The sequence below is a fragment of the Tasmannia lanceolata genome, unplaced genomic scaffold (assembly GCF_043159265.1).
Source record: "Tasmannia lanceolata isolate RefF3 unplaced genomic scaffold, GAP_Taslan_0.1 ptg000008l, whole genome shotgun sequence".
Lineage (NCBI taxonomy): Eukaryota > Viridiplantae > Streptophyta > Magnoliopsida > Canellales > Winteraceae > Tasmannia > Tasmannia lanceolata.
Window position 1 is genome coordinate 21038053 of NW_027518685.1, and position 139304 is coordinate 21177356.

Sequence of the window (139304 nt, forward strand, 5' to 3'; positions counted from 1 at the left end):
TACTATACAATGTAAACGACTATTATCCTTTTGTTTATCTTCTTCAAGTTGAAACTATAACTCCCACGAGAGTTTCTAGTTTTATATATCCAACCCAGCTGCCTCTTGATTCCGGCCATATTTTCCTACGATTTAGCTTTTACCAAACCCTTCTAAAACCAGCCCTTTAGAACCTTATTCATATTCTGTTGAAGCTTCACCATCTTGCTGCCATAGCCTATAATCTCAGCCCAACCATCTTTATTCCCGTCCATACCCTTATAAACCATCTTGAACACCTACTTCCCTCTTCTTCTGCTTCCGCTTCCACGATCGCCCCCTGCGTCTCAGTGTGGTATGTGATCAAAATCAATTTTCTTTATAAACATTCGCCTATGAAAATATGAATTATTGATGTATGGTTTTATTGAGTTCACTATCATGATTATTATGGGTTTATTCAGTTTAATGACACATCAGGTATTGATGGAATGATCCTTTGTAGGAATACCATCCCTAGGATTATGGATCGAAGGCAAGTATTCCAGTTCTTTGTAGCCCTAAATCCGTTCGCGGTTGAGAATTGTGGTTGGGTACCGCATTCTAGTATAGTTGATACATGTATTGTTGCTCTAAGGAGCGAGGGTGGTGGGCACCTGATTTGGACGGACGAGGGATCCATGCGCAGCGAAAGAGGCTGCGGGGATATGGAAAATAAAAATTCCCTCGTTCTTTAACCCAAAAATCCTAGATTACTAGATTATCTTTGGTGATTGAATTGAAAAATGATCAAGGAATAGAAAACATTTCCAAGTTGACTTCTCGACTTGTAGTCTCTGCTCAATCCACTCCCCGCTTGGCTTCGAAGTTTCTCCAACTTGAACGCCGCGAAAGTTGGAGGGATTGTTCTGCAAGAACGCACAAACACCTAAGGATTCGAAGAACTTCTTCTTCAATCACGGCTCCAAGCTACCGAAAAGGAAAAAAATGTGTGGAGATTTTCTCAAGAAAACAAGAAAGAGAGAGAGTTCTGACAAGATGAGAGAGAGAGAGAGAGGGAAAGTGAACAAAACGTCCAGAGCATCATTTCCTATCCCATCTCTCCAATATATCTATCTATCTATCATCTATCTATAATATATACTAAGCATGTTTCTTTCCAGTGTCATTTGTCTTTTTTCTAATAAAAGTTCTAATAAAAGTTTTTTTTGGAAAAGCTTTTACCTTGCATAATCATTTGCCGCTATTAATTTGGGTTTGCCCTAGCTAACAACATTGTTTTGCCGTCAAAATAGAAATTTTTGCTATAATTTAAGATTGACTTGCCAGGGTCTATCGCAAAAGGGATTTCGCAGCTAGTCTGTCGCATGTCAGATCCGCCACTTCGTGAATGAAGACAACATCTTTTGTCTTCATTCATGAGGTGGTTGGTCTGACATGCGACAGACAGGCCGCGAAATGCCTTTTGCAATAGACGCTAGCAATTCTCATATACAAAGGCCTTCATCATATAAAAACTCTATGGACTATAAGGCCTTCATCAAATCAAAACTCTATGTTTCATATTGATCTTCACGAATGTAGTCTGAAGTCCTAATAATTAAATTAATTATTTGGGATTTGCTAGGGTCCATCGTAAAAAGCATTTTGTAGCTGGTCTGTCGCATGTCACACCCGTCACTTCGTAAATGAAGACAACAACTTTTGTCTTCATTGCCCTATACAAATACTAGCATACCACACCAATTGGGTGGAGGAAAAGAAAAAGGAAAAGCTTAACTGTGCTAACCAGGTTTTCTTAAACTGAAAATTTTAGAAAGGATCATTGTAGTGGATTAGAAATATGATTTCTTCGACTCGCCGAATTTGTTCTTCATTACATTCAGGATAATTCTATACAAGAAGGAGTTGGGTTTTGTCCTTCAAAAAGCGCTAGGAGTGCAAATGAAGTACAACCAAAAATTACTCAATGACAAATTGAAGGTTGTTAAGAGCATATTTATTAATCCATCTAACATAGAATACAAACATGTGTAGGTGGGCTACATAAGCATGGAAAAAATAGCACGATATGCAACTTATGGAAAAAATAGCACAATATGCAACTTGTGTGTGTGTCTATATATATATATATATATATATATATATATATATATATATATATATATATATATATATATATAGAGAGAGAGAGAGAGAGAGAGAATGAGAGCAAACTGTTCGTGCGCTTGAGCGCACCATTTTTTTGGTGCGCTCAAGCGCACGAACACTTTTCTGATATATATATATATATATATATATATATATATATATATATAGAGAGAGAGAGAGAGAGAGAGAGAGAGAGAGAGAGAGAGAGAGAGGAATAAGATTGTGAGGTCGACCGCACCAAGCTTAGGTGCGGTCGAGGGCCCCAAACTCATGTGGGCCCACTTTGTTAGGATGATCCAAAGCATTCATTTGAAAGGCCCTTACATAGATGGGGTATGTACAAAAAATCAGGCTCCATAGGATCATCCTAACCCATCCATTTGTGGAGGTCAAAATGGACAGACACCGTTTGCCACAAATCTGCCCATTTTTGCCCTTCACTTTTGGAGGGGTTAGGATGATCCAATGGACCTGATTTTTTGTACACACCCTATCTATGATGGGGCCTTGCAAATGAATGGTTTTGATCAACACAAAATGTGGGACCCATGTGTTTGGGCCCTCGACCGCACCTATGCTTAGGTGCGCTCGACCGCACACTCCTTTTCCTATATATATATATATATATATATATATATATATATATATATATATATATGGGAAAGGTGAGCGTACTCGGTCGAGTAGATAAGCTTATCTACTCGGGCGGGTTAAAAATAGTGGGGGCCCACATTTTTGGGGTGATCCAAACCATTCATTTGAAAGGCCCTTATCTAGATAGGGTGTCCATAAAAAATCAGCCCCATAGGATAATCCTAACCCATCCACCCATCCAACAGTGGAGGGAAAAAAGGGCAGATTTGTGGACAAGCTGTGTTTGTCCGTTTTTCCCCATTTTTCCACTGTTGGATGGGTTAGGATAATCCTATGGGGCTAATTTTTTGTGGACACCCTATCTAGGTAAGGGCCTTTCAAATGAATGGCTTGGATCACCCAAAAAATGTGGGCCCCCACTATTTTTAACCCAACCGAGTAGATAAGCTTATCTACTCGACCGAGTACGCTCACCTTTCCCTATAAATATATATATGTGTGTATAGATAGAGATAGAGAGAGAGAATATATATATATATAGAGAGAGAGAGAATATATACATATACATATATATATAGAGAGAGAGAGAGAGGAAAGGGTTCCTGCTAACGTTAGCAGGTAAGCTTACCTACTACCTGCTAACGTTAGCAGATAAGCGTAAAACAAGGTGGGCCACATTGTTGGGGGTATCCAAAGCATTCATTTGGAACGCCCTTTCATGGATAGGGTGTCAACAAAAAATTAGCTCCATTGGATCATTTGAGGATGTCCATTTGTGGGGTGAAAAAATGGGCAGATTAGTGAACAAACAGTATCTGTCCATTTTCACCCCACAAATGGACATCCTATGATGATCCAATGAAGCTAATTTTTAGTACACACCCCATCCATGATGGGGCCTTTCAAATAAATGCTTAGGATCAGGCCAACAATGTGGCCCACCCTAGCTGCTAACGTTAGTAGGAACCCTTTCCTCATATATATAGGATATGGTTCTTGCAAACGTGTGCAGGTAAGTTACTTGCATGTTGGATTTTTAAAGTCTTTTAAATAAGACAAAGTTTTGCTAAAAGACAAGTCTTATTAAAGACAAAGTCAAATGTAAACAATTGCTTTTGCTAGACTTTAAAATTGGAGGGAAGATTCAAATTAAAGTTTCCCTCTTTGTTTTTGAAAATAAGAATCTTTTGTTTAAAAGGGGACTTGTACCCAAGACCTTGAAGTGTGTGTGATTGTTGTGCTCTCTAAACCAAGGCAAAATAAATAGTCCCACATAGGAACTTGTGAGAAATCTTCTCATCCATATAAGATGGAGAGTTGGAGAAAGGCTTGAGCCTTCAAGGGGCTTTAGACCCAAGTGTAAAAAATACACGCGCGCGCCTTGCCGGGCCGGCCTGTGGTCCTGGTCCGGGTTTGGGTTTGACTGAAAATGATCTTTTTATTGCAAAAACCGTTTTGATTTTTACCCTTTGGTTTTGATATGGACACCTCCCCTTAATTGCAAAGAACCGTTTAAAATCTCAACGGTCACAAAAATGATTGTTGGGAGAAAAAAATGTTTCTGGCCTTTAAGAGTGTGTTTTAATGGTGGCTCTCCCCAACAGACACTTTCAGGTCTATAAAAGGGGACGAGATAGATTGGTTTTAACACAAAAAATCCAAGACGTTTTTGCACTCTCTGATTTCTATAAACAAGGGCTTCTTGTTCTGTTCTTCTTCCTCTTCCATTCCACTCCTATTTGAGCACAGTTCTACGGTGATTCTGGGTGGACCAGTCAGCGAGTGAACGTGGACTTGAGCCATATTTGGCTGTTTAATCTTGGAGCGTCGGTTTGCTGATCCCGGTTGCACCGATAGAGGGCGGATACGATTCTTAAGGAGAGTGACCAGTGGCACGACTCAGCCTTCTTCTTCTTCAATCATATTTCAGAAAGGCTTTCTACAAAAGAGATAAGTTTTCGTTTATTCCGGTTCCTGTTTTTTCTACACAACAGATTTTCCGCTTCAACTAATTGGTTTTCGCTTTGAGTTGCATTGTTTCGGTTCGAATAAACCATAGATCAGACCCTTGAAGTCCAACACCGCACATGTTTGCAAAAACAGTGTGGAGGTCACTTTTTTTTGGGGATCAAAATCATTCATTTGGAAGGCCCTTCCATGGATCAGTTGTGGCCCAAAAATCAGCCCCATTGGATTGTCCTAACCTATTCAAATGTGAGGGGGATGGACATACACTGTGTGTCCATGTTTCTGCCCATTTTTCCCCTCCACAAATGGCAGGATTAGGATGATCCAATGGGGCTGATTTTTAGGCCACACCCTATCCATGGAAGGGCCTTCCAAATGAATGTTTTGGACCCCCAAAAAATGTGGGCCCCCACCCTGTTTTTGCAAACGTGTGCAGGTCAGCTTACCTGCACACTTTTGCAGGAACCATTTTCTCATATATATATATATATATATATATATATATATATATTCTAAAAATGATTATAGTCATAGGAAATGTTATATTCGAACCTTTTTCTTCCTTCGGATAGCCCCTTGTAGTGTAAAAGGGAAGTCATAAATGTTATGTCAAGCAAGGTTGCTTGAAGCATTACACCCTAGGTATCTAGTTTGGAATGCCTAGTTTGTTGTAGGGCTGCAACTCGGGACGGGCGGGTCGGATTTTGGAGAACCCAACCCTACCCGAGAAATATCTCGGGTCGGGTCAGGTTTTTTTTCGGAAAACCCACGATTCCCAAACCCGGCCCCTACCCATGATAAATCTCGGGTCGGGTCGGGTTTTTTCACGTTGACGGAATTTTTTAAGGAAAATTCTTGTTTGGCAAGGCAACTCAACTCATAGAAGTAGAAATTACACTCACATTACACTTGAATCAAACAATGATGTAATTACACTCACATTACACTTGAATCAAACAATGCCGTAATCAAACAATGTTGTAATTACAATCAAACAATGTTGAATCAAACACTTGAATCAACTCAACTCATAGAAGTAGAAATTACACTCACATACAATAACAGTGGGTGCGTGGGTTTTCACTTTTAACTTTTAACTAACAATAGAAAAAAATGTACATACTATAACTTATGTAACTCGGGTCAGGTCGGGCCCCTTCAAACCCGGCTCGACCCGAAACCCATGAAACCTGAACCCAACCCAGGCTATTTTCGGGTCGGGTCGATGCGGGTCGGGTAAAACCCGGCTCGAGTTGCAGCCCTAGTTTGTTGCCTCCAACCCCTATATATAGGGATACACTAGGGTTATTGACTAGTTAATGGACTCTAGCCCATGTAGGCCCACTACACCGGTCCATTATCTTACTGGGCTTATATTAGAATATAATAGGGTTATACTATATGCCCAACAATAAATACACTGGTTTCTTTTGACCATTTATGGATGCGGGGTAAATGAGAAGGATAAAGATGAAGATTGAAATCTATTGTTCTTACATCTTAACGGATGAAATACAATGGCTGCCATGGGCACCTAAACCAAGTTTCAGGAGCGATGGCTTGGATCAGTAGTATTATTCATGCCTCTCTTGTTGCGAATGAAATAGAAAAAAGAGACAGAGAAATGAGTTGAGAATTTGAATGTCAGGATTTAATGACGCTTGGAACCGTTTTGAGAGTCCTCATTTTTGGTATAATGGAGTCTTTTTTTATGGAAAAATCTTTGGGATGCGGAACTGAAGGTTCCCAGAAAGAAAACCATAAATATACTTAATTGAGAATTTATATGATGGTCGGGCACCTAGCCCGTCTGATTTTGACGGTCGGGCACCATATAAAAACTCTCCTTAATTATTGAAGAATATCCATTAATAGCAGTAGATTCAATTTTAAAATTTAAACCTCAACCCTAGCAAATCCCTACGATTTAATATATACTACATATTGGTTGTATGTAGGGTTGCAACTTGGGTCGGGTTTTACCCGACCCGACCAGCATCGACCCAACCCGAAAATAGCTTGGGTTGGGTTCTTGATTCTCAGGTTTCGGGTGGAGCCGGGTCTACGATCCAAAAGCCCGCATGAATCTCGGGTCGAGCCGGGTTTAAAGGGGCCCAACCCGACCCGACCCGAGTTACTTAAGTTATAGTATGTATTTTTTTTTTCTAGAACTTTGTTACTTTAAAAGTGAAAACTTTAAAGTAAAACTCAGCACACACGCAATCACATGGACTCTTTCCATCTCTTGTTCGTTTCCCACCTTTAGCTCTAGGGTTTCAAGTTTCAACTAAATAGTTATTGCACTAAATAGTTTGTTGTTTATCTCATATGAGTATAATCATTTTCATTTGGTAATGCATCAATTTATTCTCTTTGGACTACTTATTAGTTAATGCACTAAAGAGTTTGCCATGCATGAGTTTTTCTACTTATATGAGTTGAGTTGCCTTGCCAAATAAGAATTTTCCTTAAAAAATTGCGTCAAAGTAAAAAAAACCCGACCCGACTTGACCCGAGATTTATCATGGGTAGGGCCGGGTTTGGGAATCGTGGGTTTTTCGGGAAAAAAACCTGACCCGACCCGTGTTGCCGCCCTAGTTGTATGCATGTCCAAATGTCGAAACTGGCATCGTAGTGCTGCCATGTGGCACCCCCGCTATAACAGCCATAAATTTTTCGATATTACCGCATTCAGCCTTTTTTTTTAACGCAAAAAACCCAAACCGTTGTGGCTATTCGATAACGTCACATCTTTTTTTCATTTTTCAAAAAGGGTGTGGCTTTTCAGAAACGTTTTATAACTTCCCTGTGGTGCTGTTATCCCACGGGGCAGCCATCCTGTAACCTGCTGTTATTTCAAACGCCGTTCAAAGGATATTAACTATGCATTTTCCAAACGCCAGCCATACTAAAATAGACATTTTGCAAACGTCTCTCTTATCTTTCCAAATACGCGTTCATTTAATTGATACTTATTACTGATTCTCTGCCTCTGAATTCATAAGGTTAGTGTGTTTGGCGTACCGTTTGAAATAGCGTTTAAAACGCCGTTTTGCAAAATGGCATTTTGGTTCAAAACAGCATTTTGCCAAACGGCGTTTTCATGTTTGGTTGGCCAGATCAAAACGGCATTTTAAACCGCAAACGGAGGTATTGTGTATTTGGTTGCAAATGCCCCAAAACGGAGTTTTAGTGGTAAAATGACCAAAAAGGGCATTGTTTGGTTGGCCTCAATGTAACTCAACTACTCTTTCATTAGGCCCAATATTAAAAGGTCATTAGGATCTCATTTAAACACTATTAAAATTAAACATCATTGCCAAAAAAATAAATGGCTATACCTTTGGGGTTCTTCTCTTTCTTCTTCTCAACAGCCGGATTTGCCGGATTTGACGGACGAGTGGAGGCGCTGAGGCAGTGAGGCGTGAGAGGGTTTGCAATTTTGCAAAGTAGATGAAGAAAGTAAGAAACTAGGGTTTCTTTTAATTCTTTTGTCTTTAGAAAATCAAAATTAAAAGATCATATAATGATATCAGCAGCCCCTTGTTTTGAATTAAATATTAACAATTTAATAAATTTGTGTCCTCAAGAATGATATTAACACCCCCACTTTTTTGGTATTTGATGTGACGCATAAAATTGCGCACATATACGTAAAAAAGGGTTTTGGTGAGGGCAAACTTGTAAAAACCCACACCAAAAAACTCCGTTCAAAACGGCGTTTTGCAAACGGACCTCCCCCCCTCCGTTTGCAAAACACCGTTTTGAGGGTTCAAAACGGTGTTTCAAACGGCGTTTCAAACGGTGGCTGCGCACCCAAACACTCCCAAACAGCCGTTTGGCCCCAAAACGATGTTTCAAACGCCAAACGATGTTTTAAACGGTACGCCAAACACGCAGTAAACGATCTTTCATTTACACAATTTATTTTTACATTTTTGGCTAATATAATTTCTCCACTCTCCCGATACGCAAAAGACGTTTCGAACCCAAAACCCAAATATGGAAGCTCTCTCTCTCTCTCTCTCTCTCTCTCTCTCTCTCTCTCTCTCTCAAGAATGTCAAACTTATCCATCCCTCTTACCATAGCCTGCACAAAACCCACAAATTTAGATCGCCACAGTCATATTTTCCACGATTTTTGCTGTCCTTCTATCTTTCTCCCTCCATCTTCAATCACTCATGCCATGCCCTTCCGCATTCCAGCATTTTTTTGATCAATTTTGCCATTGCCTTCTCTCCATTGCATGTCCAGGTTCGTTTTATTCCTTTTTTTGTTCCTCTGCGGATTTTGATTATATTTTCTAGGGCTTTTCTTTTCTTTTATCTGTCTTTAATTAATTCTGATTATATTTGAGATGGAAATTTGATTAATTTAATGGTTTATTTCTTGTAATGCTTTTCCTGTAACTGCTCTAATTTTTTCCTCAAGATAATGGTATTTGGGTTTATTCAGGATGTTAATGAATTGCTAATGTGGAAGTTGTTTCTTTGACCCTGACGATAGTACTCCCAAGACCCTGCAATATTGAGAAAAAGAGTAGTGGATGTGTGCAGTGTGCTACAAAGCACTTGCATGTGAAGAAACTTTGCAATGCCTTTCGTCATGGAAACACTGTTTTGGGCTTTTAGAGGTATTGTTTTGGGCTTTTAAATTCCATCTGTGTGTGTATTTCAATTTCCAAGTATATTTTTAAATACGCACACACATGTCAATACATCAGTGTAACTTTCACTAATGAAAACACTGAATTATTTTGAGATCTAGCGGTTTCGGATTTTGAGAATGCTTGGCTACCGTTCCATGTTGGATCTTGCTTTTATTTGAAGCTTAGTTATTAATGTTGTTGTGTACTGTTTGCAGGAGTGTCTGATAAAGTGTTCAGAGAAACATGGCTTGCAGCTGCATATGATTTATTGAGAAGAAAGTGCAGATTGGTTGTATGCATGTCCAAATGTCGAAACTGACATCCATATATTGTATTAATTACCAAAGACCCACATGTCCTATTTCAAGCAATTGCAGCTTTAACTTTTACACCAGTGTCTAAATTAAGTGAAGTTAAAATTTAGTAGTTTTCATGATGGGAGATTCACGTGAGATGAGAAGAAGATTTGTTTTATAATGAGTGGAGGTATTTTAAGAGGAAGGCATGAATGGGTTATAGACATTCTAAGGATGTAAATGGATATATTGTAGTAGGGCTGGACCATTCAATCGGCATATTCAATTCATCTAATGGTCGGGATCATCCTTTTCATGAGATACGTACCCTGAATCCGGACCACTCCTCTTTTCCAAGGTTTGTAATGGATTCCTACCTAGAAGTCCCTTCCCTCCCATGGATTGGTGGGTTTCTACTCTTACTGTGAGGCTTCGCCGACTAAGAACATAGGCTCTCACCAATAGAGAGCCCTGTTGAGTAGAAAGACAAGGGACACAAGACCTACCGGCACAGTTTAAGAATGATGTAAGCCAGGCCGAGGTGCCGGTCTGTTGGCGTTGAATTGGCAGATACGACCGAGGCACCCTAACAGTCTGTCAACTGTAATCAAAGGCGAATCACTTAAAGCCCAGCTAGTCTCAAAATTCCAAATGTGTGAAACACTCATCCACATGAATTTTGCTAACGTAAGCCACAAGAATCACACACAGCTCCGGAGAATATTAGCAAAGGAATTTCAAGTTGGTAAAATTTTCCCATTATAAGCAGCAACTATTTGACTGTATGCTAAAATTATATAAAATTCAGAACTTTCTATTATTTTTCTCCCAAAAAAAAAAAAAAAAAAATCCCTCAAGCGGATTGTTCACAATCACCACAAAGAGTTCTCATCTAAACATTTCTCAGATGCCAAATTGGGTGTGTGGGAGAGAAATATTGGCTCCAGTATAAGTTAAACAAACAACAAGTGCATCCGGCGCACGTTAGCATTTACTGGCTCATGTTAGCACCTGCCAGAAAAAAAATCATTCAGAATCAGAAAGGATTTAACGATACAGAGCACCTGAGATTTCAATTTCCAAAGGCGAAACCCCCAAAAATACATTAACGTACAAAAATATCGCATTATCCGTACCTATCTCTCCCCTGTTTCTCTCTCCACTACTCCGGAATCGTTACCAGCATGGGTCGCCAAGCCCTCTTAATCAACCGGTGCCGGAATCCCGCCGTTGCCGGCCGGAAATTAAGAAATCCGGCACGATTAATCACCGACGGTGTAAACCTCACGCCGTTTCCCTCGCCGGTTTTGGCTTCGAAAGGCGGCGAGGAGACGAACAGATCCTTCAATTTGTTGCTAAGAAGTCTCTTCTTCTCGCCTGGATTGGGATCAATCCTTTGCCGATCTGGATCCACGACTGGCGATTCTCCTCGGCGAGGAAATCGGCGACTTCCTGAACGGCTGAGAAGCCTCCGTAAGGTGGTTTTCCGGCGGCGGAGCTGGAATCCCGGGCTGGTATTAGGGCTTCTAGAAGGACTTGCAGCAACGGCACATTGAGTCGCGAGGAGTTTGAATTTCTGAAATGTCGCCATTTTTTCTCAATTTTTTTTTTTGTTTGTTTTTGATCGGAGAATAGGGTTTTGTTCTTCTCTACATGGTTTTAACTTCTTTTTTTCAGTCTTTCTTTCTTTCTTTTGCGCGTCGAGGGAAGGGAATGAAATGGCTTTTTCTTCTCTGTCTTCTTTTTCGTTTATTTATATTTCGTTTTTTATTTTTTGGGGCTACGAGAACGAGGAGTATTTGTCTTTTTATGCCACGTGTCAGATCAAACTCGCCCGAGCCATTCCTTTGGAATAAAAAAAAGGCTTAGCCGGCTTTCTTTTTTCCAGGGAGACGGTTATCTTGTCTCTTGTTGAATTACGATTTTACCCCTCTTAGCATAAAAAAAACTTGTTAATGATTAGATTACTACTAGTCGCGGATCCACTATGGTGGCTTTGTTTGGATTCCAAGAAAAATATTTTTACTTAGAAAATTTTTTTCTTCCGAAAATTTTAAAGGGATTTGTTAGGGACTTTCGTAGAAAGGCATTTCACAGCTGGTTGTTGCTTGAGAGAGCAGCCACCTAGGCTCACTTTAAGCAGATTTTGTCTTATTCATGTAAGGTGGCTGATCTCTCATGCAACAGCCAGCCGTGAAATGCCTTTCTGTGAAAGTCCCTAGCAAATCCCTTAATTTAGAGTGTCATTATCATAAATTGAAGCTCCCTCTAAGTAAAAATAGATTAGGGTTGTTTCAAGCTAGTTTTTTTTTAATGTGTAAAAAATCAGTTAGAGACTGTAGAAAATTTTTTCCTTCCCAAACTTTTCAAAAAATTCCATCATTCCAAAAATGCCTAAGTTACATCAGTGCATGGTTGTTATCCAAGCCGTTGATCTGATCGGGTGATTCAAGTGGCAGAGGATCAGAGCAACATTGTGTAAGGGGCCCACAAAAATTTGGATCGATTAATGGTGCAGGAGAATACATTTTCACAATCTTAAGCATGCAGAGTCATAAGATAGATGATTTACAACTAAAAATTCCCATTAAATGAAGGCTACTGATATTGGCACTGCCATATTTTGATGATTGCAGTAACTCATCTTTTCTTTTACTATTTAAACAGATGTCAAAGTTGAATACAGTTCCAAAAAAGCTCTAAAAGGCAGTTAAAGAAAGAGAAGCCGAGTTTTTGCAATTATCAAAGGATGATAGTGCCACCATCAGTAGCCTTAATCAATCGTTTATCCACAAGTAATTTGATCAATCAGCCAGGATCAATTGCTTTAAAATTGATCAATATATCTTTGAATATCCACCAACCTTGTAATAGTAAAAGAATGTGTTTTACAGGCTTTCCGTTTACTACTCCGTTAAAACTTCTACAATGTTTTAAACACCTTTAAAATGCATTTTAAACATATTAAACGTGTGTGTTTTTTTTTTGCCCCACTATATATTGTAAGTGAAAAGATTTTAAACCCACTGTATTGTGTTTTTGTTTTTTCTTTTACTACATTTTTTGAATCAATACAGTAATAAACTCGAACTTTTACTAACTTGTTTCTTGCCAGAATTGCCTTTGCTAGATAGATGTGATTGGTGTAGTGAGTGGGCCCGTCTCTAATATATGCTACATTGTGTCTACAGCTGGGACCGGTACATGAATTTAGGCATTTTTCATCAAATCAATTTGCCTTATTTGTTTTAGGCAACTGATTTCCGCACGACCATGTCTTGATAATGGGACTCCACACTCTATCTTACACTTCCCTTTGTAGGAATCGTAACAGCCTTTTGACTGCCAGTTAAAGGGATTTCTTATTAACAAAGCAACAAAGCATCATGTTGCCGATGTCAGTCTCCTTATATTATTGTAAATGACAGAGTGATATAGGTATGCATTATACCAATTTTTTAGGGAACTGATATCTGCACTAACCATATTTTGATAATAGCACTAGTGATGTAGTTTTACTATACTTTTAAATTAACTTTCCACAGCCATGATAGTACCCAAGATGCCGCACAAATCCAATAAGAAAAGTGTAAAACAAAGTGAGTAGTGTCGGTATGAAAATATGGTAGTGCAGTTATCAATGCATTGCTTCGGGTTGGATTTTTTTTTTTCAACAAAATGTAAAATTACTTAGAGAAAAGTCATAATTCGTGTAGTGCCATATGGATCCAAATATGTTTGGGACCACCTTGGCCATCCTAGCTTCAGTCCACTCATCCAATTTAGTCCATTTAGTTAATTTATCCTCTCTTAATGCTATCTACTTGAAATTTCAATGAGATACTATATACAATCTTCAAAATGAAAATTACTCTCATGAGTCTTCAATCTCGGGCAATTCTTAAAATGTTGCCTCAGCTCAATTTAATCTTCAAATGAGATTCTGACTTTGGCTTCGATGTTTCGTCCAAGTGAGGAGTTCCTGTAAGAGGCAACAGATCTTGGCGATTCAACATTGAGAAAATTACAGAACAATAGGGATTGAATTGAAATGAAAAATAAAACATACCGGAAGCCATGAATTGGGTTTTTCTTTCTCTCTGAGTTTCTCTTCGCTACACAACCGTCGGTGATGGAACCGGTTTCTTTCTCTTCAAGCGTGGATTCTCAAAGATTAAAAACGAATTTGTTGTGTGCAAATAGGACCCAAGAGTTCCCTTTTATAAGCGTTTGTGGGAAGAGATGTGACTCCTCATCACGCCCATCCCTCTCCCCAAACGTCTCTTTACTTTCATACCTTTTCACATAAAGTCTTTTCATTAATGACTTTTCACAAAACCAATTAACTAACCAAATGATCTTGACCATCGATCTTGCAAAAGCCACATCCACCGTTAGGATTATTTCCTAACATTCTCCCACTTGGCTAGCAAGATCTTTGAGCCAAACATAAGGATCATAACTTTGAATTAGTTAGATAATAAACCAACATTCCGTTTAGCAAAAACTACCAACAATAAACCATGTAACCATTGGGTCACCAACTCTACCCAATAGCCTACCCCATGATTATATTATTAGTAATTCTTACTAATAGGAATGTAAAAGCATACATGCATAAGATGTAAACATGGTCCAAAACAGTCATACAGACACATTCTACCTCTTATTAACAATCCATTTACAAAATGTGCACGAAATGGAGCGGTAGAAAATAATCATATATATCAGAATCATAAATTATAATGTGATCACAATAGTGTATCTCAATACCAAATGCGGACTCCCACTATCATAGGCTATCAAAAGTGTCAACCAATCCCATGCGCGCTACATGCTCTCTGAAGAGCTTTGGTGACAAGCCTTTAGTGAAGGGATCCGCCAACATAAGTGCGGTGCTTATGTATTCCACAGATACATGCTGATTCTGAACTCTTTCCCTCAGAACAAGATACTTTAAATCTATATGCTTCGAGCCGTCTCCAGACTTGTTGTTCTTGGAAAAGAAAACCGCAGCGGAATTATCACAGAGAAGTTTCAGCGGCCTCTCAATAGAATCAATCAAATTAAGCCCTGAAAGAAAATTTCGCAGCCATAAGGCATGAGCCGAAGCCTCCGAACATGAAATAAACTCTGCCTCCATAGTGGATGAAGCCATCATTCTCTGCTTGACGCTTCTCCAAGAAATAGGTCCTCCTGAAAGCATAAAAATATAACCAGAAGTGGACCGATGGGTGTCCCGACAACCAGCGAAGTCGGAATCAGAATAGCCAATCACCTCAAGGCTATCCGATCTCCTAAATGTGAGCATGTAATCTGAAGTCCCTCGCAGGTAACGCATAACCTTTTTGGCTGCCTTCCAGTGATCCAGACCTGGGTCACTTTGGTATCTACCAAGCATGCCAACTGCAAATGAAATATCTGGACGGGTACAGACCTGAGCATACATGAGACTACCAACAGCGGAAGCATAAGGAATATGTCTCATCTCATCCCGTTCCAGTGCGTTCCTGGGACATTGTAACTGACTGAATACATCACCCTTAACTATAGGGGCAAGACTAGGGGAGCACTTCTCCATGCTGAATCTCTTAAGGACTTTTTCTATATAGGTCTTCTGAGACAATCCCAGCAATCCTCGAGTCCTATCTCGATGAATCTCTATTCCTATAACATAGGAAGCTTCACCAAGATCTTTCATATCAAAATTCCTTGAGAGGAATTGTTTTGTTTCTTTCAGCATGCCTAGGTTACTACTGGCAAGTAGTATATCATCAACATATAACACTAGGATGATGAATCGACTCCCACTAACCTTAAGATATATGCATTGATCTACAGCATTTTCCTTGAACCCAAAACTAGACACTACCTCATGAAATTTCAGATACCACTGCCTAGAAGCCTACTTAAGTCCGTAAATAGACTTTTTAAGCCTACAGCTTAGGTGCTCTTCGCTCTCAGCCTTAAAACCTTCAGGCTGAATCATATAGACATCTTCATGAAGATCACCATTTAAAAAAGCAGTCTTCACATCCATCTGGTGTAACTCTAAGTTATAATGAGTTACCAAAGCCATGACTATCCTCAAAGAGTCTTTCCTTGATACTGGAGAGAAAGTCTCTTTGAAGTCTATTCCCTCTTTCTGAGTGAACCCCTTAGCGACTAGTCTGGCCTTATATCTTTCAATACCGCCCTTAGAGTCTCTTTTGGTCTTGAAGACCCATTTACAGCCTACAGGCTTGACCCCTTTAGGTAACTCGGTGAGTTCCCAGACACGGTTCTTTTTCATCGAGAGCAACTCATCATTCATGGCTTCAAGCCACTGAGCTGATCGGTCGTTATTTATGGCCTGACCAAATGAAAGTGGATCATCATCCATTTCACCGTCGTAGTCACACTCGTTTAGATAGACAACATAGTCATCAGAGATGGCTGACCTCCTCTCTCTCTGTGACCTACGCACAGATTGCTCAGCGACAATCGTTGCTGGAGCATCAGGAATGTGGGGCGAAACCTCCAATGTGCCATCTGGTGCATCAATATCCTCAGGTGGAGGAATCGACACTATTCTTTCTTGGATTACCGGTATTGGAACAAATATCCGGTTCTCCTCAAAAGTAAGTGACCTAGGCACATAACTCCCACTGAGATCACCATCCTCTAAGAATACAGCGTATCTAGTCTCTACAATCCGGGTGCTATGAGTAGAACTATAGAACCTATAACCCTTAGACCGTTCAGGGTAACCTATGAAGTAACAAGAGATGGTCCTAGCGTCTAACTTTCTCAACTGTGGGTTATATATTTTGGCTTCAGCCATACAGCCCCAAACATGCAAATATCCTAGCTTAGGTTTTTTTACTGGCCCATAACTCATAAGGGGTCTTAGCCACAGCTTTACTCGGTACACGGTTTAGGATATGAATGGCTGTTTTCAATGCTTCTCCCCACAAGGACTCAGGCAATGGTGAATTGCAAATCATGCTCCTCACCATATCCATAAGAGTACGGTCTCGTCTCTCAGCAACACCATTTTGCTCAGGTGTACCTGGCATCGTGTACTGAGCGACAATACCGTTCTCCTGTAGGTAAAGTGCGAACGCACCTGGACTGCGGCCCGTATCGGAATATCTGCCATAGTACTCCCCACCTCTATCGGACCTCACAACCTTAATCTTCCGGTCAAGTTGTAACTCAATCTCAGCCTTATAGATCTTAAAGGTATCCAGTGCTTCCGACTTTTCTTTGATGAGATAGACGTAGCTAAAACGAGAAAAGTCATCGATAAAGGTAATGAAATATCTCTCGCCACTTAGGGCAGGAGTAGGAAATGGCCCACAGATATCACTGTGAATAACTTTTAACAGGCCGGTACTCCTAGTGGCGCCCTTCTTACTAGTTTTGGTTTGTTTACCCTTAAGACACTGCCTACAAATCCCGAAATCAGAAAAGTTTAGAGGAGGAAGAACTCTATCCTTCACCAGTCTTTCCATACGACTAATGGAAATGTGGCCTAAACGCTTATGCCACAAACTGGAAGAGTTTTCATCAACTCGACCCCGTTTATTGCCACGGTAACTGATTTCCTCATTCACATGCATGGACAACAGAGAATGTGCAAACGAGCTATCTAAATTAATCATATATAGATTGCCCACAAGAGGACCAGAACCAACAACATTGGAATCATGGAGTAATGTAAAACCTTTATTCCCAAACTTGAATTCAAATCCAGAGGAATCAAGTCTGGATACAGATATAAGGTTTCTGCTCATGGCAGGTACATAAAATGTGTCTTCCAAATACATAATGAAGCCACTATCTAATACAAGACGAAAAGTGCCAATAGCCTTGACGTCTGCTTCTACTCCATTTCACATCTTAATGGTTCGCTCCCCTTTCCTGAGTCTCCGTCTCTCTTGAAATCCCTGCAAGGAATTCGAGATGTGAATAGTAGAACCTGTATCTATCCACCAGGTATTTCTAGGTGCATCTACAAGGAAAGATTCATGACAAACAAAAACTGAATTATTACCTTTCTTATGCAGCCACTCTTCATACTTGGAGCACTCTTTCTTTATGTGACCAAGTTTCTTACAGAAATGGCACCTAATGTGACTTTTCACCTCACCGGTCAAGCCCTGCTGAGCTGAACCACCTGCTACCTTCTTCTTGCCTTTCCCAAAGCCCTTTCCTTTGGTTTTCTTCTTGAAGTGACCCTTCGATGTTCCCTCTGTGGTGTAATGAGCACTTTCAGGTTGTTCGGTCTTCAACCTCTCTTCTTCTTGAACACACATGGCTATGAGTTCACTCATTTCCCACTTCTCTTTCTGCGTATTGTAATTAATTTTAAATGGAGTAAACTGCGCAGGAAGAGATGTCATCATGAAATGAACAAGGAAACCCTCAGAGATCTCCATGTTCATTTTCTTTAGCTGGGAGGCCATGTCATTCATTCGCATAATGTGCTCTCTCACACCACTACTACCATTGTACTTCATAGTGATCATCTTCATCATCAGTGTACTGGCAAGAGCCTTAGACGATCCCTTAAACTGATCCTCTACTGCCTGTAGGTACTCACTAGCAGTAAATTCCTCATTTTCCTCTGAGTCGGGAATGCCTCCTCGGATAGAGGTAGAGATCGTGCTTTTCATAATCATAAGGCTCATGCGATTTGACCGTTCCCATTTTTCATAGTTAGCCAAATCCGCAACAGTACTTTCAATAGAAGGCACTTCAGGTTTGTCATTCCTAAGTGCATAATCTAGGTCCAAACACCCTAAGACTATGTGAATATGATCCTTCCATTTTCCGAAATTAGTCCCACTCAAAACCTCGATCCCGGACAAATAACTAGAGATAGAACTAGGGTTCAATGCTGTAGACGAAAAAGACAGACAGTTACAATTTTGCTCACTATCTAAGACACCATTTAAATCCACCAAAGGAGTTTATTCAGTAAAATCCATGATTTAATGTAATCCAACTTTAAAATAAATGACTAAAGTAAACAGAAACACAAAATACATAAGTGTGTTCTTGATGGAACACCCGGTGTGTCACCGTGGGATGTCCGTTGGGCCATGCCACGATACACATTTGGTTCTCATCCATGAGACTAACTAGGGCCAAATAACTCTATACTTAAGGTACACATCACCGTTGGGCAGAAGCGTAACCCCAAATCAAGTTATCCAGACCTAGCCCTCTCACACCGCCTATTTGTGCAAAACAACAGTCATCCGTTGGGCTGAGTATTGCTCTTGGACAAATAGACGCAACTTAAAGTGGTTTTGTAGTTCATAATGTGTCACTATATGCGACACTGTTCTTTATTTAAACCACTAATCCTAAGCGATTCCGTTTCCCAGTGGGAATCACAATTCTTTGTTCATTCACAACTAAAATAATGAACAAAGTGTACAAACATGTGTACATAAAACCCGTTTTCAAGTTCCATGAAAAACAGACATCAAATTTGGGTTCAGAGGGGTGGAAATCCCCTAAATCCGGATTTACCCGGCCCAAAACTCAAAATTTTTTTTGACTAAAATCAAACAAATAAAACCAAATTTTGTTGAATTTACACTGTAACCATATAATACAGTGCTCAAATGAAAAAACTGACTCCAAAAATGGGTTCAGGAGGGTTCCAAACTCCTAGAACCAATATTAGCCAGACCCAAAAACCCAAAAAATGGCAGAAATGGCCAAAAAATTGTTCCTGGGCCGGTTTGGGTTGGGTCTGCTGGGCCCAGACAGGTTTTATGGGCCTTATCTGTTAACTGGGCCTTTCAGAAATTCGCGGATCCTTGATAGATCCTTAACGGGCCTGCGCGGCCCATCGGCCCATCACTATTCATCATCTTCTCCAACAGCAGTTATAATTTCCAGAAAATCCCAAAAAAAAAAAAACAACAAATTTCAATTTCAATTTCTGGGTTCGTTTGACATCGGATTCAGGCACCGTTTGTTGCATTGGACTCGTCTCTCGACGAACTTCACATCCATGCCGGAAAATCACCGATCGGAGCAACCGTTTTCCGGTGGCATGCCGTTTTCCGGTGATGTCAAAAAATTCCCAAAAAAATAAAATTTTCTCGTTGTTTTCTCGCTAAAACCGTGGCTCTGATACCACATGTAAGAGGCAACAGATCTTGGCGATTCAACATTGAGAAAATTACAGAACAATAGGGATTGAATTGAAATGAAAAATAAAACATACCGGAAGCCATGAATTGGGTTTTTCTTTCTCTCTGAGTTTCTCTTCGCTACACAACCGTCGGTGATGGGAACCGGTTTCTTTCTCTTCAAGCGTGGATTCTCAAAGATTAAAAACGAATTTGTTGTGTGCAAATAGGACCCAAGAGTTCCCTTTTATAAGCGTTTGTGGGAAGAGATGCGACTCCTCATCACGCCCATCCCTCTCCCCAAACGTCTCTTTACGTTCATACCTTTTCACATAAAGTCTTTTCATTAATGACTTTTCACAAAACCAATTAACTAACCAAATGATCTTGACCATCGATCTTGCAAAAGCCACATCCACCGTTAGGATTATTTCCTAACAGTTCCATCTTTGTTTTGGGTTTGGCTCTGGAGTAGGAAGAATTCACTTACACGAACAGTTCATTAGTCCATATTAGCCTAATATTATAATCAATTTGAGTTTGTTAATCATTAAAACATGAGTTTCCATAGTCGTTGTTAACATAGCACACATCAATGATTTTTCCATCTAATTATAAGTCTCTCCTTGGTATTTGAGTTTGGTAGGATTCTACGTCAAATTATCCTTTAAGAAAGATTAGTTGTTGAGTCTCCTTAGCTTTTGATGAAGGGACTTTAGGAATTATGTTGTTGAGTTTTAGTGGGACATGGGTAATAGGTGTAGGTGGTGTTTATTAGTGGTGGGAGCTAGTTTTGAGAAAACTTCTTTCTTAGGTAGAGTATCTAGTTCTTTGTGGATTCAAAGAACGATTTTTCATGGATTCGACGAGCACCCTTTGTGGATTCAAAAGTTATTATGATCAGAGGTCAATCAACCCCCACTTATTTTTCGAGCTTTTGGCTACGCAAGTTGTTGAACCCATGGGCTAACATATTTAACAGTGGGAACACCTTATTTTGTTACAAGGCATATGAGAAGAAGACATGTCGTGTCAAAGTCATTCAAGACCGCCCGTGTAATACTTAGAATTGAGTCTTGAATATTCTAAATGCATCTGTGCATATGAAGTAACTATTTAATAGGGTTTAGTAGAAGACACATGCTGCGTCACATCATAATGGATCTTTACAAGGAAGCGTATACTAAAAAGATAATATCTAAACAAAGACTAGGTTAATCAAGTAAGAGGACAACACGTAGCTAATAGGACAAACAACGATGAAAGTGAAGGATAGAAGGAAATTAGCAAGATAGGAATTTCGGTAGAATGCTTATCAGACACGAGGCTGTTCATAATGCTTTTCCTAGACATTGAGGCTGTTTCATATCTGTTGTGACTAAGTTTAGCCAACTCCGTTTTCCGTTAATGGCTTAGACTAGTGTAGATAACAAATAGGTTTCTTAATCTCAGCCATTCACGAAAAAGTAAATGCACTAATTTTGGGCAATCTGATCTTTTACGAGTCAACCATAACTTCTTTTTTTTTTGATGGGTAAGCTGGGGTTTAACGGGGACCCCTACCGATTTATTAGATAAAGAAAAAGATAGAATAGCACAAACCAGCCCTAACTCGGAACAAGCGAGAAGGAGAACCAAGGCTATACAAATAAGAGCGACAAGCACTAAGCTAAAGAGAACAAAATGATCAATACTTCTGAATTACATAATCATCTAATTTTGAGGGGTTGAGATGGGCACTTTGTGAACGCTTTGGCCAGGTTCTCCTGGGAACTTTCTGCCAGTTTGATTGTCCAAGTTTCAGTGTCTCTTCTTCACCGTTATCCTCATGTTCGACTTGAATTAGATGGACTTCATTGAGTTCTTCCGCCCATGATACATTCTTTTTCGGAGAGACTCCAGGGCTTTTTATGCTTGTTTGAAGTGAGGGAGTCTATTCAGGTTCCTCTGATCTAGAGTCGTCTTCACACTCTTTTTCTTCCGTCTCTTCATCTTCACTCTCTTCGTTTGAACTAGGGTATTCGTTAAAGCTTTTGGGTTGGCCCTCTTCTTCTTCATGCTCTTCTAGCAAGTTGAAACTATTGTGGGTCTGAATGCTATTCTCTGTAATCCCTTCTGCTTTGACTGCTCCTTTTATTGATGAAGAAGATTCTCCCACAAGGACAATCTCCAGACAAGGGGCCAAGATTGGCTCTTCATTCAAGTCTTTTTCATCAGAATTCTTCATGGGCTCAATGGGCTTTTTTTTCCATTCCTATTTTGGTTCTTTTTTGTTTGCTGAGTGTTACTTTTCGGACAGTTTGCATTTGTATGGCTGAAATCTCTGCAACACAAACAAGCTGAAGGGCGCCAATCATACTCAATATGCTGAGCAATGGTTTCTGAGGGAGTCTGGAGGTCAATAGAATCTGGCAAAGGAAGAGCATCGACATCTATTTCAACACAGAAGTGGGCATAGAGAAGACGAGAGCCTTCGGCTGTAGAAGTATCCATGTATAGGGGGTTTCCCAATACCACTAGCAATTTTATTGATTCCTCTTTGGGTCCAAAATTGAAGGTGGAGATCTGGGAGCCTCACCCAAATGGGAATACTAGCCAGGTTTGGTTTGACAAGGGGCATACCAGGGTACCAACACTGGAGGATTAGGGGCCTCCCTCCGAAACTGTGAGTTCCCATCTCAAGGATTTTAGAGCAATCCTCACTATTGTTGAACTTGAACAAGAAAAAATCATGATTGAGAGTAGAAATTTTAAACTCTCCTTTAATCCGTGTTTAATTTTTTGCAAATGTGTTTAATTTTTTTGGCGGGCTCCACATTTCTATAAGTTGATCCAATCTTTTGATGGACTGGCCTGATTCTTTGAAAAGTTGACTCGATTTTTCGATGGATCGACCCGATGTTTTGCTAGTCAACCAATTTATTTTATTGAGTTGACCCAATTTTTTGGCAAGTTAATCCAATCTTTTGCTAGTCAACATGAACTTCTGCAGATATGTTTATTTATTTATTAATTTTTTTGGTATTGACTCTTCTATTTGTCTCTTCTTCCTCATCTTCTTTTCTATTTATTCTAACACCGATTTTTCTTTTTCCTTCTTCTTCCGCTTTTCTTCTCCCTCTTCTTTTTCTTCCTCTTCCTCTTTTGAGTTGCAGGCATGGTTTAAAATTTCAACCGATATCCGAAATTTCGGATACCGGTGGGGACCGAAACCGAAAATTTCCGAAATTCAATTTTTCGCCATTTACCAAATTTCGGTCCGAAATTTCGAAATTTAAGTCCGGAATTTGGAACCAAATTACCAAATTTCGGTTTTTTTTGGGTCCGAAACGGTTACCGAAACCGAAATTTTAAACCTTGGTTGCAGGGGCGGTTGGCAGCGCAATACATAAGGCGAAGATGAAAAAGAAAAATAGGGGGCACCGGAGGGGCAACGAATAATAGAGTTGAAACTACCAATCATATGTAAATTCAGACTAAAAGTGTAATTACTTCTTCTTTCTCCCTTTAAAATAACTAAAAAATAAAAAAATGTGGAATTATAAACTAAGGGGACCTTGTGGGCCTGTTTCATTAGTGTAGTAACGTAGACAGAATTAATTCTAGAATAACACTTTATTCTTCATTTGTCAAGCATCCATTATGGATAAAAGTTATCCCAAAATTGGCCTCTAACATAGAAAATTAGGATAAATGCAACTCCTAATCAGCTTGGGGATTTTATATACCTTGACTAAGATTTTCCAGCAATAAATATCGTATCCTTATCAAAATCAGATATCACATAACGCAATATTTATGAGAAAAAAGTTAAATAAAATGGAGATGATAAATGTGCCCCCGTTGTTTAGGAGACACACCCCTTTAGTCGTTTTACTATCCAAAGACGAAAAAATGACCAGTAATTACAGAAATACTGTAGAGGAGCCAAAATTAAAACAGAAGTGGCCTAGCCTCTGTTCCGCAGAGCTCTGCTGCACTGAAATCAGCCCTTCAACAAAAATGAAAGGCTAAAATTAAATACAATAAGTAACATGGCTAACATCAGCCATTCAAATTCCATTGCTTTTTTGTGGTACGAGATAATGTTAGATCATCTCATTGAAACATCTATCTGATTAGAATCCGGGAAAGAGGTGGAGCTATTAGTTAACCGATCAACATCATCTATCGGAACAACCCCTTCGGTTGATATCTCGACCCCATACTCCTCACTCCAAATCTTTCTCAACATCCGAAAAACCTCCCCCATGGAAGGTCTCACCTCCTTTTCCTCTTGAAGACACCGAAAAGCCAACTCTGCCACCGAAGTGACCACCCTCCTAACACTTTCGTTTGATTCGAATCCAAGACCTGGGTCCACCAACTCGTTCAACACATGATTTTGGATCTTGTTAATTGCCATGCTAGACAAATTAATCTCGCTCCGATTCCTAGCCATGTCCACCGCCGGCTTCGACGATATAAGCTCAATTAAGACCACTCCAAAGCTATAAACATCACTCTTATCAGTAAGTTGGTAGCACTTGTAATAGTCTGGATCTACATAGCCTGGTGTCCCTTGTGGAGCAGTTGACACATGTGTGACATCCATAGGGAATAGGCGTGATAGACCGAAATCTGCAACTTTAACTCGAAAATTTTGATCAAGGAGAATGTTGTTGGTTTTGACATCGCGATGTATGATTTGGGGTTCTATGGCGTGTAAGTATGCGAGGGCATCTGCGGTTTCTATAGCAATGTTCAATCGAATTGGCCATGAAAGGCCACCGAATCTCGTGCAGTCATTGTAGAGATGATCTGCCACGGTTCCATTGGGGATGAATTCGTAGACAAGGAGGAGTTCACGGCTATGGCGGGAGGTGCAACCATATAAGGAGACGAGGTTTTGGTGACGCAAATGGGAGAGGATTTTCACTTCATTCATGAATTGTTCTACACGCTTGCAGTTGTTCTCGTATAGGCGCTTGACTGCGACGGAACGCCCATCTCGGAGCTTGCCTGCGTGATAGGAATTTAAAATTAAGTGGAAGCATAAATTGTATACATCATAGCATCAAATTAAGATCGCGAAACTAATTCGAGTCGGCTCAAATCGCTAGTAGATGGAAAGATGGAGAAAGATGTATAGATCTTGGAGAGGTTTTAGATTGCTAGCAAATGATAGTTTTACCATTTCTTAAAAGACTACTAAATTATAAACTATGCTTGTGACAAAGACCAAGGTATGTATATCAATCAGTTAAACTAAATAAAATACAATTAGACTATGAAGAATAGATGCTTAGGCAGGCAAATTAGCTAGTGTTAAATGTAACTTTCTGTGTATAAATCAAATGATCATACTGTAATGAAAAGCGGGTCATACCACGGTAAACGGTGCCAAAACCACCATCTCCAAGTTCTTTAGAGGGGTGGAAGTTGTTGGTGGCATTTTTGAGCTCCCTGTAAGAAAAGACATGGGTTGGGAGGGCGCTGCCGGATTTATCAAGGGCTAGTTTGGAAGAGGTAATCGGAGATAAGTGAGTCGGAAAAAAGGGCACTGAGCGGTACCGACTAAGAAGGAAGTAGAAGAGAATGCACGTTAAAAGGATGCTCCCGACTCCAATGCTTACACCTGAAAGAGAAGAATAAGGATTTAATAATCATTTAGGACAGAGATATGTTATCTGCACTCATATTTTGATAATGGCACTCACTTATGGGAAAAGTACCATTATTTAAAAAGGGTCCATGAAAGTGCCCCTCCACTGGAGTCTGGAGAGACGAATTAACTTTTCGCTTTATTAAACTAACTATGATGATGGCTCGGTAAGCACATAAAATACCTATTAATCCTATTATGCACCTATCTAATCATTGGCACTTGCTTTAAGCCTTTAATGGATACAATCACTTCCCTACGGATTGTTCTTCGGATCCTACTTTCCACGTCATTATCACGATCCATTTTAATTCGGACCGTCCATCGGAGTGTCCTATTATGTCCCACTAAGCTAAGTAAACAATTAATTTTTTTATAAAAGAAATAGTGTTTCTCTATGCATTTTTTTTATAAAAGAAATAGTTAGATAGATGTGGTTTGATTGATGGGATATCCAAAGCTGCGGCAAAGAGTATAAAATGGGATATTTAGATCAGTATCACGTGGGACCCACCATGCCATACTGGAATTACATTGAGGTCGAGCCCTAACTCCTAAGAAAGAATCCCTCCATGTCATCCAACAAGTAATTCCATGAAGACAAGTAATTGATAGATGTGGTTTGAACTTAGGCCTCACAATCAAGGCGATACATTGCTTGGCTGGTCTCATGTGGGACGGATTATACTAATTACTAGATCATGGCTTATTAATGGTAATACTTAGATTTTCTAAGGGGAAAACCCTGAGAATATCCCAAAAATCTGTTATACCAACGGGTTTATACCCTTAGATAAATATGGTCAAAATTTAAACAAGAATCTGAGAAGTAGAATACCTATAATAATCTTCTTTATAATGCGCTTGTGTTGTTGACCTGCAACTGCAACTGCAACATCATCAAATGAAGAAATTTAGTATACTGTCGTCATTCCCTAATCACAGAAGCTGAGTTTCTAAACTTTTTATCTTCACTAAGATCCTTTTTGGATTGCAAGAAAAAACTTTTTTTCATTGGAATATTTTTTCTTTCTACAATTTAGAGGGAAATGATATTATTATGGTTAATTTAGTGGGATATTATCATAAATTGAAGCTCCCACATAGTAGTCATGGAATAGGGTCAGTTCAAGTCATCTTTTTTGTGTGTGTTAAAATGTAAGAAATTTTAGAAATATTGTTCCTTTCCGAACCTTTCAAGAAAATTCTTGGAAATCAAAGTCTTATAATCGAAGTTACTGAAGCAGCCAGTTCAATCCCCATCTAGCTGCTCCATGTATAAGAATTTAGTGTAGAGAAATAATGGACTTTAGATTGGAGGTTTAAATACAAATTGCTCCCAAATGCAACTACATTAAAGCACAATGTTATGGTCCAACAACAATTATTTTCCAAATCAAAGACTGGAAATACCAATTTACTATTTCATACCTTGGCATCTGAAACTCTTCGCCCCCTCATCGACCGTGCAATTACCTCCCTTCTTGTAACAATCTTCGCATTTCGGATCAATATCCCATTGAAGAGCGAAACCCGCAGCAAATATAGACAAAAAATCATTGTCATTCCAAAATTCCCACAATTGAAACACTGGTAACACAACCATCGAACAATTTTTCGGAAGAAGATTTTGTCTTGTCACAGTGTCATTTTGTCTATAATAGAGATCTTTGCCTTCACAATCTGTGAAACTACGAACCTCTTTCGAGATATTACCAGGAACTGTATATTGATTGTGCTTGCAATAATAAACGGTCAGGTTGCGGCTCCTACGAATTTGGAGACGTGGAAATTCAGGCAGTGAAAAATTGGTAGGGAAATCACAGATTTTTGATTTGGTGAGATTCCACAGTTCGCTGTCTTGAATCAGGACTCGTTTTTCTTCATATGAGATGTTTTTGACGATGAACGTTTTTTCCTCGAATTTGATCTTTGGTATGTTGTCCTCACAGTTGATGCCATAGAAGCCGCAGTTCGAAGTGTTGATGTTGAAGAAGGGAAATCTGATACCAGTAAGGTATCCACAGACAAACTGAGGGCATTTTTCACTGCTGTTATTAACTTGTTGGGCTGAGAGATGAGCAAGGTGAAAGAGAAGGAAGAGAAAAACAATTATGGAGGGGATTGTTAAAGCCATCCCAATTGAACAATCTCAAAGACAAAATAAACACAGCTCTTTCTCCTTTATTTAACAAAAGAAGAAAAAGCAAAGCCATCTATATACTTTTGTGTTTTAGTCAACATGTTTTTTCTCAGTTGATACGTCGGCCCATGACTTGGACCACAGACTCTAGACTTTGTGAATGATAGGAGAAGGTGGAATATTTTCATACCTTCTTTTCATTTCACCACCGCCAAAAAGGAGTTTCCTCTCTATGACTTGGGCTTTCTCTATGGACTATGGACAGAGCCGTGTGCATCACTGCATCAGTTAGGCCCCTTTCACAATTAGGCCCCCTTAGGAGAAAAGTCAAAGGGGATGGTGACGTGTGGCCAATAACGGCGCCATTGCAAAAGGCATTTCGCGACTGGTCTGACATGCGACAGACGGGATCGATCCTAGCAAATCCCATATATGTCATCTTCCAAAATTGGAAAAAAAAAGAAAAAAAAGGCAATAGGAGAAATAAAAAAGCAACTAGTAGGGAGTGGTAGATAATAAAGCGACTTCAAGGTTGGTAGATAAAACGTGCAACGAGGGTAAGAACACTTTTCTCTCACTGGAATTTCGTCAAACAGGTTGTGGGCTACACTTAGAACTTAGAACTTAGAACTTAGAACAAGAGGAAGAAGATGGCTGTGAGGCGGATGAAACTCGGATCAGGGCCTCGAGGAAGAAGAGATATATTTATATCTCTTCCTCATCTTCTTGTTTTGACTCCAAAATGCTTTTCAAAATTTATGCAATTCCAAGAAAGGATTTTGACTCCAATAATCGGTTTGGACTAACAATCATTTGTCAAAACCGTTTTAGTCCCTGTTTAATTTTCATTGTGAGAACCGATAGTGAGTCCAAAATTGATTATTGGACTCAAAATTCCTTAGGCTCTGTTCGTTTGAGATTGTTGCAACCGATTGTCACTCCCCGATCCCCGATCCCCGATCCGATTAACTCAAAATTACATTTAATTTTGAGTCCAATAATCGGATTGGGGGGTGACAATCAGTTGTCTTAATCCCAAATGAACAGGGTATTATGCCCCATTCATTTTAGATTGTGACCTCTGATTGTGGGCCCAGTCTGATTATTGAACTCGATTAAATGTGATTTTGAGTCCAACATTGGGTTTGGCACCATGATCAGTTGTCATAATCTAAAACGAACATGGCTTTAGATTTTGACAACCGATTGTTAGTCCAAAACCGATTCTTGGACTGAAAAATAAACATAATTTTCAGTTCAATAACCGGTCTTGGACTCTTAATCAGTTGTCAAAATCTAAAAGGAACCGAACCTAAAGGCCAAAAGTATTGAAGGATGAAGAAAAGACCAATTATTTTGTCCAGTTGTAATGGTTTCAGGTCAAGGTGAATAGGGACTGGTGGCAATAATGCGTATAGCTTTAAAATATATATATATTTCACCATTGGTAGAGAAACGGACTGAGATTATTGAAAAGAGAAGTACTTTACTGTACTTTAAATAGTGGGATTTGCTAGCTTCCATTGCAAAAGGCATTTCGGGGATGGTATGTTGCATGTGAGAGCAGCCACACAGGCTCACTTTTCAGTAGATTTTGTCTTCATTCATGAGGTGGCTGCTCTCACATGCAATAGACCATCCATGAGATGCCTTTTTTGATGGACGCTAGCAAGTCCCTAAAACAGTACCTAAACTTACGTCTAATGTGTTGAAGCAAGAGATATTAACGGTGCCCACCGTCAACATGGTTTTAAATTTCGACCAAAATCTGAAAATTTTGTTTCGGTTGAGACCGAAACCGAAATCAGTAATACCCGAAACAATCGTTTATTTCGGCCGAAATTTCAAAATTTTGGTTGAAATTTCATTTATTCCGAAATTTAAGGGATTTCACCCAGAAATCTCGATTGTTGATAATTAATTAATATTATCCTGAAATTTCAGCCGAAATTACCGAAATTGAAATTACGGAAATTTCGGTCGAAATTCCATACGCGAAACGAATCGCCGCTAATTTAATTTTGTCAGATTTCAGCGAAATTTGCAGAAATCTCGGTTTCGCTGAGGACCAAAACGCATTCAGAAATCGAAATTTGAAACTATGACAGTGAAGTCAAGTGTAGGTGGTATGACAAAAGTACCACCCTTGATATTTGATCCAACAGCAGACTCTTAAAAAGTGGTCTACTGTTGGATCAAATATCAAGGGTACAAATACGGTCAACCAAGGTAAAGTGTTGCTATAGAAATTACTACTCTGGGCCCCACAAAGCAACACGTATCAGAAACGTTAAGCAAGGCCGCACCACAGCTGACTCTACAAAAATTCCAATGAGTCTTCTTGTTGGAAAAATTTCATTTAATTTAGATAAGAAACAAACCAAGAATGATGGTCAGATTTTAACAGCTTTCTAGGGCAGTGCAAACAGGGCACGAGTAGGAATTAGGATGTAGGATTTCTGGGTTAAGAATATATCAGATCTCGTGAGATATAGCCGTTGGATCATGCGGTGCTAGATTAAGCAATTAGAAAAGATTCTGATACTAGTAGAGATAAGAATACAAGCTCATTCGGTGAGCCGTGGGCATCCTCATATCATTTTTGTACTTGGAACAACTAGTCCAAAGGGTCACATGCCCACACATTAACATTTTGGAGAAAGGTATTATAAGCTTTTTTCAAGGCCTGTTTGCAAAAGTACTGAAAATCCATCGAGCCAAAACTGATTAGATGAAACTTCTCCAAGTTGACTTAAAACGAGATGACTCACAGATTACTCGGTTTCAGTGGAAAAGTAAAGGAACTTCACTACCAAAACAAATGACACCCCAACTACTTCCTCTTAAAAATTAATAGAACACACCAAAATATAGAAGCAAATGATATAAAGCACTATGATATGTTGTTAGAATGTGTCCACTTAGGTGGCCTTGGATAGGCTGCGAACTCTCTTTATTAGCAAGTTATTTAGGTCCAATAATGACCTTTGGCAACTTGGTTGTTTTACTTGTTTCAAACTTTGGCTAAGGTTGATGGGTGAGGAGATATGAATAGCATCGGCCATTCTCGGGAAGGAACGAGCTTGATGTGTGCTACAGTGCCGGAGATTACCAGTACAACCATATTTGCCACTAATCGATGGATTACCTTATAAAGTTTAAGGGTGATTCGAGGTTGGATCAAAATATATGATCATTTTGTTTGGCCGTGGATTATCCAATGGATTTTGGTGCGGGTGTGCTAAGGAAAGGTATTTCCCAAAGTAGGATAATCGAGTCTTTTCGTCCCTTGAGGATTAGATATCAGATGATTAAGAAGCGACTAGTCTTTTGATACAAAAGACAAAAATCTAGTGTTTAGTAAGTTTTTGTAACCACTGAAAATGGGTTATCGTCATCAATCAGAGCTTAGTGCCAGTGACTGAGCAGAGTCTTTGTAATCATAGATGATTTGTGGATATCCCACAAGGACAATAAGATTGTCATGCCTCGAACTGGGGTCCATGACAGCACCGCACGCCCATGGGTCACCCTTCCAGACGCGCAAGGCAAGTAGATCAAATCATCACACGTTCCACAAAACAAGTATGCAGGACAATCTCGAACTGGGGTCTGCAACAGCACCGCGAGGCCATGTCTCACCCGCATGGACGTGCAAGGCAAGCATATCAAATCATCACATGTTCCACAAAACAAGTATGCAGAGCAACTGGAATTTCTATCAGATTAAATACAAAATAAGTCTTACAATGATCCATCATAGATTAAATTCCAAGTAAAAAAAATCCCAACTAAAAATTAATCAATCACTAAATAGTTTAAGCCAATGTTTCTAAATGAAATGAATCTGAAGATGTCCCACTAAGCTACGTCACGCTTCCCCCAATTTCCGCGTCATACGTCATACCTACTCCTCGGGATCTGCAAGACATAATATTGGAGTGAACTAATGCTCAGTAGTTACCAAATCTGTATAACAGGCGGATCAAGCATGCGAGAAAAATATGATATAAAGCAAGGTACCAGGGGAATTTCCCAAAATTGCGCATTCGATGGATCCATGTGATCATGTGCTACTGCCACAACCGCAACTTTCCAATGCCACAGCTCTACTGGCAGAAAGGAAAACCCAAATACGTTGCTGGTCTATTAATAGACATGATCAAATAACGACCCAAAGGCCAAAACCGATTCCATAACAGTAAAACAAAACCAGTAAATCTTTCCATCACAAAAGATGTAAACATGCTTATCAAATTTTCAGAAATTTTCAGAATTTTTCAGAATTTTTCAAAAGTCTTTTTGTAATTCAATCTTACAAAGGGGTGCTTTTAGTCTTTTACATTGGTTTGCTTTTTGCTTTAGGGCTTCTCACTCAAAGTTAGAGCTTCCCTCCAAAAGGACTAAAGCCATGAGAAAACTTTAGTCCTAGATGGGAAGTGTGAGAGGGTGAGAGTGGCCATATATATACTTTCACTCTCTTAGTCTTGTGAATGAGAAAGAGGTCATGAGAATCCTACGCGCACGGATCACCCACTTGGGTCCGGTGGGCTTTTGGTATTACCAGACACGCGCGCCGCCCGGCCCGGCGCGGCTCGGCCGGCCGCGCGCGTGGGCCCAAAGCCTTTTTATTTTCTTTTATTTCTTTTCTTTTTCTTTAATCATTATTTAATACTTTTTACCGTTTGAGATTCCTTAAATCTTGGTTTTGTGACCGTTTGGGAAACGTCTCTCACGCACTAAAAGAGTGCGACGTTTCATCCCAACGTGTCTCTTATTTTTCTATAAAAACGGTTTTACAGAGATAGAAAGACACAGAACGATTTCTTCTTCTGCTCTCTTCTCTCTGGTTTTCCTTCTGGTTTTCCCCAATCTTTCTGATCAAGGCTTTTGGCACATATAAGCAAGTTGTTAGGCATCCGGGCTGCGTGAGTGCACACCCCTGGAGCGAGAGTTGTTGTATCCTGGAGGCATACGCCATCACGCCCATCTGCACCGTTGATTCGTCATAGTGGGGGCGAGATTTGCCTTAAGGACAGCGAAGATTCTTCGTGCCTCAACTCGATAAGTGATCTAACGATTTGTTCTTCCTTTACAGTTTATTATTGCAGAAAATTGTTACTGTTGAAATCTGCTTTTGGAGTTACCAGATTAATTTCGTATAAGGTATTATCTCATCATAAATTACAGATTTGCACATCAATTTTTATAACAATCTTAAGGCAAATCTTTACGATCTGTGATCTGTAATTTGGGATTCCGATTATTGGAAATTAATCATCATGACTTCCCAAACCGAAAGACCAGAAAAATTTGATGGATCGGATTTCGGTAGATGGCAAGAAAAGATGTGATTCTTTCTGACCTTTCTGAACCTAGATTATATCTTGAATGCTCCTGAACCATCACCTGATGAGGAAGAACCTGCAAGAACCCATCTCTCTGAGAAAAGGAAAAGAGACAATTATCTCTGTAAAGGCCATATACTGAGTTGTCTCAGTAATCAGTTGTTCGATGTATTTTTCAGAATTGAGTCTGCCAAAGAGTTGTGGGAAACTCTAGAGCAGAAATACCTGGTTGAAGCCGCGGGTTCTAAGAAACATCTTATTGGAAAATATTTCCGATATCAGATGATAGATGGAAAATCTATTATGGATCAAGTAAATGAGATCCAGTTGATTGTTTCTGATATTCTTTCTAGAGGTATTAAAATAGAAGAACAGCTCCAAATTGGTGCAATCATTGAAAAATTACCACCTTCATGGGAGAAATTCCAAGACACCCTTCTGCATGACAGAAACGATTTTTCTCTTCAAGATCTATTTGTATATCTTCGAACTGAAGAGGAAAACCGTTTCAGAAAACAGAAATCAAAGGCCTATGAGTTTAACTCTAAGGCAAATCTCACTGAATCTTCATCTGGAAAGAAAATCTATTCTAAACCTGGGTCTGGATCTGGAAAAGGAAATTTCAAGAAAAATAATAAGGACTTCAAGAAAAAGAAAGGTAACTGCTTTGTGTGTGGGAAAGCAGGTTACTATGCTAAAAACTGTCGCAAAAACGACAAGAAGAAAAACCCTCAAGGAAATAATGCGCCTCAGGCAAATATGGCTGAAGATCAATATCTGTCGGCTGTAGTATCTGAAGTGAACCTGGTTAGCAACGTGAAGGACTGGTGGGTGGACACTGGTGCCACCAGACACATCTGTAGTGACAGAAGTGTATTTTCTTCCTACGAGCTTGTAGGGGATGGAGAGCAGCTTTTCATGGGAAACTCGTCATCATCTGCTGTGGCGGGTAAAGGAACAGTCCTATTGAAGCTTACATCTGGAAAAGTTCTGAAGCTCTGTGATGTCCTTCACGTACCAGATATAAGAAAGAATCTGGTGTCTGGGTCACTTCTGATCAAGAAAGGTTTTAAACTAGTTTTCGAGGCTGATAAATTTGTCATTACTAAGAATGGTGAATTTGTGGGGAAGGGTTATTCCAGTGAGGGTTTATTCAAACTGAATGTATCTGAGAACATTATGAATAAAGCATCTTCTTCTTCTGCTTATATTATTGATTCTTCTTGTTTATGGCATGGTAGGCTAGGTCATGTTAACTATGCATCTTTAAAGAAAATGATGACCATAGGTCTAATTCCTAAAAGTAATCTAATAGTAGATAAATGCGAAATTTGTGTGCAATCAAAGTACTCTAAGAAGCCTTTTCATAGAGTAGAAGAAAGAAAATCAGAACTTCTTAGTTTAATTCATAGTGATGTATGTGACTTAAACAATGTTTTAACTAGAGGAGGAAAAAGGTATTTTATTACATTTATAGATGATTTCTCTAGATTTTGTACTGTTTATCTTATTAGATATAAAGATGAATCATTTGATAAATTCATTTCATTCAAATCTGAAGTAGAGAATCAGTTAGAAAAGAAGATCAAAATCCTAAGATCTGATAGAGGAGGTGAGTACACCTCTAATGATTTTAGTGCTTTTTGTGAATCTCATGGCATAATTCATCACGTAATTGCACCTTACTCTCCACAACAAAATGGAGTTGCTGAACGTAAAAACAGAACTTTAATGAACATGGTAAACTCTATGTTAGGGAGTTCAGGTTTACCTCAGAACCTATGGGGAGAGGCTCTTCTCTCTGCTTGTTATATTCTAAACAAAATTCCATTTAAAGATTCTGACAAAACTCCTTACGAGTTATGGAAGAATAGAAAACCGCATTTTAAATACCTTAAAGTGTGGGGGTGCTTAGCTAAAGTTAGGATTCCAGATCCTAAAAGTTCTAAGTTAGGTCCTAAGACTGTTGATTGTGCATTCATTGGATATGCACAAAACAGTAGTGCATATAGGTTCTTAATCTATAGATCAGATCATGTTGATATGCATCCTAACACCATAATTGAATCCAGAGATGCTGAATTCTTTGAAACCATATTCCCTTATAAAACTAGTCTAAGTGAGAACACACTAAAAAGACCCAATGAATCTATAGAAAAAGAGCATCAAGTGTCTGAGGAATCTGTAGAGCCTAGAAGAAGTAAAAGGGCAAGAGTAGAGAAAAACTTTGGTCCAGAGTTCATTGCCTATCTTCTAGAAGGAGATCCAAAGACATATAAAGAGGCAATGTCACTTCCAGATTCTTCATTCTGGAAAGAAGCTGTCAAGAGTGAAATAGACTCTATTTTGAGTAATGGGACATGGATCTTGACAGATCTGCCTCCTGGTTGTAAACCTATTGGTTGCAAGTGGATCTTTAGAAAGAAATTAAAAACTGATGGAACTATAGATAAGTTCAAAGCTAGACTAGTAGCTAAAGGGTTTAAGCAAAAGGAAGGAATGGACTTTTTTGACACTTACTCACCTGTAACCAGGATAACCACTATTAGAATCCTTATTGCCATAGCTGCAATCTATAACCTTGAAATCCATCAAATGGATGTCAAAACAGCCTTTCTGAATGGTGAATTAGATGAAGAGATTTATATGGATCAACCTGAAGGCTTTGTAATCCAAGGCCAAGAGCAAAAGGTATGCAAACTTATAAAATCTCTATATGGTTTAAAACAAGCACCAAAGCAATGGCATGAGAAGTTTGATAGTGTGATGCTATCAAATGGATTCATAATAAATGAATCAGATAAATGTGTTTATAGCAAATTTAGTGGGGATAGTGGTGTTATTGTTTGTCTGTATGTAGATGATATGTTGATCATCGGAACAGACATAAGTGTAATTAAAGACACTAAGAAGTTTTTATCAAATAATTTTGATATGAAAGATCTGGGAAAGGCAGATGTAATCCTGGGTATCAAAATAAATAGAAACCCAGAAGAAATAATTTTAACTCAGTCTCATTATGTAGAAAAAATATTAAGGAGGTTTAATCAATTTGATTGTAAACCTGTGGCTACCCCATATGATTCTAGTATAAGATTATGTAAGAATAAAGGGAGTGGAGTAGATCCACTTGAATACTCTAGAGTTATAGGGAGTCTAATGTATTTGATGAACTGCACTAGGCCAGACATAGCCTATGCAGTGGGTAGACTCAGTAGCTATACCAGTAATCCTGATAGTGATCACTGGGAAGCACTAATTAGAGTATTGAAATATCTTAAAGGAACCATAAACTATGGTTTGCATTTTTCTAAATATCCTGTTGTACTAGAGGGGTATAGCGATGCCAATTGGGTATCTGGATTTGAGACCAAATCTAGGAGTGGATATGTCTTCACTCTAGGAAGTGCAGCGGTTTCTTGGAAGTCTGCCAAGCAAACTTGTATAGCCAGATCCACTATGGAGTCTGAGTTTATTGCTTTAGAGAAAGCAAGTGAGGAAGCCGAATGGCTTAGAAACCTTCTGTCTGATATTCCACTTTGGAATAAGCCAGTACCAGGTATTACAATCCACTGTGATTGTCAAGCTGCTATTGGAAGAGCAGGTAATAATGTATATAATGGAAAATCACGACACATTCGTCGGAGGCATAACTCCATAAGACAGTTGTTGAAGAATGGAGTGATAACCATAGATTTTGTAAGATCAATTGATAATATATCAGATTGTCTTACAAAAGGACTAAATAAAAATTTAGTCATAAGCACATCGAGGGGGATGGGGCTGAAGCCCACTGTTTAGATCACCTATAACAGGAACCCAACCTATCTGACTGGAGATCCCAAGAAGTAGGTTCAATGGGAAAAACAAGTTATTTGAGTGATCTGTATTGCACCAAGTTGTATGTGAATTAAGTTCACTAAGCCTATCCCTATGGTGTGGGTGCAACCTGTAACGGTAAGAGGATGAGTTGTAGGACTCTTAATGTTATCTATAGCTGACTAGCTGTCATGCTGATTGTCAGTGGGGTGCGTAGTTACAGGGCACTCCTGATAGATACACCTATATGAGTGTGGAAGTGTGGCCGCTTCCTATGAGAATTGGGCTAAATTCTCTAGAGCTCTCATGAAATCAGGATATAGCACATGGCCGAAAAGTGCAACACCGTATGAACTTGCTTATGCCTTCTGTGTTGTGTGTGTGGTATGTTGTTTCAGTTTATTACTAAAAGTGCTTGGTTCAAGACGTATATTCACCAAGTACTTGATAAACTCGATATACCTGCACTAAGTAAAGGTTCAAGTCCAAAAGACACCTCTACTGATGCATAACACATCTTGCCTTGATCAAATCTATTTACATTTATGATTTATTTCTTGTAATTTTGAATTAGTGGGGGATTGTTGACTTTTTATTCAAAAGTCTTTTTGTAATTCAATCTTACAAAGGGGTGCTTTTAGTCTTTTACATTGGTTTGCTTTTTGCTTTAGGGCTTCTCACTCAAAGTTAGAGCTTCCCTCCAAAAGGACTAAAGCCATGAGAAAACTTTAGTCCTAGATGGGAAGTGTGAGAGGGTGAGAGTGGCCATATATATACTTTCACTCTCTTAGTCTTGTGAATGAGAAAGAGGTCATGAGAATCCTACGCGCACGGATCACCCACTTGGGTCCGGTGGGCTTTTGGTATTACCAGACACGCGCGCCGCCCGGCCCGGCGCGGCTCGGCCGGCCGCGCGCGTGGGCCCAAAGCCTTTTTATTTTCTTTTATTTCTTTTCTTTTTCTTTAATCATTATTTAATACTTTTTACCGTTTGAGATTCCTTAAATCTTGGTTTTGTGACCGTTTGGGAAACGTCTCTCACGCACTAAAAGAGTGCGACGTTTCATCCCAACGTGTCTCTTATTTTTCTATAAAAACGGTTTTACAGAGATAGAAAGACACAGAACGATTTCTTTTTCTGCTCTCTTCTCTCTGGTTTTCCTTCTGGTTTTCCCCAATCTTTCTGATCAAGGCTTTTGGCACATATAAGCAAGTTGTTAGGCATCCGGGCTGCGTGAGTGCACACCCCTGGAGCGAGAGTTGTTGTATCCTGGAGGCATACGCCATCACGCCCATCTGCACCGTTGATTCGTCATAGTGGGGGCGAGATTTGCCTTAAGGACAGCGAAGATTCTTCGTGCCTCAACTCGATAAGTGATCTAACGATTTGTTCTTCCTTTACAGTTTATTATTGCAGAAAATTGTTACTGTTGAAATCTGCTTTTGGAGTTACCAGATTAATTTCGTATAAGGTATTATCTCATCATAAATTACAGATTTGCACATCAATTTTTATAACAATCAAATCATCACATGTTCCACAAAACAAGTATGCAGAGCAACTGGAATTTCTATCAGATTAAATACAAAATAAGTCTTACAATGATCCATCATAGATTAAATTCCAAGTAAAAAAAATCCCAACTAAAAATTAATCAATCACTAAATAGTTTAAGCCAATGTTTCTAAATGAAATGAATCTGAAGATGTCCCACTAAGCTACGTCACGCTTCCCCCAATTTCCGCGTCATACGTCATACCTACTCCTCGGGATCTGCAAGACATAATATTGGAGTGAACTAATGCTCAGTAGTTACCAAATCTGTATAACAGGCGGATCAAGCATGCGAGAAAAATATGATATAAAGCAAGGTACCAGGGGAATTTCCCAAAATTGCGCATTCGATGGATCCATGTGATCATGTGCTACTGCCACAACCGCAACTTTCCAATGCCACAGCTCTACTGGCAGAAAGGAAAACCCAAATACGTTGCTGGTCTATTAATAGACATGATCAAATAACGACCCAAAGGCCAAAACCGATTCCATAACAGTAAAACAAAACCAGTAAATCTTTCCATCACAAAAGATGTAAACATGCTTATCAAATTTTCAGAAATTTTCAGAATTTTTCAGAATTTTTTTTCCAGAAATATAGCATTCTAAAGACGTGATCACTTTTCCAAAATATGATTTCATGAATATATAAACATGAATATAATCCATGATTAGAAACATAAATATAATCACGAAAATACAGATAAACATTTCCAAATCAACATGGGATCGAAAACGTTGGTGTAGAGATAAGGCACTTGCACAGAAACATAAATGTAATTACGAAAATATAGATAAACTTTTCCAAACTAACATGGGATCGAAAACATATTGGTTTAGCGATAAGGCACTTACACTTTTGTTGATCAAAGTCTTCCTCAGAATTTATTCGTAGCCAAGACATGCTGTGTCATCACCCTATAATCATGATTGACTATAAATTAGTGTTTGTACACATAAACAAGTTATCCGGCCGAAATCGCACCCAAAAAACAACCTTGAAACTTCAAATTCGAAAGCCACCAAAATTCCAGTTCTGGTCGACCGGCCTGTCCCAGTCGATCACCCAACCCCGTACGACCGCCAGGACGCCTTGAGAACAACCTAGGATAAGGCGCCGGTAGACGAACCTCTTGTAGTTGACCGCACCAGTAAATCTGGGTTTTCTCTTAGACCGCAGTTTCTCTCCCTTTTATGTTATTTTTTCTGTTAGAGTGTACGCTCTATGAGCTAGTCCTATTGAAACTGCGATGTGCTTCTAGACACGCTTGTCCTTAGGCGGCATCGTAGGATTGATCATGCACATAAAGATTATGTAGCAAAGAGATATGACCTTACGGTTCTTTGTAGACCTAGAATGTTTCTGGTTGGGGTTGAAATTAGACATCTCATACGTGTATACGACCATCATCGATCCTGCCTCCATACACGCATTGGGGTGGCCTATCTTGGTCACTGGGGTAGTTGACGCTAAGCAGGTGGAATGGGTGCGATGATTGGATCACGCACTGAACGGATCACTTTACAGAATAGCCTATGAATAAGGATTTGGATAAGGTTATTCTGTAAGACAAAACCCTTGGATATGTCCTTAGACCTGATGGGTCATTTTGGTTTGTGGGCGCGCCTTATAACTTTGGTCTATCTAACGTTAGTCCCTAGTACGGGATTGTTAGCATTGTCAAATGGTTTTATTTGGTATAAATAACTTGTAATCAGCCATTTTTTAAAATAAATGAAGAATTTCAAACCCTAAATTTGGACTCTGTGTACAGAGGAAGGAAGGGTGACCATTCTCTCAAAGTGGGTTGAGAGGCTGATCTTTCCTCTAAAGAGGTCAACCACATTGCGAATTGAAAAAATGAAAGCTCTTTTTTAGGAAAGCAATTGGTGGGACAGAGCGTCCGGTGAACCGCGACACCCTCGAAAAGCCTATCTTTCTGAACGCAAGGGAGAGTTGGGCTTGGGTGGGGAAGACGATGTTTGGACGTTGAGCCATAGAGATGGAGATGGACTAGTTTTTTTCAGTTCAAGATCTAAAAATCTTTGGATGGAAGAGAGATTTTTAAATCCTGGAAGTTTTACTTAAAATTCAAATTACTGGATTATAGAATCTATTATTTTAGCTATCCAAACACTACGTTTTAATATAAACATGGATTTTATAATCTAGGATTGTAAAATCCATGTATCCAAGCGGCACTTATAAGCATGGTTTTAAATTTCCACCGAATTTCGGGTTTCGGTCGGGACTGACACCGAAACACCTTATACCCGAAACCGTAATTTATTTCGCCGAAATTTCCTGCAATTTTGGTTCGAAAGTTTAGGAAAAAATCGATACTTTTGGAGAGAAATCGTATCTTCTCCATTATCTTGAAAGAATATATCAGTTATATGAGAGGATCACAATTAAAGGGATGAATATAGAATCCCTAATTATAAGGGATAGATAATATTACACCGTATACAAAAGGAAGAGAAAGCTAATAGAGGAAAGAAATATGATCTGTTGGGAAATCCAAGGCAATCTTCATCACCATAATCCTAGCCAATCTGTATCACCCACTATAGCAACAACCAACTCCCAAGCAATCCGTCATACTCCTTCATTCTTTAATATTTCCCTGAAATTTCGGCCCAAATTTAAATTCAGGCGGGATAAAAAATGGCTTTTTTATTTTGTCTGATTTCGAACGAAAAAAATTCGATTTCGGTGGGGTCCCAGACCGAAATTTAAAACCATGCTTACAACTTACAAGTACCTTTTATGGCTCTTACAAATCCAAAAAAAGCTAATAACACGATCAGAAAAGAGCTTCATATATAGGGTGAGAAATATCGTTACCAAAAAACACAAGTGTATTACTTCGTGGGATTTGCTAGTAACCACCGCAGATGGCAATTTGCAGGCCGGCTGTTGCATTAGAGAGCAGCCACATAGGCTCAGATTTTGTCCTATTCATTTAATTCATCTGAGGTCGCTGCTCTCTCATGCATGGTTTTAAATTTCATCCGAAATTGACCGAAACCCGAAACGTTGCGAAACCGAAATTGGCGAAACATAACAAATTTCGGAAATTTCAGGAAAATTTGCAAATAATAATATTAAATTTGTATTCCTTTTCCAAATTTCAGCCGAAATTACCTAAATTTTGGCCTAAAAAATCGACATTTCGTGTCTCTTTACAGAATTTCGGCTAGGTCCGAAATTTATACCAAAACCAAAATTTCAAACCATGCTCTCAAGCAACAGCCGGTTTGAGAAATGCCTTCTTCGATGGTCCTAGCAAATCCCTTATTTGGTTTCAATCTCGGGTGATAATAAATTCACATCCCCTGTGAGATACTTCGCACCCCTTGAAAGGAGGATATGTGGCAGACTTTATCACTTTTCGACGGAGGGTTAGGATCAACCTATGGAAATGATTTTTGGGGCACAACCTATTTAGGATGTGGACCATCTAATGGACGGTTTGGATCATCCTATGGTGCGGGCCATACCATACTTTTTAATAAACAACACAAATCTCTAGATTGGAAAGGGTAAGATCGTCTTTTCATTTCATTTCAAAATAAGCAGCATCACTGTTGCTGGGGCAAATAAAGACGGTAGGTTAAAAAGGACAAAGGTCTCTCTCTCACTCTCAGTGAAAACGCCTCCGTTCTCTCTTTCGTGCTTGGATATTTCAAGTCATCTCCCCAAAAAATATCCTCCATGGGCAGCACCTTTTTTTTCATCTCCTTTATCATCTATTTATTTATGTCTCTTCCCTTTCTTCCAAACCAAACGTGATGCAGAAAATCCATACCTAGAAGACTAGACTTTTAAGACGCATCTCTTTCTTGAAGTACTCAATTTCTTTCCATTAAATTACTAAAAACCTTACCATCAACGCCTGCAGATCGGTCGAAAAATCCAGTTTGGGAGTCTCTCGACATGCATCAGTTGCTCTAACAATCTTTACTTCTCTTCCTATGCTTTGTTCAAATTTCTTTTCACAGGCGTAGGACATAACAACGCTGTGTACCGTCAAAGAGAGCTCTACCAGTACACAAGGCTAACAAAGTAATATCAGATCCAAGCATAGTATAAACTGAACTAAAGGAACTTAACAAAGTCTTTAACAAGGCTCGTATAATACTCACTATATAACTGATCAAGTGGAACCGCAGGATCTCCAAAGTTAGGCTTCAGCTTCCTCGTTCGCTCATGAGGATCAAAATCTGAAAATGTTTTAAACCGTCAGCTGAAAAGGTCACTACAAAATAACATACTACTCTAAGTGTTAGTCTAAGAATGCCAAGGCTCAATAAGGGTCAAACATATATGACCAGAACTTACTACAAAATATCTCATATATGAAATAGGTGTGTCAATAAGCAAAGATGCATATCAATATGAAATACTGAACACAAGGTGCTATGGTAACGGAACAATATCAAAACAATGGTCAATGCCAAAGAGTACCGAGAACGCAAAGTCCAAAATCCACTTCCAGCTCATCGGCCTGGTCTAGAAGGCATGTTGTTGTCTACACCGGTGTTGGAACTAGTTCCTCCAAAGTTCAGATACTTGCCGACAGGGCCAAGTGCTTTACCACCATATGGCAAGGTCCAGAGTCATCGCATACGACCCCCATGGCTGGGTCCAAAATTTTTAATTGTTTCATCTCCGTATGGCAGGGTCCAGAAATAACCCAAGCCTCCACAGAATTGTCCAGAACTGATTCTGCCAAAATCCACAACAAATGGTATCCACAAGTCTAGATATTGAAATAAATGTCCAAAACAGATAGTATCCAAAGGTCCATAAGGTACGGATCATAGCTGATTAAAGATTTCCACAAAAGGAGTTCAAAGGTTCATATTACAAATAAAGTAAGCAAAGCAATAATAGTACAATAAACAGAGCGGTGGCAAGTACACAAGTTATAGGATCCATAGGATTGCAAAATAGGCATGCTAACCCAATCGGTTGCTGAGATAATGTAGCTAAGATAATGTAAGGACAAAACAAAGGTACACAAATCTACTAGTCAATGGTGCAAATGATCGAATCAAATAGCGCTAACAATTGACCCAAAGTAGTACGTTATTATGTACCTCAAATGTTCTCTCTGAACTCTTCTGGACTCAAGATCGATCACCTAGTACCACAATCATTCCATTATTATCAATAGGGAACCACAAAATATGAACGCAAAAACAAATACCCAATTTCCAGAATCAAATGGCGTCAAACGGGAGAAGAATGGTAATCCAAACTAAGGTCCCTCAAAGTATTTTGAAATTTACTTCATTATACAGTTCTAAAACATTTTTGAGATCATTTTTAACAAAAAGTATGTATTCCGGTCAAATAGAGTTGAGAACACCTTGATCCATGAGAAACCCTATTTAGGGTTCTACCAAGAAAAGTTAAACAGAGTCCTTATCTTATGCGTGGGATAGGGATAGATATCCCACAGTGTAGCTAATCAATTATTTTTTTCATGATCAACCGTCTCAATCTTACATCTAGGACCTACAGATTTTGCATGTTACCATTGATCCATTATTATATAACGTAAATAATAACTAACTTCTTCCTATGGAGGACATGCCGACATGTGAGTGCAGGGTTAATCTAAACGGGGATCATGTGTCGGGTCATCTATAGAGAAGACTTTCGGGCACGGCCTAGCTATGTCCGGCCCAACAAATAGATGGTTTAGATCACCCAAATATTTTAGCCCACTATTTGTTTTTTTCTGCTACACCCGCATGCCGTATCAATACTCCTTTTGTCTTTTGTATTTTAATTCATCCCTTATTTCCTTTTATTTTGAGTTTGAAAATTGGGAAATAAAATATGCACTCACCTGCTTCCCCTCTCTTCATTTTTCACGTTTTTCCACCAGTCCAAACAACCTAGGAATATCCAATTAGACAAGTTTAACATAAAAGAGGTATGCCAATAATAAAACAGGGGTGAATGTTTAACAACTTAAAAATATAGTGTTCAAATTCTTATAGAAACTATTCGGTCTGAAATTGTTTGGTGATGTTGGTTAGTACACCCTGTGTGGGTGACTAGATGTGTGTGTGTGGTGGATGCACAGGCGTGGAAGGCTACTGGGAGGCAATCAAAATTCAATACGAAGGGGTCGATGACTTAACGTTTCTATCCTTTGGGATTAGATCTAGATGGCTGTTGTCTCATCTTTTGAAAAGTGCCAGTTTGGCAAGCTACCACTTTGACCCGGTCTAAATAGGTCAATCTCTTGTGATTCGGTCCTGCATGACCGATTTCAAATTTAAAATGGGTGTAAACATTGTCAGCCACAGTCCTTCCGTTGACTAATGGAAATCGATGGAATGTACCTTAGACCGAATGTCGGTCATGTTCGTGTACTATCGTCATTCTAACCAAAACAATATTGGCCTTTTCCGTGATATTGAAATTTGAATTCACAATTTCAACCTGACTCTGTCATTTCGATTCCCCGGTTCTCGGTGGTTACACAAGGACACATGTTGCATCGAGATTTCGAACATCCTTTCCAACTCTATGAGATATGCTTGGGAAGTGGGAGGGACGGCGGTAATTATGATTTTTTCGAACAGCTCGTTCCAATCTTCCTATTTAATTTTCCCTTTTCTTCTTCTTTGCCTTCACTTGTTGTACCTTGGTCAAGTTAATAGATATCGATAGATCGGCATCCCCATTTTGGATCACAGTAGGGCATAACCCTTCCTTCTTCTCTGATTTGCTCCTCAGAGGCATGTTTCGTTCATATGACTACTGGGAGTTGTAGACACCCCATTTTGACCTGACCCCAATATTCTCAAAAAAAATTTGAATAAAAATCCCGAACCGAATTCCCGAATCGAATCCCCAAATTTCCGAAACCAAATCCAAATGCGAGAAGAACCCACGGTTTCACTAGCTTACTTTGCCCTTCAAGAAATGTAAGGCTCTCGAATGGTTGTTGCTTTTCTCAGAGGGGTTCTTGCAAATTTTCAAGGAAAATTGTGAAAAATAGAAGAAAAGGCAAGCTAAATTTGTGCCATTATCAATTCCCAGATAAAAGAGAAGGTGGGATGAATTTGGAAAGACAAGGGTGTGTTCATATCAATGGCCTTCTCATTTTAAAAAGGACAAGCCAAGAGGTGTAATTGTCAAAGTCATTTGAAGATAAAAAAAGAAAAAAAAGAAAAGGAAAAGACAAATGAATTGGTGCAATTAACAAAGTGTCGTTGTTGTAAAATCATTACAAAAGAAGAGCAATGATGTATCACTCTTTTCTCTTTCTTACTTGGACCACCCCTTTTCTAAGAAAAAAAAAATCACAAAATTCATTTGAAGTGGGCTGTCCAAGGGGCGAAAGAGGGTCTAAAAAATATCATTTCCAAGGGAGGATGGCTTATCAAACTAAGAGGGTGCCTTTACCAAATTCCTATATACATCTAACTAAAAGTGGGGGTGAAGTTATCGAGGTGAGGGTGTGTCAATATCAGCCCCGAGTACTAATTTACCCAAGAAAGAAAGGACTCAATGGGGGGGTGTGCAATTACTAATTCCGGGTGTGTTAACATTAGCACACTCCTTGTGTAAAAAAGAGGGATCGAATTAGGGCATGAGAGGAGGGGTTTCTTCATTTTTTTTTAGAGGCTCCCAACAGGGAGCTCATTTTTTGCTTGGAGAGAAAGGGAGCGGCAAAGAGGGTGCTCGAGCTTCACCCATGGCCACCATCTCCACCATCTTCATGTCCACCCCCTCTACACCACCTCCTTTCACAACCCACCACCTCCACCTACCCCCTCTCTTCACCTCCACCTCCACCAACAACAGCCGCACAAGGGAAGGGAGCTGCGAACACCGCCTTCTTCGCTACCACCTCTAACCCCATTTCCGACCATACCCCGCCGGAATCCGGCAAACCCACCATCATCTTCCATCCACCACCACCACCATCTCCATTGATTCCGGCAAGCTTGCCGGAATCCGACCACCCTCATCCCTCTGCAATTTTTCCCCAATCGCCATCCATCTCCATCAAACCCTATCCAGACCCTCCTCCATTTCCTACCCAAAACCCATTTCATTTCTTTGCCAAAATCCATCCTCTTCTCAGCCACACTCCTAAACCCATCTCATTTCTTTGCCCAAAAACCCATTTGATTCTCTTATTTTGAAGTTGCAGAGAGAGAGAGAGAGAGAGAGAGAGAGAGAGAGAGAGAGAGAGAGAGAGAGAGAGGGAGCCACCATCTTCGCCTCCTCCTCCGGCCGGAATCCGGCCAGCCCAATCCATCCTCGCCGGCGAGTCCACCACCCACCTACTCCATCTTCTTCTCCTTCCTACCATCATCTCCACCCGAACACTTTCAGCCCTTTCTTTTTCCCGATTAAATCCGGCGATTCCGCCCAACTCCGGTCACCTCAATCCCCAACCCATAAGCCCATTTCTACCATTTTCTAGATCCCAAAACCATTCCTCTTGTTCATGTCTGCTAACTTTAAAGCCCATTTTAATTCCCTTCTGTGTTCCTCCTTCATAGCAACCAATATCACCCTCAGCCGTTTCGGGTCCGTCGATCATCTTCAAGCATTTTCCGTCAGCAATTTTGGCAACGAATTTTGACAGGTATTCAACCAATTATCATTTTCATTGATTGGTTTAAGAGTTCCATAGATTGATCACCTGAGTTGTGTTTGCTTGTCTAGAGTAAATGAAATCAAGTAAGAAATGAGTTCAGTATAATAGCTTCTTTACTTGCATGTCATATTTGAAAGTAACCTTGGGTATTACATAAAAGAAAATGAGCACTTGATCTGAGAATCCAATGGTTTATAATCCTTGCCATGATGAAAACAAGGCTTTGGTGTTTTTTGTGTCAAGTGTTTGAGGTTTCATTTCCGATCTCTAAAGCTCCCTCCCGTCTTAGGGATATTCATTAGAGTTCGGGTTTGTTACCAATGTTTAATATCTTCTTTGGGTTTTCGGAATTCGTCGGGTTTGGCGATGACGGAATTTTTCTTGAGCCAACCCCTTTGCCCTTCCCATCATTTTCCCTATCTTTGGGTCTTCGCAGGGTTTGAGGGGTTTTCCTTTATCTTTCGGGACTACTCTCTTCGCGTTCCTTGGGATTCTCCTTGCATTTTGGGATCCCCATCGATTTTGGGAACACTCGTCGGGTTTAGGCGATGACGGACGGCAACCTCTTGAGCCAAAATCCCTTTTCAATCAAAAGGGATAAAAAATACATAAAAATCAAATAACAAAAATCCAAACAACATCAAAAAACACTCAAAGCGTTTTTCGAAAAGCTGTTTCGAACTACGTTGGCTTGATCCCTTTTCACAGGGTACGTAGGCAGCCTGGGACCGTCATCCCAAGTTCAGTCAAACTTTTTAATAAAATCATTTAAACCCTTAAAAAAAATCATTTCAACATCCAAAAATATCTTTCAAGCTTTTCTCAAAAATACAAAAACCAAAATGGGCAAGGATGGTGATTGCCAGGTCACTCGGAGCCTTCTTCATTTCATTTCCGATTTTGATCGTGCCGGTTTTATCGGTTTTCCGACGTTTTATCGGGTTTTGGGACGGGCGACGACGTAGCGTGGCCCCTTCACAGGGATTGTCCTCGCTGAGCCCAACGATAGGCTATGACGATCGTGAGACTTATCCGATCTTCAGCGGATCAGGATCGCTGAGCTTGATTCATTAGAATCGCTCCCCTGAGCCTATCGTACGCTCCCTTTTCTTTTCCCTGGCATTCTTGGTCCTCATGCACGTTGATTTTTCGATTCATTTCTTTCCCTGTATCTTTTAGCTCATTGTGTGTTTATCTTTGACTTCTTATGTGCTACTGTTAGCTTGCTTACTTTCTTAGCATGAGATTGATTATTATTTTCTTAGCATTATCTCTTACATAGGCTCTCATGCTAGTGTGTTTATTCTATTGCTTTGGTAGTTCACTGCTGTGCTTATCTGTCCTCTCACCTGCTTAGTTGTAGCATTTATTCATCTTATCTTGATTATCTGCTTAGTTGTAGCTGTGCGTGCGGATGTTACTGCTTTCCTAGATGTGATGGGTTAGGATTAGATGCGGTGAGTTAGGATTTGGACGTTTATTTTCTTTTGCCCATCCCCGGGTCATGCATGCTTAGATAGACGTTTTCTCGGGGATACTCGTTCCCATTTCACATGATTTTAGCCCAAAACTCTTCAAAATTAATTAAAAATGGCATAAGAGACCAGGTGCTCGCACTTGGGCGAATTGGGGGCGCTTAACACCTTCCCCATTCGTCATCAGGCACGGACTTTTATATCTCTGGTTATCCGTTGCAACAGAGTATTTCATGGGATCCAGGGCCTACTTCCTTGGATGGCGACTCTTCTTTGTTATAGGTACATCTTGGTTCCGGGCTAGTCCTTGAATCGAGAGGTATCTCATTTATATCGCCACCCATGCTGTGAGTGGCACCATTTCGAGAGTTCCTTGGTAGAGCTCTCCTTCACATTGTGGAGGTCTTAGACGATCGACGTGGGATCTCGTGTCCCTCGCTCACCGTCCTCAGGAGTGAGCTTGTGAAGATTGAGTTGATCGAGGGAAGTCACGTCCGCCCCGGGAATCGTGCTTGATCAACAAGCCCTTTAGAGGCACGAGGTCAGGTCTGTCTTCGACAATCCTCGATCCCGTAGAATCGTGCTTGATCAACAAACCTTTCAGAGCAATGCAACAACAGTTCCTCATTCTTCCCTTCCCTGGTTGGATCGCATGACTGCCTCCTTCCTTCTTGACATCGAGATAAGCATCGATTTGTCTTAGGACATTGGTTGTGACCGCTATTTTCTTTTCACACCAAGGGGAATCAAGGGAACTAGCTTAATCTGGTGGCTGGAAGCAAAGATAAGTGAAGGGACGATAGAAGCGGTGAGGGTGGAGTTGATGGCGAACAGTCACTTGTTCATGCTGATTTTGCAGCACCGGTGATGCCAAATCTTGGTGAGAGCAAACATTCGGCCGCCACAACATACATAGCCAAAGGCTCTCTGGCCAATGCAATGAGTCATGCCGCAGGTGACATGGGGGATACGGAAAATGCTGTGACAGGTTCCTTACGATTCAACGGAGGTCTGGTAGCCGGCGGGTTTTTAGACGGCATAAGGCTAGTGACGGTTCCTAAGGTTGTTGGCGTGGACGAAGTTGATGATACATGGATGGATCGATGCTTTCATGACGTCGGGGAGAGGCACGAGGTCAGGTCTGTCCGTTGCCATGCCTCCTTCTAGGGATATAAAGCACTATGATATGAAGTTAGAATGTGTCCACTTAGGTGGCCTTGCATATGCTGTGGAATCTCTTTATTAGCAAGTTATCTAGGTCTAATAATGACCTTTGAAAACTTTCTTGTTTTGCTTGGTTCAAACTTTTGCTAAGATTGATGGGTGAGGATATATGAAGAGCATCGGCCATTCTCGGGAAGGAACAGCTTGATGTGTGCTAAGGTGCCAGAGATCAGCCAGTACAACCATATTTTCCACTTATCGATGGATCTCCGTACATAGTTTAAGGATGATTTGAGGTTGGATCAAAATATATGGTCATTCTGTTTGGCCGCGATTATCCAATGGATGTTGGTGTGGGCGTGCCAGGATAAAGTATTTCCCAAAGACTGTTGTGGGCGGGCCTTTCGGTCCCCTGAAGATTGGATATCGGACGATTGAGAAGAAGAGGGGAACACTACTTCTTCCTTAGGCTCTTCCAACTCTATTGATACGCTATTAAAATGGGCGATAGAAAGTAACAAAAGAAATAGAAATAATCACCAATGTATAAATAAAAGCTCACCTTAGAAGATGATTCCTTTCAACGAAACTGATTACAAGAACTCCGGTGATGTGGATAACGATTACAAATCCCAGTACTGCCGGAATTAGGAACCACAAATTAGCATGGCTACAAACTAAGATAAAACAGTAAAGGTAAAGATAAATTAAGACATAGTACTTTGATGTTGTGAGTGATGCCTTCTTTTGATGCAAACTTCCCCATCTTATAGCAAACTTACCAATAACTTCCCTTTTGAAATAGAAGAGCACATGTCTCCACTACTTGTAACTTCTCAAAACATGTATCGCCGCCACTTGTAACGTCCATTTTGAACATGTCACCACAACTTGTAACTTCCACATTTCACCACTACTTGCCCATGTCGCCACCATTCCATGTCCTTTGAGAGGGAACTTGAAATAACCACCCACTTTAGCTTTGAAATTTCACATGTTCCTTTGTAGGAGAATAACTGTCGCCTCCATCTTCTAGAAAAGTGGCACCTGGCATATAAGTCCCTTGACCTTGCCTTGCTAAGTCATTAACTAGTAACTCGGTCTCTAATGACCGATTCAAAATTCAAAGATTGATGTAAACATTGCCCCAACATTCCTTCAATTGACAGAAGGACATTGATGGAATGTAACAACAAGAATACATGAGAGACCTAACACCCACACTTAGCACCGTCTACCTGCAATGAAACCTCCACATGCATACAAGACTAGCAAAGCAATATCAAATCCATCCAGAGCATAAGCTAAACTAGAAAGTCTTACGAATCTCAAAGGAAAATTCTCACTATTGCATTCTAACTTAACATCACAAGATTAAATATTTTCAACACAATACTCACTATGCTAGATAAAACACACTCCAAAAGCTGATGATGCAAATTGAACTTCCTCGAGATCTCCATGACTCACCATTCTATGAATCTAATAAAACACTAAATCAGAAAATTGCCAATAAGATAAATGATACACATATATTCTATTTGTGTCTATATAGTACTACAAGGTATCCCCCTTGGAGCCAATATCCATCTCTTAAATTGCCAATAACAAAAGGGTGAATATTTTTTTTCCGCTTGGGGTCAGATTTTTCTTCCCGTATGTTGTCCTTTCCATAGGTCCTCTCTTTCTAGAAACACCATATGAGCACACGAACCTCTCGAGGTAGCCCGCAACAACAGACACCCATTCAGATGTTGAATATTTTGTCAAAAAATAGGGGCATATTTTTCAATAAAAAAATAATCAATTAGCTATGGGTAAGTGGTATGATGGGAGGGCTGTTAAAAAGCTTCTTACTATACCCCTCTCTACCCACCATGCTTTTGGTTCATTTCAGTTTGCTCTTTGGAGATTATTTTTGCACGCCAAAGGTTATCTCCGCACCACTTTTCTACACTTCTACCCTTTTGTTTTCCTGTTTCTGTAATGCTCAGTTCTCTCGTCGGGAAAGGAAAGGAAAGGGAAGTGAAGGGAAAGATACTGATGTGACAGAAAGGAAAGTGAAGGAAAAGAAACCTGACAGAAAACATGTCAGATGAGCGTTTCGTTGCACAAAAACCTTATAGAAACTACAAAAATATGTGTTTCGTTGCAGGGAAACTCAATAGAAATCTGTTAAATAGAAACTGTGACAAACTGACATGCAGAATGATGCCAACATAGAATCTAGTCTAAAATAAGTGGGTCCAACCCTCTGAAGTCAATCAAAATAAGAAAAACCATGACAAACAGAAGTTGAACAATAACAATGCCAATCAAATTGTCACAAATATAGAGTTGCCAAGATATAAATCAGGCAACCAACATAGACTTGAAATAAAATTGTCACAAATATAGAGTTGCCAAGGTATAAATTAGGCAACCAACATAGACTTGACACGACATGGAATGGGGTTAGTACTCAAGAAGAAGAAGAACTAGCCTCCGATTAGACAACCAACATCCTCGATTCTAAGTCTCTGATCGTCCATCTAACAACAAATGGTTAGTACTCAAGAAGAAGAAGAACAAGCCCCAAATTCGCACCAATTGCTGAACATAACAAGCAATAACACGAAACAAATAACAGAAACCCCAAACACGACATGGAATGGGGCTTACAACACATAACAACCAACAACACATAACAAATAAAAGAAGCCCAAAACATGACATGGAATGGGGCTTACAACACATTAAACGCAATATCACGCAAAGTAAGAACAAACCTCAAGAAGGTTAGGAAGGAAATCGACAATAGGATGGTTACCTGCAAAAGAATAAATCAAACAAATCATGACTTAATAAATTCTGAGTAACTAATACATTAAACCCAAATTCTGTGTTACAAAAATCAGAAATGTGAATCTCACTACCATAAACCACTAAACTCCTAAAAACACCGAGTTGCACGAAAAAAGTTAAAAAAAAATCCATATCAAATTCCGGTCAGGTTGAGCTTTTGCTGAAAAACCATATCAAATAAGCAAAAAATAACAAAAAATATGTAAAAAGAAAAAACCAACACATGGAGAAAAAGATAGAGGGAGAGAGAGAAAGTTTGAATAAAAAAATCCATAAAAACAACCAAAACCCCCAATAAAAAAAATCCCTAAATCTAAAAAAAAACCAACAAACCTAGAGCTTGGATTATCAGTTCTTAGACTCGGAAAAGAGGGAGAAATGAAACTTTATTTCAATTTTATGAAACCCGAAATAGAGTCTCTGTAAATATTCTCAAATAGGGTTTCTCAAAAACACGAAATAGGATTTCTCAAATCAATTTTACAGAGCTATTTATAGAAACCCTATTTCAGATTTACTAAATCAGGTTTATAGAAACCCTATTTCAGATTGGAGAAGATGAGCACAAGGGTTTCAAAAAAAAAAAAAAGAATGTGGAAGAGAGACAATAAACAGAGAAGAGAGAGTGAGAGGACGTACCATGAGCGAGGTCGGAGATGAGGCGAGGTCGGAGACGAGGCGAGGATGGAGACGACGAAGTTGTTTGTGTCTTTTTTTTCTCTCTACACACAGCTACGAGCGGGGAAACTTGAGAGAAAGTAGGGTTTTCCGATAGTCTGTATCGGAAATGGGACAGTAGATATGTCGCGGAAAAGTCTTTTCCACGTCATTTATTTCATTTTCCACGTTTGATAAAATAGTTTCCGAGGAAACTAAAAGAACATCAAAAATATCAGTTTCCACGGAAAAAACAGGGGTTTCCCTAGAAACCCAACGGGAAAGAAAAAAACAGAACACAACATAAATGACTATATCTTGCACCCGATACGTTTTCCTGTTTCTATAAATGACTATATTTTGGACCCCTTTTGTTTTCTTGTTTCTATAAATGACTATATTTCGGACCCCTTTTGTTTGTCTTTTCCTATAAGAAGCAATTCTAAAAAAAGAGAAATGAAATGGGTAGAAATGGTAGGAAAGGTTTGCACTGGCTTGTCATGATACTGGGAGCCCTAGATTTAATTTCTAACTTTTGTGATTGTCTTTTGATATCTTTTTAAGAAGTGTCAAGAATACAATGTTGATGTTAGACCTCTTTCGGTACCACCGAAATCTGTTCATATTTGCCAACATGATTAGTTAAAGTTAATCTTATTTGCAAATGGGAAATAATCGTCACTTTAAGAACCCTTTAGCTACAATACTTCTAACACTTATATAGCCGCTAATTTCATTCAAAAGTACATGCAACCATCATTGTTTCAAAAGTACTCTGCATAATTGTGGAGAGACTCTCGAGTCCACACCTTTTACCTTGGCAGCATTCTTGTCGGAGTCTACATTTTACTTAGAAAGTCAATCAATACTCCTCTGACTCTCCCAAGTTATGATTCGTCAACCAAGTACTCGATGGCGTGATGCCAAGTCATCTAGGATTTGCTTTGTCCGCATTTTGACCTATGTTGGGGATAAAATCGGGAATTCCCTCAGCATCTTGGCACGTGCCAGTAGCACACCCTCTGACCTCCGTGTCCCTATCCGCCCCTCTTCTGACATATTGTCAGGGACGGTGAAAGGACTCTCCGATATGGCGCTGCGCCTTCATCACCTCTCCACTGATGAGATTACACCATGTGGTGCTCACACTAAGCTACGGTGAAAGGACTCTCCGATATGGCGCAGCGCCATCATCACCTCTCCACCGATGAGACTACGCCAAGTGCTGCTCACACTAAGCTACGGTGTAGAGGCTCCCTCTCTATATAAGTCCCCACGCTTAAAGTTACCATGATGGAACCATTACTTTGCCTTCAACTTAAGCCCAGAAGATAAGCTCCCTCCCACTTACTATTTCTGTCACTTGGCTTTACATGTGATATCGATTTCTGACTTGAGCGTCGGAGTGGCTTCCTGGGTTAAAAGTATTTTTATGCGTCTAATAAAGCATTTATATTATATTTTATTCTACCCTTTTTTTCAACTAGTTAGTGCTGGACTTACTAGGAGATGAACTCGTGGATTGAATAGTTGATCTACTTTACATTTTTATCTTAAAAAAATGTGATATTTGAGGGAGCTGCACATTTGTTTTATAGATCTTCATTATCTAATTACCTTTCTCATGATTTTGCAGACCACCGAAGTAGCACAATGACAAAGAAAGCCATTCTAGCACAAGACGCAATTTCTTCATTGTCTTGTTCTCTTCACTTAAACTACAACCAACTCATATGAAGTCTCTTTATCGTTGTTAGAGCTAACATAAGTATTTTAGAGGGCGCCCTACTCTTGTTGGAAATTGTGAATCAAAATCAATAATTGTTGGTTTCGTGGAAAGTCTTTGTGGATTTCTAGGGCAGTTATATTGTGTGGAAAATTGAAATGTCATTGTATGTTTTCTAGAGTCCTTAATGTCTTGGTTAGATTATTAAAGAGTCAATGGGGAATTCCTATGATGTTGCTTAGGATAACTAAAGGATTAATGTGAACTACAACAAAAGTGTTTAATGATTACTATTTTAGATTTGGCTCGTGTCTATACGTACATATGGAGTCATTGTTGTAGAGATTGTAGGCTAAAAGAGCTTCAAGGGAAAGCTTAGATAGAAGTTTCAAGGGAGAAGAAGGGTAGAGATTTTAATGGAAAAGGGAAAAGAATTCCAAGTCTAATGTAAGTTGTTTTGAGATATATACAAGTTATTTATATTTTGGCGTTACATTTGTGTTTTGGTGGAGCTCTACACAGGCCCGTTGGCCATGTATCTCCCAAGCTTCCTAGCCTTGCTTTTTTTATCACAACTAATACTAATGAAAATCATAAAGATTGTTCAGTAGTTGACGTTGAGCAAGTTTTTATATTTTAACTATTATTTTCGTCATTTTATTTGTAGGCTACTTTTTAGGCATCAAATATCACTCGTTTGGTGTGTTTTTGGTATTATTAGAAAGGTTTTTCAATTACCTATCTAATGGGCCCAAAATCACATGATTTGGATGTGATTTGAACAAGTTATGAGTGTTTTTAGGAAGGGGTATAGGTCAATTACGGGATTACTATTTTTAGTAACTTTATATCTTTATTTAGCTTTGCTTTAGATTAGATGAATAGTTGAGATCAATTCTTAACTTTAGGTTATCTTCTAAGGTTTCTTTTCTTATATATACATCTTATGAAAACAATGTAAGGGACTTTTGAATATTGAATAGAATTGAGATTTTCTTTTGTGAGAGCTATTGTGGCTTTGACTTCTTCTTCTCTTCTCCTCTAGGTGGTTTGAAACCATATTCTCTCATCTCCTCTCCTCTATTATTTTTTATTTCTTCAGTCAAATCAGCACAAAGAATGTTAGTAAATCAAATTTTCTTTTTTTCTTTGTTCTTGAACCCTAAAATACAAAAACCCAAAATCCATAGATCTCTCTCGTTCTTCAAGATCTCGTTTTGAGACTTTGAATGATTGTTTTTATAATTAAACCCCAGCCTAAACACCCAAGAACCATAGCTTTAAATCCCTTTTGCTGCCAATTGAAAATTTGCACAATTTTCAAGCCCGGAAACCCTTTTTGAACATCCCTAGCCTAAACCTACCATCAAATCAGAGCATAAACCCTAGATTAACCTTTCTTTTACTTTCTAAACCTTAACCTAAAATTTGGGCAACAGTATTAAACCAAAATCGATCTGCCAAATTACCAAAATACCCCTACAACCCAAAACTGGACCGTTTTGAGCCGTTTACTGCTGCTGGATATTTTTTCTGTTTTTTTCTTTTCATTGGATATTATTATTTTCATGCTTGTGTGACATCTATTTCATTGGTACTTGCATTAGCTTTTAGTTCTTTTAATTGGTAGCTTGCGTAGGCCTAGTTTCAGACTAATCTCTCTATTACCAATTCATCTAATGAATCTTTATCGCTTTGATTGATTTGTATAAGGTTTAGTTCATGCTTAGTTACAATCTTTACAATTATTTATGCTATTTAAGTCTCATTATTGTTGCTGCCTATTAGGAGTTAATTCGGCCCTAGGTATGTTGTTAAGTGTTCTTTTAATTTTCTGCGGAAGCCCTAAATTGTCCTTAAGCCTTTAATCCAGGACTGGCGATTCTCCTCGGCGAGGAAATCGACGACTTCCTGAACGGCCGAGAAGCCTCCGTAAGGTGGTTTTCCGGCGCCGGAGCTGGAATCCCAGGCTGGTAGGCTTCTAGAAGGGCTTGCAGCAACGGCACATTGAGTCTCGAGGAGTTTGAATTTATGAAATGTCACCATTTTTTCTCGATTATTTTCTTCTTCTTTTTGTTTTTTATCGGAGAATAGGGTTTTGTTCTCTACATGGTTTTAAGTTCTTTTCTCAGTCTTTCTTTCTTTTGCGCGTAGAGGGAAGGGAATGAAATGGCTTTTTCTTCTTTGTCTTCTTTTTCGTTTCTTTATATTTCGTTTTTTATTTTTTGGGGCTACGAGAACGAGGAGTATTTGTCTTTTTATGCCATTGTCAGATCAAACTCGCCCGAGCCATTCCTTTGGAATAAAAAAAAGGCTTAGCTGGCTTTCTTTTTTCCAGGGAGACGGTTATCTTGTCTCTTCTTGAATTACGATTTTACCCCTTTCAGCATAACAAAACTCGTCAAAGATTACTACTAGTCGTGGGTCCACTATGGTGGCTTTGTTTGGATTCCAAGAAAAATATTTTTACTTAGAAAACTTTTTTCTGGAGAAATTTTTTTCTTCCGAAATTTTTAAAGTGATTTGTTAGGGACTTTCGTAGAAAGGCATTTCGCAGCTGGTTGTTGCTTGAGAGAGCAGCCGCCTAGGCTCACTTTAAGCAGATTTTGTCTTATTCATGTAATTCATGTAAGGTGGCCGATCTCTCATGCAACAGCCAGCCATGAAATGCCTTTATGTGAAAGTCCCTAGCAAATCCCTTAATTTAGAGGGTCATTATCATAAATTGAAGCTCCCTCTAAGTAAAAATAGATTAGGGTTGTTTCAAGCTTCTTTTTTTTTAATGTGTAAAAATCATTTAGAGACTGTAGAAAAAACTTTCCTTCCCAAACTTTTCAAAAAATTCCACCATTCCAAAAAATGCCTAAGTTACATCAGTGCATGGTTGTTATCCAAGCCGTTGATCTGATCGTGTCGTTCAAGTGGCAGAGGATCAGAACAACATTGTGTAAGGGGCCCACAAAAATTTGGATCGATTAATGGTGCAGGAGAATACATTTTCATAATCTTAAGCATGCAGAAGTCCCTTCCCTCCCATGGATTGGTGGGTTTCTACTCTTATTTGTGAGGTTTCGCTGACTAAGAACATAGGCTCTCACTGATAGAGAGCCCTGTTGAGCAGAAAGACAAGGGACACAAGGCCTACCCGCACAGTTTGAGAATGATGTAAGCCGGCCTGAGGTGCCAGTCTGTTGGCGTTGAATTGGCAGATACGACTGAGGCACCCTAACAGTCAGTCAACTGTAATAGTAGGCGAATCACCTCTTTGCACAATTTTTTTCTAATCCAGTCCAATCCCGCAGCAGCTAGTTGCTCGGTCTGTCTGATCTCACAATTCAATCAACCCCTTCGTACTTCGATCCAATCGATCAAGAGGCTAATCTCGATTAAATTTGCAACATTTGTTGGGATCATATACTAGAGGCTTGACCCTATCAATGTTTCATTGAGAAGTCCTCTCGTCAATGTGATATTAGACAATGAAGGAATTGCCTAATGTGATATTTGACAATGAAGAATTGCCTGGGGTATTCACAACTATCAAATTTCATTCATCCCAAAAATCAAAATGGATGCAATGATTGATCATGGTGGGCCGTTAATAAGTTGCCCCATAACTATATGTAAATGACTTAAATGCATTTGAATTATGATTTGTTTGTCACCCAATAATGTTTCTATCGTTCCTAGGTATCCTTCAAAAACTTAAAGCCCGGCTAGTCTCAAAATTCCAAATGCATCCACATGAATTTTGCAAACGTAAGCCACAAGAATCACACACAGCTCCGGAGAATATTAGCAAAGGAATTTCAAGTTGGTAAAATTCTCCCATTATAAGCAGCAACTATTTGACTGTATGCTAAAATCACCACAAAGAGTTCTCATTCAAACATTTCTCAGATGCCAAATTGGGGGTGTGGGAGAGAAATATTTAACAGTGGGAACACCTTATTTTGTTACATGCGCACAATGACAGTACAAAAATATCACATTATCTGTACCTATCTCTCTCCTTTTTCTCTCTCCACTACTCGGGAATCGTTACCAGCATGGGTCACCAAGCCCTCTTAATCAACCGGTGCCGGAATCCTGCCGTTGCCGGCTGGAAATTAAGAAATCCGGCACGATTAATCACCGCCGGTGTAAACCTCACACCGTTTCCCTCGCCGCTTTTGGCTTCGAAAGGCTGTGAGGAGACGAATAGATCCTTCAATTTGTTGCTAAGAAGTCTCTTCAATCTTCAATTTGTCTACTTGAAATTTCAATGAGATACTATATACAATCTTCAAAATGAAAATTACTCTCATGAGTCTTCAATCTCTGGCAATTCTTAAAATGTTGCCTCAGCTCAATTTAATCTTCAAATGAGATTCTGACTTTGGCTTCGATGTTTGGTCCAAGTGAGGAGTTCTATCTTTGTTCTGGGTTTGGCTCTGAACTTGGAAGAATTCACTTACACGAACAGTTCATTAGTCCATATTAGCCTAATATGATAATCAATTTGAGTTTGTTAATCATTAAAACATGACTATCCTAACATATCACACATCAATGATTTTTCCATCTAATTATAAGTCTCTCTTTGGTATTTGAGTTTGGTAGGATTATGGGTCAAATTAATCTTTAAGAAAGATTAGTTGTTGAGTCTCCTTAGCTTGTGATGAAAGGACTTTAGGAATTATGTAGTTGAGTTTTAGTGGGACATGGGTAATAGGTGTCGTAGGTGTCGTAGGTGGTGATTATTAGTGGTGGGAGCTAGTTTTGAGAAAACTTCTTTCTTAGTTAGAGTATCTAGTTCTCTGTGGATTCAAAGAACGGTTTTTCATGGATTCGACAAGGCACCCTTTGTGGATTCAAAAGTTATTATGATCAGAGGTCAACGGCAATCAACCCCCACTTATTTTTCGAGCTTTTGGCTACGCAAGTTGTTGAACCCATGCGCTAACATATTTAACAGTGGGAACACCTTATTTTGTTACAAGGGATATGATAAGAAGACATGTCGTGTCGAAGTCATTCAAGACCGCTTTTGTAATAGTCAGAATTGAGTCCTGAATATTCTCAATGCATCTGAGCATATGAGGTAACTATTTAATAGGGTTTAGTAGAAGACACATGCTGCGTCACATCATAATGGATCTTTACAAGGAAGCGTATACTAAAAAGATAATATCTAAACAAAGACTAGGTTAATCAAGTAAGAGGACAAACAACGATGAAAGTGAAGGATAGAAGGAAATTAGCAGGATAGGAATTTCGGTAGAATGCTTATCAGGCACGAGGCTGTTCATCATGCTTATCCTAGACACTGAGGCTGTTTCATCTCTGTTGTGACTAAGTTTAGCCTATTCCGTTTTCCGGTAATGGCTTAGACTAGTGTAGCTAACAAATAGGTTTCTTAATCTCAGTCATTCACGAAAAAGTGAATGCACTAATTTTGGGCAACCTGATATTTTACTAGTCAACCCAATCTTTTTTTCTTTGGATGGGTAAGCTAGGGTTTAACGGGGATCCCTACCGACTTATTAGACAAAGAAAAAGATAGAATAATAAGATCACAAACCAGCCCTAACTCGGAACAAGCGAGAAGAGGGAACCAAGGCTCTACAAATTAGAGCGACAAGCATTAAGCAAAAAAGAACAAAATGATCAATACTTCTGAATTACATAATCATCTAATTTTGAGGGGGTGAGATGGGCACTTTGTGAGCGCTTTGGCCAGGTTCTCCTGGGAACTTCCTGCCAGTTTGATTGTCCAGGTTCCGGTGTCTCTTCTTCACCGTTATCGTCATGTTCGGCTTGAATCAGATGGACTTCATTGAGTTCTTCCGCCCAGGATACATTCTTTTTTGGAGAGACTCCAGGGCTTTTTATGCTTGTTTGAAGTGAGGTAGTCTATTCAGGTTCCTCTAATCCAGAGTCGTCTTCACACTCTTCGTCTTCTGTCTCCTCGTCTGAACTAGGGTATTTGTTAAAGCTTTTGGGTTGGCCCTCTTCTTCTTCATGCTCTTCTAGCAAGTTGAAACTATTGTGGATCTGAATGCTATTCTCTGTAATACCTTTTGCTTTGACTGCTCCTTCTATTGATGAAGAAGATTCTCCCACAAGGACAATCTCCAGACAAGGGGCCACGATTGGCTCTTCATTCAAGTCTTTTTCATCAGAATTCTTCATGGGCTCAATGGGCTTTTTTTTTCATTCCTGTTTTGTTGTTTTTTGTTTGCCGAGTGTTACTTTTCGGACAATTTGCATTTGTATGGCTGAAATCTCTACAACACAAACAAGCTGAAGGGCGTCAATCATACTCAATCTGCTGAGTAACGGTTTCTGAGGGAGTCTGGAGGTCAATAGAATCTAGCAAAGGAAGAGCATCGACATCTATTTCAACATAGAAGCGGGCATAGAGAAGACGAGAGCCTTCGGCTGTAGAAGTATCCATGTATAGGGGTTTCCCAATACCACTAGCAATTTTACTGATTCCTCTTTGGGTCCAAAATTGACGGTGGAGATCTGGGAGCCTCACCCAAATGGGAATGCTAGTCAGGTCTGGTTTGACAAGGGGCATACCAGGGTACCAACGCTGGAGGATTAGGGGCCTCCCTCCGAAACTGTGAGTTCCCATCTCAAGGATTTTAGAGCAATCCTCACTATTGTTGAACTTGAACAAGAAAAAACCATGATTGAGAGCATAAATTTTAAACTCTCCTTTAATCCGTGTTTAATTTTTTTGGCGGGCTCCACGTTTCTATAAGTTGATCCAATCTTTTGATGGAGTGGCCTGATATTTTGCGTGTCAAACTAATTTTTGGACGGGTGGGTTGATTCTTTGAAAAGTCGACTCGATTTTTCGATGGATTGACCTAGTTTTTTGGTAGTCAACCAATTTTTTTTACTAAGTTGACCAAATTTTTTGACAAGTTAATCCAATCTTTTGCTAGTCAACAAGATCTTTTGCAAATATGTTTATTTATTTATTTATTTTTTCGGTATTGACTCTTCTATTTGTCTTTTCTTCCTCGTCTTCTTTTCTATTTATTCTAGCACCGATTTTTCTTTTTCCTTGTTCTTCCACTTTTCTTCTCCCTCTTCTTTTTCTTCTTCTTCCTCTTTTGAGTTGCAGGCATGGTTTAAAATTTCGACCGAAATCCTAAATTTTGGATACCGGTGGGGACTGAAACCGAAAATTTCCGAAATTCAATTTTTCGCCATTTACCAAATTTCAGACCGAAATTTCGGTTTAATGACATTATTTATTTTAAAAAAAAGTTCTTCGAAATTTAAGTCCGGAATTTGGAACCAAATTTCGGACCGAAATTTCGGCGAAATTTGAAATTTCAGTTTTTTGTGGGGTCCGAAACGGTTACCGAAACCGAAATTTTAAACCTTGGTTGCAGGGGCGGTTGGCAGTGCAATGGATAAGGCGAAGATGAAAAAAAAAAATAGGGGGCACCAGAGGGGCAACGAATAATAGAGTTGAAACTACCAATCATATGTAAATTCAGGCTAAAAGTGTAATTACTTCTTCTTTCTCCCTTTAAAATAACTAAAAAATAAAAAAAATGTGGAATTATAAACTAAGGGGACCTTGTGGGCCTGTTTCATTAGTGTAGTAACGTAGACAGAATTAATTCTAGAATAACACTTTATTCTTCATTTGTCAAGCATCCATTATGGATAAAAGTTATCCCAAAATTGGCCTCTAACATAGAAAATTAGGATAAATGCAACTCCTAATCAGCTTGGGGATTTTATATACCTTGACTAAGATTTTCCAACAATAAATATCGTATCCTTATCAAAATCAGATATCACATAACGCAATATTTATGAGAAAAAGTTAAATAAAATGGAGATGATAAATGTGCCCCCGTTGTTTAGGAGACACACCCCTTTAGTCGTTTTACTATCCAAAGACGAAAAAATGACCAGTAATTACAGAAATACTGTAGAGGAGCCAAAATTAAAACAGAAGTGGCCTAGCCTCTGTTCCGCAGAGCTCTGCTGCACTGAAATCAGCCCTTCAACAAAAATGAAAGGCTAAAATTAAATACAATAAGTAATATGGCTAACATCAGCCATTCAAATTCCCTTGCCTTTTTTGTGGCACGAGATAATGTTAGATCATCTCATTGAAACATCTATCTGATTAGAATCCGGGAAAGAGGTGGAGCTATTAGTTAACCGATCAACATCATCTACCGGAATAACCCCATCAGTTGATATCTCGACCCCATACTCCTCACTCCAAATCTTTCTCAACATCCCAAAAACCTCCCCCATGGAAGGTCTCACCTCCTTTTCCTCTTGAAGACACCGAAAAGCCAACTCTGCCACCGAAGTGACCACCCTCCTAACACTTTCGTTTGATTCGAATCCAAGACCTGGGTCCACCAACTCGTTCAACACATGATTTTGGATCTTGTTAATTGCCATGCTAGCCAGATTAATCTCGCTCCGATTCCTAGCCATGTCCACCGCTGGCTTCGACGATATAAGCTCAATTAAGACCACTCCAAAGCTATAAACATCACTCTTATCAGTAAGTTGGTAGCACTTGTAATAGTCTGGATCTACATAGCCTGGTGTCCCTTGTGGAGCAGTTGACACATGTGTGACATCCATAGGGAATAGGCGTGATAGACCGAAATCTGCAACTTTAACTCGAAAATTTTGATCAAGGAGAATGTTGTTGGTTTTGACATCGCGATGTATGATTTGGGGTTCTATGGCGTGTAAGTATGCGAGGGCATCTGCGGTTTCTATAGCAATGTTCAATCGAATTGGCCATGAAAGGCCACCGAATCTCGTGCAGTCATTGTCGAGATGATCTGCCACGGTTCCATTGGGGATGAATTCGTAGACAAGGAGGAGTTCACGGCTATGGCGGGAGGTGCAACCATATAAGGAGACGAGGTTTTGGTGACGCAAATGGGAGAGGATTTTCACTTCATTCATGAATTGTTCTACACGCTTGCAGTTGTTCTCGTATAGGCGCTTGACTGCGACGGAACGCCCATCTCGGAGCTTGCCTGCGTGATAGGAATTTAAAATTAAGTGGAAGCATAAATTGTATACATCATAGCATCAAATTAAGATTGCGAAACTAATTCCAGTCGGCTCAAATCGCTAGTAGATGGAAAGATGGAGAAAGATGTATAGATCTTGGAGAGGTTTTAGATTGCTAGCAAATGATAGTTTTACCATTTCTTAAAAGACTACTAAATTATAAACTATGCTTGTGACAAAGACCAAGGTATGTATATCAATCAGTTAAACTAAATAAAATACAATTAGACTATGAAGAATAGATGCTTAGGCAGGCAAATTAGCTAGTGTTAAATGTAACTTTCTGTGTATAAATCAAATGATCATACTGTAGTGAAAAGCGGGTCATACCACGGTAAACGGTGCCAAAACCACCATCTCCAAGTTCTTTAGAGGGGTGGAAGTTGTTGGTGGCATTTTTGAGCTCCCTGTAAGAAAAGACATGGGTTGGGAGGGCGCTGCCGGATTTATCAAGGGCTAGTTTGGAAGAGGTGATCGGAGATAAGCGAGTCGAAAAAAAGGGCACTGAGCGTTTCCCGCGGTACCAACTAAGAAGGAAGTAGAAGAGAATGCATGTTAAAAGGATGCCCCCGACTCCAATGCTTACACCTGAAAGAGAAGAATAAGGATTTAATAATCATTTAGGACAGAGATATGTTATCTGCACTCATATTTTGATAATGGCACTCACTTATGGGAAAAGTACCATTATTTAAAAAGGGTCCATGAAAGTGCCCCACCACGGGAGAGACGAATTAACTTTTCGCTTTATTAAACTAACTATGATGATGGCTCCATAAGCACATAAAATACCTATTAATCCTATTATGCACCTATCTAATCATTGGCACTTGCTTTAAGCCTTTAATGGATACAATCACTTCCCTACGGATTAGTGGGTCGTAACTAGACCTGGCAAAACCGAACCGACCCGTGCCCGCGGGTCGACCCAACCCACCTGCAAATTTGCCGGGTACGGGTTGGAGTTTTAGTGACCCATGAAAATAGACCCGCGGGTCACCCAACCTGCCAAAACATCGGTAGGGTTGGGTCAACCCGAGGGTACCGCGGGTTTTGTGGAATTTTTTAATAGTTCTATATTTTTTTTAAAAAAAAAACCAAGGGTTAAGATTACATGAATACATCCCCTATTTTTCAAAATGGACGATTGGACAGTACAGCCCACACCATAGGATGATTCTAACCGTCGGACTCACAATATGGAAACTTCTATAGATCGAACGGTTGAGATCATCCGATGGCAATGATTTTTGGGGCACAATCTATTTACATTGTGGCCCATTAAATGGACGGTTTGGATCATCTTATGGTGAGGGCTGTACCGTCCATTTTGAAAATTAGGGGGGTGAATTCATACATGGAAGGGAGTGAATTTATCACCGCCCAATAAAAACATTGTTTTGGAAAAATTGCGGGTAGCCCGCGGGTCGACCCGAACCACCCACACGGGTAAGTCACCGGTTGCTGACTTGTAGGAATGCGGGTCATTTTGACCCACAACCGTGTGACCCACGGGTCGACCCGACCCGACCCGCCCGTTTGCCAGGTCTAGTCCTAAGTTCGTAACTATGGACAGAAAAATCAATCCAACCATCCCAGTTTGTTCTTTTGCTGTTGGATACACAGGGGGTAAAAAATGTCTTAAAACCAATGGCTCACATTCAACAAAGAATATCATATAGGTAAGAATTGAATAATAAGGTGTAATCATAGCATCATGAATGCAAATGATTCTATTAAGACTCTCATGTTTTTTTTTTTTTTTTTTTTTTGGTGATTGGTAAGGCTAAGCGTGCTTCAGTGAGAATAGTACTACTAGGATGGTGACATCTCCATAAATGTACTAGTCTATTAGAACTCTAGTTGAATGTGCTTGAGTAGAACAGTACTAATCTCCAGTAGATTGAATGATTGATGGGATATCCAAAGCTGCGGCAAAGAGTATAAAATGGGCTATTTAGATCAGTCTCACGTGGGACCCACCATGCCATACTGAAATTGCATTGAGGTCGAGCCCTAACTCCTAAGAAAGAATCCCTCCATGTCATCCAACAAGTAATTCTAAGAAGACAAGTAATTGATAGATGTGGTTTGAACTTAGGCCTCACAATCAAGGCCATACATTGCTTTGCTGGTCTCATGTGGGACGGATTATACTAATTACTAGATCATGGCCTATTAATGTTAATACTTAGATTTTCCAAGGGGAAAACCCTGAAAATTTCCCAAAAATCTGTTATACCAACGGGTTTATAGCCTTAGATAAATATGGTCAAAATTTAAACAAGAATCTGAGAAGTAGAATACCTATAATAATCTTCTTTATAATGCGCTTGTGTTGTTGACCTGCAACTGCAACTGCAACTGCAACATCATCAAATGAAGAAATTTAGTATACTGTCGTCATTCCCTAATCACAGAAGCTGAGTTTCTAAACTTTTTATCTTCACTAAGATCCTTTTTGGATTGCAAGAAAAAACATTTTTTCATTGGAATATTTTTTCTTTCTACATTTTAGAGGGAAATGATATTATTATGGTTAATTTAGTGGGATATTATCATAAATTGAAGCTCCCACATAAGTAGTCATGGAATAGGGTCAGTTCAAGTCATCTTTTTTGTGTGTGTTAAAATGTAAGAAATTTTAGAAATATTGTTCCTTTCCGAACCTTTCAAGAAAATTCTTGGAAATCAAAGTCTTATAATCGAAGTTACTGAAGCAGCCAGTTCAATTCCCATCTAGCTGCTCCATGTATAAGAATTTAATGTAGAGAAATAATGGACTTTAGATTGGAGGTTTAAATACAAATTGCTCCCAAATGCAACTACATGTTATGGTCCAACAACAATTATTTTCCAAATCAAAGACTGGAAATACCAATTTACTATTTCATACCTTGGCATCTGAAAATCTTCGTCCTCTCATCGACCGTGCAATTACCTCCCCTCTTGTAACAATCTTCGCATTTCGGATCAATATCCCATTCAAGAGCGAAACCCGCAGCAAATATAGACAAAAAATCATTGCGCTTCCAAACTTTCCAAAATTGAAACACTGGTAACACAACCGTCGAACAATTTTTCGGAAGAAGATTTTGTCTTGTCACAGTGTTATTTTTTGTATAATAGAGATCTTTGCCTTCACAATCTGTGTAATTACGAACCTCTTCCGAGATATTACCAGGAACTGTATATTGATTGTGCTTGCAATAATAAACGGTCAGGTTGCGGCTCCTACGAATTTGGAGACGTGGAAATTCAGGCAGTGAAAAATTGGTAGGGAAATCACAGATTTTTGATTTGGTGAGATTCCACAGTTCGCTGTCTTGAATCAGGACTCGTTTTTCTTCATATGAGATGTTTTTGACGATGAACGTTTTTTCCTCGAATTTGATCTTTGGTATGTTGTCCTCACAGTTGATGCCATAGAAGCCGCAGTTCGAAGTGTTGATGTTGAAGAAGGGAAATCTGATACCAGTAAGGTTTCCACAGACAAACTGAGGGCATTTTTCACTGTTGTTATTAACTTGTTGGGCTGAGAGATGAGCAAGGTGAAAGAGAAGGAAGAGAAAAACAATTATGCAGGGGATTGTTAAAGCCATCCCCAATTGAACAATCTCAAAGACAAAATAAACACAAAGCTCTTTCTCCTTTATTTAACAAAAGAAGAACAATCAAAGCCATCTATTTACTTTTGTGTTTTAGTCAATATGTCGGCCCATGACTTGGACCACAGACTCGAGACTTTGTGGATGATACAAGAAGGTGGCATGTTTTCATACCTTCTTTTCATTTCACCACCGCCAAAAAGGAGTTTCCTCTCTATGACTTGGGCTCTCTCTTTGGACTATGGACAGAGCCGTGTGGAGCCCTGCATCAGTTAAGCCCCCTTATATCTCTTCCTCATCTTCTTGTTTTGACTCCAAAATGCTTTTCAAAATTAATGCAATGGCCAAGGATTTTGACTCCAATAATCGGTTTTGGACTAACAATCGTTTGTCAAAACCGTTTTAGGCCATGTTCAATTTTCATTGTGAGAGCCGATAGTGAGTCCAAACTGATTATTGGACTCAAAATTCCTTAGGCCCTGTTTTTTGAGATTGTTGCAACCGATTGTCACCCCCAATCCGATTATTGACTCAAAATTACATTTAATTTTGAGTCCAATAATCGGGTTGGGGGTGATGATCGGTTGTCTTAATCCCAAACGAACCCCAAACGAACAGGGCATTATGTCCTGTTCATTTTAGATTGTGACCTCTGATTGTGGGCCCAGGCTGATTATTGGACTCGATTAAATGTGATTTTGAGTCCAACATTGGGTTTGACACCATGATCAGTTTGTCATAATCTAAAACGAACGTGACTTTAGATTTTGACAACCGATTGTTAGTACAAAACCGATTCATGGACTAAAAAATAAACATAATTTTGAGTGCAATAACCGGTCTTGGACTTTAATCAGTTGTCAAAATCTAAAACGAACAGGACCTAAACGCCAAAAGTATTGAAGGATGAAAAAAAGACTAGTTATTTTGTCAAGTTGATTATGGTTTCAGGTCAAGGTGAATAGGGACTGGTGGCAATAATGCATATAGCTTTAAAATATAAATATATTTCACCATCGGTAGAGAACAAACTAAGATTATTGAAAAGAGATGCACTTTACTGTACTTAAAATAGTGGGATTTGCTTGCGTCCATTGCAAAAGGCATTTCGCAGATGGTGTGTTGCATGTGAGAGCAGCCACATCCGCGAAATGCCTTTTGTGATGAACGCTAGCAATCCCTAAAACGGTAATAAACTCACGTCTAATCTGTCGAAGCAAGAGAAATTACACTGTGCCCACCGTGAACGTGGTTTTTAAATTTCGACCGAAATCCATACTACCCAAAAAATCGTTTATTTCGGCCGAAACTTAACCAAATTTCCGTCTATTCCGAAATTTAAGGGAATTCACTCAAAAACCTGGATTTTTTATAATTATTTAAGGGAAGTGATATATACGCCCCTTTAGATTACTTGGGACACCCAGCAGCAATGTACGTGGCAATCAACCCCATTCAATCTTTCTGATGTGAAGTACATCAACCCCTCTGCAGTCATTGATAGTTTGATATACTGTTGGGGGTGTCCCAAGTGATGAAAATGGGCGCATTTATCACTTCTCACTTCCCTTATTTAATATTATCCCAAAAATTCGGCTGAAATTACAGAAATTGAAATTTCGATCCAAATTTTGTATGAGAAAAAAATCGGTTTCGTTGAAGACCGAAACGCATTCCAAAACCAAAATTTGAAACCATTAACATTTTGGAGAAGGGTATTATAAGCTTTTTTCAAGGCCCGTTTGCAAAAGTACTGAAAACCCATCGAGCCTAAACTGATTACTGAAACTTCTCCAGGTTGACTTACAACGAGCTGACTCACAGATAACTCGGTTTCAGTTGAAAAGTTAAGGAACTTCACTACCAAAACAAATGACACCCCAACTAATTCCTCTTAAAAATTAATAGAACACACCAAAAGACTCGGACCTACAAACCAATATATGGTGCGAGCCATGAACACTACAAATCTCCTAGATTGGAAAGGGTAAGATCGTCTTTTCATTTCCTTCCAAAATAAGCAGCATCGCTGCAGCTGGAGCAAATAAAGACGGTAGGTTAGAAAGGACAAAAGGTTTCTCTCTCCGAACTCTCAAACGTCTCCATTCTCTCTTTCGTGCTTGGATATTTCAAGTCATCTACCCAATTTCTTTCCATTAAATATCTTTTAAGACGCATCTCTTTCTTGAAGTCCTCAATTTCTTTCCATTAAATTACTAAAAACCTTACCATCAACCCTGCAGATCGGTCGAAAAATCCAGTTTGGGAGTCTCTCGACATGCATCAGTTGCTCTAACAATCATTACTTCTCTTCCAATGCTTTGTTCAAATTTCTTTTCACGGGCGTAGGTCATAACAACGTTGTGTACCATCAAAGAGAGCTCTACAAGTACACAAGGCTAACAAAATAATATCAGATCCAAGCATAGTATAAACTGAACTAAAGGAACTTAACAAAGTCTTTTACAAGGCTCGTATAATACTCACTATCTAACTGATCAAGTGGAACTGATCAAGTGGAATTGTAGGATCTCTAAAGTTAGGCTTCAGCTTCCTCTTTCGTCTCATGAGGATCAAAATCTGAAAATGTTTTAAACCACAGTCAGATGAAAAGATCAGTACAAAATAACAGACTACTCTAAGTGTTAGTCTAAGAATGCCAAGGCTTAATAAGGGTCAAACATATATGACCAGAACTAACTACAAAATAGCTCATATATGAAATAGGTGTGTCAATAAGCAAAGATGCATATCAATATGAAATACTGAACACAAGGTGCTATGGTAACGGAACAATATCGAAACAATGGTCAATGTCAAAGAGTATCGAGAACGCAAAGTCCAAAATCCACTTCCAGCTCATCGGCCTGGTCTAGAAGGCATGTTGTTGTTTACACTGGTGTTGGAACTAGTTCCTCCAAAGTTCAAATACCTGCCGACATGGCCAAGTGCTTTACCCCCGTATGGCAAGGTCTAGAGTCATCGCATACTACCCCCATGGCTGGGTCCAAAATTTCCAATTGTTTCATCTCCATATGGCAGTGTCCAGAAATAACCCAAGCCTCCACAGAATTGTCCAGAACTGATATTCCCAAAATCCACAACAAATAGTATCCACAAGTCTAGATATTGAAATAAATGTCCAAAACAGATAGTATCCAAAGGTCCATACTGTACGGATCATTGCTGATTAAAGATTTCTACAAAAGGGGTTCAAAGGTTCATATTGCAAATAAAGTAAGCAAAGCAATAATAGTACAATAAACAGAGCGGTGGCAAGTACACAAGTTATAGGGATCCATAGGATTGCAAAATAGGCATGCTAGATAATGTAACTAAGATAATGTAAGGACAAAACAAAGGTACACAAATCTACTAGTCAATGGTGCAAATTATCGAATCAAATAGCGCTAACAATTCACCCAAAGTAGTACGTTATTACGTACCTCAAATGTTCTCTCCGAACTCTTCTGGACTCAAGATCGATCACCTAGTACCACAATCATTCCATTATTATCAATAGGGAACCACAAAATATGAACGCAAACACAAATACCCAATATCCGGAACCAAACAGCGTCAAACGGGAGAAGAATGGTAATCCAAACTAAGGTCCCTCAAAGTATTTTGAAATTTACTTCATTATATAGTTCTAAAACATTTTTGAGATAATTTTTAACAGAAAGTATGCATTCCAATATGTCCATAGAGTACAAGAGCGTCGAAAACAGACAAGAAACGAAGAAGTTATGATTTTTTGAATTTGGGTTGTCGGTGGGAAACATTGCTGGAAAATCATCCGACCCAGTTGATCTGTACGTCCGAACCCTGATGTTTGGGCGTCCGAAGTCGCGAGATTAAGTTTTCTCCCGAGGCCGTGAATTTGCAAATTTTGGCATATTTTTCCCAAACTTTGAGAGATCATAACTTTTTGGTTTGAACTCCAAATCGCGCGAGGTCGGATCCGATGGACTCCTTTCGATGAGGGGAATCCACCAAACCCAATTTCACGCTCCAAAACTAAATAGACAATTATTGTAAAACAATCTAAACTTTTAGATCAAATTCCCTAAAATCTAAATTTTCAATACTACAGCATCTTGATCTTGGTTTCATTGGGGATTCAAAGACAAGATAAACCCTAAGGAATCCAAGATCAAGCGTAAGGTTTATCTTGAACAAAATTAATCATTATTTCATTCATTATTTCATCTGTTTTAAATATACTAGTCTTCCTTTTTAGGGTTTTTTAATGGTTAAAATCAACTTCGGGTATCATCTTACCTTGATCCGTGATCTCCGATTACAACACTTGATCTTCTCTTCCTTTCCCATGAAACTCTTCTCTTGGGACTGAACAAAACATCTTCAGGGTTGTTTTAGTTCTTACAAACACACAAAAGAATGAAAAGATGTATTTACAGGCCTTCTTAAGGAAGCCCAAATCAAATTGACTTACTCTAAGACAAAAACGTCCCTCTTTTAAAGAGGGGGAAGAATTTGCAAGTAGGTGTGATTTCGGATATTTACATTTGTTTTTCCCAATATGCATTTGTAGATTGCTTATATGACAACTGTCTTCCTTTCCGGTTCACCTGTAGAAGCATCGCCCTCACTTGGAAGCTTCATCTCGTAGGAAACCCATACCTCGAGAAGACTAGACTTACTACTAGTCTCGTCCTTAAATCTTCCATTTGTTTCCTTTAAATTACTAAATACCTTAACATCTCTACTGCAAATCGGTTGAAATAGCCTAGTGGTAAAGAACCCTGAAAAATCCCAGTTGGGGAGTCTCTCAAAATGCATCAGTTGCTCTTGCAATCATCTCTTCTCTTCCTCTTCTTTGCTCCAATTTCTTTTTCCCAAGACGAGTGTGGCCCTTCCCAGTCCCCCTGTGAAGGCATCACCCTCAAGATTAGTTACCCTTTCCACTTTAATAGCCCTGAAAGTTGCAGCTATCCTGAGTTTAAAATTACCTGCGAAGACAATTATCCCCAGATAGATATTGGGTCGAGGGCATACATGGTGAAGAATATCGATTACGAGAACTTCATCCTAACTATTGTCGATAGGGATTTTGAGTGGAACCCGCGCCCTCTGCCTTCAAATGGCATCACCCTCAATTCCTCGTTATTTGGTTATACTTCTGTTCACCAGAGTATCATCTTCTATAATTGCTCCAGAGAGATTCAAATCCCTGGGGACTTCCACCCAGTTCCTTGCCTCCCAACAACAGCCAATTATGCTTACTTTATCACCAATGAAAGCTATAAGGAGTTTGGTAATTGTATAGCTAGTGTCGTTTCGGTTCCTATAGACAGTGTGAATCAGCTGCTGCAATACCCAGCGACTGTTGGAGATGTTCTGAAGGAGGGTTTCGATTTGACGTGGGAATCTGGGCTGTGTGGCCCTTGCCTCGGCACTGAAGAGCCCTGCGCTCCGAACCGGTATGATACTTTTCTTGTTCCCCACTTAATTCCTAACTCAGCTACTGTTTCTTGCTCATGGTAAATGGACAAAACCCTAAGAAGCAGGGCTTTTTTTAGCCTTCTTCCTAACAGACACTTCTTGGGTTCCATTTGTGCCTCGTGTACATGATCGGATCAGGAACAGTGATCGAGAGTCTGGTCAAATAGAGTTGAGAACACCTTGATTAGATGATCCTAGATCCTTGATCCATGAGAAACCCTATTTAGGGTTCTACCCAGAAAAGCTAAACAGAGTCCTTATCTTATGCGTGGGATAGGGATAGATATCCCACAGTGTAGCTAACAATTATTTTTTTTTCATGATCAACCGTCTCAATCTCACATCTAGGACCTACAGATTTTGCATGTTACCATTGCCATTGATCCATTATTATATAACGTAAATAATAACTAACTTCTTTCTATGGAGGACATGCCGACATGTGAGTGCAGGGGTAATCTAAACGGATCATGTGTCGGGTCATCTGTAGAGAAGGTTTTCGGGCACGGCCTAGCTATGTCCGGCCCAACAAATAGATGGTTTAGATCACCCAAATATTTTTGCCCACTATTTTTTTTTTGCTACACCTGCATGCCATATAAATACTCCTTTTATCTTTTCTATTCTAATTCATCCCTTATTTCCTTTCATTTTGAGTTTTAAAATTGGGAAATAAAATATGCACTCACCCGCTTCCCCTCTCTTCATTTTTGACGTTTTTCCACCGGTCCAAACAACCTAGGAACATCCAATTAGACAAGTTTAACATAAAAGAGGTATGCCAATAATAAAACAGGGGTGCATGTTTAATAACTTAAAAATATAGTGTTCAAATTCTTAGAGAAACTGTTCGGTCTAATATTGTTTGGTGATGTCGGTCAGTACACCCTGTGTGGGTGACTAGATGTGTGTGTGTGTGGTGGATGCGCCGGTGTGCCAAGCTACTGGGAGGCAATCAAAATTCAATTCGAGGGGGTCGATGACGTAACGTTTCTATCCTTTGGTATTAGATTTCAGGTCACTAAGAAGAAGAGGGGAAAGTCACTTCTTCCTCGGGCTCCTCTGCCTTTACAAAGATGGGAAGGACTTTTTACAGTATGGGAACGATGTCAAATCTGGGGATGTCGACACATGCAGAATGTGAGGGATTTGTGCAAGGGAATGCTGATGCGCACAAAACGCAAATGGCGTCGGTGATGCATGCAAAATGCAAACGACTTGCAGCGTCGATAGAACGATCAGCTAATTAACTAACAAAAACGGCGAAAGCAAGTGCCCGTGCAAGGGATAGTGAGTTAAAGAGAAAGACTCACCTCGGAAGATGAATTCATTGCTTACTTAATCCGATATTACAGCTAGGAAAAGTAAAAGACAGTTTAGAAAAGTAAAGGATAAAAAGATAAATGCTAAGATATGTTTTGCGTTGGTTCTTGGACGTCTTTCTTGGAGACACAAGTCTCTTTTTATAGTTTTCTTCTAGTAACCATCCCCCATTACCCCACGTTCCCAAGGAGGGAACTCTTGATAACTGTCCAGTTTAGGGTCCACTATTTGCACGTTCCCCATACTTCTAGATGGCTGCTGTCTCATCTTTTGAAAAGTGCCAGTTTGGCACGCTACCACTTTGACCCGGTCTAAATAGGTCATTCTCTTGTGATTCGGTCCTGCATGACCGATTTCAAATTTAAAATGTGTGTAAACATTGTCAGCCACAGTCCTTCGGTTGACGAATGGAAATCTCTGGAATGTACCTTAGACCGAATGTCGGTCATGCTCGTGTACTATCGTCATTCTAACCAAAACAATATTGGCCTTTTCCATGAATATTGAAATTGGAATTCACAATTTCAACCTGACTCTGTCATTTCGATTCCCCGGTTATGGGTGGCTACACAAGGACACGTGTTGCATCGAGATTTCGAACATCCTTTCCGACTCTATGAGATATGCTTGGGAAGTGGGAGGGACGGCGGCAATTATGATTTTTTCGAACAGCTCGTTCCAATCTCCCTATTTAATTTTCCCTTTTCTTCTTCTTCGCCTTCACTTGTTGTACCTTGGTCAAGTTAATAGATATTGATAGATCGGCATCCCCATTTTGGATCACAGTAGGGCATAACCCTTCCTTCTTCTCTGATTTGCTCCTCAGAGGCAGGTTTCGTTCATATGGCTACTGGGAGTGAGCTTGTGAAGATTGAGTTGATGGAGGGAAGTCACGTCCGCCCCGGGAATCTTATGAAGGGCTTCGACAATCCTCGATCCCTTAGAATCGTACATGATCAGCAAGCCCTTCAGAGCAATGCAACAACAGTTCCTCATTCTTCCCTTCCCTGGTTGGATTGCGTGACTGCCTCCTTCCTTCTTGACATCAAGATAAGCATCGATATGTCTTAGGACATTGGTTGTGGCCGCTATTTTCTTTTCACACCAAGGGGAATCAAGGGAACTAGCTCAATCCGGTGGCTGGAAGCAAAGATAAGTGAAGGGACGATAAAAGCGATTAGGGTGGAGTCGATGGCGAACAGTCACTTGTTCATGCCAGATTTTGCAGCACCGGTGATGCCAAATCTTGGTGAGAGCAAACATTCGGCCGCCACAGCATACATAGCCAAAGGCTCTCTGGCCAATGCAGTGAGTCATGCCGCAGGTGACTTGGGGGATACGGAAAATGCTGTGACAGGTTCCTTACGATTCAACGGAGGTCTGGTAGCCGGCGGGTTTTTAGATGGCATAAGGCTAGTGACGGTTCCTAAGGTTGTTGGCGTGGACGAAGTTGATGATATATGGATGGATCGATGCTTTCATGATGTTGGGGAGAGTCACGAGATCAGATTGATGATATATGGATGGATCGATGCTTTCATGATGTTGGGGAGAGTCACGAGGTCAGGTCTGTCCGTTGCCATGCCTCCTTCTAGGGATATAAAGCACTATGATATGAAGTTAGAATGTGTCCACTTAGGTGGCCTTGCATATGCTGTGAAATCTCTTTATTAGCAAGTTATCTAGGTCTAATAATGACCTTTGAAAACTTTCTTGTTTTGCTTGGTTCAAACTTTTGCTAAGATTGATGGGTGGGGATATATGAAGAGCATCGGCCATTCTCGGGAAGGAACAGCTTGACGTGTGCTACGGTGCCGGAGATCGGCCAGTACAACCATATTTTCCACTTATCGATGGATCTCCGTACATAGTTTAAGGATGATTTGAGGTTGGATCAAAATATATGGTCATTCTGTTTGGCCGCGATTATCCAATGGATGTTGGTGCAGGCGTGCCAGGATAAAGTATTTCCCAAAGATTGGTGCGGGCGGGCCTTTTCGTCTCCTGAAGATTGGATATCAGACGATTGAGAAGAAGAGGGGAACGCTACTTCTTCCTTACGCTCTTCCAACTCTATTGATACACTATTAAAATGGGTGATAGAAAGTAACAAAAGAAATAGAAATAATCACCAATGTATAAATAAAAGCTCACCTTAGAAGATGATTCCTTTCAACGAAACTGATTACAAGAACTCTGGTGATGCGGAGAACGATTACAAATCCCAGTACTGCCGGAATTAGGGACCACAAATTAGCATGGCTACAAACTAAGATAAACAGTAAAGGTAAAGATAAATTAAGACATAGTTCTTTGATGTTGTGAGTGATGCCTTCTCTTGATGCAAACTTCCCCATCTTATAGCAAACTTACCAATAACTTCCCTTTTGAAATAGAAGAGCACATGTCTCCACTACTTGTAACTTCTCAAAACATGTATCGCCACTTGTAACCTCCATTTTGAGCATGTCACCACAACTTGTAACTTCCACATTTCACCACTACTTGCCCATGTTGCCACCACTCCATGTCCTTTGAGAGGGAACTTGAAATAACCACCCACTTTAGCTTTGAAATTTCACATGTTCCTTTGTAGGAGAATAACTGTCGCCTCCATCTTCTAGAAAAGTGGCACCTGGCATATAAGTCCCTTGACCTTGCCTTGCTAAGTCATTAACTAGTAACTCGGTCTCTCATGACCGATTCAAAATTCAAAGATTGATGTAAACATTGCCCCCACATCCTTCAATTGACGGAAGGAAATTGATGGAATGTAACAACAAGAATACATGAGAGACCTAACATCCACACTTAGCACCGTCTACCTGCAACAAAACCTCCACATGCATACAAGGCTAGCAAAGCAATATCAAATCCATCCAGAACATAAGCTAAACTAGAAAGTCTTACGAATCTCAAAGGAAATTTCTCACTATTGCATTCTAACTTAACATCACAAGATTAAATATTTTGAGCACAATACTCACTATGCTAGATAAAAAACACTCCAAAAGCTGATGATGCAAATCGAACTTCCTTGAGATCTCCATGACTCACCATTCTATGAATCTAATAAAACACTAAATCAGAAAATTGCCAATAAGATAAATGATACACATATATTCTATTTGTATCTATATAGTACTACAAGGTATCCCCCTTGGAGCCAATATCCATCTCTTAAATTGCCAATAACAAAAGGGCGAATATTTTTTTCCGCTTGGGGTCAGATTTTTCTTCCCGTATGTTGTCCTTTCCATAGGTCGTCTTTTTCTAGAAACACCATATGAGCACACGAACCTCTTGAGGTAGCCCGCAACAACAGACACCCATTCAGATGTTGAATATTTTGTCAAAAAATAGGGGCATATTTTTCAATAAAAAAAAATCAATTAGCTATGGGTAAGTGGCATGATGGGAGGGCTGTTAAAAAGCTTCTTACTATACCCCTCTCTACCCACCATGTTTTTGGTTCATTTCAGTTTGCTCTTTGGAGATTATTTTTGCACGCCAAATGATATCTCTGCACCACTTTTCTACACTTCTACCCTTTTGTTTTCCTGTTTCTGTAAATGACTATATCTTGCACCCGATATGTTTTCCTGTTTCTATAAATGACTATATTTTGGACCCCTTTTGTTTTCTTGTTTCTATTAATGACTATATTTCGGACCCCTTTTGTTTGTCTTTTCCTATAAGAAGCAATTCTCAAAAAAGAGAAACGAAAAGGGTAGAAATGGTAGGAAAGGTTTGAACTGGCTTGTCATGATACTGGGAGCCCTAGATTTAATTTCTAACTTTCGTGATTGTCTTTTGATATCTTTTTAAGAAGTGTCAAGAATACAATGTTGATGTTAGACCTCTTTCGGTACCACCGAAATCGGTTCATATTTGCCAACATGATTAGTTAAAGTTAATCTTATTTGCAAATGGGAAATTATCATCACTTTAAGAACCCTTTAGCTACAATACTTCTAACACTTATATTGCCGCTAATTTCATTCAAAAGTACATGCAACCATCATTGTTTCAAAAGTACTCTGCATTATCGTCGAGAGACTCTCGAGTCCACACCTTTTACCTTGGCTACATTCTTGTCCGAGTCTGCATTTTACTTCAAAAGTCAATCAATACTCCTCTGACTCTCCCAAGTTATGATTCGTCAACCAAGTACTCGATGGCGTGATGCCAAGTCATCTAGGATTTGCTTTGTCCGCATTTTGACCTATGTTGGGGATAAAACCGGGAATTCCCTCAGCATCCTGGCACGTGCCAGTAGCACACCCTCTGACCTCTGTGTCCCTATCCACCCTTCTTCTGACATACTGTCAGGGACGGTGAAAGGACTCTCCGATATGGCGTGGCGCCATCATCACCTCTCCACCGATGAGACTACGCCATGTGGTGCTCACACTAAGCTACGGTGTAGAGGCTCTCTCTCTATATAAGTTCCCACGCTTAAAGTTACCATGATGGAATCCTTTCTAGCCATTACTTTGCCTTCAACTTAAGCCCAGGAGATAAGCTCCCTCTCACTTACTATTTCTGTCACTTGGCTTTACATGTGATACCGATTTCTGACTTGAGCGTCGGAGTGGCTTCCTGGGTTAAAAATATTTTTATGCATCTAATAAAGCATTTATATTATATTTTATTCTACCCTTTTTTTCAACTAGTTAGTGCTGGACTTACTAGGAGATGAACTCGTGGATTGAATAGTTGATCTACTTTACATTTTTATCTTAAAAAAATGTGATATTTGAGGGAGCTGCACATTTGTTTTATAGATCTTCATTATCTAATTACCTTTCTCATGATTTTGCAGGCCACCGAAGTAGCACAATGACAAAGAAAGCCATACTAGGTACATCACTGCAAGACCCAATTTCTTCATTGTCTTGTTTTCTTCACTTAAACTACAACCAACTCATATGAAGTCTCTTTATCTTTGTTAGAGCTAACATCAGTATTTTAGAGGGCGCCCTACTCTTGTTGGAAATTGTGATTCAAAATCAATATTTGTTGGTTTCGTGGAAGGTCTTTGTGGATTTCTAGGGTAGTTATTATGTGTGGAAAATTGAAATGTCATTGTATGTTTTCTAGAGTCCTTAATGTCTTGGTTAGATTATTAAAGAGTCAATGGAGAATTCCTATGATGTTGCTTAGGATAACTAAAGAACTGATGTGAACTACAACAAAAGTGTTTAATGATTACTATTTTAGATTTGTCTCATGTCTATACGTACATATGGAGTCTTTGTAGTATAGATTGTAGGCTAAAAGAGCTTCAAGGGAAAGCTTAGATAGAAGTTTCAAGGGAGAAGAAGGGTAGAGATTTTAATGGAAAAGGGAAAAGAATTCCAAGTCTAATGTAAGTTGTTTTGAGATATATACAAGTTATTTATATTTTGGCGTTACATTTGTGTTTTGGTGGAGCTCTACACGGGCCCGTTGGCCATGTATCTCCCAAGCTTCCTTGCCTTGCTCTTTTGATCACAACTAATGCGGATGAAAATCATAAAGATTGTTCCAGTCGTTGACGTTGAGCAAGTTTTTATATTTTAACTATTATTTTCGTCATTTTATTTGTATGCTACTTTTTAGGCATCAAATCTCACCCGTTTGGTGTGTTTTTGGTATTATTAGAAAGGTTTTTCAATTACCTATCGAATGGGCCTAAGATCACATGATTTGGATGTGATTTAAGCAAGTTATCAGTGTTTTTAGTAAGGGGTATAGGTCAATTACGGGATTACTATTTTTGGTAAGTTTATATCTTTATTTAGCTTTGCTTTAGATGAGATGAATGGTTGTGATCAGTTCTTAACTTTAGGTTATCTTCTAGGGTTTCTTTTCTTTTATATACATCTTTTGAAAACAATGTAAGGGACTTTTGAATATTGAATAGAATTGAGATTTTCTTTTGTGAGAGCTATTGTGGCTTGGACTTCTTTTTCTCTTCTCCTCTAGGTGGTTTGGAACCATCTTCTCTCATCTCATCTCCTCTATTATCTTCTATTTTTTCAATCAAATCAGCACAAAGAAGGTTAGTAAATCAAATTTTCTTGTTTTCTTTGTTCTTGAACCCTAAAATACAAAAACCCAAAATCCATAGATCTCTCTCGTTCTTCAAGATCTCGTTTTGAGACTTTGAATGATTGTTTTTATGATTAAACATCAGCCTAAACACCCAAGAACCATAGCTTTAAATCCCTTTTGCAGCCAATTGAAAATTCACACCCTTTTCAAGCCCGGAAACCCTTTTTGAACATCCCTAGCCTAAACCTACCATCAAATTAGAGCCTAAACCCTAGATTAACCTTTTTTTTACCTTCTAAACCTTAACCTAAAATTTGGACAGCAGTATTAAACCGAAATCTCATATCTGCCAAATTACCAAAATACCTCCACAACCCAAAACTGGACCATTTTGAGCCGTTTACTGCTGCTGGACATTTTTTCAGTTTTTCTTCATTGGATATTATTATTTTCATGCTTGTGTGACATCTATTTCATTGGTACTTGCATTAGCTTTTAGTTCTTTTAATTGGTTGCTTGTGTAGGCCTTGTTTCGAACTAATCTTTCTATTATCAATTTATCTAACGAATCTTTATCGCTTTGATTGATTTGTATACGGTTTAGTTCATGCTTAGTTACAATCTTTACAATTATTTATGCTATTTAAGTCTCATTATTGCTGCTGCGCATAGATTAATTAGAAGTTAATTCGGCCCTAGCTAAGTTGTTAAGTGTTCTTTTAATTTTCCTCGTAAGCCCTAAATTGTCCTAAAGCCTTAATCCCATTAGGAATGTAGGATTTTCCCTAAATTAGGTATTGTCTTGCATCAACAACACTACCTAATTGATCCATCTAATTGGGGCCAACAAGTAGTATCAGAGCTTCGATTGTGTTGTGTTGAAAATCCAATCCAAGAATTGTGCACGTTTTATTCGTTTTTTTTTTAAATTTTATTTCAATGAAAATATGGCTTATCATATACTGATGGAAAGATTTTTCAGTTTAGTTTCCAACAAAAAAAGGATAGTCAATCGGAGTTTCCTACAAAAAGTTATTAACAAAAGAGTGAAGGTCGGTCAAAGTGGACTGTTTTTCCAAAATCTGATTCTTTAAGTCAAATTTTTCTTTCACGTGTTTGGGTTGGAAGGATGATCTATTTTAAAAGTTTTTATGATGATTATGGTTCAAATTTTAAATGTTTATGGAAGAGGTTTTGCTTAGAAGTTTTATGTTAGAATTGAGAATTATATTGTTCTCTATATCTACTTGAGGTATTCCATTTATTGAGTGGTGCAAAATTTTTGGTGTTAGAATTGAGAACTATTCTCTTCTCTTATTCTCAAGATTGAAAGGACAAGGGTCTTCTTTTGCGTGCGGGGAAGGAGAACGGATTTCTGATATTATCCCGATGAGTGTTCGGAAAAAGAACAATTTTTTTTTCAACGATGTTGCAAGAAGGAAACTATTATGTTTTTTGTTTATGTAAAAGCACCATGGAAACCAGTTTTGTCAAAATTTGTTGAAAGCATTTCTAAAGGATACTACAGAAAAATTAAATGTCAAGCCTCCCGTTTACGGTGTTTGGATAGAAGGATCGAACTGCAGACCAATTTTCAAAGCCTCGGTTGAAGTTGAAAAGCATGACTGGATACATCAATTTTCGGGATTCTGGCAAATACGAAGAAAGAAGCTGAAGAAAGTGTAGCACAAGTCGGTATTCATTTCTTGCCAAAATGCTACCCTATCGTCTTCGTCAAAGCCAATCATCACAATCTAATGGAAGAAAGAGAACGTGTAACATATTTGAAGAATCACATTGAGTTGCATGAAGAAGAAATTGCAAAGCTGAAGATGAAGATTTCATCAAGGGCATATGATGATCAAAGTGATGAAGATTAGAAATTCTTTAATTTTTTGGGATTTTGATTTAAGGAAGGGTGTTGGAAATTGTAAATCAAAATCAATATTTGTTGGTTTTGTGGAAAGCCTTTATAGACTTCTGGGGTAGTCATTATGTGTGGAAAATTGAAAAGTCATTGTATGTTTTCCAGAGTCCTTATCTAGGTTAGATTATCAAAGTGTCAATGAGGAATTTCTATGATGCTGCTATACCTAAAGGACTCATAAGAACTACAACAAAGTGTTTAATGATTACTATTTTAGGTGTGTCTTGAGTCTATAAGTATGGAGTCATTGTTGTAGAGATTGTAAGCTAAAAGAGCTTCAAGGGAAAGCTCAAAGAGAAGCTTCAAGGGAGAAATAGAGATTTTAAAGGAAAAGGGAAAAGAATACCAAGTCTATTGTAAGTTGTTTTGAGATATATAAGAGTTCTTTATATTTTGGTGTTGCAATTGTGTTTTGGTGGAGCTCTACACGGACCCGTTGGCCGTGTATCTCCCAACCCCTCTTGCCTTGCTCTTTTGATCACAACACTACATAATTGATCCATCTAATTGGGGCCAACAACTCCTTCATTGAACCACTCTAGAAATACTAAAAGATATGGTTGTTGGAAAAACATAGATCTAGGGTTAGATGGTAACACAAACAAATAGAGAAATCAAACAAGTAAAATATTATAGAACACGAGATCTACGTGGTTCGTCATGTATTGTGACAGAGTCCATGGGCGAAGGAAATTATAATGCTTCCACTGTCTACAAAGATTACAAAGCATACATATGATCTACATCCGAGAGCTAATGTAATGTTCCAATCCTAATCCCTAGAAATTAATTTTACTAAAAGAGAGACACTAATTTAAATATTACTTATTAGTGAATTTTACATGGATATGTTGATTACATGCTAATTTATACATGATAGTAATTGTGATTATATTTGTGTAACTTATGAGATGTTATTGCTTAATATTGCAGCTTGTGATGCTGCATATCATTGAACTATAGTAATAAGGTATTTTAATATTTAATTAACTAATATTTTAAATAAAATAGTCTACTATATGCCCGCATAAGAAGAACAATCCTGTTATGCGGGATGTGGCAGATCACATTTATGTGATAACCCATCAAGATTCCACAAGAGATTAGGATGAATATATGTATAATCTACCAGGATGAGTTTGAGATAATCAGATATATAACAAAAGCCAATAAGGACTTATCCTAAATAGTGTAAATAGGTTACACCTAGTTTGAGATTGATTTAAAAATTCTAGAATTATATAACAACTTATGTATCTTATCATATATATTATAGACTATTACGGCAGTGTTTAAAACGCGGATTTGACGCGTAACGCGGCCAAGAAAAATCCTTGTTGACTCGGCGCGGACGCGGCCAAGAACGCGGTTAACACGGTTGACAAGGTCATAACTCGGGAGAGTCAAAGGAGTTTATTGACTCTGTAAGGCAAAACGCGGAACGCGGATGTGGTGAAACGCGGAATGCGGCCGAGGTAAAAAGGAGTCGACTCGGGCGAGTTCCATGCCGAGTCAAGGAGTTTTTAAACACTGCTATTACCTACATGTACAAGAGTAACCCCTATTCTTGTTACCATATGAGAAGCTTACCTTGTAGGTGACCCTTGTACCCTCTATAACCCTATACACAATTAGAATGTTGATGTTTAGTTATCACTAATTTGGCATGCTTACCTATGGTTGTGATTAATTGAATCACGTAGAACATTACAGAAAAGGAAGCTAGACTGCCCTTGCTCAACTCTAGCCTAGTCAATTCATTGGCCCACATCAGGACCCTCCAACTTTTTTTTAAAGAGGCTTTGAGTCGGCGGTAGTAGTTGACCACCAGACAAAGCATGTGGGTGACGACTAACCCTTGTACGTGGCCGCCAATTAGTTGTAGCCCTTCCCTTTATAAACTTGTTTTTAGATGTATTTTTATGAAAATTTTGGATATGACCTATATGCATGTTGTGGCCTTGTGGGTACCTTGAGGCTCTGTTCACTTGTTTTCCCGGGAAAGGAAAAGAAAATGTTTCTCGGGAATCTGACGTGGCATTAGGAAAAGAAATCCAGGGAATCTGTGCAGCAAAAGGTTTCCCTGGACTGTTTCTGGACTGTTCACTTGTGCAGGAAAAGGTTTCCCTGGACTGTTTCTGGACTGTTCACTTGCGCAGGAAAAGGTTTATAGGGAAACTGCTTGCCTATCTTTTTGCACTAGTTTTCCCGAGAAACGAAATCCGAGTGTTTTTGGTCGGAAATGAAATCCCTAAAGGGGGGTAAATGGGCTTTTCCATGTCGTTTTTTGACTTATTGTAGAAATTCCACCTGTGTAATTCTATTTTCCTTGGAAACCAAGTGAACACCAGAATTCTGTCTTGTCAAGGAAAAAAGAGGCTGTTTTCCAGGGATTTGCTTTCCCGGGAACGCAAGTGAACAGAGCCTGAGGGACTTAGCAGCTGAGAAAAGTGTTGGAGGTAACATTATAATAATATAAAATTTTAATAAAATTAATTATATTTAATAAGTTAATAACTTTTTATTTCAAGGGGTTTTTTTAGATTCGATTTTTGCTCTGTGATGGCTGGAATTCGGTGGGGTAGCCGGATCTCTCTCCTATCCCTCAGTATCTCTATGTCGTTTGATGACCCTATGTCGGTGCTAAGGGCTTTTGGGTCACTAGAAATGGTGGCTGTGGTGGTGGAGCAAGAAGATGGGATGGTGGTTTGGGTTTCAGAGGCCACAGTGGCCGGATTTCATGGTGGGTGATGATCGGTGTGTGTGAGGGTTTGGAGATGAAGGTAATGGGGAAAATGCACGTGGGTTCTGTAATGGCTGGAAGGGTTACGGTGGAAAAAACAGGGTGTTGTTTGGATCTGGGATGTGGCCGGAGTGGATGTGGCATAGCCGGCTGGATCCGGTGAGAAAACGACAATGGAGATGGCCGGATCTCTCTCCTTCCCCTCTTTCTATCCCTCTGTGTGTTTCGTTTACAGACCCTAGGTCCGGTGATTATGATTATGTGGAGGAGGATATTTCGAGCTGCAGAGTCGAGTATGTGATGGAGGGGAGTGAGGGTTGAACATGGTTTCTGTAGTTCTTGACGGCAGCTATCATGCACGTTTAGGGGCTCACAATAGCTCTAGGCCTTCCAGTGGGGATTTTGAAAATTGAAATCGCACCTCGTCAGCTGGAATGAGGTGGAGAAGTTTGTGTGGCATAGCGGACAAGTAGCGTGACTTGGTGGGGCCTACAAATATTCAAATTTAATAGAAGCGATTTCTACTGGGAGACATGGACGGGTGTCTATCGAAAGTAGTAGCTGTATAGTTCCAAATAAGGAAAGGCAAGGGCTATGAAACTTTTTGTTGGATATGATAGAAGTTAAGCTATTGGGTAATGTAATGGGGAATGGGGATGGGTTGCACATAACTGATATGTAAACTAATTCTACAGTATGTAGTGGGCGGTATCGTTGTACCCTGTTAGGGGACAACTTGTCCCTTATTTGGAACTCTTTGGAATAATAAATGTCAATTTAAAAAATAAAAAATAAAAAAAATTGGATCATAGTAGCTGTATAGTTTAGAGGAGTTTTGTAACCCTTGAAAAGGACATTGAGTGGTAAGGTGCAACTTTCCGTCCAAAGCGAAGGAAGCAGTAATTTATTTATGGCGGGTTGGATACCTTTGATGATAGCATGATCTTGATGTTTTTCAATACGGTGTTGAATTTATGTTCTTGGCTACTAATATGAAGAATTTGAAGTTTTTGGAACATAATTCATGATGAGAGTTTAGTAATCCACCATTATTTAGTTTTGTAAATGATTGTCTAGATATCTTGATGGCGTGTACTTGGCTGCAACTCTAGCACTTCAAAGTTGAGATAAAACAAGAGAATATAAAACACAATTGGGGGTTAAAATAAAATAACACTAGTAATCCCCTATGGAATATTACAGTAGTAACCATCATATACCATGCCCCTCTGATTGCTTTCCGGTGCTACTTGTGTGTTGAACTTGCAATCTGAAAATTTCCAAAGGGCTGTTTGGGTGTGGAACCTAATTGTATTTTGGGTCCAATTTGTGTATTTTGTTTGCATGTTTAGATTGCATGTCTCCACAAAATTTGAACCCGAAAGAAATTAGGTTGGACACCAAAAAGTACTGCAGCCATAGCATTCGTGGGAAATGTAGGAGAGCAGTTAGCACCATGCACATTGCAGTATATTCAGGTTTAACACTATCTAACTCCCTTTCTTCCTCTTTCAGGTGTAACCATAGGAGTTGGGAGCTCCCTTCTTGTTTGCCTCCTTTTCTGCCTATCATCAAGATGGAAATTCTCATTGTGCAAACTTTTCTTTAGAAAGATGAGAACAAAAACCGCTTGTAATGTGGAGGCATTTATACAGGAATATGGATCGCTCGTTCCACAAAGATTTTCTTATTCAGATATCAGGAAGACGACAAGTTCCTTCAAAGATACACTAGGCCAAGGTGGATATGGTAGTGTTTTCAAAGGCAATTTCAAAGATGGCCATCTAGTGGCTGTGAAGGTCTTGAGAGGGTCTAGAGGTAACGGAGAAGAATTCATGAACGAGGTCGCAAGCATCGGGAGGACATACCTTGTTAACATTGTTAGTCTGCTAGGCTTCTGTGCCGAGGGTTCAAAGAGAGCTCTTATCTATGAGTTCATGTTGAATGGATCTCTCGAAAAGTTCATCTACACTGAGAAACCAAGAAAAACAGACCTATTGGGATGGGAAACATAATACCAAATTGCGGTTGGAATTGCTCGAGGGCTAGAGTATTTACACCGTGGTTATATCACTCGCATTTTGCATTTCGACATAAAACCTCATAACATTCTTCTAGATCAAGACTTCTGTCCTAAAATCTCAGATTTTGGACTTGCTAAGCTATGCCCAACAAAAGATAGTATTATATCGATGCAGGATCAGCGAGGGACTGCTGGATACACTGCCCCAGAGGTATTCTGTAGAAACATTGGAGGAGTGTCTCACAAATCTGATGTTTATAGCTATGGAATGATGGTTCTAGAAATGGTAGGAGGGAGAAAGAACATCGATGTCAGAGTGGAAAATATCAGCGAAATATAATTTCCGCATTGGATATACAAGCGCCTGGATTTGAACGGTGATCTACAGCTACATGGAGTTACAACAGACGAAGAAGAGAAAACTCCCAAGGAAAATGATTTTAGTGGGTTTGTGGTGCATACAAACAGATCCGTCAAATCGACCTTCAATGAATAGGGTTGTGGAAATGCTAGAAGGTACCCTTGAGAGCGTACAAATGCCACCAAAGCCATATCTATCTTCTCCAACAAGATCATCTCACGATACTTCTACCATGTCAATGATCTTAAGAGAAGGTTCTCCTTAGATTCGGCATGGAAGGTCTGAGGGTGCTGTGTCCTGATTTTGGATCCCCTAGTATATTACATTTATTTTCCATGCATCATTGGCAATGTCTAAAGACACCTTACAAAGATTAGATTTTAAAGTTTCTAAGGATCATTTTGGAAAATTATGTCGCCACTCATTTGACTGTTCATAGCATTTGGTACTGTTAATGCCCCTTAAGAGTAATACACTAATAATGAGAGATGCTAGCTCCAGATGTAACCCGTTCAGACACAGTGAAAAGCCTAAAATCCTGCTATGTAATCTCAATAAAAATCACCACATAGCCAACTTCAAACCCAAATAGACCTGGTTTGGGCATATCTCCAGCGCAAACCTCATCCTGAAGAGGAAGAAGAAGAAGAAGACCTCATGTTCCTGATGTAGTAAATAATCCAGTTTTGTAGGTTTCAAGAGAGTTTCTAGTTTTTGTTTCAAATATATATGTTCTAAACGTCATTGTTTTATTCCTTTCCCTATCCTAAAGCAAATAACATCACGAGGAGACTATCTAAGATACATCTAGGCCAGAAATTTTGATGTGGATTCAAGGTCTGGAATCCCTGAATTGCAAATTGCAGTTTATTGCTGCATGTAAAGTCTTTTCTGTTCCATTAATTTGTGAGCGGCATCTTTTAGAAAACAACTTTGTGAACATCATCTTAGATGAAACCATTTCTTGTCTTAGGGATGAAGAAATTGCTAGATTGTGTTGCAACTAATCTTGGAGCATCCAAACTAATGGAAATTATATCTGCACTCCCTTTTTATTCTCTAGTGAGTGTAATGGATAAACCAAACAACAAAAATAAAATAAAAAAGCAATGGAATATGATATCTGTTCATCCTGTTCTTGTAATGGGACTTCTCACTCCAATATAATTCACTAGTCATACAGTAAAGGATCCAATTGTCTCCTTCTAGAAATGGCTGCATTTGTCATACTGGTGTTTTTATTTGTTTGAGACTGTAAAGCTTCCTTCTAATTTACAAATGTATTTATCAAATTCTTTGCTCTGCTTCATTTTTAAATTTTGAACCACTGTGGACGAATTTTGTAGACATATTTTCCAAATTCAAGGATGAGAATGAAAAGACGTCCTTCCATTATGAACAATACTGTGAGCATCCCAGATTCCTTCCACTGCTTACAAACTTTATAGCTTAGTTTTGGAGGCTTCTTTGCTTTTCAGGGAAGAGGGAAAAGACAGCTAGCTGAAATTAAGAAGACATGTCCAAGCACAGCAGAAACATGGGTTTCTCTTCTTGGCAGTCCTTTTCTTCCATTTTGCTGCAACATAAAACAACAAAAAATAGGTAAAAGAGTGGGAGATTTCCTTGAATTTTGTGGGTTTGGTAAGATTTCGCCTGTTTTCTTTGAGATTAAGTGGCAGGGGTACATCTGCAGCAAGCATTCCTCGCGTAGAATATAAAAGTAATTTCATTATTGAAAGAAAGGAGGCCCATACTTCATATCCTTTTCAAACCTTCCATCTCTGGATGCAAAATTGGCGCTCGTTTGCAAATAAAGCTTCTTTTACACCTATGCCTTGTTTCCTTGTCTTCCAATTGCCGCCGGTTGTCCATATCTTATGGCTGAACTTAATCGTGTACGTCGGAAATCCAATGATTCTAGAGACTAGAGAAAAATTGATTACTTTTACCCCTACTTGCCCAGGCCTTGCATGTTGATGGCATGATTGGTTATGGTAAGTTGCACTGTCTTAAGGATTTCGAGACAACGATTCATTGGGCGACATGGCGGTGCGTGGCTTATGGTAGCCATGCGGGCTGAGATGCTGTGTTGGCCGATGTGCTGTTTTGGCGAAGGTGTTGTCTTCTGGCTGATGCGGATACCTGCCGGGGAGGCGGGGACCCTGTCTTGCCATGCCGCGTGGCGGCATTCGACCAGTCTTCGTGGGACCTGAGCCACACGTCAATACACGGTAGATGCCCAATTTTGTCCCCAACTAGTAGTTCCATTCCGATCCTTTTAAATTTATACAGCAACAGACCAACAGTTTACCATGGTTAATGGTATTTGCCCCTTTTTACTTCAATGTATTCGACGCTTTAAGTACAGTAAGGTACTTATCTTCCCAATAATATTAGTCTCCCCTCAACCAATGATGAAATATTTAGAAGTCTTTCTTGGTTTTGCATATATCTTCAAAAGCAACTTGCAGTCAAAAACAAAAAGATGAGGAAGAGATCTATTTACATGGTTTTCTGGGGGTGCCTAATTGATGCGTGCTCCACATGGTTATGTGTGTCTAGTCCAAGGAGAAAGCGAAAGTCATACGGAGGAAACTTCTAGGGGTTCTGATATGAAAAACAGATGGATGAAAACAAGCCACCTTCTCCCATCACTCGCCAAGTCTAGAGCCCTTGGTCCAAGTCATGGGTCGACATCTCAACTAAGAAACAAAATTGACTAAAACACAACTGTAAATAGCTTTGATTGTTCTTCTTTTGTTAAATAAAGGAGAAAGAGCTTTGTGTTTATTTTGTCTTTGAGATTGTTCAATTGGGGATGGCTTTAACAATCCCCTGCATAATTGTTTTTCTCTTCCTTCTCTTTCACCTTGCTCATCTCTCAGCCCAACAAGTTAATAACAACAGTGAAAAATGCCCTCAGTTTGTCTGTGGAAACCTTACTGGTATCAGATTTCCCTTCTTCAACATCAACACTTCGAACTGCGGCTTCTATGGCATCAACTGTGAGGACAACATACCAAAGATCAAATTCGAGGAAAAAACGTTCATCGTCAAAAACATCTCATATGAAGAAAAACGAGTCGTGATTCAAGACAGCGAACTGTGGAATCTCACCAAATCAAAAATCTGTGATTTCCCTACCAATTTTTCACTGCCTGAATTTCCACGTCTCCAAATTCGTAGGAGCCGCAACCTGACCGTTTATTATTGCAAGCACAATCAATATACAGTTCCTGGTAATATCTCGGAAGAGGTTCGTAATTACACAGATTGTGAAGGCAAAGATCTCTATTATACAAAAAATAACACTGTGACAAGACAAAATCTTCTTCCGAAAAATTGTTCGACGGTTGTGTTACCAGTGTTTCAATTTTGGAAAGTTTGGAAGCGCAATGATTTTTTGTCTATATTTGCTGCGGGTTTCGCTCTTGAATGGGATATTGATCCGAAATGCGAAGATTGTTACAAGAGGGGAGGTAATTGCACGGTCGATGAGAGGACGAAGATTTTCAGATGCCAAGGTATGAAATAGTAAATTGGTATTTCCAGTCTTTGATTTGGAAAATAATTGTTGTTGGACCATAACATGTAGTTGCATTTGGGAGCAATTTGTATTTAAACCTCCAATCTAAAGTCCATTATTTCTCTACATTAAATTCTTATACATGGAGCAGCTAGATGGGAATTGAACTGGCTGCTTCAGTAACTTCGATTATAAGACTTTGATTTCCAAGAATTTTCTTGAAAGGTTCGGAAAGGAACAATATTTCTAAAATTTCTTACATTTTAACACACACAAAAAAGATGACTTGAACTGACCCTATTCCATGACTACTTATGTGGGAGCTTCAATTTATGATAATATCCCACTAAATTAACCATAATAATATCATTTCCCTCTAAAATGTAGAAAGAAAAAATATTCCAATGAAAAAATGTTTTTTCTTGCAATCCAAAAAGGATCTTAGTGAAGATAAAAAGTTTAGAAACTCAGCTTCTGTGATTAGGGAATGACGACAGTATACTAAATTTCTTCATTTGATGATGTTGCAGTTGCAGTTGCAGTTGCAGGTCAACAACACAAGCGCAATATAAAGAAGATTATTATAGGTATTCTACTTCTCAGATTCTTGTTTAAATTTTGACCATATTTATCTAGAGAAAACGGTTCCTACACACGTGTAGATAAGTTATCTACACACTAGCTTAAAATCAGTGGGGGCCATATTATTTGGGTGATCCAAACCATTCATTTTTAAAGCCCTCTCATAGATAGGGTGTCCACAAAAAATCAGATCCATAGGATCATCATAACCATTCGAACTTTGGAGGCAAAAAATGAACTAATTTGTGAAGGTTTAAAGACATTCATTTTACCTCCACAAATCAATTACTTGTACATTTATGGAGATGTCACCATCCTAGTAGTACTCTCACTGCTTAGCTTGAGAGTCTTATCAATCAAAAAAAGAAAAAGAAAAAAGAAGCATGAGAGTCTTAATAGAATCAATTACATTTATGATGCTATGATTACACCTTATTATTCAATTCTTACCTCCGATAATATATGCTATTCTTTGTTGAATGTGAACCATTGGTTTTAAGACATTTTTTACCCTCTGTATCCAACAACAAAAGATACAGATTGGGATGGTTGGATTGATTTTTCTGGCCATAGATAGGAACTTACGACTAGACTTGGCAAACGGGTGGGTCGGGTCGGGTCGACCCGTGGGTCACACGGGTGTGGGTCAAAATGACCCGCAGTCCTACAGGTCAGCAACCGGTGACCTACCCAGTGCGCGTGGGTCGGGTAGACCCGCGGGTTACCCGCAATTTTTTCCAAAACAGTGTTTTTATTGGGCGGTGATAAATTCACTCCCTTCTATGTATGAATTCACCCCCTAATTTTCAAAATGGACGATACAACCTACACCTTAGGATGATCCAAACCGTCCTTTTAATGGGCCACAACGTAAATAGATTGTGCCCCAAAAATCATTGCCATCGGATGATCTCAACCGTTCGATCTATAGAAGTTTCCATATTGTGAGTCCCTCTTTAGATCGGACGGTTAGAATCATCCTATGCTAATGATTTTTTGGGCACAACCTATTTACATTATGGCCCATCAAATGCACGGTTTGGATCATCCTATGGTGTGGGATGTACTGTCCAATAGTCCATTTTGAAAAATTGGGGGTGTATTCATGTAATCTTAACCCTTGGTTTTTTTTTTTTTTTTTTTAAATAAAACTATTTAAAAAAATCCACAAAACCCGCGGGTTGGCCTGACCCATGTTTTGGCGGGTTGGGTGACCCGCGGGTCGATTTTCACAGGTCACTAAAACTCCAACCCGTACCCCCCAAATTTGCGGGTGGGCCGGGTCGACCCGCAGGCACAGGTCGGTTCGGTTTTGCCAGGTCTAGTTAGGACTTGCGGTCGTGTGACCCATGAAGAGTTCGTTTCTTATATTTCTCATTTTTAGGGATAATTAAGGAGATTCTATGGAGCAACTTGCGGTCTCTTCCACAATCCACTTCTACCCGATTCCATAGGCGAGAATGAGAAGCGCTAACGAACACGCCCTAAGTACCTCCATAATTAATTAAACTAACCGCCAGTGTTACACCTCTGCAACCCATTAAAACTAATGTCCACACCCATGAAATTAAACATTAAAAATCCTCCCAATTATCCAAAATAAAAAAACTACACACATGTACAGAAATAAAATAATAAAGCCAATAACAAGATACTCCCAACGCTAGTCTACACACGCACTAGAAACCGGCTAGAAAGCCAGTAAGTAACCAAACACGAGTCAATAACTAGAAAACATGAGTGAGCTAGAAAGCCGTAAGTAATATAATAAATCCCCAAGTATAATATCAGAAAGTCCCATCTTCATCATAACCGACAAAACAAGATAGAATTAAACAAAAGCATGCACGAAAACATATAATCTCATTTGCAGAGACTGTAGATCACAAATCACGAAATTACAGGGTTCATGGGTACCAAACTACCAAATGATAGGTGTACCGAAGTAGCAACAATTTCTATTAAGATGGCAGCATGGGGGCACCGATGTAACACAAACAACAACTGCCATTAAGCCGGTGGCAAGGGGGCACCGAAGTACCACAAACAACTACTAAAGCTGGCAGCACGGGGCACCAAAGTACCACAAACAACAAATAAAAACTGTTATTGAGGCATCAGCATGGGTCGAAACGAGTTTCTCAGTGTTAAAAATATGAGGTGCAGGTGATGTTATGCCAACCCGAGGGAGGGAGGGGGGCGGTGAATTGGGTTCTAAAAGTTTTTGATCTTTGTAGAAGATTAATTGAAAATTGAAATCAAAGACCAATTTTGACAATTAATTTAAGGAAGATAAAAATCAAGATGCAAAAGTAAGGAGCAAGAGAATAGAGTGCATTGTAGATTTTTATATTGGTTCGTTCCAAATCTCCTGACCTACGTCCACTCCACTAAAAACCTTGCTGGCTTCACTATCCTGATCTTCTTAATGGTATAGATCAAACCGATTACAATGAGGTGGCTCCGCGCCTCACCACTTGCCGACGGAGATGGCTCTGCATCTCCCAACACTCGCCTTCGGAGATGGCTCCGCATCTCCAAACACTTGCCAATTACAATCAAGGTTTTAAATTTCGACCGAAATCCGAAATTCCGGATTTCGTTTGAGAGCGAAACCGAAATTGGGTGAAGCCGAAACATTACAAAATTTCGACCGAAATTTCGTTTTCCTTGAAATTTCGGGCCTAAATTTAAGAAATATCACCGAAATATCCCGAAATTTCAGCCGAAATTTTGTACGGGATAAAATATTACTATATTTGATTTCGATAGATTTTGTCCAAAATTTTGAAATTTCGGTTTCGGTGAGGACCGAAACGCATTCCGAAACCGAAATTTAAAATCTTGATTACAATGTGAAAGAAAGAAAGAGAAATGCCTTTGAAAGGCTAGCTAGAACAATGATCAATGATATTCAAGCTGATTCTAGAGTCCAATCCTCACAAAAGTGATCAATAGAGGCACAAGATGGGTTATGCACTCAAAAGAATGTTCACGTATGTTTTAGGAGTGAGTTAGTTTCTATTAGAGGGGTTAAAGGCTTATTTATAGCCCAGGGAGACCAAAACTAGCCGTTATAGGGGGTTAATGGGCAAGCCGGACGAATGCCTGGACGCACACTATGTCTTGGGTTTAACTTTGCAGTCCCCTTGGCATTGAATGTGATATAATTTATGAGTGTGTGTGGTGGTGGTAGTGGGTGTGTGTGTGGTGGTGGTGGTGGTGGTGGCGGCGGCAGTGGTGATGGAAGTCGAATACACTCATCCATGGTTTTTTTTAATGATTTAGTATCAAGATATCTTGATGCCGTGGAACTTGGCTTTTAACTGTAGCACTTCAAATTTGCCCCGTGATAAAACAGGGAATAGAAAATACAAGGAAAGTGGGAGATTCAACAGAAAATTGCACTAGCAATCCTCAAGGGAATATTACAATAGTAAGACTCTTCCATGCTCCTCTGAACCATAAATGCCCAAATAGCTCTTCTTTCAAGTCCGACCTAGAATGTGTGGGGACTGCTTGATGAACAGCACAAATAATTTGTGTGCGTGGGGACTGCTTGATGAACAGCACAAATAATTTTTTGCGTGCTGTGGGTGATTTAGATATTAGAAGATCGTATTCAATGCATTCTACCTGCAATCCATGAAATCCCAAATATAGTGTTTTACATGAGAACTGAAATTAAGTTGAGTTTGGATATACATTACAGCTTGCTGGTAATTGCCCAGTGGAAATTTAACCCAACTGCTTTGGGGAGCAATTTCTGTAGCAAACTGAAAATTTTCAATCGCCTATTTCTGGGTGTGGAACCGAATTGTATTTTGGGTCCAATTTGGTCATAAAATTTGAAAGATTAGATTGCAAGTTTCTACACAAATTGAACCCAAATGCACACTTAAGAAAACAAGGTTTTTAAAATTATCGGTCACCCAAACACCTCCACACAAATATAACAGAGCAGTTAGCACCATGGACATTGCAGTATGTTCAGGTTGAACACAGTATCTAAACTCCCTTTCTTTCAGGTGTAACCGCAGGAATTGGGAGCTTCCTTCTAGCATGGATCCTTTTCTTCCTATCCTTTCGCAAAAAGGGAAGAAATAATGTTCGGAAATGGAGAAAAAGCAATGCTCACAATGTGGAGGCGTTTCTTAAGAACTATGGATCGCTTGCTCCCCAAAGATACAGTTATTCAGATATCAAGAAGATGACAAGTTCCTTCATAGACAAATTAGGCCAAGGTGGATTTGGTGCTGTTTTTAAAGGCAAGCTCCAAGATGGCCGACTAGTGGCTGTGAAAATCTTAAGTGAGTCCAAAGGTAATGGGGAAGAATTTATCAACGAGGTTGCAAGTATCGGCAAGACATATCATGTCAACATTGTCAGTCTTCTAGGCTTTTGCGCTGAGGGATCCAAGAGAGCACTTGTGTACGAGTTCATGCCCAATGGTTCTCTCGAGAAGTTCATTTATACTGAGAAATCAAGACAAACAGATCCATTGGGATGGGAAATATTATACCAAATTGCAGTTGGAATTGCTCAAGGGCTAGAGTATTTACACCGTGGCTGTAGCACTCGCATTTTGCATTTCGACATAAAACCTCATAACATTCTTTTAGACCAAGACTTCCTCCCTAAAATCTCAGATTTTGGACTAGCGAAGCTATGCCCAAATAAAGATAGTATTATATCGACGTTGGATGGGCGTGGAACTGTCGGATATATTGCCCCTGAGGTATTCTGTAGAAACATTGGACGAGCCTCTCACAAGTCCGATGTTTATAGCTATGGAATGATGATGCTAGAAATTGTAGGAAGGAGAAAGAACGTTGACGATAGAGTGGAGAAAACCAGCGAAATATATTTTCCGCATTGGATATTCATGCGGCTGGATATAAACGATGATCTAGGACTCCATGGAGTTACAACAGAAGAGGAGGAGAAAACTGCAAGGAAGATGATCTTAGTGGGTTTGTGGTGCATACAGACAGATCCGGCAAATCGACCTTCGATGAATAGGGTGTTGGAAATGCTAGAAGGAACCCTTGAGAGCTTACAAATGCCACCAAAGCCATTTCTATCGTCTCCTAAAAGATCATCTCATGATTCTTGTACAACGTCAATGATCATAACAGAAGGTTCTCCTTAGTTGAGGCATGGAAGGTATGAAGGTGTCCCAAGGTTGTGTCCGGATATTGAATCTCCTCGCAGGCTGCTCATATTTTGGAAGATGGATGTCCATACTCATTTGGTTTAGTAGTGGCACTACCTACTTTTCAAGACGGTTTCTGCGTTTTGTTTTAAATACATACGTTCTGAATTCTATTTTAGGTGTTTTCTTCATCTACCTAAAGCCAATGTATGGTCTTATCTCTTCACTGTTCTCTGTATGGTCCTAACGACCTTCGATGAATAGGGTGTTAGATGCATGTTCATTATTCTCTGTAGTGGAAATTGCAGATTATTGCCACATGTATGGTCTTATCTGTTCCACAAATTTGTGAATAAATTTGTTTAAGTTATCTTTTATCATGATTAAAAAGGTAAGAAATTTTAAAAAATATTGGTCCCTTTCAAAATTTTCCGAAAATTTCCTGCAATACAAACAGGTCTTTAGTGATGAAGAAATTCCTAGATTGTGATGCAACTAATCTTGGAGCATCGAAACTAATGGAAAATTATATCTGCATTCCCTTTTTAATCTCTAGTGAGTGTAATGGATGAACCAAAGAAAAAAAATAAAAATAAAAGTAATGGAATATGATATCTGTTGGCTCTCTTCCGATAATTCACTAGCCATACAGGAAAGGATGCAAAGGTCTCCTTCCAGAAATGGGTGCATTTGTCATCATAGTGTTTTTATTTGTTGGAGAATAAAGCTTCTTGGTAATCTACAAATGTATTTATCAAATTCTATGTTCTGCGTTGTCTTTAAATTACGGAACAGTGTGGATGGATTTTGTTGCATATTTTCCAAATTCGAGGATGGGAATTAAAAGACGTCCCTCCAGTTGGCTTCCATTGCTGAGGAACTTTATAGTTTAGTTTTGGAGTCTTCTTTGCTTTTCAGTTTTCATGGATGAGTGCTAGTTGAAATTAAGAAGGCATGTCCAAACACACTAGGATCATGGGTAGACCTTCTTGTTGGTCCTCTTCTTCCTTTTCTTCAATTTTTGCTGCAAAATAAAAGAAAGAAGTACATCAGGTCACTTCATTTCTTCAAATGAGAAGTACATCAGCCCTTTGCAGTCATAGATACACAGTGGCTGGGTGTCCCAAGTGATGAAAAGGGGCGCATTTATCATTTCCCTTAAAAATTGATAGATCAACACACCAAAATACTCGAACCCACAAACCAATATGTAGAAGCAAATGATATAAAGCACTATGATATAAAGTTAGAATGTGTCCACTTAGGTGGCCTTGCATATGCTGCGAAATCTCTTTATTAGCAATTTATTTAGGTCCAATAATGACCTTTGGCAACTTGCTTGTTTTGCTAGCTTCAAACTTTTACTAAGATTGATGGGTGAGGAGATATGAAGAGCATCTGCGAATCTCACGGGAAGGAACGAGCTTGATGTGTGCTACGGTGCCGGAGATCGGCTCGTACAACCATAGTTGCCACTTATCGATGTATCACCTTACATAGCTTAAGGGTGATTCAAGGTTGGATCAAAATATATGGTCATTCTGTTTGGCAGCGATTATCCAATGGGTGTTTGTGCGGGCGTGCCAGCGAGGTATTTCTCAAAGTAGGATAGTTGAGCCTTTTCATCCCCTGAAGATTGGATATCAGACGATTGAGAAGAAGAGGGGATCGACACTTCTTCCTTAGGTTCTTCAAACTCTATTGATACACTATTAAAATGGGCAATAGAAAGTAAACAAAAGAAACAGAAATAATCACCACTGCATAAAAGAAAAGCTCACCTTAGAAGATGATTCCTTTCAACGAAACTGATTACAAGAACTCCGGTGTTGCGGAGAATGATTACAAATCCCAGTACTATCGGAATTAGGGCCTAAAACTAGCATGGCTACAAACTAAGATAAAACAGTAAAGATAAAGATAAATTAAGACAATGTTCTTTGCTGCTGTGAGTGATGCCTTCTCTTGATGCAAACTTCCCATCTTATAGCAAACTTCTTGGGTAGTTATTCTTACCAATATATCCCCTTTTGAAATTTGAAGAGCGCATGTCTCCACTGCTTTCAAGTTCTCAAAACATGTATTGCCACTTGTAACCTCCACTTTGAGCATGTTACCACAACTTGTAACTTCCACATTTCACCACTACTGACCCATGTAACCCCCATTCCATGTCCTTTGAGAGGGAACTTGAAATAACTACCCACTTTAGCTTTGAAATTTCACATGTTCCTTTGTAGGCGGATAATTGTTGCCTCCATCTTCTAGAAAAGTGACCTGTTGACCTTGCCTTGCTAGGTCATTAATCTGTAACTCGGTCTCTCATGACCGATTCAAAATTCAAAGATGGATGTAAACATTGCTCCCCACATTCCTTCAAATTGACGGAAGGAAATTGATGGAATGTAACAAGAAGAATACATGAGAGACCGAACACCCACATTTAGCGTTGTCTACATGCAAGGAAACCTCCACAGGCATACAAGGCTAGCAAAGCAATATCAAATCCATCCAGAACATAAACTAAACTAGAAAGTCTTACATGGTTCAAAGAAAATTTCTCACTATTGCATTCTAACTTAAAATCACAAGATTGAATATTTTCAACACAATACTCACTATGATAGATAAAACATACTCCAAAAGCTGATGATGCAAATCGGACACCCACGAGATCTCCACGACCCGCCATTCTATGAATCCAATAAAACACTAAATCAGAAAATTGCTAATAAGATAAACGATACATGTATATTCTATTTGTATCTATATACTACAAGGTATCCCCCTTGGAGCCAATATCTATCTCTTAAATCTCTTGCCCGATTGCGAACTCGCATGCTTCCCAAGCGTCCCGATGCAATTGAGTCCAGGAGTGGGTTCTGGTTGCGCGACTAACTCATGCGCTATCCGGGTGTCCCTAGTACACATGAATTTACCAAACGCTTCCTAAGTTGCTCCTTATCTAAATTTACAAATCTCAAAATCAAAGTTCTTTGTTCAAATCTTTTACCTAGGATCTAAAGCATAGGCTCTGATACTACTTTTATGTCACGCCCCATACCACAAGCACACACATCCTGAGGACATGAGAGCGCCATACACCTGCAAAGACAAATCCCTACAAGCATACAAGGCTACAAAGCAATAACAAAACCATTCTTGGCAATTCCATAACTAAGAAATATGAGAGTCTCAAATAACTGATTTTAATGTAATCGAAATCCTCAACTCAACACTCACTTTATACAAAATGAATAAACATAAACTTACTCTTATACAATTTTTCAATAATACTCACATCTACTGAATCAAAGAAACAAACTAAATCTCCAAGCTAAACCAGTCTAGAAGCTAAGAATTGCACTCCTCGTTCCCTTCATGAGGATCAAAGTCTAAAAATGTTCTAAACCACAGTCAGCTAAAAAGCTCAATACATAATAACAGACTACCCTAAGCGTAGGTCTAAGCATGCCATGACACAAAGGATCAGTCAAGGTGGATTAGAACCGAATACTAAATATCTTATAAGGTGCAGTGTGGTAGCAAAATAAACAATGGCGCATAACAAATATAGAGTACTGAACAGAGTGCAATAGGACTAATAGTATCAGAACATTAATCAAAGCCAAAAAGGTATCTAAAATATTAGAACAGTATTAAATCTCAAAGGATATCTAAAATATCAGAACAATAATCAATGTCAGTATCAAAACAGAAGTCAAAGCCATAAGGTGTCTAGAATACACAGTTCCACTTCGAGATCATCAGCCTGGTCCAGAAGACGTATTATTGCTTACACCGACCGTCCAAGGTGTTGGAACTAGTTCCTCAAAGTTCAGATACTTGTCGACAGGACTAGTGTTTTATCCCACAGACGGGCCAGAAATCCAGTGTACTACACCCACGGTGGGTATCAGAAGTCCCAAGCATCTATAGAAGTGCCCCAAACAGATAATGAATCCAAAGTCCATAATAGATGATGTCAAAGGGTTCGTAGGGTATAGAATATGTATGATTGAAGCTTTCCATAGAGGTTCAAAGTTTCACATCATGAATTAGGTAATCAAAGCAATAACTGTACGATAAACAAAACAATGGCAAACACAGAAGTTATAGGGTTCCACAGGGTTACAAAGAGGCATGCTAGACCCAAGTCAGTTTCAGAGATAATAGGCACAATACGTATACAAAAGCCTCAAAGGCAACATTAGATCAAAGCAAATTGGGTTGATAAATCACCCAAAGTAGTAGGTTATTACGTACCTCAATCTATCCTCTTCGCAACTCTTCTTAATCAAAGTTGGTCACCTAATGATGTAATTCATCCTATTATTACCGATAGGGAATAAAAAAATGCAAAGAAATATCAAAAAGTCCAAAATCCGGAACCAAAAAAGCAAAACAGTGTGTTTGGGCACTGCTTAGTTGACTATCAGGCTTTAGTCGACTATACAGTGAGATTTCAGAGTGCTGGATAGTTGATTATCCCCCCTTACTCGACTATCCAGAACACATATTCCGCTTCTCCGAGTTTCTACAATGTGGGGAGGTCCAAACTTGATCTCGACACCTCTGATTTGTCCGAGGTTGGATTTGTTGAATCCTTATGTTATGAGCTTAGTTGTAATTCAGAGAAAAAAAAATGCAAGAACAATAAGAACTGTTGAAGAAGAAGAGAAAAGATAGAGTAATATTTGATATTTCGGAAAGAAAACTAGATAACTGGTTTCGAGGCACCAGAACCTCCCATTACAAGAAAGTAATTCAACTGATTTTTCATATCCCCTTCTCCCTTTGTTCAGATTACTTATAGCCTATGTATTAGCCTAACTGTTTCTAACTAACTTCATCAACTTCCTAACAGATTCTAGTATGACTTATTCTTAACATCTAATCCTTAAGCCTTGCTGGTATCTCCCTCTTTCTATTGCTGACTCTTCTTAATGGTTGTGAACCCAGATGACTCGTTACACCTTACGACAAATGGAACACGTCAACCCCTTATGACAAATGGAACACGTCAACTGGATCCAGACGCCAGAAACTTGCCGGACGGGGATCGGAACCAAAATCAAAGTTTTCGTCAAAAATCACAAATATTTATTTTCAATGATCAAAACATGATGATCTAGGGTTCAATGGGGATCCAACGATACAATCAAACCCAAGGAACTCTAGATCCATTAAAGGAACTCCTCCAAACATGATGGAAGCCCCAAAAATCATGTCTCTTTAATCAAACATTCAAATTTTTAGGGTTTCTAAGAACAAATCTGACTTGGAACAAGATTGTTACCTTGGATCGCCAACTTCAACATCCAAAACCACTTCCTTTCTCTCTTCCACACGCACTCCATGATCAGGAACTGGAGAAAACATATGGGTTTCTGTGAATCTCCCCCAAAGCTACGGAAAAGATTATTTGTAGGCTTTCATAAAAGGCCTATCCACTAACTTATCTTAATGGACAAAAATGCCCTTCAAACACAAGGGGGACGAAAATTTGAAGGAGGGGTATTTTAGGGTGTTTAATGGTTGTGAAATGACCTTCTTTCCTTGGCTCCTCCGCCACATGTCTGGGCTTGATTGGATGCCGATTTTCACCCGAACAGTTCTCACTAAGGCCCTGTTTGTTATGGACTTTGGGTACTGATAGTGACTTCAAAACTGATTAGTAGACTCAAAATCAATCGTAAATTTGAGTCCAATATTCAGTTTGACAAATTCAGAGCCGCCTCTCTGTGTTCAACTTTCTTAACTAGTTATTTGAATCTCTTACTGGTACCCATTCCTCCCTCCCTCTCGCTGTATCTCTCTGCAATCCCATCTCCTCTGGCATCGCACAGACAGAGCAGAACAGGGATAACCATTCATGGGGTGGTTCCAATTCAATCAACAACTTCTACCATCACACCTCCTCTTCTTCTCCCTCCTCTCTTCTTCATGCTACAAACTTTGTTGTCCCGAGACGACCAACGCCACACAGGATCCGCACCTACCCAATTCAACTGTGGAGCACTCTGCCAAATTAGTTATCCCTTTTGGGTCGATGGCCGATCCATCAATTGCAGCTACCCAGGCTACAACCTCACTTGTGACGTCGATACCCTTGTCACGAAAATCGAGTCCGAGACATACGAGGTGAAGAGGATCGATTATGAGAACCGGGTCCTAACACTTGTAGATAGGGATCTGATAGGGAAGTCCTGCCCTCTGCCATCTGATAACACCACCCTCGATTTCTCTCTCTTTCAATATAGCCCGGGAAGTCTCAATGTCACCTTGTACTAAGCACAATTCAAAATGGTAATCCAGAGGGATTTAGATCGGTTACATGCTTTTCGAGCAATGACAACTACGCTTACTATACGGTGGCAACCGTCCCGCTCGAAATTGCGAACTTGTTCAGAAATTGAAGACTTAGTGTCATTCCAATGTTGAGAACGGCTGTGGATTGCGTGGTGGAAGATTCAGGGAGTCTGGTTGATGTCTTGGCGGAGGGTTTTAATGTGACTTGGAATGCAGGTGATCTGCGGTGTAACGAATGTGTCAAGTCTGGAGGGTGCTGTGGTTATGACCCAACAGATCCTACTGCAATCCCCTGTTTTTGCAAAGACGGGCCCGCATCTTGACGGGTGTTATGGGCTGCTCTCAGCAGGTATGCCTTGCTTATGCCATTTACACCAACTTAAATTGGTGATCTTTGTTGGGGAGGTTTGTATGATACACATAGGAATTTGGGAACCAAGGTTTTAAATTTCCACCGAAATCCAAAATTTCGGGTTTTAGTCAACCACAAAACAAAAATTGTAGATACCAAAACGTTACAATATTAAGGAATTTCACCCAAAAATCTAGATTTTCTTAATTATTTAGTACTTTCCCGAAATTTCAGCCGAAAATTTCTATGAAATGAAATATTATTTTACTTGGTTTCGTGGATTTTGCCTGAAATTTTGAAATTTCGGGTTTTGGTGAGGAACGCTTTCCGAAACCAAAGTTTCCCTATCTCGGTAATTCTTACGTGTCCCCCGGCATTGGCCAGGAGGTCATTATGACCATACACCACGTATGTCTTAGCTGGAAGGAGATGATTCACGCACGTGCTCGTGAGGCCTGAGTCTTAACGGTTGTGGTGACGTGGTAGGCCAGATCGTGGAGTTTGTTATCCGGAGAAAGTTGTGATGTTGCATGAGCCGTTGGATGATTAGGCGACACGTGTCATTATCCTGAGGGCGAGTTACGATTTTACCCTTAACACGCCGCCACGCCCAACACCCATACTACTGCAAGTCCCCACCTCCACCCCCAACAAACACATACTACTAAAAGTACTCACCTCCACCTCCACCCCCACCCCCACCCCACCCCCAGCATACATATACTATTATAAGTACCTACCTCAACCTCCACCTCCACCACCACACCGAACACACACATACTACTACAAGTCCCAACCTCGACCATCTTATCATTAACCAAAACAAGAAAATAAACACCAACACACACATGAAAAATACAACTCCCCATCCCCACCACCACCCCCTGACACACATTCTACTATAAGTCCTCACCTTCACCTCCCACGCCAACACACATACTACTACAAGTACCCACCTCCACCTCCACCCCCAACACACATGCTACTATAGGTCCCAACCTCCACCATCTTATAATTAACCAAATCAATGATTTAATAATCTTATAAACTATAGCATAAAAAGATAGTCTTAAATTATAATACTTACCATCAGAAAGAATAGAGGAGAACGATTAAGTGCTCCAATCAAGTTTAACCTGGAAATGAAAACAAGAAACAAATTAGGAGCTTACTTGTCTTCTACCAACATCACTCACCCACATGTCGAACCAGGTGTCCCCGATTCACGTGAGTCCATCATGTGGTTCATTTACAACACAGTTAAATCATGCGTCAACTGGGCGTCCCCAACACACACAAGTCCACCGTGTAAATCCTAGGTGTTCATTGCCTAGTTCTACCCAACTCTCATCTCACGTGTTTAATCCTAATGTTTCGGCTAATCCTGCTAGCCTATAGGGTCTTAAACCTATGCTCTGACACCACTAAACTGTCATGCCCGGTCTGGGTCCTCATGACAATGTCGTGCACCCATGGCTCACTCGCATAGAGTAGTTCCACATCAATAACTGTATCATAAAACAAATACATGGAGAAAACTAAAGGTACTTTATTCAATTAAATAGCATAAAGTCTTCCATCATTCACCATAAATAATTCTAATTAACTGGGTCCAACAATAGATGAGATAACTAATAAATTGTTCATGCTAAAGTCTAAATAAAATGAATATGAGCTAATCCTTTATCTATGCCACGCTCGCCCCAAATCCCGCACTATACACCACATCTATTCCTCATGATCTGAAAAAATATAGATATATTGGATTGAGTGAACGCCCAACAAGTAACCAAATCACTATGACAGGTGGATCAAAGCATGCAAGTAAAACATGATCCAAACATGATATAAAACAATATATTCTCAACATAATCATATTCCAAAATATGTATCATGGAAAGAACAACAAAACACTTTTTTTTCAAACGGCAAGTTAACCATGATGCAGCATGCACCAAATCCTACGTCGGCCAATTGTATCACTTAGGCTTCACTACGATCAGTGCCACAACACCATTAAATAAGTGTTGATCGGTCTAATGTGGTCACGGCCAGTTCCACAACCCCAACCGACTGGTAACGATGCTGAAGGCACCACAGGAACTATCTCAAAATTTGAGCAATTCAATTGATTCTACATGACCACGTACTAGTGTCAAGCCCCACTAGTAGGTAACGATATCAAAGGTACCACGCAAATTTTCCAAGCACGCGACTATCCTAATAATACGCATGGTCAACCCACCACACAAAGGCCAAATCGATTTCCATGGAGCCAACAATATTATCAAATATAACCAAAACAACAACTTTCCAACACAAGAACATGAACACATGCTTGATCCAATTTTCATAAAACAATATGCCAAGAAATATGATTTCTTCTAGAACATGATTTCATGAATAATATCAAAATACAACATTTGAACGTAATCACGAAAACACAGCAACATGGGATGTAAAACATCATGATTTCATTAACCTAGTATAGAGATAAGGTACTTCCAAATACAAAGTCAATTAATCTTTCCTACGAAAGTGAGATGCACAAAATATTGTCAATCCGACACCAATCAATTGTATTGATATTAAATGAGTATTTAATACGCCTTTTAGGGTCAATCAGAACCCAAAACAAGCCCCAAAATCAAGTTGAAAATTGGATTCTAAAAATCGGTTAGAACCCTTAGTTTTCATCACTAAACATCACGTTAAAGTTTATGTATTCAATATTAATCTTCTTCTTCATCAAGGCGACCCCAAACAATCATTCATGGGAATTTTTACAAATCAAAGATCCTCATGAATCCAAAAAGAATTGCCGGAACCCATCAAATTCGAATCTGACGATGAAAGAAGGGTCACACATCGAAGATCTCATCTTTATATTACTGATCTTTATAGATCTCTACCAAATTCATCATTAAGCACTATTATTAATGATCAAAAATGAATAATCTTACCTTAAACTAGGCTTTCTTTACTAAAAATCCTCCCCTACAAGCTTTTCTTCTCAAAATCTCTCTCTCTAGGGTTTTCTCAAGAGAAAAAGTGATGGATTAGGAGAAGAGTGACATGTGTTACATTATGATTTTTAGAAGAGAAATTTCAAGAAATGGCTCGATGTACTATATCAATTAACGATTTTTATTTCAAACATCTTTCCTTATGCATACATAGATAGGAACTCTAGGAAACTTAAATAATAAGTTGCTTAAACAACTATTGCATAAGCGTTTCATACTTTTATAATTTGATACTCTAACTTACAACCTTTCATATAAACTTTTAGGTTTTATGTTTTGGAGATTTTATATGGTGCCAGATCGGGCATGCTCGCTCGTGTAAGAGGGCATTGCCCTTGCTATTTGATCCAACAATAGCATAGTTTTTAAGATGCTGATGTTGGATCAGATATCGAGGGTGGTGCTTCCCTTGTACCACTTATACAAGCATGCCCGATCAGGCACCATATAATTTCTCTAATGTTTAGGGCACATTTGGCTACCATGATTTTTTTTTTTCATGATAAATCGGTGTCTCCAAGTATAGATGAGGGTGAAGCGCCTAAAAATCAGCGAATAAAAAAAGGAAATTAGTGTCTTCCGTGATGAAGAGTGGTAAAAAAATCAGGAAACAAAAACTATAGAGTCTATAGTCAAAATTGGAATGACTTTTTCCTAATTTCTATCCACTTTTGAGGCCCTTCTCAATCGTGCCCCCTCAAATCTCTCTCCCCCTCCTACTGCCCTACCCATCTCTCACCAGTTAGATACACCGATTTATCATGAAATAAAAAATTCCTGGCAGCTAGACATGGCCTTAGTGTCAAGGTTAGTTTTTCATACTTTTAAGATGCCTAGCCAGTTGAGGGCGAGGCAGCTCATTTTACTAGCGGGTCGAATCAACTCATTTTTGTTTCTTCACACACTTACAAAGTTACAAATCCATTGTGTGTTTATGTGACACACTACATCAATTAAGAGGTTCAATGTTCATCTGCCACATTCGGTGGCGTGAACACATGCCATCACATCTGTGTGTGGGCCATCCTTTTTATTCCAAAGGGAAAACACTTCTAAAACGGGATCCCGTTTAGTGAAAAAAGACAATAGCGAGATGATTTAGTTATTTTACCTTGTTTTTTGTGCATTTCCTTAGAATCGAACTCTCTTCTTTGTTGCTTCCTCAGATGTCACAATAGAAAGCAACAGCACGGAGTATCGTTTTCCTAGCAACCCTTTCCACAAGTATTTCAGAATTGCCTTTTCCAACTTTTACAAATCTTCTAATTTGTCATGTCGTAATACAACAGCATTTCGATCGCTCTTTTCAAAAGTTTTGAAAATTATACAAAGGCTAGTGGAAATATCATTTCCCACCTACTTTTTCTAATTCCTCAGACACTCTTCACAGTGCCCCTTACTTTGTTTGGTTGCACAAAAGCTCAGCAGCAGTCTGAAATGCTGTCTGAATTTGTTTGGATTTGACATACCATCTCATGTTTGGTTGCTAAAATAATAGATGCAGGAAACGTTAGGGCAAAGTGGGAAACGCGGTTCAGGAAACGATACGCGATGGAAAAAATCCGTGAAACGGATGGGAAACGTGCTGGAAACTCCTGGGAAATGGATGTAAAACGTATGGCGGAGAGAGAGAGAGAGAGAGAGAGAGAGAGAGAGAGAGAGGTCATTTCCCCCTTCTTCTTTCTTCAGTTCTCAGCCGGCGGTAATGAGAGAGAGAGAGAGAGAGAGAGAGAGAGTTGGGGTTTTGTTGAAAAAAGTTTAGTATATTTATGACTCATTTTTTACACTAGATGGGGCTGTCCTTGGTAAACGAAATGGGCTATACATCACAGCCATATTTTGCTGTTTTTTCTTCTTTAATCGGCTTGTGAGCTGTGAGAGCTTTTTTGGGAAATGTAATAACCTTTTGACTGTTCTTTAGATATTAAAAATATTCGCCCCATTTTTTACTTGGAACAGCCCCTTTTAGTGTATTTATGGCTCCTTTTTTATGTTGGATGGGGCTGTCCCCAATAAACAAAAGGGGAATACATCACAACTATATTTTGATTTGCACAGCTGTCTTTTCTTCTTCAATCGGCTTTTGAGAGCCTTTTTTGGGGAAATGCAATGCCTTTTGATAGCTCTTTAAATACTAAAAAAGACAAGATGGTTTAAGCAGATATTAAATTACTGGGGACAACCCCATCTAGTGTAAAAGATGAGTCATAAATACACTAAAGGGGGCTGTTCCAAGTAAGAAAATTGGATGAATATATCACTTACCTGCATAAAGTATTAGCCCCAATAGTTTGCTGGGACAACCCATCTAGCGTAAAAGAGGAGCCATAAATACTCTAAAGTGGGCTGTTACAAGTAAAAAATTAGGTCAATATATTGATAAAAAGAGGAAAAAAGTTTCTAGAAAACGCGTTTCACGTTTCTCCTTTGACTTTTTTCTAGCGTTTCACGTTTCCGTTTTACGCTTCTGTTCCCCAACCTAGCAACTATGGCTAAAATAGCATTGGACTCCCTTGGTTGTCTCCCATGTAATAATTACTTGTGTGATGATGTCCCGTCTTAAAGTAAGTCATTCCAAAAGCTAAGAATTTTGGTTGAATTTTCCGGAGAATGATGCTCTCTCTCCCCCACTTTCTTTCCTCTATCCTCATATTAGTAATGACACCCGTACTTATTCTTACTCTTTGAGGATATGCCGTGAAACCAAACACCTTAAAACACCTTTTGACTGACACCTTTTGACTGACTTCATATCCCACTGCTCTCCGAGCTACTCCCGAGCAACCAAATGGAAGAGCATGAGCTTAGACTTTTTTCTTTTTTTTTGTAGTAGGTAAGTTCAGACTTTTAAGAGGAAGGATTTGCTAGCGTCCATTTATCTCCCCTCTCCGGCTCTAATCGAAACCATCTTCTTCTTTTCCAATGTCTCAACCTCTCCTCCTCCTCCTCCTCCTCCTCATCCTCACCTCGGCAGGCGGCCTCCCAATCGAATACCATAACTGCACTTCTACCTTCATCTGCGGCAATAACGTCAACATCAGCTACCCTTTCTGGTACAACGACGGATTGAATCAATACTGCGGCTATCCAAACCTCGGCCTTTCCTGCTACAATCAACGAACTGTTCTTAGTCTCAACTACAACAAATACTACGTTGAAGATATTAATTACAATGAACAGACCGTCACCCTCGTCGACATCGACTTGAGGCAGAGCACATGTCCAAGGGCACGTAACAACGTCACACTCTTAGCGACGCCGTTGTCATTCTACAGCTTGGTGGATCTATATTTTACCTTATTCTTCAACTGTTCTTCTTCACCTTTCTCAACCGCATATTCCATTTCCTGTCTGAGGAGCGAAACTCGACAATCGTATATCGCTCTGATTCCTGGGGATTTGGATTGGAGTGGGTTTTGCGAGGAGAGTGTGGTTGTTCCGGTGATCAATACGGCCTGGAACGAGTCGGTCGGATTTAGGAATTACAGCAATTTGTTGGAGCAGGGGTTTCAGTTGAAATGGACTTCTTTTACAGGTTGTGGGGCTTGCGAAGCCTCTCATGGGTATTGTGGCTATAACACCACCATGGGTTTCTTTTGCGTTTGCAAGGTTGGAGCTTACCCCGGAACTTGTCCCCTCGGTACGTTTTCCGCTTTCCTTCCTCATTTTCTTTCTGCATTTACGAAATGGGGGATTTTACTGCCAAACGCATTGAAGAAAGTTCAGAAAGAAAACACCCTTGACTGGGTGCCTTTCCGTGGGCCCACACCACCAAGGACAGATGTGTTCATGCGTTCGCCTTGGTGCGTGTGGGCCCGCCTTTACGTAGGCAGAAGTGCAGAACAATGGGGTGAGTAGTTTTTCTTCTGCTTCTGGTCAGATTTTTCTTTCCGTATGTTTTCCTTTCCATAGGTCCTTTTTTTCTAGAAAAACGATATGAGTGACCACACGCATCCTTGAGGGCCACAAATCAGGGTCAGGGGGGGTCAGGCCGAGATAATGGGATACAAGAAGCTTCTTCCTGTTTCTATAAATTGGACCCCTTTTGTTTGTCTTTTTCTATAAGAAGCAAATCTCAAAAAAAGAAACGAAAAGGGTAGAAATGCTAGGAAAGGTTTGCATTAGCTTGTCATGATACACTGGGAGCCCTAGATTTAATTTCTAACATTTGTGGTTGTCTTTTGATATCTTTTTAAGAAGTGTAGAGAATACAATGTTGATGTTAGACCTCTTTCGGTACCACCGAAATCTGTTCATATTTCCAAACATGATTAGTTAAAGTCAATCGTATTTGCAAATGGGAAATTATCATCACTTTAAACCCTTTAGCTACAATACTTCTACACTTACATAGCCGCTAATTTCATTCAAAAGTACATGCAACTAAGACTATATGAATCATTCTTTCAAAAGTACTCTTCATTATCGTTGACTCTCTTGAGTCCACACCTTTTACCTTGGCAGCATTCTTGTCCGAGTCTATATTTTACTTAGAAAGTCAATCAAAACTCCTCTGAGTCTCCCCAATTATGATTCATCAACCAAGTATTCGATGGCGTGATGCCAAGTCGTCTAGGATTTGCTTTGTCCGCATTTTGACCTATGCTGGGGATAAAATCGGGAATTCCCTCAGCACCCTGGCACGTGCCAGTAGCACACCTTCTGACCTTCGTGTCCCTATCCACCCCTCTTCTGATATACTGTCAGGGACGGTGAAAGGACTCTCCGATATGACCGATGAGACTACGCCATGTGGTGCTCACACTAAGCTACGATGTAGAGGCTCCCTCTTTATATAAGTCCCCACGCTCAAAGTTACCATGATGGAATCCTTTCTGGCCATTACTTTGCCTTCAACTTAAGCCCAGGAGATAAGCTCCCTCTCACTTACTATTTCTGTCACTTGGCTTTACATGTGATATCGATTTCTGACATGAGCGTCAGAGTGGCTTCTTGGGCTAAAAATATTTTTATGCATCTAATAAAGCATTTATATTATATTTTATTCTACTCTTTGTTTTCAACTAGTTAGTGCTGGACTTAATAGGAGACGAACTCGTGGATTGAATAGTTGATCTACTTTACATTTTTATCTTTAAAAAATGTGATATTTGAGGGAGCTGCACATTTGTTTTATAGATCTTCATTATCTAATTACCTTTCTCATGATTTTGCAGACCACCGAAGTAGCACAATGACAAAGAAAGCCATTCTAGGTACATCACAGCAAGACCCAATTTCTTCGTTGTCTCGTTTTCTTCACTTAAACTACAACCAACTCATATGAAGTCTCTCTATCTTTGTTAGAGCAACATCAATATTTTAGAGGTCGTGGACTTACTACGAGATGGACTCGTGGATTGAATAGTTGATCTACTTTACATTTTTATCTTTAAAAAATGTGATATTTGAGGGAGTTGCACATTTGTTTTATAGATCTTCATTATCTAATTACCTTTCTCATGATTTTGAAGACCACCGAAGTAGCACAATGACAAAGAAAGCCATTCTAGGTACATCACAGCAACACCCAATTTCTTCATTGTCTCGTTTTCTTCACTTAAACTACAACCAACTCATATGAAGTCTCTTTATCTTTGTTAGAGCAACATCAATATTTTAGAGGGCGCCCTACTCTTGTTGGAAATTGTGAATCAAAATCACTATTTGTTGGTTTCGTGGAAAGTCTTTGTGGATTTCTAGGCTAGTTATTATGTGTGGAAAATTGAAAAGTCATTGTATGTTTTCTAGAGTCCTTAATGTATTGGTTAGATTATTAAAGAGTCAATGGGGAATTCCTATGATGTTGCTTAGGATAACTAAAGGAGTACTCATGTGAACTACAACAAAAGTGTTTAATGATTACTATTTTAGATGTGTCTTGTGTCTATACGTATATATGGAGTCATTGTTGTAGAGATTGTAAGCTAAAAGAGCTTAAGGGAAAGCTCAGAGAGAAGTTTCAAGGGAGAAGAAGGGTAGAGATTTTAATGGAAAGGGAAAAGAATTCCAAGTCTAATGTAAGTTGTTTTGAGATATATACACGGGCCCGTTGGCCATGTATCTCCCAAGCTTTCTAGCCTTGCTCTTTTGATCACAACACTACCTAATCGATCCATCTAATTCGGGCTAACAAGTGGTATCAGAGCTTAGATTGTGTTGTGTTGAAAATCCAATCCAAGAATTCTGCACCTTTTATTCGGATTTTTTTTGGAATTTTTATTTCTATCAAAATATGGCTTATCATATACTGATGGAAAGACTTTTCAGTTTAGTTTCCAACAAAAAAAAAAAGAATAGTCAATCGGAGTTTCCTACAAAAAGTTATTAACAAAAGAGTGAAGGTCTGTCAAAGTGGAATGTTTTTTCAAAATCTGAATTTTTAAGTCAAATTTTTCCTTCACGTGTTTGGGTTTCAAGGATGATCAATTTTAAAAGTTTTTATGATGATTATGGTTCAAATTTTAAATGTTTATGGAAGAGGTTTTGCTTAGAAGTTTTATGTTAGAATTGAGAACGATACTCTTCTCTATATCTACTTGTGGGTTTCCATTTATTGAGTGCTGCAAAAATTTTGGTGTTAGAATTGAGAACGATACCCTTCACTTATTCTCAAGATTGAAAGGACAAGTGTCTTCTTTTGTCTGCCCGGGAAGGGGAGCGAATTTCTCATATTATCCCGATGACTGTTCGGAAAAAGAACAATTTTCTTTTTTCGAACATGCTGCAAGAAGGGAACTATTATGTTTTTTGTTTATGTAAAAGCACCATGGAAACTAGTTTTGTCAAAATTTGTTGAAAGCATTTCTAAAGGGTACTACTGAAAATTGAATGTCAAGCCTCCCGTTTACGGTGTTTGGATAGAAGGATCGAACCATAGACCAATTTTCAGAGCCTCAGTTGAAGTTGGAAAGCATGACTGGATAAATCAATTTTTCGGGATTTTGGCAAATACAAAGAAAGAAGCTGAAGAAAGTGTAGCACAAGTCGGCATTCTGCCAAAATGCTACCCTATCGTCTTCGTCAAAGCCAATCATCACAATCTAATGGAAGAAAGAGAACGTGTGACAGATTTGAAGAATCACATCGAGTTGCATGAAGAAGAGATTGCAAAGCTGAAGATGAAGATTTCATCAAGCGCATATGATGATCAAAGTGATGAAGATTAGAAATTCTTAATTTTTTGGGATTTTGATTTAAGGAAGGGTGTTGGAAATTGTAAGTCAAAATCAATATTTGTTGGTTTTGTGGAAAGTCTTTATAGACTTCTAGGGTAGTTAATTTGTGTGGAAAATTGAAAAGTCATTGTATGTTTTCTAGAGTCCTTATCTAGGTTAGATTATCAAAGTGTCAATGAGGAATTTCTATGATGCTGCTTAGGATACCTAAAGGACTCATGGGAACTACAACAAAGTGTTTAATGATTACTATTTTAGATGCGTCTTGAGTTTTGAAGTCATTGTTGTAGAGATTGTAAGCTAAAAGAGCTTCAAGGGAAAGCTTAGAGAGAAGCTTCAAGGGAGAAGAAGTGTAGAGATTTTAAAGGAAAAGGGAAAATAATACCAAGTCTATTGTAAGTTGTTTTGAGATATATAAAAGTTTGTTTATATTTTGGTGTTGCATTTGTGTTTTGGTGGAGCTCTACACGGGCCCGTTGGCCGTGTATCTCCCGGCTCTCTTGCCTTGATCTTTTGATCACAACACTACATAATTGATCCATCTAATTGGGGCCAACAACTCATTCATTGAACCACTCTAGAAATACTAAAAAATATGGTTGATGGAAAAACATAGATCTAGGGTTAGATGGTAAAACAAACAAATAGAGAAATCAAACCTGTAAAATATTGTAGAACACGAGATCTACGTGGTTCGTCATGTATTGTGACAGAGCCATGGGCAAAGGAAATCATAATGCTTCCACTGTCTACAAAGATTACAAAGCATGACATATGATTTACATCCGAGAGCTAATGTAATGTTCCATCCTAATCCCAAGAAATTAATTTTACTAAAAGAGAGACACTATGCAATTTAAGTATTACTTGTTTGTGAATTTTACATGGATATGTTGATTATATGCTAATTTATACGTGATAGTAATTGTGATATATTTGTGTAACTTATGAGATGTTATTGCTTAACATTGCAGCTTGTGATGCTGCATATCATTGAACTATAATAATAAGATATTTTAATATTTAATTAACTAATATTTTAAATAAAATAGTCTACTATATATGCCTGCATAAGAAGAACAATCCCGTTAAGCGGGATGTGGCAGATCACATTTAGGTGATAAGCCATCAAGATTCCTCAAGAGATTAGGATGAATATATGTATATTAATTTACCAGGATGAGTTTGAGATAATCAGATATATAACAAAAGCCAATAAGGACTTATCCTAAACAGTGTAAATAGGTTACACCTAGTTTGAGATTGATTTAAAAATTCTAGAATTATATAACAACTTATGTATCATATCATATATATTATAGACTATTACCTACATGTACAAGAGTAACCCCTATTCTTGTTACCATATGAGAAGCTTACCTTGTAGGTGATCCTTGTACCCTCTATACCTATAGACAATTAAAATGTTGATGTTTAGTTATAACTACTTTGGCATGCTTACCTATGGTTGTGATTAATTGAATCACGTAGAACATTACAGAAAAGGAAGCTAGACTGCCCTTGCTCAACTCTAGCCTCGTCAATTCATTGGCCCCCATCAGGACCCTCCAACTTTTTTTTATAGAGGCTTTGAGTCGGCGGTAGTAGTTGACAACCAGACAAGCCATGCGGGTCACAACTAACCCTTGTACATGTCCGCCAATTAGTTGTAGCCCTTCCCTTTATAAACTTGTTTTTAGATATATTTTTATGAAAATCTTGGATATGACCTACGTGCTAATATGATGGGCAAATCGGGAGTTAACAAAGCGAAGGTCTCCTCTCAACATATTTCCACTGATGCTCCCTCAAAGGTGTCTTATTCTCATAAGGGTGTACTACCATTCCCTCAAAAGTGAATCATCCCTCTCAGGCTACGAGTAATGGTAAACAACAGTCTATTTGGAAGGCTAAATCTTCTAATAGTACCTTGAGGGACTTAGCAGCTGAGAAAAATGTTGGAGGTCACATTATAATAGTATAAAAATTTAATAAATTTAATAAAATTAATTATATTTAATAAGTTAATAACTTCTTATTTCAAGGGGTTTTTTGAGATTTGAATTTTGCTCTATGATGGCTGGAATCCGGTGGGGTCGCAGGATCTGTTGTGACGGCAGAAAAAACGGGGTGTGGTTTTAATCTAGGTTGTGGCCGGAGTGGATGTGGCACGGCCGGCAAGGCCGGATCTGGTGAGAAAACGACAATGGAGGTGGCCAGATCTCTCTCCTTTCCCTCTTTCTATCCCTGTGTGTGTTTCGTTTACAGACCCTAAGTCGGGTGATTATGATTTTGTGGAGGAGGATATTTCGAGCTGCAGAGTCGAGTATGCGATGGAGGGGCGTGAGGGTTGAACATGGTTTCTGTAGTTCTTTCACTGGAGAAGCTGGACGGCGGCTATCATGCACGTTTAGGGGCACACAATAGCTCTAGGCCTTCGAGCGGGGATTTTGAAAATTGAAATCGCACCTCGCCAACTGGAATGAGGTGGAGAAGTCTGTGTGGCATAGCGGACACGTATCGTGACTTAGTGGGGCCTACAAATATTCAAATTTAATAGAAGCGATTTCTCCGAGGAGACGTGGACGGGTGTCTATCGAAAGTAGTAGTGGGTTTGACGCAATGGGGCTGGGCTTCTCTCCTCAGCCCTTGGGTGGGCCCACGGGTCCTTTTGATGCAGGTGAGGCCCATTTGTCGTAAAACAGTGTAGAAAGGTGCCCTTGTGAAGGAAAGGCAAGGGCTATGGAACTTTTTGTTGGATATGATAGAAGTTAGGCTATTGGGTAATGTAATGGGGAATGAGGATGGGTTGCACATAACTGATATGTAAACTAATTCTACAGTATGTAGGGGGCGGTATTGTTGTAGCCTGTTAGGGGACAACTTGTCCCTTACTTGGAACTCTTTGGAATAATAAATGTCAATTTAAAAAAAATTTGGATCATAGTAGTTGTATAGTTCAGAGGAGTTTTGTAACCCTTGAGAAGGACATTGAGTGGTAAGGTGCAACTTTCCGTCCAAAGCGAAAGAAGCAGTAATTTATTTATGGCGGGTTGGATACCTTTGATGATAGCTTGAAAGCTCGCAATCGTATTGGACCCAAGATAACAGAACCCAACTGCAAAGGTAGCAGTAGAGTAGCCAGTTAAACCTCTGCACCCGCCACGAGTCGGGTCTTAACTTTGCAACACCATTGCCATTCACTGTGATCCAATTGATCGGGTGATGTGGGGCAGCTGTGCTAAATTTTATGTTAGCATGATCTTGATTTTTTCCAATACGGTGTTGAATTTATATTCTTTGGCTAATAATATGAAGAATTTGAAGTTTTTGGAACATAATTCATGATGAGAGTTTAGTAATCCACCCTTATTTAGTTTTGTAAATGATTGTCTAGATATCTTGATGGCGTGTACTTGGCTGCAACTCTAGCACTTCAAATTTGCAGAGAGATAAAACCAGAGAATAGAAAACACAAGTGGGGTTAAAATAAAATAACACTAGTAATCCCCTATGGAATATTACAGTAGTAACCATCATATACCATGCCCCTCTAATTGCTTTCCGCTGCTACTTGTGTGTTGAACTTGCAATCTGAAAAATTCCGAAGGCCTGTTTGGGTGTGGAACTAATTGTATTTTGGGTCCAATTTGTGTATTTAGTTTGCATGTTTAGATTGCAAGTCTCCACAAAATTTGAACCCGAAAGAAATTATGTTGGACGCCAAAACGTACTGCAGCCATAGCATCATGGGAAATGTAGGAGAGCAGTTAGCACCATGCACATTGCAGTATATTCAGGTTTAACACTATGTAACTCCCTTTCTTCCTCTTTCAGGTGTAGCCATAGGAGTTGGGAGCTTCCTTCTTGTTTGCCTCCTTTTCTGCCTATCATCAAGATGGAAATTCTCATTGTACAAACTTTTCTTGAGTAAGATGAGAACAAAAACCGCTTGTAAAGTGGAGGCATTTATACAGGAATATGGATCGCTTGTTCCACAAAGATTTTCTTATTCAGATATCAGGAAGATGACAAGTTCCTTCAAAGATACACTAGGCCAAGGTGGATATGGTAGTGTTTTCAAAGGCAAGCTCAAAGATGGCCATCTAGTGGCTGTGAAGGTCTTGAGAGGGTCTAGAGGTAACGGAGAAGAATTCATGAATGAGGTTGCAAGCATTGGTAGGACATACCATGTTAACATTGTTAGTCTTCTAGGCTTCTGTGCTGAGGGTTCGAAGAGAGCTCTTATCTATGAGTTCATGTTGAATGGATCTCTCGAAAAGTTCATCTACACTGAGAAACCAAGAAAAACAGACCCATTGGGATGGGAAACATTATACCAAATTGCGGTTGGAATTGCTCGAGGGCTAGAGTATTTACACCGTGGTTGTATCACTCGCATTTTGCATTTCGACATAAAACCTCATAACATTCTTCTAGATCAAGACTTCTGTCCTAAAATCTCAGATTTTGGACTTGCTAAGCTATGCCCAACAAAAGATAGTATTATATCGATGCAGGATCAGCGAGGGACTGCTGGATACACTGCCCCAGAGGTATTCTGTAGAAACATTGGAGGAGTGTCTCACAAATCTGATGTTTATAGCTATGGAATGATGGTTCTAGAAATGGTAGGAGGGAGAAAGAACATCGATGTCAGAGTGGAAAATATCAGTGAAATATATTTTCCGCATTGGATATACAAGCGCCTGGATTTAAACGGTGATCTACAGCTACATGGAGTTACAACAGACGAAGAAGAGAAAACTGCAAGGAAAATGATTTTAGTGGGTTTGTGGTGCATACAGACAGATCCGTCAAATCGACCTTCGATGAATAGAGTTGTGGAAATGCTAGAAGGTACCCTTGAGAGCATACAAATGCCACCAAAGCCATATCTATCATCTCCAACAAGATCATCTCACGATACTTCTACAATGTCAATGATCTTAAGAGAAGGTTCTCTTTAGATTTGGCATGCAAGGTCTGAGGGTGCTGTGTCCTGATTTTGGATCCCCTAATATATTACATTTATTTTCCATGCATCATTGGCAATGTCTAAAGACACCTTACAAATATTAGATTTTGAAGTTTCTAAGGATCATTTTGGAAAATTATGTCCCCACTCATTTGACTGTTCATAGCATTTGGTACTGTTAATGCCCCTTATGAGTAATATACTATTAATGAGAAATGCTAGCTCCAGATGTAACCTGTTCAGACACAGTGAAAATCCTAAAGTCCTGCTATGTAATCTCAACAAAAATTGCCACATAGCCAACTTCAAACCCAAATAGACCTGGTTTGGGCATATCTCCAGCCCAAACCTCATCCTGAAGAAGAAGAAGAAGACCCCATGTTCCTGATGTAGTAAATAATCCAGTTTCGTAGGTTTCAAGAGAGTTACGAGTTTTTGTTTCAAATATATATGTTCTAAATGTCCATGTTAGTTGTTTTCTTCCTTTACGTATCCTAAAGCAAATAACATCATGAGGAGACTATCTAAGATATATCTAGGCCAGAAATGTTGATGTGGATGCAAGGTCTGGAATCCCTGAATTGCAAATTGCAGTTTATTGCTGCATGTAAAGTCTTTTCTGTTCCATAAAATAGGTAAAAGGGTGGAGATTTCCTTGAATTTTGTGGGTTTTGTAAGGATTCGCCGTTTTCTTTGAGATTAAGTGGCAGGGGTACATCTGCAGCAAGCATTCCTCTCGTAGAATATAAAAGTAATTTCATTATTGAAAGAAAGGAGGCCCATACTTCATAATCCTTTTCAAACCTTCCATCTCTGGATGCAAAATTGGTGCTCGTTTGCAAATAAAGCTTCTTTTAAACCTATGCCTTGTTTCCTTGTCTTCCAATTGCCGCCGGTTGTCCATTTCTTATGGCTTAACTTAATCATGTACGTCGGAAATCCAACGATTCTAGATACTAGAGAAATATTGATGACTTTTACCCCTACTTGCCCAGGCCGAGATGCCGTTTTGGCAAAGGTATTGTGCTTTGGCTGAGTGCTTGGATACCTGCTGGGGACCCTGTCTTGCCATGCCGCATGGCGGCATTCGACCGGTCTTCGTGGGACCCGAGCCACCCGTCAGTACACGGTTGATGCCCGATTTTGTCCCCAACAAGTAGTAATTCCATTCCGATCCTTTTTAAATTTATACAGCAACAGTTTACCATGGTTAATGTTATTTGCCCCTTTTTTACTTCAATGTATTCGACGCTTTAAGTACAGTAAAGTACTTCTCTTCTCAATAATATTAGTCTCCCCTCTACCAATGATGAAATATATGTATAGTCTAAAGCTATACGAATTAGTACCACCACACCAATTCACCTTGGCCCGAAACCATTACTACTGGACAAACTAATTGGTCTTTTCTTCATCCTTCAATATTTAGAAGTCTTTCTTGGTTTTGCATTTGTCTTTAAAAGCAACTTGCAGTCAAAAACAAAAAGATGAGGTTGAGATCTGTTTACACGGGGGGACCTAACTGATGCGTGTTGCACACGGTTATGTGTGTCTAGTCCAAGGAGAAAGCGAAAGTCATAGGGAGGAAACTTCTTTTGGGGTTCTGATAATATGAAAAACAGATGGATGAAAACAAGCCACCTTCTCCCATCATTCGCCAAGTCTAGAGCCCTTGGTCCAAGTCATGGGTCGACATCTCAACTAAGAAACAAAATTGACTAAAACACAACAGTAAATGCCTTTGCTTTTTCTTCTTCTGTTAAATGAAGTAGAAAGAGCATCGTGTTTTTCTCGTCATGAGCTTCTTCAACTGGGGATGGCTGCAACTCTCCCTTCCATAGTTGTCTTTCTCTTCCTTCTCGTTCAGCTCACTCTTTCTCTAGCATATTTTATTCAAATCCAAGCGTTGAGCAAGTAAAGAGATGGGTGGAGTGTCACCGTTGGTCCTGCATGAGATTATGAGAAGATTGAATGATTAGAAAAGGACAAAAGCATCCTTTCTCCTAACTTTCAGTTCATACAATCATACCTATCCATTATCTCCTTCTTGCTTGATACTTCAGGCCTTCTCCCCCAAAAAAATTCCTCCATCAGCAGTGCCTTTCCGTCATTTCTATCTCTTGTTTTTTATCTCCTCCCGTTCTTCCCAAATAACTCTCAACGTTTCTGCAATTACTTGGAAGCTTGCAAACCAACCGTCTGTAGAAAATCCATACCGTGAGAAAAATAGACTTTTAAGACTAGTCTTTCTTTCCTGAAGTCTTCCATTTCTTTCCATTAAATTAATAAATACCTTACCATCTCTACTGCAAATCGGTCGAAAAATCCCAGTTGGGGAGTCTCTCGAAATGCATCAGTTGCTATTACAATCTTTACTTCTCTTCCTATGCTTTGCTTCAATTTATTTTTCCCAAGATGAAAATTGGTTATCTGAACAATGCTATCCTTCACATTTCACCTGTGGAAGCACCGACCTTGTCATTAGTTACCCTTTGCTCGTTGATAATCGCTCTAAAAATTGCGGCCATCCTGGGTTAGAAATCACCTGCAAAGAGAATCTTCCCGAGATAGATATTGGGTCAAGGGCATACGTGGTGAAGAGGATCGATTACGAGAAATTCATCCTAACGATTGTCGATAGGGATTTTATGTCCCAGGCGTGCCCTCTGCCTTTTGGGTTAGGGTTGACCTTCCTCGACCCAAGGCTTGGGTTGAATCGGATTAGGGATGAGGGAATGATATCTCGGGTTGGGCTCGGGTTGGCCTCATGCATCCCGATCCAACACGACCCTAGTTGTACCCCTAGCCAGTGGTAAGGCATCTGAAGTTAGAGAAACTCGATAGGGTAAGAATTAGGGAGCATGAAAAGCTCCTAAATATTATGGGAAGAAAAACTAAATTTAAGTTGGCATTTATTTTTCTCTATTTTTTTTTTTGGAGATGCTATAATGCTCCCTCCACTCCATGGTATTGGTTTGCTGTTTAAAACTTTCACAGTAAGGCCCTGTTCGTATTTCTTCTGTCTTATTTTATTCACGTAAACTACAACCAACTCATATGAAGCCCAATTTCTAGGTTTATCACTACAAAGCCCGATTTCTTCTGTCTTATTTTATCTACTTAAACTACAACCAACTCATATGAAGTCTCATTATCTTTGAGCTTAGGGGGTGCCTACTGCTTCATGGAGCCACTTTTCAATATAAAATAACTAAAGGGGATTGTTCGCTGTCTTCTGGAAATACAAAAAACTCTGGTTGTTAGAAAAACATTTGTCTAGGGTTCGATGAAAAACACAAACAAACAGAGATATCAAACAAATAAAATAATCAAGAACATGAGATCTACGTTATTCGTCATGTATTGTGAGAGGGTCCATGGGTGAAGGCTTTCAAAATGCTTCCACAATCTACGAAGATTAGAAAGCTTAACATATGATCTACGTACAAGAACTAATGTAATGCTTGACATGGATTTCACAAAAAGACAAAAGCTATGCAATTTTCACATTACATATTAGACATATGTATGGCCTTTTAGTGAATTTTACATGGATATGTATATTAATCTACCAGGATGAGGTTTAAGGTGAGTCCGATAACAAAGGTCAATAAGGAGTTATCCTATGTACTATAATTAGGTCACACTTAATTTGAGATTGATTTAAGCATTCTAGGATTATATAACGGCGTATGTATCATATCATATGACTATTACCGAAGCAGAAGCAATTCCTTCTTCTTTAGCTAGAGAAACCATTGGATTCCCAAGGGGATAAGGAATATTGTACAGGGCTCAATGGTCATATACCAAAGAATAGTAAAAAACTAGCAGGAGGGAAAGGATCGGGAGCATGGAAGTCCATATGTTCCGTCAAAGATGAGTTTGATCGTGAAATCAGGTATAGAGTGGGCACTGGTATGAATGTGAGATTTTGGCTAGACCTCTGGTGTGGGAAATCCCTACTGAGTATGGAATTCCCGAGATTATTCCGAACTGCTGTCAATCCGGATGCAACATTGTCAGACTATCTGGTGCGTTAAGGTCAATTAGGTAGGGGTTTCTGGGATGTAAGATTACTGAGGTATCTGAAGGAGGAGGAGAATCTCGACCTACAGAAGCTCCTCTCTTTACTGGAGTCGAAGTACTGCACCCAGTTTAAGGAGGATGAGAGGATATGGATGCCGACATCTAATGGTGACTTTACAGCTAAGTCTTTTTTCTTGACCTTAAATGATAGCCAATCCTCAGCAATCGGTCGCATATGGAAATCTTTAGCACCTCCAAGGGTAGTCGCGTTCGAATGGACGGTTGTTCATAGGAAATTAAATACTTATGATCGTTTGAAGATGAGACATTTTAGCTTGGCCATCATGTGCGTTCTCTATACACAACATGAGAAATCACTGGATCATCTTTTGTTACATTGCCCATATTCATACCATTTATGGGTAAAAGCCTTGGAGGCATTTGGTATGTCATGGGTATGCCCAGAAACAATCAGTTCTTTAATTCTTGGCTTTCAAGTTGGCCCCTTTGGAGACATTAGTAAAGCTCTATGGTTGACTTTTTCCTATGCTATAATTTGGAATGTGTGGAAGGAAAGAAATAGGAGGATATTTGTGGAAAAAAGCAGAACTTGTGGTCGCTTAGCAGCTGATATTAAAACTGAATTAATTTCATGGACAAAAGCCAAGAAACATTTTACCTATGGGATTGATGATCTTGTAAGGAACTGCTAGGCCGTCATTTGGGACAGGGCAATCAGAACCAAACCCAAACCAAAATGGGTCCCTCCACCGCCGGGGTGGCTGAAATTTAACTTCGGCAGGTGCTCATTGGGTAACCCGGGGAAAGCTGGTATAGGAGTGTTCAGAAACTCCACTTCTTCGATAGTCGTTAATTTTTTTGGGCCAGCTGGTATTTGCGATGCTAATGAGGCGGAAATCAGAGCTCTTCTATTTGGATTGCGATGGGCCTTTGAGAATAACCAACGACACTTAATTGTTGAAGGGGATTCTACCAATGCAGTGTGCTGGGCATCTGGCTCATCCAAGGGACCCTGGAGGTTACAGGAGCAAGACGCTGAAATATTGGATCTGATGAGAGTGCTTGACACGAGGATCGAGCATCGTAGACGATCGGCGAATGAAGTTGCAGATAATTTGGCAAAGGCTGGAGCACAAAGGGAGGAAATGGAAGTAATAGCCTTTCTGTAACCAATTGCTTTTAGAAGGAAAGTTTGAAGAGTTACGGCTAATAGAATCCCACTCTTATATATTACCCTTGTACTGACCTTAGGTATGCCCGGGTCCCCCTCAACATGTTGTAATAGCAGGCTGGGACTACTGATCTCGATTGCTTTATCAATACTAATGGAATATGTCACTTTTCAAAAAAGAAGAAGAAGCCATTGTGATGCTCTACATGTTTCCGAGGTAGTGGGTGTAACTTAAACGAGAAAAGGGTGTTGATGTCCAAAGAATAGATACACTACAATGCTTGTAGGCTGAAGAGAATCAGATATCATGTGAGACATTATGGATTAGAGAAATCCACCCATTCATGGAAAGGATGGGAGGCAAAAGCTAATGGTTAATGTTGCATGAATGGGCTTGTACATTATCGATTAGAGAAAAGGGTGTTGATGCCCATTAGACGAAAAGGAAACTTTCTATTGATCCATGGGATAGAGGGCCCCCTGGATGGGAAACAATGGGTAGTACCATCAAGGTCGAAAACTCAGACCCGGTGGATAAATTGTTAGGGTGTATGCCCCAAAAGCTAGTTGTTGTTGTATTGAAACTATTATTTTAATATATTATTTCATGAAATCTCTTGGGTACTTTATTGGAGCGTGCGATGTGCTTCTAGACACACAATTTGTCCTTAGGCAGCATCGTAGGATTCTACCATGCACATAGAGATTACGTAGCAGGGAGATCTAAGCTTCTAATCTTTTTGGAGACCTAGAATGCTCCTAGTTGGGGTTGAGAATGGACATCACATACCTGCACACAACTAGCATTGAACTTGCCTCCATACACACATTGGAGTGGCCTATCTCAGTCACTGGGGTAGCCAACTCTAAAGCAGTTGGAATGGGTGCGATGATTGGATCGCGCACTAAACATATCACTTTATAGAATAACCTTTGGACGAGGATTTGGATAAGGTTATTATATTAGATAGGACCCTTGGATATGTCCTTAGATCTGAGAGTTCTTTTTGATTTGTGGGTGCGCCTTATGGCTTTGGCCTGAGATTGCCTATGGGTAGTGCTTGGTCATCAGGTAAACCCATGGGATCAATAAGGAATCCCAACAATGAATCATCCACCTCTCTTGTAGAGGAAAATCAGTTACAGTTTAGATCTCAGCTAAGCCCTTAAATAATGACCATCCAACCGGTTTGATAAATAGTTTATCAAAGGTTCTCTGAAAAACAAAGGTGATTTTCAAAAGGTGTTTACAAATGCAATTGCGGGCTCACATTGATAGATCGAAAGCTATATCATTGCGTAGGTCCAAGGGGTAATTGATGTCCTTCCCCCATAGGATTCAACTTGGTACATATAAGATTGGAGGAAGGACGTACACATTGGATGTGGTTGGCGTATTTTGATCTAATGATCTTCTTTGGGGTAATGTCCTGGTGGGGGCAACTTTCCTAATGCAATCGTATTTGGACTACATTGTGTTAGTTTGCAGGGGGGCCCTTTGTGGGTTGTGCAAGATCGACCATAGGATTGATGCATCGATTCCACTCATTACTTGCTTGACCCTTATGGATCGTTAGACGATCCGGGTTCCGGGTTTGATTGTACACATGGAATGGATTGGATCCACTGTATGTGATACATGGATGAGACAAACCATACATAGGGTGTGTACACTTATAATTGAAGAGGTGGTACACCATATTATGGTGTGTAGATGTCTTAATTGACATGTGCTTATTTCATACTTAATTCAGATGGGTTGGGAGTTTTGTGAAATCCTATTGGCTGATTTTATCTCTTTTCCTATTGGTCGTCATTTGAAAAGGGAAGAGAGAATTCTCATTAGAGAAGGTTTCTAACTTTAACCACGCACCAAATCATTTAGTTTTAAAACTCCCTCCTGTCATCGTGGACTCTCCCGAGTCAACTCCCTTTTCCCTTGGCTTTGTTCTGCATTTTGTCGTCGTGTTCCACATTATGTCCTACAGAGTCAATAAAAACCCCTTTGATTCTCCCAAGTTATGATCGTGTCAGTTGAGTACTCAGCCGTGTCAACCATGTTCTTGGCCGCATCCGCGCCGAGTCGACAAGGATTTTTCTTCGGCCATGTTCTGCGTTGCATCGGCGTTTTTTAATTCACCCTTGTCGCTTCTTCTTAATTATTACTTTTAGTAAACTTATTGCCAATATGACCGACATCCATCAGGCTTGTGCCATCAAGAGAGTCTTGAAAATCATGAATGGATCTGAGGGAGAGAGCTCTCCCTTTAGCCTTTGTCATTGATTATGCTACTAATCTCAGCAAGGTATTGTCAAAGTAGTCTTCTTCCTACAACATCACAACTAGCATAAACAAAGGGGACAAACAAGATGTCATACCTCCATTATAAGAAGAAGACACTGATACCGCCTGGCCAATCGAACTTGTTGTGTGAGAGAATAGAGAGAGAGAAAAGTGAGTTAGGGTATCTCCCCCTCACTCATTATTTATATACTAAAGAGATAGTACAATGACTAAAATGCCCATAGGCCCATAAGCTTATTCTAACACTCTCCCTCAAGCTCGAATGTATAAATTATACATTCATAGCTTGTTACAAATGTCACTCAGCTTTGATTTATTCAATGGTTTTGTGAACATATCAGCCAACTGTTCTGAAGAACGAGTGAATACAACATGAATCTCCCCTTTCTGGATTATTTGACGAATGAAATGACAGTCGACTTCAATATGCTTTGTTCTCCCATGGAAGACTGGATTTGTCGCAATATAGATGGCTGCCCTGTTGTGATAATATAACTGTGAAGGCGAAAGAAACACAATGCCAATCTCAGCTAGGAGTGGTCTGAACCAAATAATCTCAGTAGTAGTATGCGTCATGGCTTTGTATTCTGCCTCTGCACTTAACTTTGCAATGACGTCCTGTTTTTTAATTTTTCATGAAACCAGGTTACCTCTCACAAAGGTACAATACCCGGTAGTTGATCTCCTATCAGCAGATCCAGCCCAATCAGTATCTGAGAACCCCTCAATTCTCGTATGACCATGCCGTTTGAATATTAATCCCGTTCTTGGCGCTCCCTTAATATATTTGAGAATTTGAACCACTGCATTCCAATGTGAAGTACGAGGAGAGGTCATGTACTGGCTAACTACCTCAACGGCATAGGATATATCAGGACGAGTAACAACAATATATATAAGCTTGCCCACAAGCCTTCTATACCTACCAGGATCCTCCAACAAATCACCTTCTTCTGGAACTAGTTTCACATTTGGATCCATGGGTGAAGCTACAGGCTTCACACCAAGATTTCCTGTCTCTTCCACCAAATCCAGAACATACTTCCTCTGTGATAGAGATAAACCACTAGAGGAGTACGCAACTTCTATCCCAAGAAAATATATGTGACGTCCCGTCCTTTGTCGTAAACTCTTTTTGTAAGAAGGCTTTCAGTTTCTGTATTCCACCTGAGTCACTACCTGTAATAATGATGTCATCGACGTATACAATCAACATAATGCATCCTGCTGAGGACTGATAACTACATTGAGTGATCCACAACACACTGTTTGAGGCCAAACCTCATAACTGCCTCACTAAATCTGCCAAACCATGCACGTGGAGACTGTTTCAACCCATATATTGATTTTATGAGGCGACGGACTGATGAGGACAACTCCCCCTGAGCAACATACACTGGTGGTTGCTCCATATACACCTCTTCAAGGAGGTCGTCATGCAGAAAAGCGTTCTTCACATCTAACTGGTGAAGATGCCAGCCATTATTGACTGCGAGGGAGCGGAGGACCCGGACTGAAGGTATCTTTGCAACAGGGGGGAATGTCTCATGGTAGTCTACACCAAATGTCTGAGTGTAGCCCTTTGCCACCAGACGGGCCTTCAGTCGATCAACCGTGCCATCAGGTAGATATTGAATGGAGAATACCCAACGGCAGCCAACAGGTCGAGCACTAGCAGGCAGAGAGACAAGATCCCATGTGTGGTTAGAATGCAGAGCACCCATCTCGTGGTCCATGGCAGTTCGCCAGCCTTAGAGATAGGATGAGCAGTAGAATGAGAATGAGTACGTGAAGCAATAGGGGAGTCAGAGACAACTACAGGAGAGGAAGATACCTGATGAGAGGGTAAGGAGATCTCCGCCTGTGAGGACGATTTGTTGGTGTGAGGATGACGTGCCTGCTGCTGACGATGTTGATACTGGACTTTAGTAGGTGTGCAATCTACTCTGGGAACACAAGATTTGACCAGACCAAGAGGGCAAGCAGAAGGAGGCTCTAAAGGAGCAGAAGAAGGTTCCAAAGGAGCAGGAGAAATGGACGGAAGGTCAGGAAGAGAAATGGGCACCTTAGGTTTCGTCCTGGGAGCTGAAGGAACCGAGGTATCGCCAAAGAATGATTCTGCTTCAAAAAATGTGACATCAGCAGATACATACCAGCTGCGCAGACGTGGACTGTAGCAACGATATCCTTTCTGGTTACGAGAGTAACCCAGAAAAATACATCGTTCTGAACGAGGATCCAGCTTGTCGTGGCCAGGACCCAAATGATGGACAAAGTATACCCAGCCAAAGACAGGGCGTAAGTGGAAATGGATCCTGACGTGGGTATACCGTGTGAAATGGAGAATCACCATGGAGCACCGAAGAAGAAAGACGATTTGATAGAAAACAAGCAGTAAGAATGGCGTCAGACCAAAAAGATTTAGGAACCTGCATTTGAAAGAGGAGAGTATGAGCCACCTGATGCAGCACCGTGAAGAGAAATTGAGGAAAGAGGAGAGAAATAGACGAAAGGGGATAGAATTAGAAGAATAGGGGAAGAAGAGACGAAAATAACTTGAAGAAGAGACGAATTTAGGGAGAAGTAGAAGAAGAAAAGAAGAATAGACGAATTTAGGGAGAGGAGAAGAAATCAGAAGAGGGAAGAAGAAAACCAGAATTAGATGGAGAATAATCTTTATTCAATATTAATCAAAGTTAACAATAAAGCTCTAAAGAGGCATATATATAGGCAAATAAGCAACCTAAGAAATTGAAACCTTCTAAAATAAGAATTTCCTAAAAGACTAAACTTCCTAATTCTAAATAACATGGAAAATAAAATCCTAGAAACTAATAACATGAAAATAAAAATACTAGAAACTAAATAATACAAAAATAAATCCTAATATCTGCATCATTCTCCCCTGCTTGAAAAAGAACTCGCCCTCGAGTTCTAGTCCACCTGGGACAAAGATGTATACAATCCGCTGAAGTAATAGAACACGTAAGCCGGCGGGAGCAATCATCATTTCTAATGCTCGAGACAATCGAGAGAAGCATCTGCAAGGTCGGCGGAAGAAGAGGAAAGAAAGGGCCCATGTAGACTCATGCGAACAGAATCTGCGCTGGAGAAGTAAACTAGCTGGGAAGATCGCAACGTACTCCTCTTGGATCGGTGGGATCGGCATAACAGCAATGGGCAGTACCAATCCATAACTATCCTCAACAAGGTCATCATCTACTGGTATCACATCGGGCGCAATGGAATCAACAACAAAATCGTCTGCTAGAATCGTATCCGGTATAGTGATATCAAACGGGTAATCCTCCTGATCAATCTGCATAACAAGTACCTCTGTGTCAGCACAAATCTCGACAATCTGCTCAACTGGCTCAAAAATAGTGCAATCCTCCGTAATATATTCTCGATCATCTGTCTCAAGTAATGGCTCGTCAAGCAAGGCACTCGCCTCTGACTCATGGTGGTGCTCGGTCGACTCTGCCAATGGATCAACCTCATGCGGCTCTGCCAAAATGTTTGTCTCGACTGTAGAAGTGGCAAAATCTCTCTCTAGATGCTCGGCAATCAATGCGGCAGAAATCTCATAAGCATCATGTGCAATGATGTCGATATCGGCAATCAACTGAGTCTCTAACTCTGGATCGTCCATCTCAGAGCCTGAATCCGAATATGATGGAATCAAAGGCTCAACGTCGATGATCTCATCAATACTAGCATCGTGCTCTGTAAGAATAGCAGCAACGTTAGGTGGGATGGATGAAGTTGTGAAGCAGCTCTGCAAATATGACTCGCGCATACGACGCTCGACATATCGGTTTTCAGCTGCAATTTCAGCATCTCGTGCACGACGTGCTGCGGCTTGTTGTTCACGGCGAGCTGCTTCTTCTCGTCGAGCGACTTTTTCATGTATCTATCTTTGGTCATACGCTGCTCGCTCATGTTTCAATCTCTGTTGATTTTGATAGTGGTATGTAAACGCATAACGAACATCCTCCCATCGACGAAATGGAGGCTTACAAAACTCACGACGCTCGTTAACAAAGAAATTCCATCTCGACTTGGCTTCGCGGGACACTGTATCCGTAACTTTGCGAATTGTGATTTGATGATCATAACCACAGTACCAATGGTATGCATTAAGTGCCTAGATCCAATCTAGACACGCATTCTCAACATCTCCATAGGCATAGGTGCAGTCATCATAACCACAGAAATATGGAACCTGTGGTGCAAAAGAATATCGAGGATCATATCTATCAAAATATGGAGCAGCTGGAGGAGCCATAGGGATCGGCGTCAAAAACTGAAATCAACCGTCTGATTTGTCTGGCATGTTGAAAGGAACACAAAGCCTGTCTCGGATCTGAAATCGGATGCCGGGAAGATACTGATCGGATGATGGCACGTAATCGACGGCGAAGATTGCTCCTGAAACTATGCTGAAAACTGCTGTCCACTGTTGAAATTAGGTTGGGTACGCTCTAAAAGTTATCACGAACAACTTTTGTGTTGAGGTCGAGGGCTAATTTTGAGTGGAATTAGAGAGATAAAATGTGATGGAGAGGAGAGAGAAAAAGAAACTCTATCTTTTTTTTCTTTTTTTTTTCCAGGGGGTGCCTAAAGGTAAACGATGGGGTGAAATTGGCCTTGCTTATGTTGTAGGGGTGATGAAAGTCTTTTCTTTTCTTGTGGCTGACTCAACTCACGTGACTGTTTAGTCTCTATAACAACTAAAAATCGGGGTGTGCCCAAGGAAAGAAAGAGGGTGGTATAAGTGATTGTAGATGATGAGTGGGGGTCTCTAAGAATAAAAGGATGGTGAATATTGCCTAACGAGGGGGCGTGCCTGAGGATAAAAAAGGGGCTGCAGGAGATTAACTTAGATCTTACTAAGTTGGTAAATAAAGTAACTAATTAAAGCAAGTCAAAGACGTCAGTGTGCAAATCGTGCAGTTTTGCAAATCTGACACATCTCCTACTTGCCGACACCTAGCACTTCTTTTCTTGTAATACAAGTAACCTTCCCTTCGCAGTACTTTACCTTTATTATTAAGCTAAGTTACCATACATATAATACGAGGACTTTTCCCTCTTATCAGAGTACGATTATTATTATGGTAAGTTACCTTTTTTTTTTTTTTACAGGTATAGTGGTACCGAGGACCACTAGAAGGGAGAACAAAATTGTTATGACCCAAGGCAAGGGTCAGGTGGACCCTACTTATGGTGGTATCACCACCTTAAAGAAAGGAAGCAACTTACCGTGGCCTAGGGTTTTGAATACGACCAAGAGAATCTCAATTCACCAAGAATATTGCAGGGGGTACGGCTGAGAGCTGCTTGGTTTAATGGATGGATGGATTGAGTTGCAAGGGCTGTTAGGGGTAAATTTCTGGGAAGCTTGTGAGAGGCAGCAAGGTGGTTGGCTGTGGTTGCGTGGGTTGAGGTTTGTTGGTGAGGTATTATTGATTGAATGGATATAGGGAAGATAAGAGGTGGCTGTTAGGATATGAAAGGGGTGCTGTGTGATGGAGAAGAGTGGTAGTGTGATGGGCTGAAAATTGGAAGGGGCAGCAAGGTGGCTGGGCTTCAAGGGGCTAGGGCTTGGGATCAACCAAAGGGAGGAAGTTGGGTTTTGAAGATGATGAACGAACCTGAACTTAGGCGTGATTTGCGGCTCGAGTTTTTATTTTTTATTTTACTCGATAGGAACTGGAAAGAAAGAAACCCACGAGGGTTTCCTTCCTTGCTACGGCAGATGCGGGGTTGGTGGCGAGGCAAGCGAGAGGTGGCGGAGGTCGGATGTGGCGGTTGGTAGCTCCGGCAAGGGTGCGGATCCGGTGGAGAAGCTCCGGCGAAGAGGGATTCCGGCAACAATTCTTCTTCTTTTTTCGCTTTGATTGCTAGAAACTCCTGGATTTTTCGCTCTGATACCAAATTGATGCAGCACCGTGAAGAGAAATTGAGGAAAGAGGAGAGAAATAGACGAAAGGTTCCTAATTCTAAATAACATGAAAAATAAAATCCTAGAAACTAATAACATGGAAATAAAAATACTAGAAACTAAATAATACAAAAATAAATCATAATATATGCATCACCACCTCAAGGAGATAGTGTAGTTTCCTTTCGGCGACACCATTCTGTTGGGAGGTGTATGCACATGATGATTGATGGATAATGCCATGAGAGGAGAGATAGTCCTCAAAGCCATCAGTAGCAGAGAAAAACTCACGAGCATTATTAGTACGAAGGCTTTTAAGACTGCAACCAAATTGATTTCTTATTTCATCGTGAAAATTTTTAAAAGCAGAGAAGACCTGTGAACGGTCTTTCAGTAAATACAACCAAGTAATACGTGAGTAGTCATCAATAAAAATGACAAAATACTGAAATCCATTATTCGACGCGACCCTAGAAGGTCCCCATACATCAGAATGAACGAGCTGAAATAAACTATCGACTCTACTAACAACTTGGGAAGGGAAACAAACTCTGTGATGCTTCCCGAGTTCACAAAACTGACACTGAAAATACGAAACAGAGGCAGGAACTAAAGATGTCTACCGGAGGCGCTGAAGTGATGGGTGACCTACAGTGCCACTGAAAATACGAGACAGAGGCAGGAACTAAAGATGTCTACCGGAGGCGCTGAAATGATGGGTGACCCAGTCTATAGTGCCACTGAAAGGCATCCACTGAATTATGTAAAGCTGATGAAGAGGGGCTGCAGTCAAGACGGTACAGGCCATCTACCTCACGACCCGATCCAATCGTTCTCCCAGTCGAAAGATCCTGAAAAAGATAGTAAGAAGGATAGAATGAGATAGAGCAAGCAAGATTTTTTAGTAATTTGACTAACAGACAATAAACTAAATGGAGACTTAGGGACACACAGGACAGAAGATAGAGGAAGATGGGATGAAGGACTAGTGGTACCAATACCAGTTATAGGTGTAGTGGAACCATTAGCTAAAGTAATGGACTAAAAATCAGATGAAAATGAGTAAAAAGAAGAGAGTTGTGATGAGTTACCAGTCATATGGTTTGAGGCTCTTGAGTCAATGATCCAGGACTGTAAGCTAGAAAGTAATGTCATAGGTGAACTACGTGGCTGAGAAAAGCCTAATGTGGCCTGGGAGGTACTCTGTCGAAGGCGCTGTAGCTCCTCGTAGTCTGCCCTCGTAAAGGTGAAGGAGTCATCAGCAGAAGAGGCAGGAGCAGAAATAACTGTGTCAGAATGGCCAGTAGTGCTGATATGAGCAGAACGAGGCGGGCGAAGCTCTGGGTACATTGTGTAGCAAGTCTCATCAATAACGTAGCCATCACATTGGTGGTGGGTGCAATAAGGATGACCACGCCCACTCCCAACACGGCCACCACCACGGCCACCACGATCATGGGCGCGCGAGAAGGAACCACCACCTCGGGGAGGACGAGTACCACCGCCTCCGTCATATGCATCAAGAGCAGAACTGTCAGATGAAGTGCGTGAGGGGGTCTCACCAACACACTGTTGAGCGCGAGAGTAGGTCTTGCGCAATTATGGAATGTTGCCAAAACTAAGAATCTGATGAGCGCGAGTGTAGGCCTCTCGCAATGACGGAATGTTGCCATAACTAAGAATCTGATGGTGCAGGTGAGTAAACTCAGGGCCTAGGCTCTCAAGGTAGTGCACCACTAGGATTTGTTCCCGTTGACGCCGGAGAACATTAACATCAGAAGTGAGGGGCAGGAAAACATAAAGCTGCTGACACAAAGAAATGAACTTTCCATAGTGAGCCCCAAGAGACATATCACCCCGACGGAGGCGCATCCACTCAGAGTAAGTGGAACAGATACAAGTGAGGTTCTCAACCCCAAAATAAGTCACTGCAGTGTGATTCCAAATCTCCTTCGTAGTCGGGAGGAGGATCAAAGTAGAGTAAATGTCAGGAGTCATGATCTGCCATAGAAGACTCTGAATCAACGCATCTTCCTATTCCTAGCAAGTATACATAGGATCCTAAGGAGAAGGAGGATCCTCACGAAGAAAGCGTATCTTACCCCGTCCAAGAAGGTATGTCTCAATCGTAACCTTCCAGGGTTAAGTAGTTGGTTCCATCAAACTTGGCAATGTTCAGTTGTGGGTAAGAGTTGTCTACAGGTGCCAAGGTAGAAGACGAAGATGAAGAAGGGGCTGGGGGTGTGGTAGAAGCACGGACCTCAGTGGTCATGCCAATAGAGGGATCAACAATAACAGGAAGATCCATCAGGACAACAAATGTCGATAACAGAGAGACCAACACCAACGGCTACGACTAGTGGAAGTGGAGACGACGAAGGATAAAACCAACTAATCAACAGAGGGACTCATAGGACGATCGCACGAGTGAAGAAGAGGTGCAGAGATGAGCCCATAGAAAAGCTAGGAAGATGTGGGAGATGAAAACAAAGAAGACAAATTTAACACATGAAACTAAAGGAGAAAAATTGGGTTGTGTTCGTCTCGTTTCTTCTCGTCTTAAGGTGATAAATTTAACACATGAAACTCAGTTCGTCTCGTCTCGTCTCGTCTTCAGGGTTGTGTTCGTCTTGTCTCGTCTCGTCTTCAGGAGACAAATTTAACACATGAAACTCAGTTCGTCTCGTCTCGTCTTCAGGGTTGTGTTCTAGGTTTTGGGTTTCTTCAAAGATGGGTGGTGGTGGAGGGTGGGTTTTGAAGGGTTAGGGTTATGGTTAGGTGGGAGAGATGATAAGAGTTAGGGTTTTCAGAGAGGCAGAGAAGATGGAGGCTACAATGTTTTCCTAGGGATCAGAAACCCTAGGGCTCTGATACCATGTTGTGAGAGAGAATAGAGAGAGAGAGAGAGAAAAGTGAGTTAGGGTATCTCCCCCTCACTCATTTATTTATATACTAAAGAGATAGTACAATGACTAAAATGCCCATAGGCCCATAAGCTTATTCTAACAGAACTGATACATGAGATGGATATGTTACTTTTCCATATTATCCAAATTAGGGCTGCAACAGGGTCGGGTTGGGTCGGGTTTTTCAAAACCCTTGCCCAACCCTGGATCCCATTATCTTGGCCCTGACCTGCCCTGGCCCTGAGTCAGGGCTGGAAAACCTCAACCCATTACCCGCCCTACAGGGTATTGTGCTGGCCCTGGCCCGCCCTAATTGGGCAGGGTCGGGCCGGGCCGGCCCTAATTGACCCTAGTGCAAATACCTGTTAAGAGTGCCAAAAATAAAGCAACCACATATCATATAGAACAAAATGATCAATAAACAGAGAAAGGGAACAAAATAAGACAATATGAATTCAACAACATGATGGGCAACAGAGACAATTAATAATAATAATCTAAAGAAACATCAATCCAAGATAATAGAAAACATTAGCAAAAGAAACATGCACAGATGGTTCAATTCTATAATAGAGAACTCAGGGTCGGGCCGGGTCAGGGTACCTGAGGCATTAACCCAAAACCCGCCCGACCTGAGTCAGGGTCTAAAAACATGAACCCTGACCGGCCCTCAGGGTTAGAAAATCCAACCTTGACCCTGTTCGGGCTCAAGGCGGGTCAGGTCTGACAGGGCCAAACTTGCACCCCTAATCCAAATCCTACGTACTCATCATTAACCACTGAGTGGTTCCTAGCAATCTTACTGGTGATTTCATTGATACCTTCCTTACATGTCATAGGTTCAGATACAACTACCAAAGTTACATTTTGAGTCTTGACCATGAACTCAAGTCTTCGGAGAGTGGGCTTGTTTTTTATCCCTCTCATATTCCATATCAGAACTTTAATCATTGAGAAACATACCCAAAAGATTTGATTGCCACCTTTTTATCCCACTAATATTCTTTCTTTTACGACTTTGTATCTGACTCTTGATTGGGATACCATCCATCTCCTTTCCAAGAAGCTCAGAGTATTGATTTTCCCTTATGACTATTTGCTTAACAGCTTCTACCAATTCATTCTTGTTTTCATTATCAGATGTCCATTGATAGCCTTGGCTTGTACCATCCTGTCTTTATAGAAAAGCTACTTTTTTTTATTGTCTGTTGCTTATTCTATTCTCCTGACCTGAGGTTTCATGATCATTTTCTACTATATCTGTCACTTATCTTTCCTTTGGTCCTAGATCCAGACATATATGCATAATCTGAAGTCTGAACATTATTTTCCTCATGCAAATTTGATATCTGCATACCCTGAACTTCCTCTACCTCACTATCAGAATTTATTATATTTTGAACCTGAACATTTAGGTTGCTATTTTCAGTAAGAAACCATGCTTCTCCTTATCTGTTCAAACTACTAGTATTTCCTTTCTATTCACCAATATGCACCGTAAACTTTTTAGGTTCCAATTCCTTCCAACCCTCATTATTATTCTCATCAGATCAAATCATCTTTTAATTTTCACCACCCTAAAATTCTGTTTCCGATCTAGCTGTATAGGTTGAACAACACTAAGACTCGGTAATATCATAGAATCAGCACCTAATCCATCATAGCGAGGTTCTATATTCTTCTCATGAGATCAATTTCTACACCTGTTTCTCCTAGTGATTTATTCCTTTTTCCACTGCTACAACCTTTCCGTTTTCAATTTCCATAGATTTCATATTCATTAATTTGCCTTCATATCTACTATGTCAATTCTTAAAGCACTTATTGTAGTATATTTGTAATTTCTCATACACAATTAGTTGCCGAACCCCTACATCTTTAGCAATAATCAAATTTATTCTCTTTGGCAAGCCCTTTAGAAGATCAACTACAATGCAAAGACGAGCGACGTCCATTCTTGTCCCATTAAGCTTTGGCGGAGCAATTTTATGACTTTTCTAATAATTCTTCCCATTGATTTCAAAAATTCTTCGTTACAGAATATCAATGACATGGATGGAAGGCTAACCTAGAATGGATTCTCATGGCTGAATTTTATCAAAGGATTTCATAGCACAAATCAGAAGAGAAAGTCTTTGATATAGGGATGCTCACCTAGCCAGACTTTTAAGAAATCATTTCATTGCTGAATCTATGACTTTGAACAACCACACAAATCATGAAATCATTCTGCAGAAAGCATTTCTCCATTATTTTCTTCTTGATTTTGAAGATAGTAGGCTTGCCATATGAACACTTTGCAATAAATGAGAGTTTGAAATGAATTTCCAGAAACTGGAAACGACTTCCTCAAAATTTTCTATAAGAGCTAGGGTTTTCAGAACCTATCCGATCTCTCTGTCTCTTTTAGGGCAAATGAATTTTGGAGGTATCATTGGAACTATATTTTGTCTAAATTTAAGCATGATTAGTTCTTTCTTAGTCAAATCATATACTATACCTGTAAAACAAAATCCTGGACAGCGTGGGTGCGCCACGTGGTACCCCTCTTTACCCCGTATTTTAGCAAAAGTGTTTTAGTTATTAGAGAAAAAATCTCCCACTATATCTCTGTATATAGAAGTTTGATTAGATTAGGCAACTTAGTTAGGGTTTAGTTTAGTAATTGGACTCTTCTCTCACCTTAAAATCAGTAACAAATCTCCTATGGGTTATCACATTAAAATCAATATTGGATTGTTTCCTATTTACTCTCTTAAACATTGAATTTTTAATGATTATTTAAAGTGGACACGAATTTTATGTTAACTACTATAATAATAGATATTTAAAGAAATATTATCAGCACAACTTTTGATGATTGCATTCATTGTTTTCCATTTTTTTTTGTTTCTTTACCAAAGAAATATATTAGCCATTTAATATCATCTATATCTCAGTTTCATTTAGTTTTCCATTTGCCGGTTTTTCTTTGCCACCCTGTGCATCGCATGGGTTGTCCACTAGTCTTTTATTAACATTAGAAACTCCCACTTTATAAATACATGTAGATAGTTCATTCAAAGATACACAACAAAGGAAACCCTAATACTTCCTCGCCATCTCCTCTTAGCTCCCTTATATTTATTCTTGATCTTGCCCGTCCATCTTAGACAATCCAAGATATGATCCGTGTAAACTTACAAATACCTAAGAGTTGCACATTCAAACACCCTACAGAGTACTTATCATCTTACATTTCATCAAGTCATGGTCTACTAATGACAATCGTTGTAATTAAATGCTTGGTTCGATAATCCAGGGATAAATTTTTTAAATATTCTATCACCGAGAGATCATTATGCGGGTGCTTAAGAGGGAAGAAGAAGAAAACTAGAACTCAAGAACACAACAAACCAAAATCCCCTTCTACAGCTGATTTATATCTATTTAAATGAAACAACAAGATAAAATTCGTTCAAGCTTCTCCACTAGCTAACTTAGGGAGTAACAAAACATTAATTGCATTGGAACTCACTAACTTTGACTGGTTTGGGAACCCACAGACACAGTCCACTAAAACTTCCATAACTTTCTAACTACTTGTCTAATTTTTGAGAACAAATACTTGTCGGTAAGATCTCAAGAATACCTACAACTTTGTAGTTTACCACTTTTCATGATTCTACCATTTAGAAGCCCAAAAATCAGGTTCAAAACGGGCCAGCAACATTTTTACGGGAATGCACCTTGGAACTCCACCAAAACCACCTAGGCATGACATGGCTGCCGTGTTGGCACTGCATCAGATCATTACGAAAATACCCCAATTTCAAAAGTACCCCAATTATGTACATCAAATCCCACACATCTGTGTGCGAGCACGCATACGCACTAGGGCCCCTCAAGTATACAACAAAAATGGGGCCCCTTTGGGCCCATATTGCTATCACACAGGGCATGAGATTATACTACATCTTGAGATTTAATGGCTTCTTCATAGGTCTTAGAATCAGGTTCTACTTTTAGATCTATCATAGTAGAGGTTTTGATCTTATTCCTTGACCATTCTACAAGAAATTCTACAAAATCTGGACCATAGGATTTTTCTTTTCTTTCTCTTTTACTTCTCCTGATCTTCATTAGGTACCTCATTAGTTTCTTCTTGAGGCTCTAATGAAGAGTCTCTAGATGGGTTAGAATCTATTAACCTAGGAATGGAAGAGAACCTGTTTTCAAAGAAAGTTGCATCCTTAGATTTAATAATGGTATTTATTTCTAAAGAAAGGAATGAGATAGCAGTGAAGTATCTAGCAAAGCTGAGTTCGGTGTCGTGGAAGGAGTGCCAGAGAGCCCGGACATTGTGCCACTTGTTTCAATTAATAGAGCGGAGGATAGTCTTTGGGGAAGAATACGTCATGGCTGGTCTGGAAATGTTCCAGCCCTCGAAGCATGGTTGAGATCTCGTTAAGAAGATGGTCTGAT

General features: G+C 39.6%; 5 protein-coding genes, 4 long non-coding RNA genes and 1 pseudogene across 20 annotated transcripts; 6 read left to right on the top strand and 4 right to left on the bottom strand.

Annotated features, from left to right (window-relative positions):
• Window positions 1–8603: 8603 nt before the first annotated feature.
• On the top strand, window positions 8604–11321 carry LOC143883414 (uncharacterized). Its single transcript, XR_013252379.1, has 3 exons — window positions 8604–8947; window positions 9149–9326; window positions 9557–11321. It is a non-coding gene; the product is annotated as an uncharacterized LOC143883414 (long non-coding RNA).
• Window positions 11322–23583: 12262 nt separating this feature from the next.
• LOC143884763 (LEAF RUST 10 DISEASE-RESISTANCE LOCUS RECEPTOR-LIKE PROTEIN KINASE-like 1.1) lies at window positions 23584–27581 on the bottom strand. Its single transcript, XM_077388530.1, has 4 exons — window positions 26849–27581; window positions 26256–26306; window positions 25142–25390; window positions 23584–24774 (listed from the first exon to the last, which is right to left on the bottom strand). Exons 1-4 carry the CDS (start codon window positions 27552–27554, stop codon window positions 23867–23869), a joined length of 1914 nt encoding a protein of 637 aa, XP_077244645.1. The 5' UTR covers window positions 27555–27581; the 3' UTR covers window positions 23584–23866.
• A 14803-nt stretch (window positions 27582–42384) lies between these two features.
• On the bottom strand, window positions 42385–44195 carry LOC143883815 (uncharacterized). The gene is made up of 4 exons (XR_013252562.1): window positions 44150–44195; window positions 43392–43435; window positions 42757–43017; window positions 42385–42512 (listed from the first exon to the last, which is right to left on the bottom strand). It is a non-coding gene; the product is annotated as an uncharacterized LOC143883815 (long non-coding RNA).
• Window positions 44196–45943: 1748 nt separating this feature from the next.
• On the top strand, window positions 45944–55093 carry LOC143883416 (uncharacterized). The gene is made up of 2 exons (XR_013252380.1): window positions 45944–46915; window positions 54704–55093. It is a non-coding gene; the product is annotated as an uncharacterized LOC143883416 (long non-coding RNA).
• A 7523-nt stretch (window positions 55094–62616) lies between these two features.
• Window positions 62617–71824, bottom strand: LOC143884762 (LEAF RUST 10 DISEASE-RESISTANCE LOCUS RECEPTOR-LIKE PROTEIN KINASE-like 1.1). Of its 4 annotated transcripts, none has more exons than XM_077388527.1 (8): window positions 71752–71824; window positions 70914–70957; window positions 69955–70047; window positions 69697–69866; window positions 66756–67730; window positions 66167–66217; window positions 64190–64447; window positions 62617–63822 (listed from the first exon to the last, which is right to left on the bottom strand). In XM_077388527.1, exons 5-8 carry the CDS (start codon window positions 67459–67461, stop codon window positions 62915–62917), a joined length of 1923 nt encoding a protein of 640 aa, XP_077244642.1. In that variant the 5' UTR covers window positions 67462–67730; window positions 69697–69866; window positions 69955–70047; window positions 70914–70957; window positions 71752–71824; the 3' UTR covers window positions 62617–62914. The 4 variants fall into 4 exon arrangements, with proteins under 4 accessions (XP_077244642.1, XP_077244643.1, XP_077244640.1 ...); XM_077388528.1 differs by having other exon boundaries at window positions 66167–66211; window positions 71752–71822; XM_077388525.1 differs by having other exon boundaries at window positions 66167–66223; window positions 71752–71822.
• Window positions 71803–87772, top strand: LOC143884766 (PR5-like receptor kinase; annotated as a pseudogene). The gene is made up of 3 exons (XR_013253059.1): window positions 71803–72914; window positions 79085–79123; window positions 86484–87772. The product of XR_013253059.1 is annotated as a PR5-like receptor kinase (transcript).
• Window positions 72268–72978, top strand: LOC143882805 (LEAF RUST 10 DISEASE-RESISTANCE LOCUS RECEPTOR-LIKE PROTEIN KINASE-like 2.1). The gene has a single exon (XM_077386217.1). The coding sequence runs from the start codon at window positions 72268–72270 to the stop codon at window positions 72976–72978; it is 711 nt and encodes a 236-aa protein (XP_077242332.1).
• A 2128-nt stretch (window positions 87773–89900) lies between the features above and the next one.
• LOC143884765 (LEAF RUST 10 DISEASE-RESISTANCE LOCUS RECEPTOR-LIKE PROTEIN KINASE-like 2.5) lies at window positions 89901–97005 on the top strand. Of its 3 annotated transcripts, none has more exons than XM_077388534.1 (3): window positions 89901–90876; window positions 91409–91465; window positions 95489–97005. In XM_077388534.1, the coding sequence occupies exons 1-3, from the start codon at window positions 90171–90173 to the stop codon at window positions 96610–96612; spliced, it is 1887 nt and encodes a 628-aa protein (XP_077244649.1). In that variant the 5' UTR covers window positions 89901–90170; the 3' UTR covers window positions 96613–97005. The 3 variants fall into 3 exon arrangements, with proteins under 3 accessions (XP_077244649.1, XP_077244651.1, XP_077244650.1); XM_077388535.1 differs by having other exon boundaries at window positions 89903–90876; window positions 91415–91465; XM_077388536.1 differs by lacking the exon at window positions 91409–91465 and having other exon boundaries at window positions 89902–90876.
• A 1224-nt stretch (window positions 97006–98229) lies between these two features.
• LOC143884767 (uncharacterized) lies at window positions 98230–102114 on the bottom strand. Of its 4 annotated transcripts, none has more exons than XR_013253061.1 (3): window positions 101915–102054; window positions 98397–100926; window positions 98230–98244 (listed from the first exon to the last, which is right to left on the bottom strand). It is a non-coding gene; the product is annotated as an uncharacterized LOC143884767 (long non-coding RNA). The 4 variants fall into 4 exon arrangements; XR_013253062.1 differs by lacking the exon at window positions 98230–98244 and adding an exon at window positions 98299–98313; XR_013253063.1 differs by lacking the exon at window positions 98230–98244 and having other exon boundaries at window positions 98363–99535; window positions 99629–100926; window positions 101915–102056.
• A 22-nt stretch (window positions 102115–102136) lies between these two features.
• LOC143884764 (PR5-like receptor kinase) lies at window positions 102137–119506 on the top strand. Of its 3 annotated transcripts, none has more exons than XM_077388533.1 (3): window positions 102137–103276; window positions 111483–111521; window positions 117321–119506. In XM_077388533.1, the coding sequence occupies exons 1-3, from the start codon at window positions 103138–103140 to the stop codon at window positions 118451–118453; spliced, it is 1311 nt and encodes a 436-aa protein (XP_077244648.1). In that variant the 5' UTR covers window positions 102137–103137; the 3' UTR covers window positions 118454–119506. The 3 variants fall into 3 exon arrangements, with proteins under 3 accessions (XP_077244648.1, XP_077244647.1, XP_077244646.1); XM_077388532.1 differs by lacking the exon at window positions 102137–103276 and adding an exon at window positions 109002–109945 and having other exon boundaries at window positions 117321–119504; XM_077388531.1 differs by lacking the exons at window positions 102137–103276; window positions 111483–111521 and adding exons at window positions 109003–109945; window positions 111780–111818 and having other exon boundaries at window positions 117321–119504.
• Window positions 119507–139304: the final 19798 nt, after the last annotated feature.

Coding starts and splice junctions, on each gene's coding strand:
- LOC143884763 (XM_077388530.1), bottom strand. CDS start 27,554: ATGGCTTTAACAATCCCCTCCATAATTGTTTTTCTCTTCCTTCTCTTT. Junction 25,391..26,255: donor TATAAAGAAGATTATTATAG/GTATTCTACTTC, acceptor CTTCTCTTTCAG/GTGTAAGCATTGGAGTCGGG. Junction 24,775..25,141: donor TTTTGGCACCGTTTACCGTG/GTATGACCCGCT, acceptor CCTATCACGCAG/GCAAGCTCCGAGATGGGCGT.
- LOC143884762 (XM_077388525.1), bottom strand. CDS start 67,461: ATGGCTTTAACAATCCCCTGCATAATTGTTTTTCTCTTCCTTCTCTTT. Junction 66,224..66,755: donor GAAGATTTTCAGATGCCAAG/GTATGAAATAGT, acceptor ATGATGTTGCAG/TTGCAGTTGCAGTTGCAGGT. Junction 64,448..66,166: donor TATAAAGAAGATTATTATAG/GTATTCTACTTC, acceptor CTTCTCTTTCAG/GTGTAAGCATTGGAGTCGGG.
- LOC143882805 (XM_077386217.1), top strand. CDS start 72,268: ATGCATCAGTTGCTCTTGCAATCATCTCTTCTCTTCCTCTTCTTTGCT.
- LOC143884765 (XM_077388534.1), top strand. CDS start 90,171: ATGGCTTTAACAATCCCCTGCATAATTGTTTTTCTCTTCCTTCTCTTT. Junction 90,877..91,408: donor GAAGATTTTCAGATGCCAAG/GTATGAAATAGT, acceptor ATGATGTTGCAG/TTGCAGTTGCAGTTGCAGGT. Junction 91,466..95,488: donor TATAAAGAAGATTATTATAG/GTATTCTACTTC, acceptor CCTTTCTTTCAG/GTGTAACCGCAGGAATTGGG.
- LOC143884764 (XM_077388532.1), top strand. CDS start 109,228: ATGTCTCAACCTCTCCTCCTCCTCCTCCTCCTCCTCATCCTCACCTCG. Junction 109,946..111,482: donor CCCCGGAACTTGTCCCCTCG/GTACGTTTTCCG, acceptor ATGATTTTGCAG/ACCACCGAAGTAGCACAATG. Junction 111,522..117,320: donor GACAAAGAAAGCCATTCTAG/GTACATCACAGC, acceptor TTCCTCTTTCAG/GTGTAGCCATAGGAGTTGGG.